The following is a 144,179-nucleotide window of genomic DNA, read 5'->3' on the forward strand; positions in this document are numbered from 1 at the left end:
CATAAGATCATTTTGATGATGTCTTTTTTACACTTGGGACATATGCATCAAAATGGGTCAAATTATCGGTTCATTACAATTGTGTATGCAAATTTTTGTGATTTCTTCATGTTCAAACGATTTAAGCATGAATTTTGATGACCAATCCGAAAGCTAATTTCACTCCAAAGCATAGTACGCATACATTCAATTAGAACATTCATTCCTCAATTGATTCATCATGCAAGCTCAAAAAATTGTTATTAAAGGCGGTTTACATTAAGCATTGCATACACACATGAATGTAGTGCATTACTTCTCAAATGCGAATTTGTATCCAAGTTCAATCATTGCAATTTTAAATTGATCATATCCAACTTCTCAATTAGTTAATTCCCATTTGATTTTGCAACTTATGAATGCACAATTTAATGAAATTCTTACCATTTCCAATCATATTGGCACGCATGATATAATCATTTTCAATTGGGACCAAATTGAATCATCTCAAGTCAATCAATCTCATATACACCGATCTTTTAGGTCTTTTAATCATCATAGTTGGCAACCAAGACCAATTATTCATCCCCAATTTAGGCATAATTGGCCATTAATTAGGCACACACACCTAAATTTAGGCCGTCCATTTGTGCAAAAATTTCATTAAACACTCATTGCATTTCATCAATTGCACACTTGACCACACCTACATGAGTATATACATGCTAAATTAACTCAATTTAATAAAAAATTGATCAAATTTTAACTCAATTTAGCATTGCACACACACAAAAATTAGGTGCACAAATCCATTTTTTTGCTCAATTAGCAACGAAATTAAGCCAATTCCTAATGTTTGCACACACATTTCTTGCAAAATCATCAATCTACAAGCATTTAGGTGTCCTATTTGATTAAAATTTCATTCCAATTTCATCAAATTAGGCATAAATTCCATCAATTAGGCACACACACCTAATTTTAGCAATAATTTAGCAACTATGGGATCAACTTAATCAATAAAAAATTGAACGGAGTAGGTCAATCCACTTACAATTGATTGCTTTCTTGCTTAGTCCTTGCTCCTCGCGTAGACACTCCATTGCACACACATGTGTGCAACTCCGATTCGGTCCAAAATTGATCAAAAAATTGACCAAAATCAACACTCAATCACATGATTAGGCATAGATTAGAGCAATTAAGAGTGATGATCCTTCTCAATTAAGGGAATTTAGCATACATTCCAAATCAAAATTAGTGGTTAGGTTAGCACAATTAGCATGAAATTAGCATGGAATTAGTACAATTAGCACGAAATTAGCATGAATGGGATGCAAAATTAGTGAATGTTAGTGAAAAATTAGCAAAATCAAAAGAGAATTTAGGGTTTTTTGGGGTGAAATGACTCTATACATATCCAATTAAACCTAATTACACTATACACAAATCAAATCCTACCTAATTATAAGAAATCGGTAATCAAATTACTCTTATCTTTTGCAACCTCAACTCCACTAGCGTAGGCAACCCGTCCCCGGCAGCGGCGCCAATGTTGGAGGCTCACCATAGCATAGGCAATCTCCCACAAAATCTATCAATCCAGAGAGAGAGAGAGAGAGAGAGAGAGAGAGAGAGAGCATGACCTGGCTAGGGCTTGGAGGCATCACACAAAGAATGTGTGAGAGCGTCATCGGATGCAAAGATTGAGAGGATTCAAGAGCGTGCATCCTCCAATGCAAATAGAAATCATCCCAAACAACTAATGCTAATCACACATCAAGCATCAATTCAAGCAATCATCTACATACATCAAGCAAAGAAGTGAAACACACTAATCTTGGAATCTCTCAAGCACAACTCGAATTACATGCATTGACGATTAAACACACAAGATCGCATTCAAGTCGGCCACCCCAACCATGCCCATCATGGTGTCCAAATCAAGTCACACATAATCAAATTAAGCTCAAGGCTTCTTAAATCTACACACACACAAGCACACCATTAGAGGACAACTCTAATCCCTCAATCACGAGTATACCCACTCCGCTTAATCGAGAGAGTTAGATAAGGACTCCACTAATCGGAGTAGCTTAGCATAAGTAAGAGTTAGATTAGAGAAGATCAACACTTCAAAACAATGAAGGAAAGTAGATAAACATGATTGACAACATAATGAAAACTAAGATTAATTAAGAGAGGATTACACTAATTACATGTGATTAGCACTAGCCTTCTAAGCATGGGCATTAAGCTCAAAGGCTAGGCCATCAAGAGCTCCTCTAGGGAGAGAGTTCTCAAAAGGACCACTCAAGAATGACCTCTTATTAAGCATAGGGCTCTTTTATAGCTTTGGGCCTCAAACCCTTCAACTATGGGATAAAGTGAGCTCTCTAGCCTAGACTCATACAACTTTGGAACTCCTAAATGAGCCCAAGCCCTATACAATGAAAAGTAAATATTGTGCACTATGGCACATCCACACGTTGGTGCATAATTGGTGTAGTTGTTAGCCGTTGCTAACAATATGTCAAGACATGGTTTGAAATTATTGCATTGTATAAAGATTGGAGCATGCAATGTGACGTCTTTGCTGACAATCTAGAAATATGTCCCTCCTGCACGACGGCATACCTCACATATATAACGATAAACGAGATCGGCAAACAAATGAAATAGACACTCCTGCTACTCTCACTTCTGTATTATCGTTGGGTGCTTTGCCATCGGAGCCGCAACAACAAGACTTAACAGAATTGCATCTACGATCCATTACCAGTTTAAGATACCAACCATGAATAAAAAATATACCCTCTCTATTCATGAGATCGATGAGTGATATTTGGACATAAAAGAGGCAGATATTATAACTATAAACGAGCTATCCATGTTAACCGGCCCACCGAATTTTGACCTTATCGTAAGACAAAATGTCAATGTAACAAGCAATACATTGGCAGATCCCTTCAACAACAAATGTGTTCTCTTGCTCGGTGATCTTGCCCAACTACCCCCAGTTTGTAGTTAGGCACAAGAGCTTTGTAAAGCATGGCATATCACAAGCTTGGTCCACTGGCTACTTGTGCAACTTTATACAAGATATCATGCTTTGTAAGACATGCAATGGACCCTTGTAAGACAAAGGAAGCTAGAGCCTGAGAGTCCACCACCCAACCACCCATTATATAGGCAAGCCCCTGGCCCTTTGCCCTAGTTGGACTCCCCGTTCCACACTGCTTAGCCCGGCCCTGCCCTTGTCTAGTCCGGCCTTGCCGGTGTCCTAACATTACTCCCCCCTTAAGAAGAGTTTTCATCCTCGAAAATAAAAGTGGGAAACTTCTTCTTAAGAACACTAATGTTTTCCCAAGTGGCTCCTTCTTCAGGTCGGTCTTTCCACTTGATTAAGGCTTGTTCACATACGTGATGACGTGTACGCAACTCATGATAATCAAGAACACGTTCAGGTTCATGCGGTAGGGTAGGAGGTTCAATAAAATCAACCAAAACCTGTTGGTCAATGACATTGTCATCCCCATGTAACCGCTTACGTAAACGTCTTACATGAAACACCGGATGAATGCGAGAATGTGAAGGTAGTAATAATTTGTAGGCACGATCACCTACTCGCTTGAGTATTTTGAAAGGCCCACAATATCGGGGAGATAATTTAGGTGTTGGCCCAGTTTTCAAACTTTCTGAATGTTCTGACACGTAAAAATACTTCCTCCCCTTCTTTGAAGGTAACTTGCCGACATTTCTCATCAGTGTACTTTTTATACTATACTAATCCTGTGCTTGTCGGACATTCTGACGAGCAAGTTTCAACATATCCATGTGGTCTTGGAGAAAATCCTTAACCTGTTGGAGTTTATCGGTTGCCAACCCCACCGTAACTGGTGACCTAGGTTAAAACCCATACATGAGCATGAAAGGACTAAAACCTGTTTTGACATGCTTAGCATTGTTGTAAGCAAACTCGAGAATAGGTAAGTATTCTTTCCAGTCTGACTGTTTTTTGCTGACGTATGCTCTTAGCATATCCTCTAGTACCTGGTTAACCCGTTCCGTTTGACCATCTGTTTCTGGATGATCAGCTGTACTGAGGTTCAGTTGTGTACCCAATCGTTTAAATACAGCTCTCCAAAAGCGGCTATTAAACTTGGGATCACGGTCACTAACAATGTTACTTGGCAAACCATACAATTTGTATAGATTGTCCACAAATAACTTGGCTAGTTCTGGTGTCTTAACCGTTGATTTGGTCGGACTAAACTTACATAATTTAGTCAACCTGTTTACGACCACCCATACTGAGTCATGACCTCGTATAGTGGTTGGTAAACCTACAATAAAATCCATAGAGATGCTTTTCCATTTTCCATTGGGAATCTCCAAAGGATGTAAGAGTCCTCCCGCTTTCAGACGCTCTGCCTTGTTAACTTGACATTTTTGGCAGTGCAAGACATAAGCTTGAACAAAGCCATGTAGACTTGGCCAGTAAAACTATCGTTGTACGAGAGCATAAGTTTTCTCATCCCCGGGTGCCCTACACTTGGACTATCATGACATTCATAAAGAATTTGGCACCGAATGTATGTGTCCGTTGGTACACAAACTCTCTCCCCTTGTGGAGTAGGTACCCATTGTCGATGGTAAAATGCTTCCATCGTTGTAGTTCATCACTTGATAAAGGAGAACTAGGTGTGGAGGTTAATTGTACACTACCATCATTGGAGTGAGAAGGATCCCTCTTTTGAACATGGCTACACACTTTGGAATGTGCTTCATCATGCTCATATTTACCCTTGAGAGAATCTAAAAATTCACTACGAAGTTCGGTGAACAAGAGCGAATTGGTCTCTGGCATTCGACTTAGAGAGTTTGCCACTACATTGTATCGGCCTTTTCGATACCTTAGCTTGGCGTCATATTCCTGAAGGATCTCGGCCTATCTGTCTTTTCGACCCTTTAAATCCATTTGTTGTGTAAACCATTTGATGCTTTCATGGTCAAACACAATCTCGAACTGAGCACCATACAGATAATGCCGCCATGTTTTTAAGGCAGACACTATTGCATAGAGTTCGCGTTCGTAAACAAATTAGTTCTATTGAGCTGCATCAAGCTTCTTGCTTTCAAATGCAATCGGCCGTCCGTCTTGTAATAGGACGGTCACTGACAGCACGGTCACTGGCATCCGTTTCCAAAAGGAATGGTTTCAAAGGATCTACAATAGCCAGTATAGGAGCTATAGCTAATGCATCCTTGAGCGTATCGAAACTGTGTTGTTGAGCGGATCCCCACTGAAAAGCTTTACCTTTGCCTTTTAGTTGATCAGTCATAGGAACAACAATTTGAGCATAGTTTTTAACGAACCTTCGGTAAAAACCTGCAAATCCTAAAAATATATGTAATTCTTCCAGATTTTTAGGAGGAGGCCATTTCCTTATGGTATCCATTTTGGATTGATCCATGTATAGGCCGTCATGCCCTAAATAATGAATTTCATCTTTTAGAAAATCACATTTAGATTCCTTGGCATATAACTTGTTTGTGTGTAACAACTCAGACACTTGCCTGAGATGTTGTAAGTGTTCTTCTTCAGAAGCACTATAGACTAGGATATCATCGAGGAAAACAATGACAAATTTGCCCAAATATGCCTTCAAGACACTATCCATAAGCGTCATAAATGTTGCGGGCGCATTGGTTAACCCAAAGGGCATTACCAAAAACTCGTAGTGTCCAAATCGTGTTCGGAATGCAGTTTTAGGTATATCGCAAGTCAAATATGGACTTGATGATATCCTGACCGCAAGTCGATTTTCGTAAAAATGCGAGCATGAGTGAGCTTATCAAACAACTCATCTACTCTGGGAAATGGGTATTTGTTCTTAACTGTAACCGCATTTAAGCCTCGGTAGTCTACGCACATGCGCATATTGCCGTTCTTTTTCTTCACTAAGAGGATAGGCGAAGCCCATGATGAAGAACTAGGTTGTATAAACCCTCTCCTACGGTAGTCAGCAAGCTGACGTTCCACCTCAGGAGCCTCTGAATAACTAATATGGTAAGGTGGTTTACTAATAGGTTTACAGCCTGCAGCCACATCGATGCTATGTTGTACTGATCGTGTCGGAGATAATCTTGATGGCAAATCATTGGGAAATACATCTTGAAATTCCTTTAAAAATTTATGTAATTGACTAGCAATGTTTGCTTGTTTAGAATTAGCAATTGGTGGAATAGAGGAGAGAGAAGCATGCGGCGTTGAGGAATTTTCAACAGAGTCAATGTTAGAAAGAAAATGAGACAGTGAGTAACACAAGAAAACCTAATCTATTTCATTATCAGAAACGAGCTGCATAAGCTCAGTGGTACAAATTAGTGGTGATGAAGGTATATCTTTTTCTCCTAATATCAATACATGTACGCAATGGGATTCAAACATCAAGCTGTTGTGCTCATAGCTACGCTTCAGTGATGGTCCTAGGCTATGCAACCACTCCCTACCAAGAACCACATCAGCCCTTTCCATGTTCATAACCTGAAAATCCAAACAAGTAGAGTACCGTTGTACTTCCAATGGAACAACTCGGCATTGCGTATCCCATATCTCAGTATCATGTCCATTTATCATTGCTACCTTATAGTGGTGGGTACTCGGAGTTTGAGGTAGTTTGAGCTTTTTCACCAATCTGTAATTGATGAAATTGTGCGTAGCACCGTCATCTACCAAGATGCGCACCTTGTGCCCGTGCATATATCCGTGCATACGTACTAACTCATGTGGTCCAAAGGTTGGTTGCCACATGGAAGCTGTGAGACAACATTCATGCACCACCTCAGTGTGTGTTAGTTCCACTGTAGAGAATCTTGAGGAAGAATCAAGAGGCAGCAGTTGCACCGTGTGCACTGCTTTCTCCTTTCTCTGAGCAGCAGATTTTTCCTTGGGACAATCCTTTTTTCCACGACGTCTTCCTAAACATTGAAAAACATAAATTTTCTTTCTTGTCTTTATCAAAATCCTCAGGAGAGAGAGGACCCTTGGACCCCTTGGGTTTTTTAGATGCATCTGAATTAGCAACTAGAAATTTTCTTTTATTGTGCCCATACTGAGTGCGTGTATTACCATGTATACTAGCAGGCACATGACTATTATGTGTTTTCTTCTCATCAGGATCATCATGAATATGTGCTTTCACTATGGCTTCCTCAAGTGTTTTAGGGTCTTGCGTCTTGACATACTTCTTAAGCTCGGGTGTCAGACCTCGTATGAACCCCCGTACTTGTTAAAAGGTATCCAAGCCTTCCAACTTGAGGATAACGTCTCGATAGTGAGAGATATATTCAAGGAGTGATGGGTATTGGCGCATGGAACATGTGTCCCAAGCCGTCCAATTCCGATCGGCCTCGTTTGTAGGCAAAAATTTCTTGCTAAACATTGCTTCAAAAGCTGCCCAACTCTGTGGTATGATGTTCTAGACATCCACCATTTGTAGGCCTTGCCTTCTAGAGTTAAGCTCGTTTGCAGAACTCTCACTGCATCCGGAGTACGCCGAAGGCGTGAATTCCATCTCACTTGCTAAGAAAGATATTCACTGCATCCTTATTGCGGTTTCGGTCTTCTCCCTCAAAAATTGGTGGTTTAGTGTTCTTCAATAATTCATCCACCTCTTTGGCAGTGAGAGTATGCAATGTATCAGCAGTTGGACCTTGGCCTAGATTAGAAATGCCCTGCCCTTGTGTGGCAACGTGCTCATGCATGTGGGTGTCAGCAGGACTTTTAGATTGCTGATGCATTAATTGAATTACTAATGTGGATAGTTTAGTAACATTTTCGTTTAAAGCTTTAAAATTTTCATCCATGACTGTCATGCGTGTCTGAAGTGCACGCAATTCTTGAATATCGAGCAATTTGTAAGTATCTTCTCATGCCGTAGCGTCGCGGGTACTCTCCTTGAGAGGATCCGACCACGGGCCATCATTGGTAGGATCAACAGTACTTTGCTCAAAATCGAATGTCATATTGATATCTGAATCCATGGCTACATAGTGCGGTGAAAGAAGTACTCAGAAAAAATACATGATAGTGAGAGCACTCGCAAAGTATAGAAGCCTTGCTAACTCTATCAAAATCGAGAGTAGTCCGGTGGAAATTGATTTGAATTGTCCGCCGTATATGGGATTCCACTAGCTCTTGATAGTCGAATCAATTAGGCTTGAAAGCGGTAATTGATGCCAACAAAAACTTGTACTGCAACTTCGCCAAATTGGTTGTCTTGAAATTTCTGAGTTTCTGCGTAATACGTAGGAAATTGTTGTCGGAATGCGTGCCGGATTTGTTGATTCCGCCTAGCTCGGCCTTGCCGTACTCGCACGTAGTGGAGTAGGGGGGGGGGGGGGGGGGGTACCCACTGTGGGTACCACCCCTTAAATTAAAATTGTTGTGTATGGCAACTACCCCTAAGGGGGTGGGCGCCCTTCAAGTGGGAAAAAGAGCTTCACTGTCGGCTATGGCACCAAACGGGCAGCGCGCAGAGGCTTTGAGAGCCTGGGGCAGTCGATGCGAAGCGCAAGGGGCTTCGGCCTTGTGTTGTAAAATTCCCAGCACGGCCTTGTGCCACTAACGAGCCCAAGCGCCTACGCTTTGGTGCTCTTGCACCCGACAGTCCTCCCTTGCCAAGGTTGTGTGCCCACGGGCTACGGCTTCGTCGACGACCTTGCTAAGGGGTGAACCCCACTGTGTATGACCCCGACATGCAAGCCTTGAGTGGCTAGAAAGCACCACGCCCTTTCTCCTTTCCCAAAATAGACACAATCTCTCATACCAGTGTAAGACAAGGGAAGCTAGAGCCTGAGAGTCCACCACCCAACCACCCATTATATAGGCAAGCCCCTGGCCCTTCGCCCTAGTTGGACTCCCCGTTTCACACCGCCTAGCCCGGCCCTGCCCTTGTTTAGTCCGGCCTTGCCGATGTCCTGACAACCCTGGATTTTTTCAGTTCTTGATCATTATTTGTAAAAGAAAACCAGCCGTAGATGAGATCAATTGTACCTTGGGTGCATGTATTATAGATGAATCAAACTGACATCACAAAAATCGAAATGAAGATGAATGTGAGTAACATAAATGTCCTTCAATAGTGGCTCCTAGACCATAAGTTCAATGAGCTGGATTCGATCGCAATTGGAATGCATTGCATGATCACTGAAAACAGCGACTTGACATCGGTGCGGCAAACGGTGCAACATGCATTGTCGATGCCATAACACAGAACACAAAACATGAAGTTACATGTATCATTGTTCTCATTCATTGTACCGAGAATAACTATAAAAAAAGAAAGGTAAAACACAAATAACTACAAAAGAAGAAAGACAAAATACACTTGATATCCACCTTCAAAAATACGAGCCGACGTTTTGTGCTACCAAACCATTCGATGAAAGATTCATCAATAGAAAAAACATTCATCAGTAGACATAGTAGTACAACCTCGCTTTGATATAATCTCAAATCCTCCCTATAAACTCTAATAATTGACGCACTTAACTTTGTCTCCTCCCATAAACATCATAGCATTTTTCAAATGTATATCCCTTTCATACAGTGCCGCCCTCTCGCCAAATTAGTCATGCTGTTGTTTAGTGTTATATTCTATAGATGTTATATAGCAAAGCCCACCAAGCAAGACTAGTTTTTTTTTTTTTTTGGCCAAACTCACAGCAATGGAGGAGATCTTCTAGCTTTCTTTTAGCATTTTCTTCTCTTTAAAGTTTCTTTGTGCTATTTAAAGATTGAATTTATTTGTTTTGGAGCCATAGGTCTGCACCCAATTCTTTTTAACAGGAATCTTAGTGAGATGTCGTTTGGTTTAGGAGAAAAAGAAAAGGGCGGGGTAGAGTCGTGTGGGTTTGTATTGGAAGAAAAGGAAAAAGGAAAAGGAGACTATTGAGTTTGGATCAAAGAAAGTTAACATTTGCTTAGAGATTAATGGTTAATGCTTAGAACGAAAAGAAAAGGAGGGAGGGCTCCTGATGTATGGAAAAGCATCTCTGCTTCAGAGAAACTGCTCCCGGGTGACATCAATTCAGGCTGATTCTCCCTGAGCTGTTTGCCCAAAAGCAAAAAAGGAAATGAGCACAGAGAATTTAAAGACACATGAAATCTGAGCCATTCTTCTTTAAGTATCAATAATGAGTCAATCTTCTTATGCAGTGCTCGCACAGCCCTAGTCTCTTCCCTCCCTCTCCAGAAGCATTCATGTTTTCACTGGCACACCTGAGGTCCTGATATAGCATTATAAAAAAATTTACTTCTCCAGGAGTCTCCAGACTCATTATGAGCTATAATTTGTATTGATTTCCTCAGGGTCAAGACCCGTGCCATCCTTCAATATCAGTGCTAATGAGTGTTACTTCACCAAACTCCACATCCGACCTTGCTTGCTTGGATCACGAAACGGATCCAGCTCCTGCCATGTCAAAAAAACAGCTTTAGAATCTTCAAGGTGCAAATTCATGAACCCCAGATGAAAAGCACCCTTGTCAGGATCAGGTCTTACATAATTATGGAGCTTTCAAGTGTGCTATTGTGCAGCCTACATGCTAAGCTTCCTATTCAAGATTTTCGCACCCATTCTCTGGTCTTCCGAGAGCTTCCAAAAGCGCAGTATAATTTACTCTCGACATTGACATGAGGTTGTGTGTACCCTTTTGTAGCCTGATCTTGATTTGCGCTATTGTGCCGCGTTTAGGGATGGCCCACCCTTACAGCACCAAGCAACAGTAAATGTATAATAAACCTTCATTTCCAACTCATCTGAATTTGTGTCCATTCACATTTTGAACATACCCAATCATAACCTGACTAATAATCTTCGTTGTGGTTGTAAACACTTACATTCTGAGAGCCAACATTCACTTCACCCTTCGCTGTACTCGTTGAAATCTCCACATCTCCCGCAAGTTTGCTACTAGATTGGCTTTGTTGTTGCGCACCATCACTAACAGGCAATAAGGGGAAGGGTTGCGAGATGTCAGTTGATAAGATTCCCTTGGGAATACTGGAAACAATGCAAAGTGACGTTGAGCCTATATGCTTTCTAATTCTGCTCCAAGCCCATCTCTTTTCTCCTCGACATTAAACCCTTCTGTCTTCTCACTGTCAATTAAGATTTTACTCTAAAGATTCTCATCCCCATTGGCACTCTCACTATCTACATTGAGCTCATTCAATATGGCTTGTGTATCTGTTAAATAACATTAACATGACCCTCGAAGAGGAACAAAGAAGGAGGATGCGGGCTCTACATGTGAGGGTAACAGGCCTCAAGGACGTAAACAATGTGGAAAAAGAGGTCACAAGCCTCACATCCATGATGGGGGTGGACAAACCCTTACACACAAAGGCATGGAGAGTGGGCAAGAAGAGTGATGGCTTTGGAGAATCTTCAAAAGGGAAAGCTCTCATAGTAGGCTTCCCCTCCTTGGAAGAAAAGAAGGAATTCTTGAGAAAGAGGCCTACTCTCAAGAAGACAGGTATTTTCCTCGATGATGATTTCACTCTCTCACAGCTTGCTAGCCGGAAGGTCAACTCTTGATCTAGTATCCGGTAGTTCTCCAACAAATTACCTGCTATTGCAGGAACCTTTCCGAGATTTCAAGCAGAGTAAAAGCTTTCGCTAAGCTCGAAGCCTAAACCAGTTAATGGAAGCTATGGTAGTGCTTTTCGCACAAGTGAATGAACAGTCTCTTCAGGAGGGAAGGAATAAGCAACAGCTACGACCTGTGCTCGAGGAATCCAAGGATTGAAATCCTAGTTTGTTTGATAATCGGGTTTTTCTCTAAGATCGAGCCAAGGGATTGTCAGGTTGAGCGTCTTCACTCTAAGGATCTTACGAAGGGAAGGTAATTTCCCAAGTTCGCCGAAACTCTAATACAACTTAAGGATTATGTACATCTTTGGATACATGGATAACACACGAAGATACAGACCTATGTCAAGGAACTGGACGGGAGTTTGTTATACTCTCTTGAGCGCCATTTTGCGTGTAAGGATATTCCGACACGAGAATCTCTATTTGAGATGTGTTTGGTAGAAGAAATTTGAGTTTCTCTAATGAGAAGAGGTTTTCTTATGGTCGTTGATCATTGAGTATGCTATGTGCTTTTACCATTTGTAATGGAATTGGCCTATTTAATTTGAGAGCAGCGGAAATTAATGAGAGTACTTTTGAGAAATGACTTTGTGAACATAGCGGGTGAACATAATTGAAGATAGCAACATAATCATAGCAATTAGTTAACTTGGCATGAACAATACTTTTGCAAGAGAGAGAATTTAGAGAACATGACAACAGTTGAGGACCGGATTTATGTGGAGCCGGTCCCCCCTCCAATAGGCATTTGTATTATGATTTCTCCCATTAAGAGAGACTTGTTACAATACAATCTTTGTGTTCCTTGTGACCTAGGTGATGCAATGAAGATGGAAAGCTTCATGCATCACAAACATAACATAAAATTGAAGAAAGCTTTAACTATCCCAAGCCTCAATCCCAAGACCTCAAACACCTTCGAAGGTGGAGAGAGCTAGCAGGGAATGAGGGTAGGGAAGAGCAGGAAGAAGAAACATTTCGTAGGAGAAAGAATTAGTTCCTCACTTATCATAACTCTTGTTGCTAGCATATATAATAGTATAGTAATGAAGAAGAAGGAGATGGCAAGCTTAAGCATTGAATCATGGCTCTTGGTTGGATTTGCACTCCATATCCAAGAGTGTTGATGTAGGCTCTCAACCTCTACTTGCTTGGAGAAGGAGAGGGAGCTCTTGCACTTTGCATAGCACACAATGAGAGTGTTTGTGAGTGTGTGTAGGTGAGTATACCCCCTAAGCAACCCCCTAGCTTGCTTGGGTTGACCCCCCCTTGTAGCTCATGCTTGAAGCTCATTGGACCCCTCTAGGCCTAGCCAATCACAAGCAGGAGGCATTACAAGCAGCAAGGGTAGCCTTGAGACAAGTGTCCCCCTTTCCCCTTTGAGAGAGAGGCCTAGATAAATGTTAAATCAATTAATTAAATCTCCTAAATTATTATTGGACCCCTTGGGTGGCCAACCAATAGGCTTCAGGCACACCATGAGGGCAACATGAGGAGGAACTTGACAAGTGTCCCTCTTGCTTTCTTTGTACCATGCATGCCTTGTGTGAGTGTGTGGGTGTTCTCTCTCATCCCCCCTCATGTAGGGCTCGCCCCCTCCTGGTAGGGATTGAATATTTGACTTTTTGACACCTCAAGCCCCTCATACATAGGCCCAGCTACCACCACAAGCTTGGCCGTTAAGTACTTTAAGCTTGGGCTAGGTTCTCACCTTAAGTGCAACCCTAGCATCTCAAGCATGTCAAGCACCTCAAGCATCTCAATAATTAAGCACCTCAAGCACCTCAATCATCAAGCACCTCAAGCACCTTAGTCATCAAGCATGACAAGCAGGACAAACACCTCGAGCTGGGTCGGGTTCCCGCGCCTCAAGCTTAGCCCTAGCTTACCTAAGGTCAAAGGCCTTTTACACACATTATTGGAGGTCTTCAATGAATCTAACCCTAAGGTCTTATGCTCCATTTGTTAGCCTTGCTCTTTGATAGACCATCTCTCATTTGGCCCCCTTTACCATTGGCCCCGTGTTGAGATAGATCTATAAGTACATGTCTATATCTTAACACTTGTTCCCGTTTATTCTCCCACATTAAGTGATCAATTTAATATGAGAAAATCATTTGGGTTGGTTAGATATTAGATATTAGATTTTATGACATTACCTCTCTCTTGAAATCATAGTCGTCCTCGACTATGAGGTAGAAGAGATAAAGCCTTAGTCATTAGTCAATTTTGCTTAGCGGGTAGATGATCCCTTTTTACCCTACGGCATCTTTCCAAGATGGATGACTAATCCATTTGGTGCTTGGGAGACATAGCTGCCGCAAGCATGTCTGCTCTTTAGTCCATTTCATTCGCCCAAAGTAGAGTGACAAATTCTACGTGGTGTTTGAGAGATGTCGTCATCACAAACATGATTCTAAGCATGCATAGTAGTTAAATTTGTGCACAATTAAAAAGAGGACTAGTCTTATAAGACAAAAACATGAGTCATTTAAAAGAAATTTGTACATTTGCTTACTCTAATGTAGCATTGTAAGCATTGACAAGGTTCATACTATCCTTAAGCTGTATTCCTTGCATCCATCTAGCATCTTCAAAAGGATAATTTTTGAACTTAATAAGATACCGTCGGATAATCTTACCATGTCGTAGAACCTCGTCTTCATGCCGAAGGACAGCTTCGGGTTGTAGCACTTCTTCTTGGTCTTAAACTTCGGGAGGGTCTTCAATAATTGGTTCAGTTGGTGGCTCTCCTTTGTAGGGCTTAAGTAGGCTTACATGAAATGCATTGTGTATGAGCCAATGGTTGGGCAACTTGAGTTGATAAGCCGTCTCATTGATGGACTTCAAGATTTGGAAAGGACCATAGTATCTTTTTGCTAGTTTAGCATAATACTTTTGATGGCCCGTAGGATTTTTTCCCGTCGTTTGCCTTAATCGAGCCTTAGGAAACTTGAGTAAGACCCAATCATTTTCTTTGAACATTAAGGCTCTTCTGTGCTTATCAGCAGCAGCTTTTTGCCTTTGTTGAGAGATAAATATAGCCTCCCTAATCTTTTGAAAAGCTTCTTGTAGGTCACGGCTATACTCATCGGCGGCGAAGATCTTCCTATGTACTTTGAGTAGCAAGGGACTTTTAGGTATTCCCTCAATGATCTCAAAAGGTGATTTCCCGTAGAAGTATGTACAGTATTATTGTAGGCATACTCTACAAGAGGTAAGTACTTTTCCCATTGTGAGCGTTGATCTACTTCGGTAACATAAGTATTGAGTAGATCGAGTATCGTAAGATTGGCTATCTCACTTTGGCAATCCGTTTGTGGATGATAGGCCGAAGAGAAATTCAATCTTGTTCCTAGATTTTCAAAGAGGCCTTTCCAAAAATTACTGGTCATTATAGGATCTCTATCTGACACAATGGATGTGGGTAATCCATGGTGCTTGAAAATCTGAGATATGAAGAGAGTTGCCATTTGATGTGCCTTAATAGTCTTTTTGACAGGAATAAAATGTGCTTGCTTGCTAAACCTGTCAACTATTGTCCATATTCCTGTATTCCCATGGATAGACTTGGGTCATCCAAAGATGAAATCCATGGATATACTCTCCCATGGTGAACTTGGGATAGGCAATGGCTGGAGTAATCCAGGTTGCTTCCCTCTATCATACTTGGTCTTTTGGCATACTACACATTTTGAAACATACTCTTGTATGTCCACTTTCATGGTAGGCCAATAGAAGTACGTCTCTACTCCTCGGAGAGTAGGTTGAATACCTCTATGCCCCGCATATGGAGGAGCATGGGATTCATACATAACTTTCTCACGAAGGGAATGGGTAACACATAGCCTATTGCCATGGAGAAGATAACCATCCTACAAGGTGAATGGTTCCTCTTTCTTTCCCAAAGCAAGGGCTGACATTATGTCTCTAAAGTCAGGGTCAGTAGCATACTCATCTATCATAGAGGATAGATCATTGTGAGTAGCTATAGACACCGCATTAACTTTGGGTCTTCGTGAAAGTGCATCGGCTACTTGATTGTGCTTACCAGCTATGTGAGCAGTATGGAAATTAAATTTTGAAAGAAAATTTTCCCACCTCATTTGTTTGTCGAAAAGCTTAGTTTGCGTCATGAAATACTTGAGACTTTGGTGGTCGGTTCGTAGGATAAATGGAGTCCCCAATAGGTAGTGCTTCCATGTGTCTAGGGCATGTAGAACAGCTAAAAGCTCTTTCTCATAAATGCCCAAGACTCGTTCATCAATATTGAGCCTTCGGCTCTCATATGCTATGGCATGCCCTTCTTGAAGCAAAACTGCTCCAAGGCAATCACCACAAGCATCACATTGGACCTCAAATGGCTTTGAGAGATCCGGAAGCACGAGGACTAGTTGGGAAGTAAGCTTCTCTTTGAGATTTTCAAAAGCATTTTTCTCCTTAGCAGTCCATACAAACTTAACGTTCTTCTTAGTTAATTCGTGTAGTGGTCCTCCTACTTGAGAGAATTTTTGCTATGAAGCGTCTATAGTATGCGCACATACCAACAAAGATTCTTAGCTCATGTAGATTTCTTGGGTTAGGCCATGCTTTTATTACCTCCAACTTTGATGGATCCATTTGGATACCATCTTTAGAGATAATATGACCTAGGTATTGAATCTCTTGAAGGAAGAATTCGCTTTTCTTTTGGTTGAGAAAAAGCTTATTCTCCCTCAATGCTTGAAAAATCACTTGGAGATGTTACTTATGTTCCTCCAAAGATTTGGAGTAGATGATGATATCATCAAAGAACACTCCAGTGAATTTGCGGTATGGTCTAACAATTTTCTCCATCAAACGATTGAACGTAGCTGGTGCATTAGTCAAGCCAAAAGGCATGACTAGATATTCAGAAAGACCAAAAGTTGTGCGAAACGCGGTCTTTAAGATATCTTCATCCACTATCCTTATTTGATGATAGCCACTCTTAAGGTCAATCCTATTGAAGTAGGAAGAGCCTTGTAGCTTATCAAACAGATCTTCTACCCGAGGTACAGGAAATCTGTTTTTGATAGTGATATGGTTTAGTGCTCGATATTCCACACACATACGGTATGTACCATCTTTCTTTTGTACTAGAAGGACTGGAGAACAAAAGGGAGAGGAACTAGGCCTCACCATCCCTTTGTCTACCAGCTCTTGTACTTGCCTCATGATCTCCTCTTGTTGAGCTTGTGAGACTCGATAAGGAGGCTTGTTAGGTGGTGAGCTTCCAGGAAGGAGCTCAATGCGATGGTCATCATTCCCTCGTTTTGGAGGTAAGTCATAGGGATATCATCGATGAACACATCTTGGAATCCTTTTAGAAAATTAGACAAGTCTAACTCTTCTTGATTCCTACCATTTACATTTGATGAAACATTAGTATCTTTTAGAGACTCTTTGACAAAAATCATGTACGCACAAACTGAGCTCTTCATTGACTTATCAAAACCAAGAGGATTTACAAGTGGAATAGTGCGACCAGGCTCACTAGCATCTATATACATGTTCTTTCCCCTCTAGGTGAAGTAGATTTTCCTTCAGGGAACTTCATGTTGGCAGCCATGCGATCAAACCATGGTGCCCCTAGGATAAGATCCTCATGTTGGAGAGGAGAGATGAAGAAGTCTTATTTGTCGACATAGCTTTGGACATGAAGCCTCAACTTCCCAATCAAGGGAGTAACGGAGGCTTGTTGTACCTTGAAAGCTGCATCAGCCACTACTATATCTCCCATCTCAAAATCTTGAATGCCCAACTTGGTGGCCAACTCCGTTGATATGAAGTTGAGAGTAGAGCCAGGGTCAAACAAGATGAAGGCATCATGCTCTCTTACTTTTCCCCAAGCATAGGAAAGTGATGATCCTTTGCAATGAGCATCCTCTTTTGGAGCTTCGATGGTGGAAGCCCTAGGAGTCTCATTGCGAGTATTCTTCTTGGGGCAAGAACGATAGCCATGTCTTTGCTCCCCACACTTGAAACACTTATGGTCCTTGCGAAAAGCTTCAAGCTCTTCAGGAGAGAGTTTGTTTTTACCTTTGTAAACTCCCTTCTCCTTGGACCGATTGTTGTTGTTGTTGGAATTGACTTGGGAAGTATTTTGAACATTGGTTTTCCCCTTTGTATCATTTTTGTCTTTGTTTTCCATGGGCTTGACATTAAGTCTAACCCCTTGATGGAAATTTATGCATGAAGCAACCATGGTGTGATGGATTACTTCGCTAATAGTACCAGGCCGTTGAGAGTTGATGTATTCGGCAATCTCTTCAGGTAATCCCGCACATAATTGCTGCCTTTGCTCGGCAAAGTCTATCTTGTGAAAGACAGTAGCCTTGAGATGTAAATCCCAAAACTTGTCTACGTATTTGTGGATAGACTCATGGGAGAGGAGCTTCAAGCTGTGCCATTTGGTAAGCACTTTGTCCTTTGCATCGCTTGCAAGGAATTGCTTCATGATGGAAACTCGTAGAGTTTTCCATGTCTTTGGGGCTTCACCATTTCCACGAAGGCTAGCCCACCATTGACGAGCTGATTTTTGAAAGTGCATAGCTAGATGGCGTAGCTTGGAGGACTCTGTGAAGCCCTCATCTCCAAAGGACGCATCAAATTGCTGGATGAAGGCCAACACTTTGTCGGTAGCACCGAAGGTGCCATCATAGGTGAGAAAATAGATACTCTTTCCTCCCTCCTTGAACTTCTTTAGCTTTTGTGACCTTCGCCATGCAGGAAATGATTTGCGATGTCCTCCCCTCTTGTATTCTCTAGGAGAATAGCCATAACTTTCGTCGAAAGAGGAGGAAGGTGAAGAAGAAGGAGAAGAGGGTGACCTCTTCCTAGCCCTTTTCTTCCTTTGTTTCCTCTCTTGCCTTTCAGAGTGATGAGGAGAAGGACTATGTGTTGATCTTTTCCTCTTGGGAGGAGTGGGCGATCGTCTAGACCGCCGTCTTCATGGAGCCACATCTTCAGAGGAACTTAAACTTTCATTGCTTTCTTGCTCTTTGGATTCCTCCTCTCGAATGGGAGAGAGTCTTCTTTTGGGGGTCTCTTCAAGAGGCCTCCTAAGCTCTCTCTCCTCTTGGAGAGGAAGGGAAATTCCATAAGCGTGAAGTTGTTGAGTAACTTCGGCTTGCAAAGCAGGGTTTTGCCCATAGCTTGCTGCAACCTAGTGACGAGATAATTCACAAACATGGGAGCATCATCATTAGCACCTTCATGTGCAAAATCAAAGCTATTAATGTTCATTCGACTCTCTTGATTATTGTCAGCCATGTTAACAAAATTTATGTATGTACTCAGTGTATGCTTTGGCAATTCAAAACCTTAGTTGCCACTCCTCTTAGCCTTTGAAAATCGGCTCTTAAGTATCTACACCCACGGCTCGAAGTGGTTAATTATAGAGAGTAGAGGAGTAGGTCTAACATAGCAGAGTTGCCAAGGGCTAGCTCCTTTTGGACTTCTTATGGATCAGTAATGGTAAAGCCGTAGGCAAGTCTAAAAAGACTCCATTATTAAGTCCAAATCTCTCGAGGTGTGCACCATCTCTCACATAGTGGGATCAACAAAACCGATAATAGATTCCAGTTCCACTTACCCTAATATAATTAACAACATCAAACATTTATAGGCTACTTAAGGACCTCTCTTCTTAAGCAAGAAAAGAGAAACCAAATGCTCTGATACCAATGTAATGGAATTGGCCTATTTAATTTGAGAGTAGCGGAAATTAATGAGAGTACTTTTGAGAAATGACTTTGTGAGCATAGCGGGTGAACATAATTGAAGATAGCAACATAATCATAGCAATTAGTTAACTTGGCATGAACAATACTTTTGCAAGAGAGAGAATTTAGAGAACATGACAACAGTTGAGGACCGGATTTATGTGAAGCCGGTCCCCCCTCCAATAGGCATTTGTATTATGATTTCTCCCATTAAGAGAGACTTGTTACAATACAATCTTTGTGTTCCTTGTGACCTAGGTGATGCAATGAAGATGGAAAGCTTCATGCATCACAAACATAACATAAAATTGAAGAAAGCTTTAACTATTCCAAGCCTCAATCCCAACACCTCAAACACCTTCGAAGGTGGAGAGAGCTAGCAGGGAATGAGGGTAGGGAAGAGCAGGAAGAAGAAACATTTCGTAGGAGAAAGAATTAGTTCCTCACTTATCATAACTCTTGTTGCTAGCATATATAATAGTATAGTAATGAAGAAGAAGGAGATGGCAAGCTTAAGCATTGAATCATGGCTCTTGGTTGGATTTGCACTCCATATCCAAGAGTGTTGATGTAGGCTCTCAACCTCTACTTGCTTGGAGAAGGAGAGGGAGCTCTTGCACTTTGCATAGCACACAATGAGAGTGTTTGTGAGTGTGTGTAGGTGAGTATACCCCCTAAGCAACCCCCTAGCTTGCTTGGGTTGACCCCCCCGTGTAGATCATGCTTGAAGCTCATTGGACCCCTCCAGGCCTAGCCAATCACAAGCAGGAGGCATTACAAGCAGCAAGGGTAGCCTTGAGACAAGTGTCCCCCTTTCCCCTTTGAGAGAGAGGCCTAGATAAATTCTAAATCAATTAATTAAATCTCCTAAATTATTATTGGACCCCTTGGGTGGCCAACCAATAGGCTTCAGGCACACCATGAGGGCAACATGAGGAGGAACTTGACAAGTGTCCCTCTTGCTTTCTTTGTACCATGCATGCCTTGTGTGAGTGTGTGGGTGTTCTCTCTCATCCCCCCTCATGTAGGGCTCGCCCCCTCCTGGTAGGGATTGAATATTTGACTTTTTGACACCTCAAGCCCCTCATACATAGGCCCAGTTCCCACCACAAGCTTGGTCGTTAAGCACTTTAAGCTTGGGCTAGGTTCTCACCTTAAGTGCAACCCTAGCATCTCAAGCATGTCAAGCACCTCAAGCATCTCAATAATTAAGCACCTCAAGCATCTCAAGCACCTCAATCATCAAGCACCTCAAGCACCTTAGTCATCAAGCATGACAAGCAGGACAAACATCTCGAGATGGGTCGGGTTCCCGCGCCTCAAGCTTAGCCCTAGCTTACCTAAGGTCAGAGGCCTTTTACACACAATATTGGAGGTCTTCAATGAATCTAACCCTAAGGTCTTATGCTCCATTTGTTAGCCTTGCTCTTTGATAGAGCATCTCTCATTTGGGCCCCTTTACCATTGGCCCCGTGTTTAGATAGATCTATAAGCACATGTCTATATCTTAACACTTGTTCCCATTTATTCTCCCACATTAAGTGATCATTTTAATATGAGAAAATCATTTGGGTTGGTTAGATATTAGATATTAGATTTTATGACACCATTACAATAGCAACTTTTGGTTGCGTCATATGTTTCTCCATGAGCAGGTTAAGTAGCATTTACACGCTGCTGGAATAAATTCGAACTATTATGTTCGTAAGAGTATAATTCGCCAACCATTTCAAAATAGTAAGAATTACATATGGGAGAACATCCCTGAGAATCAGAGAGGGTTCGCTTTATTGTGAACTGGGTTTGAAGGTACATTTAGAAAATATTAGGGCTATAATCTTATCTGCCTAAGATTTGGCAAGGCGTCATTGATGCTTGCAAGGTGAAACATTTTTGATGGCATCTGCAAGGAAGAGACATTGATGGGCGTCAGGAAAACACTGCTAGTGGTAATAACTCGGAAGAGGAAAAGATTGGAAAGAAGTGCCGCCGTGCACAAGGAATCTTCGGATTGGAACCGTAGACGCCTATGTTGAGGACAGTCCAGAACAAGAACCTTCTTTAAGGTGATCACAAAATCTATTTATGAAAGACAGACATCGAGATTAATGCTCTACGACTTTGGCATTCCCTATGTGGGAGGACACAAGAGGTTTAATACCCTCTAGACTAATAGTGCAGGATTATGCACAAGGACAGATACCTAGATTGATTTCTAGAAGGATTATTCTTCTCGAGGTTGAGAAGGCGAAAGTGAGTTAACAAATCTCTGATGAGGAAACTTTCAATCTATTGGAAAGACGCGAATGACGAGTTCTTACATGGCTCACAAGTTTGATGATTGGTGAAGGATATCCTCGAGGTACTAGAGGAAGGACATGAACTAGTAAGGTAAGTATTGAATTATTGAACTTTTGAGTTTTTGTTTAATTTAATTTTTAAGTTCTCTTTTGAGAAAGGACCAGTAAATTTGAGTCCTTCTTGTAGAGCTAGGTTCTTTTCTGCACAATGCCGAACAATGTCGAGCTCAGGCCTACCATGACCTCTTTGATGATGCTTTTCAAGAGGAAGCAACAGAGAGAAGAGCATGAAATCCAGAGAACCGCAAGATTTTGCTTCCTTGTGTGCAAATTCTGGCAATGCACTACGTTCATGTGGCATTGCAGCAGAAAGCCTTTTCCCTTGAGATACTTTGCCAATGCACCTTTGCCCCCGATTGCATGCTCTAATCCATGTTGCTTCCTCTTCAAAAGCATCATCAAAGAGGTAACGGCTACCTCAATTATGAGTAAATTTGAGTCCTTGTAGAGCTAGGTGCTTCCGTGCACAATGCAGAGCAATTGTCAAGCTCAGACCGCAAGCTTTTGCTTCCTTGTGTGCAAATTCTGGCAATGCACTACCTTCATGTGGCACTGCAGAAACCCTTTGCTTTGAGATACTTTGCCAATGCACCTTTGGCCCCGATTTCATGCTCTTCTCCCTGTGGCTTCCTCTTCAAAAGCATCATCAAAGAGGTCATGGCTACCTCAATTATGAGTAAATTTGAGTCCTTGTAGAGCTAGGTGCTTCTCTACACAATGCAGAGCAACGTCAAGCTCAGACCGCAAGCTTTTGCCTCCTTGTGTTATTAATTCTGGCAATGCATTACCTTCATGTGGCAATGCAAAAATCCTTTGCCCTTGAGGTACTTTGCCAATGCACCTTTGGCCCCAAAAGGGTAGGCAATTGTACATAGGGAGGTCCTCAAATTTTTGGGAGAAAATGTCGATGGATATTGAAAAGAAACAGGCCAAAAGAACCATAGCATAGCAATGGAGAAGGAGAGGGTGGGTGCGAGGGTTTCTTACACTTGCATGAAAAGTCTGACCATGTTTTTGTGCCTCAAAAGGCAGGAAATCTACTAGCAATGGAATTTGTACAAAGGTAGTTACCTTGGAGAGGATGCGAGGGCAAATATTGGAATGTCATTCACATATTGCAAGGCACTATTGCATTAAAATTTCAACCATGAAAGGGCCAAGGTAGTAAACAGATAGCAAGTATGGAAGTGCCCAAAGGGATGGATAGCACACAATGTAGCAATCGGGCAATCAAGGAGTAAAAACACAGAGTTTAGGATAGTGTAGGAAAGGATATGTCTATGGAAGCTTTATCTAGCAGAGTACAAGAGTATTGTAGAGAGAGAGACAGAGAGAAGAAGAAGAAGAAGAAGAAGAGAGATCAACATTAGAAGTCAGGAACATGCAAAAACTTGCTTGAGATGCACTTTCTTCAATGAACACAAGCCCCACCAATGAAAGTATCTTTCTAATTTTATCATAATTGTACTTCCTCCTCCCTTCCAATAGAATGTGAGAGAAAACTTTTTTGGCCTGTCCCAAAGGGGTGAGGCCTTAGTGACGCTTTCCCTTTTTGCTAATAAAAAAGAGAAGGTGATTTTTAAAAAATGGCCTATTTTTTTGATAAAACTACAAGCAGTCATCACAAAGAGAAGTATATCGATTCACATCCAAATGACGTGAGTGATTAACCCGAGTAAAAAATGCTTGCAATGGATTTGGAGCGAAAAAGAGAGAAGATGCACTATGAAAATTTCTAATTGTTTAGCGCGCTCTTTTACCGCGGTTTGTAGAGAGAAGGTCCAAACTCTCAGCTGGAGAGGGAAGAGAGAGGAGGGCGGGGTTTTTTTTTGTGTATTTAAACTATTACCCTGGCTATTTTCACGATTATTATTACCTCACTTACTACTGTTGATATTACCATGTTTATTTTCGAGGAAAAATTTAGCGCCTAAACTTTAAAATTTTGGCTTAAACATCCCCCCCCCCCCCCTCAAATTTTGGTGTTTCCCTCCTTTCAATAAAAATTAAAGAATATTATATGAAGTTTTCAAATTTAAAAAAGAAATGAGAAAGAAAGAGAAAGAGGGAGAGAGGGATAGAGAGAGAGAGGGGGGGGGGGGTGTTGGATAATAAAAGTTACACTTGGTTACAGCTAAAATAATCACTGTCACTTGATTAACATAATTGACCATGTTCACAAAATTCAAGAGAGGAAGAGGGGGAAGGGAGAGATGAATGGATTACACGACCAAAAAACTTTATAACTACAAAATTTTTATGAATCATCTTCCAAAAAATCTCTACATGAGGCATCATCCAATTCTAAGCCCATGGCTCCTAAATCAATAAAGAGAGAAACGGAATTGTCGTTTCTGGATGCATTGGCTTCATCGTCTTCGAATTTGTCATCCTCCATATCATCATCTTCATCATCATGACAATCATCCTCGCTAAGACTTGCTACCACCGGACTTGATTCATCGACCTCCCTCTCCTCTATCTCCACCTCATCCAATGTTGGAGGTGAAAGAGGGTCGAAGATGGTCTCCACTTCATTAGTGTAAAAAATGGTTCTCCCTTGAGGTGTTACGGGAATTACAAACCAAAGTTTTGGTTGGTGGATTACTAGGATATAGTTGACCTATAAAAGAGAAGCTCAAAGTGAGTAGCATTGGTATAATTAATGCTACAAGAAAATAAGAATAAAAAAGGTACATGTCACTCATCTGCTCACAATTTCACGGTAAAACTAAATTGTCATGCCTCCCTGTGTGATGCACACTAGAGTCCACCATGTAGAGGCCATTCTCATGTCGTCTAGACACATTTGCAAACCACTTGCACTCGAAGATGAAAGTATGAAAGCTTTTAAAATTAACCTTTACTATCCTTTCAATAGTTCCACAGCACTTGGCTTCATCACCGTCTGTGTCAAAGTTGCCCATGATGGCATAATCCATGGTGGTTCTACGCTCGTCAATGTGACGCGTATGAAAGTGACAACCCTTTGACCACATAGAGTTAAAGGAAAGGCACTACAAAATAGGAAAATATATTTTATTGTTTCTTTGCAGCACGTTCGTGAATTTGGCGAGTTCGATCCATCTATTATAGATCAAGTTTTTGCCAATTATAACTCGTTGGACTCTGACGCTGGCCAATAAGCAGCAATCTTGCAACCCAATAGACGTGTTCGCAGGCGCTTTGGTCAAGCAGCATATGTGAGGCCACAAGATGTAGCCTCTGACAGCTCGGGGGATGATCATGCAGAGCACATTCCCAACGAGGCAATGTTTGAGCCCGAGATTGATGAAATGATCGAGACGATCATGGATTCAGAAGGGCTTATCTATGATGATATGAAAAGTGCAGCCGATACGCCATTGTATAATGGAGCACGTATGTCTAGATTGAAAGCACTCCTGGTTCTTCTCAACATGCAGGCAAAGTTTGGATGGAGTGACACTAGCGTCACAACGCTTTTCAGGTGATCTATTACAATTAGTTTACTTTAATAAAACTCTAAATGTATAATGATCTGATAGATTTTTACATGACTGTATCGTATTTTTATGTTGTGTAGATTGCTTAAAGAGCACATACTACCAGCTGACAATGTGATGCCAGATTCCCGAGATGAAGCAAGAAAGATTTTGCGAAACTTGGGGATGGATTACAATTCTATCCACGCTTGTCCTAATGACTGCATTCTTTTCAGAGGGGAATACATAGACATGGAGAAGTGTCCGAAATGTGATTCCGAAAGATATCGAGTAGATCTCCACGGGAAAAAAATTCCACAAAAGGTTTTGCGACATTTTCCTCTGCTTCCTCGCATCAAGCATTTCTTCGAATGTAAGTTCATGGCCGCCCTAGCATCATGGCATGAGGAGAATAAATCTTCGGATGGTGTGCTATGAATTCTTGCAGATTGCGCAGCCTGGAAACATATAGATGGAACATGGTCGGATTTTGCCAGGGAAGCTCGAAATTTGCGCTTAGGCCTGGCTATGGATGGCATAAATCCATTTGGTCAAAGATCAACATCTTACAGTGTATGGCCCGTTGTCATCGTCAACTACAACATTCCCCCGTGGTTGACTACAAAGAAGGGGCACCTATGGCTAATCTTGATTGTGCCAGGGCGATATAAAGTGGAGAATATGGATGTGTATCTTCGTCCACTATTGGAAGAGCTACAACAATTGTGGATTGGCATAGAGGTGGTGGATATGAGCCGACACACAGGACGACGGAATGCTTTGATCAGAGGCATTCTAATGTGGACCATGCATGAATATCCCGGGCTAACAGAATGCTCAGGTGATCTATTGACACTCCTCACTCAGACACTGTAAATCTTGTTTTTTCCCATAGTTGATCTATTATCATGTGTATACATGCAGAGCTTCAAACAAGCGGATACAGAGCATGTGTCACATGTGGACCTAGACTGAATGCACGTAGGGCGCCCTCACTGAAGAAGCAAATCTACGAAGGTCATCAAGCGTATCTTCCAGAGAATCATGTGTTACGCGACGGCTTTTTGGGAAGAGAGCCACCAAGGATGTCTGCACAAGCATGGTTAGAGCAGAAGGAGATGTGCGATGACGGATTGCCTCCAGGGATGAAGAGACTATCTCTATGGTACGAGTTACCATACTGGCCCCGACTCATGATCAATCACTTGCTCAATCCAATGCACATATTCAAGAATGTGGGTAATCTACTATGGGACCATCTGACCGGCAAGAAAGATACTTTGGGAGCCAGAGTTGACCTTAGAAATGTGGATCGTATGGAGCAATATTGGCCGCAAACAACGTCTGATGGATCGATAAAACTCCCTAAAGCACCATGGATTTTCACAGGAGCCCAAGAACGCAAAGTAAAAGAGACCATTCGATCTTTGCGGACCCCCACTGGCGTAATGCACTCGCTCCGAATGTGTTTTACTAAAGAAAGAAAGCTTACCGGTTTGAAGTCACACGATTGGCATAAAATGTGTCAGGTACGTTCATAGTGGACTTTAATATCATTGCATAAAATGTGGACTTTAATATCATTGCTGCACATACTTTACAGTTTATTTTACCGGTTGCCATTGAGGGATGTTTGTCGCTCGACATCCGTAACACAATCTACAAACTTGCAAAGCTGGTGCAATGGATCTCACAAAAGGAGATCAACGTAGACTCCATACCATTCGCCAAACTAAATGCTGCGGAGCTTGTGTGCATGTTTGAGAAACATTTTCCTACTACCATGCTAACCATTCAGGTGCATCTTCTTGTTCACATAGTTGATGAGGTGGAAATAGCTGGCACAGTTCATTCCAGATGGATGTTCTTCTTAGAACGTTTCATGAAAACGCTTAAGGGATATGTGCGTCAAAAGGCACGTCCGGAGGGTAGCATGGCAGAAGGTTGATTGGTATCAGAGTCCCTAGTGTACATTGGAGAGTGGCTAGATGGATTTGATAAAGCCCGGGACACGCTATGGCGAACCATAGATGATGAGCGCATATCTGGGATTGTCATGTGCAATCTCGGTGTTGAGAAGAAGATGACGGAAGATCTAGAGGCTAAAATCAACCGATTTTGCATGCTTCACAATCCAGTGATGCAAAAGTGGATTTCACAATATGAGGATGCAAAGCAAGAGCGACAAAGGGCACGAATCGAGTGGAGACGGGGAAGATGACCACCGATGCACTATCCGACGGGTCTGGAGAGCCTACCAACATTCATGAGCTTAAGATGGTTGCACAACCAATTGAAAAGCGCACAACAATGCGGTGACGAAGTGACTGAGGAAGAGTGGGAGTACTCTCGGGGTTGCACGACCAAGGTAAGTTTGCAATGTACGACTAGCTAGTGACTTTATTTCTAAACGTTTGAACGGCCACTCATAATCTTTGTTCGTTGTAGTATAAGTCATACACAGCAGCATGGTGTAAAGGTCGACATTTTAGGGTGGAACGGATCGACAAAAAGCGTTTTACTCAAGATTGTGGAATCATGGCAAAATTTGAATAGTCTAGTCGACGACGTTCCTCTGATGCAGATCCTGCGGTGGCGGAACTCACTTACTTCGGCACGCTACAAGAGATTTTGAGGATCGATTACAGAGGATTTTTTGTCGACTTGTTCGACGTGCAATGGTTCAAGATAATCATGGAGGGTCGCAACGCTACTGTGCGTAGAGGAGAGTCTGGTTTTCTTGAGGTGGATTCTACTAAGAAATGGACTGACCTAAGAGACACTTTCGTACTACCCGAGCATTGTGAACAAGTAAGTATGTAAATAGTTAACATCCCCCTTTTACAAGTTATGTGCTTGAAAGCTCTCATGTAGGTTATGTGGCTCTGGCAGGTAATATTTCATCCTACAAAGTCTACATCAAACTGGTGGTACGTCATAGAGGTAGCCCCTCGTAGTGCAAGGACGTATGAAGGCTACCATGTGCCAATCACAACGGAATCAATGGAGGAGATCAGAGAAGATGCTCAATCAGAAGAAGCTGCGGTGGTGCCAGACGAGCATCAAGATGCTACTACTCTATATGGGGTGCATGCAGAGGAGCTACAAAATGAAAAAGAGGATGTGTGTTTAAACGGAGAGCTCTATATAGATATAGGAAGTTATGCTGAGTTATGCGAGGATGAGAGAGAGATCTCTTAAAGCCACAAATATTGTATTTGAACAATTTTGCTCCGTGTTGTAAAAGCTCTGGCTCTCTAAGTACCTTCCATGGTGTATAACGCTCTTTTCTACTCGTGCTCACATCTTTTGATTGAAAATTCTGAGTTTTCGACTTGCCTCTTCTATCACTCAATTCATTGCGTCATTGTATTTATATGCGTCATTACGTCATTGTATTTAATGGTCTTTGCGTCATTGTCTACTCTATTCATTCAATATTAAGTTTAAATATTCGTGTGTTTAATGCAGGTATGGATGATGAGGAGTTTGTTTATTCTTTGTCACCGCATTAGAGACAGTGGTACGTGGAGCGTCATCGCTCTGACGCATCATCGCGTGTTCCTACTCCATCCGCATCTCCCTCTCTTTCGGAGCATTCGGTGCGCTCCGAAGCTTCGGTGTCGACGAGACGATCTTCACACTCGTCTAGACACCGGCGCTCTAGTGGTGGCGGTGGCGGTTGTTGTGGGGATTCCGCCGCCCATGCCTCCACACCGCCTCGTGTTCGACGAGGCTCTTTACCCTCCCCTTCTTTGCCCGCCCCCACACCAGCCACATCATCGCCATCTACGCCAGGTTTTGCGCGGCTGACTGTTCCTAGCAGCTACACACCTCTACCTACTTCGCCAGGAGCCACCCCAGTCGACACTCCTCGCTTCGGGGCCCAGACGCCGGTGGAGACACCTGACGTCTGTACCCCCATCGACACGCCGCTAGAGACCCCTGCCGGGACACCCAGGTTCACGTGTCACCGGCCAGAGGGCTTGCCTTACTCCGTCGACTTCAGCGGCGGCATCATCATAGATGATGACGGCAAGAAGGTGATCTCGCGCATGCGTGGTCTTTGTTCTTAGCTGTTTAGACACTACATACTAAACAAATGGAGTGAAGTACCAAGTGATTTAAAAGACAGAGTCATCAGCATACTTCATGATGAGTTTCCCGTTCCAACACGGGATCAGCGCTTCAATGAAGACCTGATGAAGATTCGAATGCGCGAATACTGCAAACACAAGCGTTTCGAAGTGCAAAAAGCAATCAAGCATGGGTGGAACGGGCCAGATTGGCTGGCCAAAGAAGATTGGAAGAATGCAAAGAAAGCAGCGCGCGAGAATCCCGACAAGTGGAAGCAACAAAAGGATGCAGCCAGAGCGCGAGTAGAGGCAGGGAGCTCGCACCACTTGGGGAGCGGTGGATGGGCATCATTTGAGGCCGATTTTGTAAGTGTTTTCGCATTGCTCTTTATGTTCGATAGTTTAGGGTTTATGAGTTTTTTAATTCTAACATAATGAAATCTTTGTATGTTTTGACAGTGGTCGATGACAGGACATGATCCCACACCGTACGAGCGCGAGTACGCAGGCAGGAAGGGCTTAAACGCCCTGATGGAAATTCTCAGTTCTCGCGGCGGCATGGTTAGTATTAGGGTTTACTCTTTTCTATTTTTTGTATTGTTTTATAAATGTCGTTATATGTTTATACTTACTGAAAGCTGTCTTATTGTCTTTTTTTGCAGAATCTGACAGATACGCCGCTTGGACGCGATGAGACGTCTGACTAGACGACGTCAGTTTAGCCGTAGCTAGATAGCATTAGTTTAGGGTTTCTCATAGCTTATGTATCATGAGACGGATTTTATATGTCTTTTTGAACCATGTATATTATTACATTTGTCACCGCAGTTCATTTTGCCAATCAATTCTTTATGCCTATGATGTTGTACAATTGTCATTATTACATTTTCCAATCAATTCATTTTGCCTATGATGTGTACAATTGTCAATTTTACGCTTGTCAATTTTGCGAACAATGCGTCTTGTGGGTGACTATTTTGGGTTGGTTGATTTGAGGACTTGCGTAAAGGTTGTGGCAACCGCATGATTTGGTGTTGTATACTTTGGTGGTCTTTTGGCAAGGTAGTGGAAATGTTGATGGTACAACCTTGCGGGCTCTTCCACCTGTTTGTGAATGAGGTCGGCAATTGTCGCAACGACGGTTTTTTGGTGAGAGTACCTTCCGTCTTTCTATCTCTTGTTCTCATTGTCATTCCTTCTGTTGGCAGTCTGAGTGTCTTTGCCACTATATCCTTGGTAATCACTACTTCAACCTTATTCCCTTGTGGGTTAGAGATCTGAGTGGTTTCATCTTCCTTGATCGTGGACAAAAGCTCATAAGCCTTTTGGATGTCCACTCCACACGGCTCTTGGTCATAGAAATCTCTGAGTCCTAGCCTTCGGCTCGCTTCTTTGGTCTCGGACTTTGCGGCGACATCATATACTTCTTTTGGTAGAAGTTGCAGCTCTACCTGATGTCCTTTAGCTCTACCTGTGGCTTCTAGGCATTGTATAGACCTTGTATATGTGATATGGGGTGATTTGGATCAAAAAATGTGGCTCATAACTCAGAAATTGGCTTGCAAAGACTTCTTTGCGTTTTTTGGCAATTTTTCAAGTATATGTGATCATTTTGGCTCATACTTGAATTTTTCCATGTGTTAGGTGTATACAAGTGATAGGTGATGTGATGATGCAACTTTCAAGCAAAAATCGTGCAAAAGTAAATAATCGCAATTATTTACAGCAGTCACATTTTTCTTGCAAAACTTAAAATTTTTGACCTAAACACATTCTATACACCTAAAACAAGTCTTAAATTGAAATTGGTAAAGTTTGGTCTTGCCGGCATCACTTTGTGCTTTGTCAACTCTGAAATCACGGATTTTTGTGACTATATACACTGCCTGTTGAGTTGGTTAGTCACTTTTAAGGTTGTGGACTTGTCCGTACAATAGTCGTGAAGCAACTCATCCAATTTTGGTCCATTTGGAGTAAGTTTGACCTTGTATGTCGAATTTGACACTTCGTAGCCTTCGAGCCGTTTTTTGCTTTTCGAGGGCTTTTCTTGATTGATTTCACAAAACCAATCATATACATTGTGTATAGACCTCGTATGCAAGCTCTCTATGGAGTCAGAACCCAATTCTGGCATCTGCCAAAAGCCTAGCTTTTCTACTTGGGACCCCCTCGACCCTTGCCGAATGGTCAACTGGTGATAGAGAAGCATTCTATTATGTTGGGGCATGCTACAGTTCAAATCTCATCCGATTTGATTGAGGTGATAGGCTGCTATAGTCGATTTTTGGTCGTAGGTCTTCTTGCACTGCTTGGATTTTAGGGTTTTTTCTAGGGGTTTATACTAGCTACCAGCCATACAAAATGGATCATTGATGGGTAAAGAACTTACCCCTCATGTCTTGTGTGAGACGGCGCTGAAAACGGACAACTGTAGACTCCGGAAAGTACGTGCGAAAGAGGTCGAAAAGCTCTCTCTCCAAAGGCAACAAGTAAAAATGAGGTGATTTTAAGCTACCTTGGGTATCTATACTCGGACTTCCTGAACCATTTTCCCAGATTCCCCTGTTAGTCTTATTAGGCCGCGAAATCTATGTTAGACTCAAAAATTTCCCCAATCAGATTCCTGTAGCTCATTTTGCAAGAATTTTGCAAAAGTAGGTATGGCCGCCTAATTTAGGCTTCCCGCTTCCATCTTTCGATTTGATTAAAAAAATTTCTGATCAGCAGCGTGTCTTCAGTTTTTCCATATAAGCTCCTTTGCTATTTATTATTAATTTTTGACCTGTTTATTGAGAAAATCAAAGAAAATAACAAAATGCACTAAAACAGCAAAGTGAAAATCCAATAATTAAGAAAATCCATTGAAAAACACAGCTTTATTGTTTTTTGTTGGATTTCTCCATTTTTAAGTCTCAATATCAAGAAAAATGATGAAAAATAATCGAAAAGGGCTATTTTTTGATGATTTTCTGATAGTATGTACACTTTTACACTCATCGGAGAGATATTATCCGTTAAATTTCTCCTGTTGATGATATATAAGGGCATTATTAGTTAATTTTGCAAAAAATCACACATTAACATCAAACTCTTTTTCTCCCTCTTCAAACATTGCCCTTAATTACTTAGTATTCTTCCAGCCCTCCTAGATGGCATACTCCGGGACAACTGTGTGCATGGGTTGAACAATCGTGTCTATGCATAGCCATGGTTGGCTCTACCATGCTTTGAAGATCAATACAGTTCAAACCATTGTGTTGTGCAAGAGGTGGGTCTTGAGTGATTAACTCACACTACAAGAGGTTGTGTGCTCTTGTGAAGCTGTTAGCGACGGAAATACACTGGGTTTTTATAACCCCCGGCGTCGCTAAAACCGTCGCTAATAGTGTTGCTATATGCGACGCTATAGGCGTCGCTATATAGAGACGCTTATAGCGACGCTCATAGCGACGGTTATAGCGACGTTTACACAGAAGTCTATAGCGACGCTTATAGCGACGCTCCAGAGCCATAAATAGCGATGGTTATAGCGACGCCCGAGAGAATTTTTTTTTGGTGACAGGGCATTGAATGCTCTGCCACCCATCAACCATATTGTACTTGATTCACTTTTTAAAAAAAGTGCAAGGGTAGACCATGCACAGTATGTTTTGTCCACTTTGAAAGGGACAAAGAAAGAAGGGAAAATCACATACCTGGGAGCACCAGAGGTTTTGACCAGGATTTCTTACCATGCTATCGACATGGCTGACAACTTGCCGCCTGCCCCAGTAGATCAAAACACTTGGATAGTGTCAGTACAACCTTCCCCTCGAGCTACAAGATCTGCCAAGAGATCATACAAGTGTGATTAAGAGTCATTTGAGAGCTCGCCAGAACAGCACATTAGTGAAAGATCAGATAATGAGGAAAAAAGAGCACGATGGGAAGAAATGAAGAGAAAAGATGTGGGAGCACACCAGGAGGAATCCGTACAAAAGCAAGCCAGATTTGAAAGAGAGAAGCAATCTTACGAATGCAGTCGCCAAGCACAAAGCAAGGACCCAACAAAGTGGATACCCATTGAACTGAAAGGACCAAGAATCAAGCATCATATCAGTAAGCAGGCTGAAGATCCCACGGAATCCCTGGAAAAGATGTATCATGAAGCAAAATCTTTGAAGCTGAAGGAAGCCCAAGAAGCGGCAAAAAAAGCAAAAGAGGCGATAGAACAACAAAAGCAAGCGGATAAAACCACTGAACGAGAAGTAGAACAACATGATCAAGGTGAGGTGTCTCCCCACCCTTCTTGACCCATTTCTGAACAGCATGACTACCCCATGCGGAGTCCACCACCTTCACCAACAAGCAAAGCCAAAGTACATGAGCCTACGAAGGAGACAGAGCCTGAACAAACAGAAGCAACTGAACCGGCATAATAGACATCTGAATCTACACAAGAGCAACACAGAGAGTGAGAGCCAGAGCTCGAAAGGACATCAAGTCCTGAACAAGAGGACAACACAAAGTTTGAGGAACAAAGAGAATAGAAGATTAAAGAAACACCCTCTACCTCAACACAGTAAGAGAAGGCCGAGGCATCCACGAAGGCTCAGGATGACAAAACGGCAGAAGACCAGTCACAGCCACAAGGGCAACAGCAACCAGTAGCCATGATGTTGCCAAAGGACACACAAGAATATGTAGAAACATCAAGTCAGCTGACGAGGATTGGCAATCAAACAACGAAGTGATCCTGTAAGTTAATGAGTATGCTAAGCAAATGCAAGACATGACTGAATGACTTTGCTCAGTAGCACTTAGCCGTAGCAGAAGGGCCAAAGAATTAGAATTGGTGATTGACGCACTCCAAGGGGAGTTAGACAACCGACTAAACGTCATCACCGATTTGCAAAGGCAAGTGCAATAGTTGAAAGCGGAAGCTGAACAACATCAGCTTGCAAGGGATAAGCAGCAAAAAGAAATGAAAGAGCTCGGTGACCTGTTGACAAATTTGTCAGATGCTTGCAAAGCAAAGGATGAACAGCTAACAGAAGTCACAAATGAACTTCTAACTACAACCCTATTTGTTCAGAAGATTCAGGCTCAATTAGATGTAGCAAATGCTTCCCTACAGTACTCATAACAAAGAACAAATGATCAGGCAATTTTTCTGCGGCAAATCATAGAAAATCCCGTAGTGGCCTCGATCAAAGGCACATACGAGGTCTACAAGGCATTAGAGAAGAAGAATAAAGACCTCGAGATGAAGTTTAAATTGGAGCAGTCTTAGTGTAGAGACCCGTCTTTAATGTGGGTTCAAAGACACAATCAAATCAATGCGCAATGGCACCAACAATCCCTGCCCTACCCTTTGATTAAAGTGGATATGCTACAAGTTAAAGAAAGGCTTTACACCAACATGCAAGTCGAGGGCGTAGATCAAGACCACCCGAAGTGGAGGCTGAGCTGGTTGAACAAGAATCCAAGGTACTTGATTTTGTTCACAAGAGCACCTGCGACCCTATAGAAAGATCCTACTTTCTGTCTTGTACCAAGAGTAAGGACTTGGAAAGCACACGAGGCATTAGTAAAGAAGCGACCAAATTGGCTCAATTACCACAGATTGCCTGCTCCAACAAATGGACCACTAACGGAAGAGTACATGGTGAAAACCCTAACGGGCACCATGTCCTTCTTCAGAAGTCTACCAGATCTATCATGTGCAATGTTATACAAAATCTACCGAATGCTACTCACCTGCATCAAAGTATTCCATGAGCCAGAGCAAGCAGGCACCCCTTGGATGTCATTCCTCGAGGATAACAAAGAGTTGTGCTATGACCTTAGTGGTCAACCTTTCAAAGAAGTCCTCTATGGCTTCTACGCCAAATGCATGTTTTTACCTTCTCACAATATGCTGGCGTTCGAGGAAGCGTTATACATAGGGTTCTTCACTTGGCGAACAAAAATATTTGGGCCAGTGATCAGTAACCTGACATCACGCTTTGTAGGCTACTCAGCAGTGGAGCTAAAGAACAAAGTCACCATGTAGTTCTTGCAAGTGCCAAATAAAGAGAGAAAGATCATATACCAAAAGGCACTCAATGCGCTTAAAGAACACCTCGCCAGCCATCAACCCAAAGACTACTTCAGCCCATAAAGTTGTGTCAAGGGACGACACAGGCGAGGAAGGGGAGAATGTTAACAGCAAGATAATACAGATACTACGAATACCATTTTTTGGAGCTCTCATTGTAAAACACTTATTATTTTTGATAAATCAATAATATTGTAACTCCTATTTTTTGGATAAACCTTGTAATTGATGAGCAGGGGCTACAAGCTTCTAGATTGTATCAACATGTCATTACCTATCTTTAGTTAGAGCTCCCAGATTATTAGTTTTGACCACCAAAAACCTTGGCTAAGGTATAAAAGACAATTTTTGTAAGTTAGTTGTAAGTTTTGGATAATGAAATACACAGCGTGAATACGTCACTCACTTCTCTCCTTCTCGCGCTTCCTACTCCCTCCTCGGTTGTCACATTGCAATCGCGTTTGTTGCATTGCAACCACACAGGTAAGAGCTCTACGCATTGACGTAAACACATCATAGTATTTCGTAGCTTTTGGCGTCGCCGACCTGCAGCCTAATTTTATCATAAGTAGGAATTTACACTTGAAAATAAAAAACTAAGCATAGGTGGGATATTGGGGCATCATTGCTAAGCATTTAGGTGCGTTTGGGTCGAAAACGACTAGGTCAAAAATCCACTACTGTTAATAATCACGATTTTGGCACTTGATCTAAAGTGAGGTTTGAGACCATAAGCATATGTGTTCAGGTCTTAAAAACTTGTTCTAGAAGTTTCGTTACTTTTGGATGTCATTTGATGCTGTAACGGATGTGATTTGTTTGTCGAATCCCGATGAGCGATTGGCTTTTGGTGATTTCAACCACTTGAGTGTAGCTTGAGTTAGATGTGAGTTGTTAGTTGTTTTCCAAGAGATCGACAACCTCTTGTAGCCTCTATGCACTAGTCGATTCAGCTTCGTCCCATGGATTGACAATTTAATCGTGATTCTCGCTAAAACTGCAATAAGATAGGATAGTGAGGCTAGACACATGTCCCACAACTTCCTCTTGGGTATAGTCCCTTTTTAATTGTGGTGTTGCAGTCATTGGTCCAGTCATGCATGGATTACCACAACGTACCTTTGGTTTTACCACCGTTGAAACTATGATGATATCTAAAGAGGTGCCACTTGACCTTTGGCACTACTAACCTCTACTTAGGTCTACTAGTATGTATATGTATCTCCTTCTTGTGTGCTAATATACTTGTGTACGTATTTATAGATGAGTGAGTAGGGGGGAAAGCTAAATCTCATATTGCTCTTTGTAATGTAGTTGTCAGACGAGAGACCACCTAGTGGGGAGCAGCTATCTGACGCTTCTTTTTGTTGGTTCACATCCAGGTGGGCTCCCACCCGGGGTGGACATCGCCTCCAGTGGACCCGAGTCCTGAGACAGTGAGAATAAGCAAACAAGTAAAGATTGTTTCTTGCTAGTTAACCCTAAACCATGAGTGTTATAGGTTTATTTTTGTTATTTGTAGGCATGGCCATCCTACATCTACTCTATTCAGGTTCCTCCACAGCTGGTCGTAGATCCAGACCTACATCGGGCTCTCTTTATGAGAGCAGTACCTTCATTCGACGGAGGGATTTTTTAGCCGCTACACTCCACAGCAGCTTGCCACCTACGGTCTTTCTCCATAGACCACACCATGGGGGAGTCAGGGAGGTACTTCTTACCTCCAGAGCCTTGCACCGATGGCCCCTTAGTCTACGGTCCCTTCTTATCATCCTACTCCTCTTCCATGGCAAGGTCCCACTCCCTTGGCATCACTAGGTCCTACGCCACTCCATTCCACTCTTGCTTTGCCAGAACACCATCGACGAAATTCCTCTAGCGGCGTGCATTGACGCTCGTCTCAAGGCAGCGAGCACCGAGATAGACGAAGCGGCGATGGATCTTGTGGATTCGCCTGTTTTGGTAGTGGCGGGGGAACGGAGTCCCCGCTTTTACATCATGCCAACCCTGACAACGCAGAGGATGAGGATACTGAGACGGACCCATGCCAAACACGCATGGATGCTATTATAGGGTTAAATATGACGGGGAGGTGGACTTTGGCACAACACAGGGTAGGGCATTTCAATGCCATCTTCAGATTCTTATACATTCAATGTATAAGAACTGTTTTGTAAAGTTTAGAGACCAACTATTTGATCATGCATGCTACATTGAGGACGCACTGCATGCTAGATTTCTAAATGCTCCCGATCAACATTTTTCACAATAGTGGTTGGAGGGCTACATAAAAACATTTATGAAAAACAAGCAGTCCAGTATGCGGCGCGTAACAGCCAACGAGGTTAGAGATCTAGATAGGAGATATCGCCGTGGCAGCATGGCAGATACAGAGTGGGAGTGGGCAATGAAAGAAAAGAGTGACCAGTCTATGACGGGCTCATCCTACAAACAACAACACAAAGCTCACACCAAACCAACTCCCACGCACTGTGGCTCAAGAGGCAAGGCAGCCTGGAAGGACAAATATGTAGGATTGATTAAATTATAATCGAAATTGGTGATTATAAATATTGTAATTGATGATTTGTCATTGTTATTGCTAACTTAGGAAAATATTACTCTTACTCGACCAACCAAAGAGATGGTCAACTATCGGGAGCGACATACAGAATTTGATACTTGGTGATGGTTGTTCGAGAACAATCACATCTCTCGTGAGCAATTCGACGCCACGGTTGGATCACTACAAGCGGTAAGTTTAAACAAGTAGTTTTGTATCAATTGTTTTGAGCTATTGATAATTGTTTAATTTGGTTTGGGTTTACGTAGAGTCAAGGTGATCAAACATACGTGCCTCTGGACAACGACAAGATCATGAGGATTAGATAGCCTAAAAATATTTGTCCAAACTTTCATAAAGTCCTAATAATGTGGCACAATGTATATATATATAACTACTTATATTTTATTATAAATTTTTTAAATAGTTGATCTTATGCACATTAAATTGTCAAGGTAAAGAATATTCAATTTCAATTCTTTGGTTTTTTTGTATACTCTTTCAAAAACCAATTGATGTTTCATTGTTTTATGCAGGTAAAAAATAAAGGTGCTCATTTGGGCCACCCAATTTTGAGTGACCCAAATGAGCATCTTTATAATTAAATGAACGTTTAGCGGCAATCAACGCGGTAATAACATTGGCAACAAATACGATAATACCGGTGGGTATATAGCCGTAGATATTATTGTGTTTATTGCTTCCAAACCACTACCGCATTTAGAGCCACGATGATTACCACATACTTAATTTTTTTCTCTCTATTTTCCTTTGTTCGCGAAAATGCCAACGGTTATAGATGACTACTCTTATAGTGACAGCATGTGGAGAGAGAGAGAGAGAGAGAGAGAGAGAGAGAGAGAGAGAGAGAGAGAGAGAGAGAGAGAGAGAGAGAGAGAGAGAGACTTGTTGCAGATTTTTCAGGCTCTACAACAGTGTTGTGCATTGTGTCTTCAAACTAGTGGCTTAGAAAGGCTCAATAGTGTGGCAAGCCCCACCACTCACCACTCAGAAGTCCTCCCCCTTCCCAGTTATTGTCGCTACACACTCCTCCCTGCACCGTTCATGCTTCTCTTCCGTGCTGACTGAACATCTCATAGGGCAAGGAAGTGTGTTGGCACAGGGTAAGGGCCGCTTTTTGATAGCATGGCGACAACATGCCGGTGGGCGACTTCTTTTTTTTGACATGTAGATCCTCTAAGTAGGTTTCAGGAGACGTGGAGGATCAGAGAGAGCCAAGGGGAGAGAGCAAAAAAAATGTCGTGAGCAGAGTGTGTAGGCAGACCTCAGAGAGAGACTTTTGTGTGAGTTGCGGCCGCGTCACATCGAGCTGGGAGGGACAACAATTTAATTTGGGATGTATGGAGCCCCCGCCCCTGCGCCCCCCCCCCCCCCCCCCCTCCTCCCCCTGTGTGCAGAAGAGGCGTCGAGTGCAGGCGAGCATTATGTGTGTGTGTGTGTGTGTGTGTGTATGTGCGCGTGCGGTGCTTGAGATGGTGACGGGCGAGACAAGAGGGATGAGTGCAAGGGGAGCAATTTTCAAGTTATTTTATTATAATGGAAAATGCTATATTTACAGTATGTTCCAAGTCACGATCTCTCTCTCTCTCTTTCTCTCTCTCTCTCTCTCTATATATATATATATATATATATATATATATATATATTTATTTCTTGATCTTTCTCCAGTTTTGTACAGGGAGCTATGCACCCGCTATAGCTTGCTCCCTCATGTGCCATCGGCCAAGTCCAACTCTGTTACGAGTAAGTGTCTATGTAGGCATGCAGGGCAGTGTGTGGCCTAATTAGGTTTGCAGAGGCTGTCACGCAGGTGGACGAAGCATACTAGGATCACTGATGGCAACTAGCGCAGCACCACTCAAGAGAGAAGTGGAGGACTCTAGGGTAGCCAAACATTCAAGGGAAAGCCAGTCAGTGGCACCGAGAGAGTTGGGTGGTGCCTTGAGGGCAGACGTGGTACTGCAAGAACTCATGCTCAGTCCTAGCGCTCATGCTCATCCTTCTTTTAGGAACAATGAAGAGATGGGTATCATGATCAGGCCTACCACCTCTCTACAAGCTACACTTACAGGGCATATGGTAACTAGCTTTGATCACCTTGACATTCTCAATAATTAAACATTATACAGTATCTTTGTCTCTAATATTATATTGCCAAGCTTGAGTCTAGAAGTTCAATATAATGTACATGATCTACCTGCATTGCCAATATCGTCTCCTCTCTATTGTGACCAACAACTCTTCATCGACAGCCTTACCTTCAGCTACTTCTCATCATCTGGAAACGTGCATGCTACGTCCAGGGACATATTGCCTCAAGAGCCCTTCAAAGATCAATTTCATATAAGTCACCAAATTCGTTTTGCAGGCAAGAATGTTGTTGGTAATGTAGTTGAGCAGAATATTTATAATGTGATTGATCAGGTTAAGGATGTAAGAGAGTTAATATCGACAATCCCAGCTAAAGAGCAGATGTAGGGATCAACTGCAAGTATTGTCAATCCAGCTGGAGATGTCTATCCTAATTGGATGCCTCCGCATTATAAAGTCAACGTCATTCTTGGACCGGCAACATGCATTGAGCAGACTAATGAATTAGCAACACCTGCCAAGCAACACATGTTTGCAAAGCGCAATCGCAGATGCAAACAAGGAGACTGCATTTCCATTCTTTGCACTCTCGTCCCTAACATTACCAAGGTAACGTAATTGACTGGCTCATCAGTAAACAACCCCCCACCCCCCCCTCCCGAAAAAAAAAGAAAAAGAAAAAAAGCAAAGAGATGCAAAAGAGTTCGTAGCCCTTACTAAATTGAAGCTATGCATGAGATCAGAGACTTGAATTTTAAGATTATGCACATTTTCCTCTAGTTAGTTTCTCTTATACACGTGGAATCTCAAAGAGATGAGGTAGCAATTCTTGAGCATACAATCGAGTATCTCAAAGAAGTCCAAAGCCTTGTCCATGATCTTCAACAATAGAATGCCATTGCAAAAGAGCAATACTAGAGACCTTGGGACTATGATGGCGAACCATCACTTTCTCAAGACAAACAAGTCCATCCTCATTTTGAGGTAGGCTTGAGCATTGAGCTTAAAGATGTAGAAGCAAATGCAGCCATCATCAACATTGTAACAACCCTTGAACAAAAGAAACTTCAATGTATAGATCTTAAAATGGAACTCGATCAAAGCTCAAACTACTTGTATGCAAAGATCGTGACACAACATACGGTAAAGCTTATCCTTGCTCAATAAATTCTTGTTTGTTGAGGATCTAAAGAGTATATATTCACATGAATTTCTAAGATTTATAAGATGCAGGATGGAGAAGACCATGCCAACGTCCTAATAATATAATCACATGCAACACAAGGTGTACAAGGTATGAAGAATTTTCTTCTCCCCTACTAACAATTTGGCTAGAAGAGGCTACCATTCAATCAATATCGAGGCCGCAACCTCTTTTGGTGTTGTTGGGATAGTGCCAATTTTCCATAGAAAGTGGCCATGCTAGGGGGTTGCATTGGGAAATTCACCCAATTAGCAAAGCAAGCACGCAATGAATCTCGACCAAGATGAGGAGGAGAAGATGTTGAGCTTATATGTGAAGCTACTCAATATATGGCTTCTCTATATATGGCACCCAGGTCCCCTCTATATATACATCATCTCATGTGTGTATTCTACACACTTTGGGGTTCTGCTTCTGTGTTCTCTCCTTCTCTCTCAACATGGTATCAGAGCAGTACGTTTTTGTTTTCGATTTTTCTCCTGATTAAAACCGATTTCGCAGAAACTACCCTTCTAAGGGATCGGAATCGATGTGGTCTACAACTTTGCAGAAGGAAGTTTCTTCAAATTCTGCACCGATTTTGAGTTATCGTTCACGGACTGCGCACATACCTGAAAAACAGCTTCCGCGTTTTGTTTTTGATTTTTCTGCTAATTGGAAATGATTTTGCAGAAACTACCCGCTAGAGCGATCGAAATCGATGTGGTCTACAACTTTGCAGAAGAAAGTTTTTTCAAGTTCTGCACCGATTTTGAGTTATCGTTCGCGGACTGCGTACATACATGAAAAGCAACTTCCGTTTTTTGTTTTTGATTTTTCTGCTAATTAGAAACGATTTTGCAGAAACTACCTGCTTGAGAGACCGGAATCGATGTGGTCTACAACTTTGCAGAAGGAAGTGTTTTCAAATTCTGCACTGATTTTGAGTTATCGTTCGCGGACTGCGTACATACCTGAAAAGCAACTTCCGCTTTTTGTTTTTGATTTTTCTGCTAATTGAAAATGATTTTGCAGAAACTAATCTATAGAGAGACCGGAATCGATGTGGTCTACAACTTTGCAGAAGGAAGTGTTTTCAAATTCTGCACCGATTTTGAGTTATCGTTCGCGGACTGCGTACATACCTGAAAAGCAATTTTCGTTTTTTGTTTTTGATTTTTGTGCTTATTGAAAATGATTTTGCAGAAACTACTCGCGATGAAGGCCGGAATCGATGTGGTCTACAACTTTGCAGAAGAAAGTGTTTTCAAATTCTGCACCGATTTTGAGTTATCGTTCGCGGACTGCGTACATACCTGAAAAACAATTTTCGCTTTTTGTTTTTGATTTTTGTGCTTATTGAAAACGATTTTGCAGAAACTACTCGCGAGAAAGACCGGAATCGATGTGGTCTACAACTTTGCAGAAGAAAGTGTTTTCAAATTCTGCACCGATTTTGAGTTATCGTTCGCGGACTGCGTACATACCTAAAAAGCAATTTCCGTTTTTTGTTTTTTATTTTTCTGCTTATTGAAAACGATTTTGGAGAAACTACCCGCGTGAGAGAACGGAATCGATGTGTTCTACAACTTTGCAGAAGAAACTACCCGCGATGGGGATTGGAATTGATGTGGTCTATAACTTTGCAGAAGAAAGTTTCTCTAAATTTTGCACCAATTTTGGGTTATCGTCTCGGACTGCGAATATGTTTGAAAATCAAAATTTTACTTTTTGCTTTTGATTTTTCTCATAATTGGAAACTTCTCAATTATATTTTTCTTCATCAATCATATATTTGTTACTGACGTAACTTTGCTGCAGAAGCCAGTTACACATCGTTCCGATTCAGTCAAGCCGTTGATGATCGTCCAAATTCTATCGAGCTACTGTTGGTACATGATCTTTTGTTATATGATATACTCGTTCATTGATTCTCGTATAATTATTCTTTTAGAGATATAGTTTACGTCGTTTTATTGATAATTTCTCATTGATACCATAGTGATTTTGATGGTACCATGATGATGTTTTGTTAATACTTTGGTCATGGTGATATTTCGTTGATACCATGGTTATTCTCGGTGATTCCATGATGATATTTCGTTGATTCCATGGTGATTTTTATTGATACCATGATGATGTTTTGTTGATACCATGGTTATTCTCGGTGATACCATGATGTTGTTTCGTTGATACCATGGTTATTCTCGGTGATGCCATGATGATATTTCGTTGATACCATGGTTATTCTCGGTGATTCCATGATGTTGTTTCGTTGATACAATGATTATTCTCGGTGATATCATGATGCTTTTCATTGATACCATGATCATTTATTCATTTTTATTGACATAATGATGATATTTTGTTAATACTTTGATGGTATTCATTGATCACTACATTGATAAATGTTGTTTTATGTAGTATATACACATATCATTTGTATCACGTAATCACACATTTTGTACTTTTACGTTTATACTTTATGTACCATATGTTGTCGTGCGTATATATGTCGTCAAAAGAGTGGCGTCGCGAACCATCTCTTATGGCATTGTGAACGTAATTATTTCATTAACGATGCTAATAATTTTCATGACATGTTTTTTTTTGGAGTCTATGATCTATGTAGGATTGATCAAAGAATTGATTTTATGAAGACAAACTTGGTGACGATAAAAGATTTATGAAGATATGTTTGGTGATGCCATATTGATGACAACATGAAGACATGTTTGGTGATGCGATATTGATGACAAGCTACACAGCAGATTCACGGAGACACTTTTGATTACAAGCTAATCGATAGCTTTTACACCTCTTTATTGAACCTTTGTATTCATTATTGTATTTGATAGGAGTAATGTAACTCCTCATAAAACATTCATTGTAAAAGGAGTGATGTAGCTCCTCGTAAACATTTGTATATTCAATGATTTTTATAATATAACGGTGGGTGTATATAGAGCTGTGGGTTTTTCCCTTGATCCCCCAAGGGTTTTTTCATCCACAGTTAGGGACCCTTATTTGAGCGGGGGTGTTGAGCTTATATGTGAAGCTACTCAATATATGGCTTCTCTATATATGGCACCCAGGTCCCCTCTATATATACATCATCTCATGTGTGTATTCTACACACTTTGGGGTTCTACTTCTGTGTTCTCTCCTTCTCTCTCAACAGAAGAGATGTGTATGGTGACCACAAAAGCAAAGGCTCTCGAGCTAGGACCAGCTAGCTACGATGGTGAATTGAGTGTCGCCCTTAATGTGGTGGGGTTGCCGTAGGCGTACCAGCACAAGGCATACCATCGGGCCAATTTGGCAACAATCCAAGTCAGAGGCACATAGATTTCACTGACGTGATCAAGATCGTGTGATCTTGTTAATAACACAAGCAATTACACATAAAAAAGAGGTGATCATGTTAATTGTTAACGTGATCTTGATGGTGACCTGCAGAACCCAATAGAGCCGGTAGGTCTGCCAAGCTTTCTGATTTTCCCGGTGGGGCCCTCCGGGCTGCTATAGGGTTTTCCTGGCTGGCCAAAAGCGTGGCAATCTCGATTGTATATAGTAAACCTCTTTTTACTTTGGAATTTTAACTAGGCAAATCCCTGGGGAGTGTATTCGAGCACCGGGTATAGTAATCTCTTTGTGAATTGACCTAAGGTTACAGAGTCACAGATCCATTTTTTTGGACCGAACGTGATTCTTAATTCGATAACCACTTCTAAAAGGTACGAAACCGAAACAATTGAGAATTTGGAGAGTCATGCTCATTGTGACAAAGCCATTGATCCATAAAAGGGTAGCAATTGATTTTAGAAGATGAGCATATTTAAATAACGAGTTCATAGTCAAGGGTCAGATGCCATGTACTAGTGTACTGGGTATATAAAGATCTTTGAAGTCTTGCATTTTTCACCATCATAGATTTGAATTGATATAGATTGTCACTACACAATATGAGAGCTATAATCCTTAATTGGGTTAAATTAGCTTTTATATATTGAATTGGATGCATAATGGGGCTACAACCCTTGATTGGGTACAAGAAGTCCTCAATTGTGTAATTGTATTGAAGATTTCATTGCCTTGTTTTATGCATTGATTTATACAAGGAGTTATCATCATTTCAATGTAAATGTTGATGATTCTTTATAGCATGTGAAGATAGTTGTGTCTTATTGTTTTCAAATTGCAGAGGATGTATAACTAATCATTATATTTATAATTGAATTGACAATTTCATATTATTTTTTAATCCGTAATGCCATGTAGAGAGTGCATTGCAATGTGTATGTTCGCTCAAAACATATGTGGTCGATATGTGGAATTGACTAGAGTATATTGCAAATCTCATATTGTGTAGATTTGATTGCTTTCTTAGTGATTGTTTTTCTAATATATATTGAAAAGTTTTCTTTTATAAAAAGAACTGAACATCTAGTTGTTAATTCTGCAGTGTTAGATTGAAAGCAATGGAGAAAAATATCGGCACAAGTGATACGAAGAAGGCAAAGAATTAAAAAGCCCCTAGCAAACATGGGTTTTGAATCTCAAATCAAAAAAATTATCTCCCAGATTCGGCATGACAAACAGACTTAGTATTGGAGTATAACTTGGCTAAACAAGTTGAAGGTTTAGCCAGACAATTTCTTCAAAATCCTTACAAAGTTATCATTGGTTCGACATAAGCTGTAAAAGCCAATCTTTCAATTCTACAGACTGTAGAATTTGTTTTTGAGAATGAGAAATACTCAAAATTGCCAGATTTCCTGAAGTGAATGATGGGTGGAAGTAAAGTGATCATATTTATGGAAACAAAACGAGGTTGAGAATGAGAAGTACTTAAAATTGCCAGATTCATTGAAGCGAATGATGCATGGAAGTAAAGTGATCATATTTATGGACACAAAAAGAGGTTGAAAATGAGAAATATTGAAAATTACCAGATTTACTGAAGCGAATGATGGATGGAAGTAAAGTGATCATATTTATGGAAACAAAAAGAGGTTGTGATCAAGTTACTAAACTTCGAATGGATGAATTTGTAGCTTTATCTATCCATGATGATAAGAGTCAAGCTGAACAAGATTGGCTTCTTTCTGAATTTAGATCTGACAATAGCCCTATAATGACAACAACAGATGTTGCAACTCGGGGTTTGGATGTGAAGGACATAAAGCACAAGAGAGAAAAACAACAACAAAGACTGCACCGACATTGAAAATGAGGTTATCTCAGGGACGATATGAATTTGGAGAGGGGGAGTGTTGACCATGGATCAACAACACGACATAACTCAATTTCCATACGAAAGTCTTATTTTTTGATAGTTATGAAATGATGCGGATTATGGTTAAAAACAACATTTATAATGAGTAGTTATTCTAGTTGTAGAAGCCGGGGTGCAATGGCACTTCCAGATTGTAGATACAAAGCCATTTGACCCCTTGAAGTCTATTTTGATTTAACCTATGGTAGCTTTAGTATATAAGGTATCTAGGTCATTTTGTAAAGAGAACTTAATCATAATCAAAGTTTTAAATTGTCATTGACCGTGTGTGAGAGACAAAGAGAGAGGGTGTGAGCTGCATCTTGATGCTACTTCTTGCTTGCTCATCACATTGGAGATTCAACTACACCATCATGATTGGCTCGGAGAGAGCTACAAAACAATGCCAAGCATTCCTCGCGAACGGAAGCACGTGTGCTAACGCATCTACTAGCTATTTGTGGTTGTAAGTGTATCAATTGAAGGTAGTAGAGGGCATGTAGCACACAAGGGAGGATCAAAAATTTATCTAGGGCTAAGGGCAAAGATCAACAACTTGCCTCTTTAATGAACCTACAACTTCCGCCTCCCTGTATCCTTTATATAAGGAGCTATAGAATCAATATGCTATTGCTAGCTTGGAAAAACGCAATCAATATGTCAAATCTAATTGCGTTTTTCTATGGAAAAATGCAAACGGACTTCGGAAATGGCTTCTATGCCTACCGAAACCATCCGTAGTCCATTACGTAGTCTTAAGGCAATGTCAAGAGCGTGTATGGCAAGCCGTAGGTCAAACGGACAGAAGAAACGTCAAATACACAAGCCGTAGGTCAAATCCGGTTGCGTTTTTCTACGAAAAAACACAAATGGACTTCGAAAATGGCTTCTATGCCTACTGAAACCATCCGTAGACAATTAGGTAGTCTTCAGGCAATGTCAAGAGCGCGTATGGCAAGCGGTAGGTCAAACGGATAGAAGAAACGCCAAATACACAAGCCGTAGGTCAAATCCAATTGCGTTTTTCTACGGAAAAATGTAGACGGACTTTGGAAACTGATTCTACGCCTACCGAAACCATCCGTAGTCCATTAAGTAGTCTTAAAGGAATTTCAAGAGCGTGTATGGCAAGCCGTAGGTCAAACGGATAGAAGAAACGCCAAATACACAAGCCGTAGGTCAAATCCGGTTGCGTTTTTCTATGAAAAAATGCAAACGGACTTTCAAAATGGCTTCTATGCCTACTGAAACCATCCGTAGACGATTAGGTAGTCTTTAAGCAATGTCAAGAGCGCGTATGGCAAGCGGTAGGTCAAACGGATAGAAGAAACGCCAAATACACAAGCCGTAAGTCAAATCCGATTGCGTTCTTCTACAGAAAAACGCGGACTGTCAAGACCGTGTATGGCAAGCCGTAGGTTAAACGGACAGAAGAAACGTCAAATACACAAGACGTAGGTCAAATCTGGTTGCGTTTTTCTACGGAAAAACGTAAACGGACTTCGGAAATGGCTTCTATGCCTACCGAAACCATCCGTAGTTCATTAAGTAGTCTTAAAGAAATGTCAAGAGCGCGTATGGTAAGCCATAGGTCAAATGGATAGAAGAAACGTCAAATACACAAGCCGTAGGTCAAATCTGGTTGCGCTTTTCTACGAAAGAATACAAACGGACTTCGGAAATGGCTTCTATTCCTACTGAAACCATCCGTAGATGATTAAGTAGTCTTTAGACAATGTCAAGAGCGCGTATGGCAAGCCGTAGGTCAAACAGATAGAAGAAATGCCAAATACACAAGCCGTAGGTCAAATCCGATTGCGTTTTTCTACGAAAGAATACAAACGGACTTCGGAAATGGCTTCTATTCCTACTGAAACCATCCGTAGACGATTAGGTAGTCTTTAGGCAATGTCAAGAGCGCGTATGGCAAGCCGTAGGTCAAACAGATAGAAGAAACGCCAAATACACAAGCCGTAGGTCAAATCCGATTGCGTTTTTCTACGGAAAAACGCAGACGAACTTCGAAAACTGATTCTACGCTTACCGAAACCATCGGTAGTTCATTAGGTAGTCTTAAAGCAATGTCAAGAGCGCGTATGGCAAGCCGTAGGTCAAACAGATAGAAGAAACGCCAAATACACAAGTCGTAGATCAAATCTGGTTGCGCTTTTCTACGAAAGAATACAAACGGACTTCGGAAATGGCTTCTATTCCTACTGAAACGATCCGTAGACGATTAGGTAGTCTTTAGGCAATGTCAAGAGCGCGTATGGAAAGCCGTAGGTCAAACAGATAGAAGAAACGCAAAATACACAAGCCGTAGGTCAAATCCGATTGCGTTTTTCTACGGAAAAACGCAAACGGACTTCGAAAATTGATTCTACGCTTACCAAAACCATCGGTAGTCCATTAGGTAGTCTTAAAGCAATTTCAAGAGCGCGTATGGCAAGCCGTAGGTCAAACGGATAGAAGAAACTCCAAATACACAAGTCGTAGATCAAATCCGGTTGTGTTTTTCTACGAAAAAACGCAAACGGACTTCGGAAATGACTACTATGCCTACTGAAACCATCCGTAGACGATTAGGTAGTCTTTAGGCAATGTCAAGAGCGCGTATGGCAAGCCGTAGTTCAAACGAATAGAAGAAACGCCAAATACACAAGCCGTAGGTCAAATCCTGTTGCGTTTTTCTACGGAAAAATGCAAACGGACTTCGAAAATGGCTTCTATGCCTACCGAAACCATCTGTAGTTCATTAAGTCGTCTTAAAGAAATGTCAAGAGCGCGTATGGCAAGCCGTAAGTCAAACAGATAGCCGTTGGATGTTGAAGAAACTATGGAACTAAAAGAGGCAAAGGGGTTTTGCCCGCTACATGCATTGCCATGTACACCTGGGAGTGTACGTATATGTCTACCCATATAGGATTTGACCAATAAAGACGAGATTTTGACCCGGTGGTCCTGATCTTCGTACACCTCTGGACCGAGGTGTACGGAGATTGGGCAAGACTAGAGAATGTAAGGTAGTTTACATTGTGAGGAGTATATATATTAAAACAACATTCATAATCATTGTAGATGGAAACGTCATCAACTAACATGGAGGAAAAGATTGCATGCTTGTGCACGCTCTGCAAGTATCAAATCCTGCGCAAGCGTAGGATATGTAATGAGCATGTGCACAAGTACAGAGAGTTTGCTAAAGAAACCGTACAGAATCTACAATACGACTCCTACGGAACGGGCATTGATTTTCGCGACATAGCAGCTACATCTGAGAGAGAGATATGGCAGAAGGATGGCTGGTGCTAGAGACACGAATGAGAGCACTAGCAACCTAGATTACTATGGTCTGGTGTTAGATATCCTGAAAGTAAGCTTCGGGAGGTTTAAGATGTTTTTGTTGGATGTGAAGTGGTTCAAGGTGATTACTTCTGGTCGCAATGCAACGGTACGCAGAGATGGAAACAAATTTGTGCAAATAGATTCTACAAAGGTTTGGACAGATGCGAGCGACACATTTGCTCTCCCCGAACATTGCGAGCAAGTGGTCTTTGTACCGGACCCTCGAGAGCGACAGTGGTGGTTTGTGGTTCAGGTTGATCCAAGAAATAAACAAGTATTTGAAGGGCAAGATCTCTTGGAGGAAAATCAGTCAGACGACGTCCATACTACTGTGACATTAGATGAGATGGACGAAGGTATGGCAGAGGAAGAAGCTGACAGATATACGAGGGATGACGCAGACGAGCCAGAATTGACACTTGTAGATGAAGATGCAATGGATGAAGACAATCTGCCAGAACGAGTTGGGGCAGAGTTATGTTTGCAATTAGAGATAGACGATGAAACGGTGCAAGATCTTATCGATGATGCCTCACTCGTCGAGGCCTAGGCCTATAAGTGTTTGCGTGAAGACGTTGATTTAAAATTAAGATTAAAGTTAATTTAAACAACTGTGTTTTGACGCTTTCTTTTACTTTCTTTGTGCAGGAATTTAGTATGACAGACTAGTTTCCAGATCTCGCTTCTATGAGTGCAGATGCATTCATGGGCTTTGTTACACGGATGACGCCTGCTTAGATGGAAAAGGCTTCTCAGTACTGGGTAGCCAGAGGCACGGGTACTACGCCTCCGGGCTTCACTTTCGAGGGTCCGATGCCTAGGGGGGGGACACCTGTGGGAGGGGGGGGGGGGGGGGACGCCTATGGGTACGACGCTTGCTTCTCCCATCACGGCCGCTTCGACACCTAAGGGTGGGGCAGAGGTGGGTACGTCCTCATCTCCGCATCACAGGCGCACTCGTCGATCTTGGCGATCGTCAGGTGGAGGTGGTGGTTGCTCTGGAGGAGGGTCCACAGATGCTTTGATCCCTCCTCGCTCACAACCCCCGTCCTACCGAGGCACACCTCTCAACACACCTCTTGGCACACCTCAGACACCTTGGGGGGCACACGATCCTAGTGCCTCCAAGCTCTATACTGTACGGCCAGATGGTTCTGTTGACATGGATAGAGTCGGGACTAAGATGAGACAGCGGATTCGCCAGCTCGCAGAGCTACAATTTTTGACCAGCATTCTGACGTCTTGGGATCAGCAGGAAAAGGACAAAGTCACTTACATAGTGGAGACCATCCTGAGAGAGTAACAGCCTGCTCCGCGTTCTGACGTTGTTCCGAGGAGGTGGATCAAGGGTGTTGCACAGGACACCGTGAAACATCGACGAGATGCAGCTCAGAACGCTTTCAGGACCGGCTCGGCGAAGCCTTCAGGCATCCCACACGAGATGTGGCTGCAGATCAGGGAGGATGAGCGGACAGCGGCCACGCGGTTCAGACAGCAGCGTGAGGCCGCGCAGATACGACAGACGACCAGGGGGACATCTCATCTTGGCAGCGGAGGCTTCGACACCTTTCACTATGAGTTTGTGAGTTTCTAATCCAATCTTAACTATGGCGTTTTTAAAAACGTGATGAATCATGTATTCTTATTACTTTGATTTTTGTATAAACGCAGAATCTTGCGATGCATCGAGCCTCGACACGTCAGGAGGAGTCAGATGGATATCGTAGAGGTATCTATGAAGTATTGAATGATCTTGGTGCTTCAGGAGAGCCGGTAGATTAGGCGGCCTTACAGTCTCGCTGATCTCTTGAGGTGAGACGTTAATATGTGTGAGTTGATTTAATTAAGTAAGTATATGTGAAGTAATATCAATACTAATTTTGTGAGTTGTCCTATGTGCAGGTTGTGACGCCTAGCTAGTCATCAGTGGACCGGATTTCATATATATGCTTTGTGAGACACAGACACGCTTCTGTGTCTCCTTTTGTATAGACATATATATATGGTTATGATTATTGTTCAGACAGTTATTGTTTTCCTGACCCTCGTGGTTATTGTCATTGTCATTGTATAGACATGGTTATTTCTCCTATTATTATATAGACATATATAGTTATGGTCCAGGTTTTGTTTATGGTTATGTTTAACTTTCTGGTTATGATCAAAGTGGTTATATTGGTCGGTTATGGTTATGCTTTTAAGTTATGGTTATGGTTTGTTATGGTTATGCTTTTAAGTTATGGTTATGGTTCGTTCTGGTTATGCTTTTAAGTTATGGTTATGGTTCATTATGGTCATTAGCCTTAAATCTCATGTGAGATCCTACATGGATAGCATGTAGGAGGCATATACATGATTTTTTTTTTTGAAAAGTTTATGTAAAAACGAAGGGAACTCGATTTGCCGAAATTTTCGCGGAAGCACGGTTGATTTTGGTGCTGCTCGCTTTCTTGGGCAGAGGGCAGGAAGTCTGGCTGTGGTGGCTGTGTCCATCTTTTCACTGGGCACAGGCCATGCTACCTGCCCTCTGTCCAAGATTTTTTTTTTTGTGGTCCTCGATATCTGCGTTGCTATTTACGTCGATATCTGCGTCGCAAATAAAGCCTTTCCACGCAAATATCGATGCAAATAGAGACAAGTTCACAGGGACGCCTATATCGACGCAGATATCGACGCGATGCGTCAATATATGCGTTGATAAAAGCTTTTTTTGTTGTAGTGTTAGGGATGAGTGGCCTAAGCCAGTGTAATCACAACATTTTAGACGGGGTTTGTTTACTATTTTTATCTCTAATTAGTTCAATACTTGGTATATGTGAATGTTACAAGGACAAGACATCAAATGTCCTTCACTTGGGACAAGTGTAACACTAGTGGAAAAGTGGATTTGACTACAAATAGTGTGGAATTTTCCTTGGGGGATCCATTTGACGGTCGGACCCATTCAACAACTCGACTAATCCATTGACAGAGTGAGTGTCAGAAAGCTCACATTTGGTGAAGCAGTAGGGCCTGATTTGAGAACCTATTAAAATTGTTGAAATACACCACAAAAGGGGTGACATATTTCTTGACTCCAAAAGCAACAAGTGCTAGTATGGCCTTAGTGAGTATTGATACAAGCCTATGTCAAGCATGCTAGATAAAAAAAGAACAATACATCTAATTGAATATGTACTACGGTTGTATGGTCACAATGAAGATAACATGTACTACTTAGATGGCAAGGGTAGTAGATACCTAAGAAACAAAAATTAAGCTCAACTTTCTGCGACAAGATTCTTCTTGTGAGAGTGTGAGAAAATGTAGTATCAACTTTCAATGACAAGATTCTCCTCGTGAAAGTGTGACCAATGCATTATCACTTCAATTTCTTTACCGATTTCCCTAGAGCAATGTATTGCAAGCTACGAGGTCATGTGCAGGTAGCCATTAAGCAGGCTGATTCAAATATTCATCAAGACAATCCATTTGAGGCAATCATTATAAACAAACAAGACTAAAGAAGATATGAAGGAACATATGGTATTATATATAGTCTAATTTTATCCTTGTCCCAGGGGAATAAGGACCATTGAATAGAAACAAAAGCTTTAAAAGTTGACAAGCAACATATTTCCAGAGAGTCAAGTGAAACCACCCTTTGACATGTGGACACATATGACCATAGAACATCCTTAGATAGTGCAATTGCACTAGCTTTGCAAGAGTAGAGTTAGGATATGGAGCGAGCTTGGTGAAGCGAACTTTGGAGTAAGCTTTTTTTTTGGGCCACCCATGCTAGTGTCACAGATTTTGTCCACGAGAGTTACCATCAATGCCACCCATGATTATTCTCCACCCTCTCCTCCTCTATTGGCCTCTTCTTCTCCACCACCCCCACCTACCCCTTATCCTCCTCCCTATCCTTTGACTACTTACTGTCTCTCTTGCCTCTTCCTCCCCATGCCTAGCCACCTCTTCTTCTATCCCTCTCCCCCCCCTTCACCTTGCTTCCACATCTCTCTCTCTCTCTCTCTCTCTCTCTCTCTCTCTCTCTCTCTCTCTCTATACCCCACCTTCATCTTATTCACTCCCTTGTCGCACACCCCTCCATCTCACTTTCTTAGCGATTGCCTACTACATGCCTGTGTGTGTGTGTGTGTGTGTGTGTGTGTGTACCCCCCTCTCTCTCAACGCACTCTTTTCCACAACATCCTCTCTCTCTCTCTCTCTCTCTCTCTCTCTCTCTCTCTAAGCACCCCTTTCTATAACCCCAACCCGTTCTCTTACAAAATTTTTCTGAGTTAAGAGACAAACAACATATATGCTCCTACTTCTTGAATAGGGATCTCTTTCAATTGAGGTTATGGGCATGTAAAGGATTGTGGAGTACTTAAAGATGCATCAAAACCCCACATTGATTTTATACAAGTACACTGTGATAGCCGATTTTTGAAAATCAAAGAAAAAAAAAGAAAAAGGTTTATTTTTTCCTGGGCCGGAGCCTTGGCGACACTGTTGGAAGGCTAGGCAATGTCTGGTCAACCGCACAACGCTGTTTTTTACTAGCATGGCCTCTTCACATGGCTCCCCCCTTGATTGGCCGGCCTTATCACCCCCATGCCCCCGCTCGTCCATGCCCCAGCCTAGCAGGACACCTTCGGTTTCACTCTCCCTTCTCTCTCTCTCCCTGTAGTGTTATTCCCCCGGTGGGCATCGAATGAAATATCCCTCTCTCTCTCTCTCTCTCTCTCTCTCTCTCTCTCTCTCTCTCTCTCTCATATGCCCTACGCACCTCCCTCTTCCCCTCTCTCCCTTCCCGGAAAAAAGCTCTCTCCCTCATCCATTTCAACCCCTCTCTCTCTCTCTCGCTCATAGCCAACAAGGAGGCCACATGCCCGTAGGTGGTCCGGCTAATCCTCTCTCTCTATCTCCCTAAATGCCTACCAATGGCCGATCACACACTCTCTCTCTCTCTAATATCCTCTCTCTCTTACCGACACCTCGTTGACCCCAATGACCCCCCCTTACTGGCCACCCTCGGCCAGGAGCGACCTCGAGCACCCACCCCCTTCTATCGCTTTCTCTCTCGCGCTCCCGTTGTGTCGAGCCCGTAGCCGCATGCGAACTCTCTCTCTCCCGTATTCTTATCCACACGCTTACCGCCCCCGTCTCACACTCCCTCCCTCGCTCTCTATGCAAGCCGATAGCCCGAAAATTTCTCTCTCTCTCTCTCTCTCCTACACCCACACACACCCCTCCCTCGGCTTCACTTTCTCCCTCTCTTGGCCCGCTAATATTCTCCCTCTCTCCCCACCCCATTGACTCTCTCCCCTACTATCATCCTTGATCCACCATGCAAAACAAGGAATAATATTCCCCCCCCCTCTCTCTCTCTCTCTCTCTCTCTCTCTCTCTCTCTCTCTCTCTCTCTCCACACACCCCCCCTTACCCCACTCCATTGCCAAAATCCCCCCCCCCGTTCCCTCGCTCTCTTGTCGGTGGCCCACAAGGCGTGGACCCCCGCCATCTCACCACCTCTCTCTCACACACTCTCTCTCTCTAACGGCTGCAGCCACAGGCGCAGTATTATCCCTTCATCTTCCTTATCCACACACACACACACACACACACCTGCCTCATCCTCTCCCTCCCTCACACTCTCTCTCTATCCCCACAAACCTCCTTCTCTCTCTTGCGCTCTGCACACAGTGCCGGCAAGTAGGCCGCTATCATCACTCTCTCTCTCTCTCTCCCCCTCGCGGGCCTGTACAGGCAGAGTAAACTCTCTCTCTCTCTCTCTCTCTCTCTCTCTCTCTCTCTCTCTCTCTCTACACACACACACACACACACACACACACACACACGCTTACACCCACTCTCTCCCCCATCCGCACCGCGTCCCAGCAAGTCGCCACCAGACCTGAAAAAGAGCTAAAATAAATAAATAAATAAATATATATATTATATATATACATAATAGTTTTACCCCCCCATACCCATGCACGCACGCTCGTGTGCACACGTATATATACAAATACATATACACACACTAACGCTTATGCACTCATACATGTACACACACGTATCCACAAGCACACACATATACAAATACACACTTATATATACCTACACTTATACATGCACACCCATACATACACACACACACACACACACGCATATACGCACCATACATAAAACAAAACAAAAACGAAAGGATTCCACAACTATGACAACAACGAAAAAGAAGGAGAAAACCCAAAGCACGCGCTGCGAAAACAAAAAGAAGAAATGCGTAGAAGGCATGTCCCAGTCGACCCCGAAAAGACGTACGCACTACAGCAACACACCGACAACACACCATTCGCCGGCATCACGCAACCACGATGCCATTTTCAGTAATTTGTAGGTCATGATCATCATTTCTTCAGTTTTTCACCCAAGCCTTGTAAAATTCCCAATCTGTAAACTCCCTCTCTCTAGGTGATGGTCACAAAGACCCACCTAGAGGTTTTCAGTTTTAAATAACTCCCAAGACAAAGCAAGGGTCAACCACACCAGGACCACTGCCTTGCTTTGTCTCCCCGATTAGCTTACCCTAATCAAACTGGGATTACCCTAATCCAAGTAGCCAACACCTATAAAAGGGCACTGAGAGGTCACTATCAGGGGGGAGGGGGGGGGGGGGGTTCATGAGAGGTCAGCATTTGGTAGAGTTTAGTGGGAAGAATTGACACTATTGGCATCACGAGGAGGGGGCTTGTATGATGGTTTGCCTTGGGAATTGCACCATGTGAAGGGAGCCACGTCCGCCTCTCGACTCCAATGGTCAATGCACACACACACACACACACACACACACACACACACACACGTTCTTGGTAGCAAGCTTCACAATCATCGAGTCATCTTTAGAGAACGCACCAAGTACTTTCACCATCTTTTCTCCCTACCTCTCTATCACCGCGGTGTGCTGCCTCACTGGAAGGAAGGTCATTGTAAATACTGCGGAAATAATTCTCCCTCACACCCCTGAGGGCTTTCATCATTTGTAAATCTTTGTGTGTGTGTAAGTTTGTGGTGTTCACATCATCGTGGTATGCGTCCTAGCCGCTCAAAGCTAGGTGGTGCCCCCCGTTCGCTTTACAGTGACAGGCTTGAGACGTGCCATTCGGCCCTCGGCGTTTTAGAGGCCGTCGGGGTTCGGGGTTCGCTTTGCTCCCGTCAGTTGGTGCCCCCACTAAGGAGGGATTCTAAGAAACCTTCAGTTTACAATGCTGGAAGTGACGCACACCATCAATCATGGAAGAATGGCTGAAGGAATTTTCTAACTGGAGGACGGAAGAAGAGGAGACTAAGGAGGCACTAGCCGCCTTTATTGAAGTACTATTGCCAGGCTGCAGTGTCATCAGTATTCAAGAGGTAAATTCTCAATCTCGTGTTGCTTGTTCTAACCACAAATTGAGAGCATCAGGTGGGAGGTCTATGAAGTGCCATCACTGCTGTCAACCACATCATTCTGTCAATGAGCGCCGACAGAGGAAGTGAAGAAAGAATGGTGACTTTTACTTTTGAAAACTGCGGCACACTCACGACAGACAGAATTTCTGTAGCACCAAGTGTTTTCTCTCTAATGCTTCGAGAGGAATCGTCAACTACATCAACCACGAAGTCTACGTCTGGAGGCCTAAAGAATTTGGTGGACACAAGTGGGCCTACACTCTCTCTAGGCCTGGAGAGTTCAAATGAAGTTCGACCACCCAAGCGCCGTCGCCGCATGCAGAATGGAAAGCCGATTGAGGTAGACTCTTCTCGCCCAGTCTGTTTTGAACCTAAGGTGGAGGATTCTACGGACTACTACAAGAGGTAGGAGCATGTGGTGAAGGTGTCACCTTGTCAACACCTGAGGTAAACAACCCTAGTGGCCAAGATCCTTGCCCTACACCCGGCATGGATAATAACAATAGACTTTTCTCGCCCAGTCTGTTTTGAACCTAAGGTGGAGGATTGTGCGGACTACTACAAGAGTTAGGAGCGTGTAGTGAAGGTGTCACCTCGTCAAAACCTGAGGTACGCAACCCTAGTGGCCAAGATCCTTGCCCTACACTCGGCATGGATAATAACAATAGGCCATAAGTATTTCCTTTCCGTTTCTTGCAATACATTCATCTAAACGTGTATATTGATAGGAAGATATTCTACCAACAAAAGATTGTTTTCTTGTTCGGAGCTGAGATGCTTGATGAAATCCTCATATCTCCACATCCCATCATCTTTCCCCTCCTGGATTACTACCACTCTTTTGATGTAAGCATTTTTATTCTGTTCTAGCTTTGTATCCATTCTTTATCCTGTTTTAATCTATCCACCCAACCCTGTAAAAAGCCACTATGAGCCGCTACTGTCATTAAGATAAAAAAGAAAAAAAAAGGTTTGTAATTTTCAGAGTCACTACCATGGCAAGTGTTTCTTTCCCCACATTCAGTGGAAAGAAGGGAGAAGATCTCACCACCGACTTTTTGGATGATTTCGACATTGCTTGCGTCGTCTCCAACAAAGATGACGACGCATCACGACTTCGAATTTTTCCTCTACTGATGAAAGTAGAGGCCAAGTACTGGTATAATGCATTGCCCCAGACTACCAAGAATGCATGGGATGTGTTAAGGAATGCTTTTGTAAAGAGGTTTGATGGAGGCACAACCTCAGAGAAACTATAGCAGCTATTGACGGAATTGAAGCAGGGAGGTCTGCTAGAGTATGCCACCTACGAGTCCAAATTTGTGGACTTATGGGAGATATGGGTTGCGTCACTGGAGGAAGGAAAAGGAGCGCCGAATTTCCTAAAGAAGGACCATTTCATTGCTGGTCTATGGTCGTCGTTTAGAAAGAAGGTGAAGGGAAGGTTTCCTGCAACATATGAGTTGGTTGTAGAAGTAGCCCGCCTTAAAGACAAGAAGCTGCGCATGCAAGCAAGAGTAAAAAAGTCAGAGGAAACAATCTCCGCCCGACCAACCCGAGTAACTTCAACAGCCAGTCAAAGAGCCCAACAGCAAGAGGCATCAGACGAGCAGCAAGATTTGCTGAGTCGCATCACCACCCAACTAGAGAGTTTATCCGTGCATCTGGTGCAGCAAGGGCATGCACCTGTCAGGAATCCAGAACAAGGGAGAGGACAACGAAGGCAGAACCAAGAGTACCACTACTACAATTGCGGGGAAGATGGCCATGGTATGTACTACTGCCCACATCCAAGGAGGCAGAATTTCAATAGAGGAGGGAGACAGATTCAGATCTCTCCACCAAGGGCAAGACCATCGCCGCCCAGGCAACCAATCTCACCTGTCCACCAGCGGTGCAACCACAGCTAGCCCCACTAGTTCAATACCAGTCACCAATGCAACCACCACCACATTACCACTTACACTCATCTTACGCCCACCACCAATTGATACCTGCACACCAAGTATCATTGATCTTGCAGAAGAGGTCAAGATGAAGATAACAGAAGAGGGATCGAGCGAGAAGTTTTTTCAAAGGACTGAAGCAGTGGAACAAGAGGTTAAAGAATCAAAAGATGCTACCTCACCAGGGGACGTAAGTCAAGAAAATTGTGTTACAAATGTGAGTACATCTTTAACCCTGGATGAAATAGGCACCAAAGCGATCAATCGACAACATTGGGCAGTAAGGGTAAGAAAGTGTAAAGTGTTGATTAGGCCTCGTCAAAGTAAGAGGAATGCAAAGAGCATGGAAGATACAAGAGAAGAGGAAGACCGACCTACTAGCAAGGCTTTGCAGAAGATGGACAACATATCGAGCAAAGGGGAGGGCTTTGAAAACAGAAAGCCTGTGTACCAACATGGACCAAGGACAGTGTAGCAAGCTAAAGGAATCTTGCATCAAGGCAGTTTCACTAGAGGACCATAACAAAGAGGTAAGCAAGACTGAAGGTTGGAGTTGGATATTGCTCCAGAGGCTTGGCAGCCGAGCAAGACTTTATTGTGTAGTGTCATAGACTTAGAGATGGGTAATGCCTCTAATCTATTGAAGGGTGTTATAAACTTGGAGATGGGTAATGCCTCCAGTTTATGTGAGGGTGTTCAAAGTAAGTTTGATGATCAATATGTTGCCAACCTTTTAAGGATGTTCCAAACTCCTCCACAACAAAACATTGTGTTTGCATGGGATGCATCAGACCTATGGCTATGGCTAGCCGCTATAATATATAGAGATAAGATCAGCATGGAGATAAGAGTTAAGGAGCCATGGATAGACAAAAGGCTGATAGAATTCAAGAATGAAGGCCTCACTCCCAATTTGGTACAATTTTCTACAAATCGTGCATCCTCTCTTTGGAGAGAGGTAAGTGGATTATGCTTGTATTTAATCCGCAAAGGAGGTGGCTTGCTATTAGCATCAGAAAAGGAAGATGACATGTTTGAGCACACCCAAAAGAAGCATGATATGCTTACAGACTTTTCCAATTGCGATAGTAAGAAAGATTCTGAAGACAATTGGAGCTCACCACACCAACAAGGCAGCCATACATGGTGGATTCTCGGCACACGTTTGGGAATCATAATTTTCAGTTCTGTCTTTACAGGAGCCAAGATGCTCATTTCCCCTCTTGCTACTGGTGGTTACAAATTTGGTCCTATTTGGCATGCAAATTTTATTGCTCGGACAGTGCAGACAATGATCCTATTTTTCACTTGGGATCCACGAGGACACTAGCATAGAGTTGTAGAAGCCATGGGCTTCCCGTTTAATCAACCGACACTATTCCAAGGAACAGGCTATCAACCGGATCTGTTGCAAATTCATGAATATCCCAAAAAACTCACCAATGGCCAAATGGAATGGCTAGTTCAGAAGGCAACTCGATATCGGCTCCTACAGCTCAGCTGAAGAAGAATCAGAGTCAGGGCTAGAGACATGAATGCCTCTAGCCAAAAGGTGGAGGCCTAATGATAGCCGAATTTTGAAAAAAAAAAGGTTTATTTTTTCCTAGGCAAGAGCCTTGGCGACACCGTTGGAAGGCTCGGCAATGCCTGGTCAACCGCACAATGCTGGTTTTTACTGGCATGGCCTCGTCACATGGTTCCCCCCTCCATTGGCCAGCCTTATCATCCCCATGCCCCCGCTCGTCCATGCCCCAGCCTAGCAGGACGCCCTCGGTTTCACTCTCCCTTCTCTATCTCTCTCTCCCTGTAATGTTATTCCCATGGCGGGCATCGAATGAAATATCCATCTCTCTCTCTCTCTCTCTCTCTCTCTCTCTCTCTCTCTCTCTCTTTCTCATATGCCCTACGCACCTCCCTCTTCCCCTCTCTCCCTTGTCGGCAAAAATCTCTCTCCCTCATCCATTTCAACCCCCTCTCTCTCTCTCTCTCTCTCTCTCTCTCTCTCTCTCTCTCTCTCTCTCTCTCTCTCTCTCTCTCTCTCTCTCTCTCTCTCTCTCTCTCTCTCTCTCTCTCTCTCTCTCTCTCGCTCGCTCGCTCATAGCCAACAAGGCGACCACATGCCCCCAGGTGGTCCGGCTAATCCTCTCTCTCTATCTCCCTCGTTGCCTACCAATGGCCGATCACTCTCTCTCTCTCTCTCTCTCTCTCTCTCTCTCTCTCTCTCTTACCGACACCTCGTTGACCCCAATTGCCCCCCCCTTACTGGCCACCCTCTATCTCCCTCGTTGCCTACCAATGGCCGATCACTCTCTCTCTCTCTCTCTCTCTCTCTCTCTCTCTCTCTCTCTCTCTCTCTCTCTCTCTCTCTCTCTCTCTCTCTCTTACCGACACCTCGTTGACCCCAATTGCCCCCCCCTTACTGGCCACCCTCGACGAGGAGCGGCCTCGAGCACCCACCCCCTTCTCGCGCTCCCGCTGCGTCGAGCCCGTAGCCGCATGCAAACTCCCTCTCTTCCGTATTCTTATCCACACGCTTACCGACCCCCTCTCATACTCCCTCCCTCGCTCTCTATGCAAGCCCCGATAGCCCAAAAAATTCTCTCTCTCTCCTACACCCATACACACCCCTCCCTCGGCTTCACTTTCTCCCTCTCTTGGCCCGCTAATATTCTCCCTCTCTCTCCACCCCATTGACTCTCTCCCCTCCTCTCGTCCTTGAGCCACCATGCAAAACAAGGAATAATATTCCCCCTCTCTCTCTCTATCTCTCTCCACACACCCCCCCTTACCCAACTCCATTGCCAAAATCCCCCCCCTTCCCTCGCTCTCTTGTCGGCGGCCCACAAGGCACGGACCCCCGCCATCTCACCACCTCTCTCTCTATCTCTCTCTCTCTCTCTCTCTCTCTCTCTCTCTCTCTCTCTCTCTCTCTCTCTCTCTTGGCCCGCTAATATTCTCCAATGACTTTACATGTAGAAAGCACAATGGTGCTAGCGTGATTGACTATATGTTGTTCTCAGAAGCCACTTCAGAATGCATACAAAGCTTTACACTTGGTGAATGGAATCCGGAATCGGATCATAGGATGTTATGTATTGACCTCAAGTGTGGTAAACGGCCCGAGCATGTAGCCTCCAATCATGATGTGAATCATTTGTACCTACGTCTAGATTTCAAACGAGCACTTATATATGCTGATATGGTGGACCAAATGTTAAGCATGATAGAGCATCAAGGGAGCCCAACATTAGAATGCAAGTGGAAAGTTTTCAAAGAAGTAATTTTCTCTTGTGCGAAGGAATGCTTTTCGGCGAAACACATGTCTTGCAAAAGGTCTAAGAAGGGTAGCACCAAGAAGAAATGGTTTGACATGGAATGTAGTCAAGCCCAAAAACACTTGCTAAGATTGGATGCAATCAAAGACAAGGAAGTTTACTTGGAATGTTCACACACATACAAAGCACTTGTTCAAAAGAAGAGGAGAAGGTGGGAAGTCGAAAAACAACTTCTTTTAGCACAAGAGAAAGCACATGCATGTGGCAAGTTTTGGCAAAATCTAAAAGGCAAGCGCGTTGAGAGCTTTCGTGACTTGACTCTTGAGGATATGTATATGCATTGTAAGAACCTCTATGAGCAACCCAATGTTGATAAGATGGAGGGTTGTAGCTCCCTTCCATTTATGTCTCCCTTCTTTACCATTGAAGATGTATGCTGCGCGCTTGAGAAACTTGCTACTCGCAAGGCAGGTGACCTTCAAGGTGTCAAGGCTGAAATGATGAAATGGACAAGCAAGAAAACACGATATTGGATATGCGATATGTTTAACCTTGCACTTCAGTATGGCATGCCTCATGATTGGAGTGCAAATTGGATCAAACCTTTGCACAAAGGAGGAGATGTAAACAATGTGAATAACTATCGCACTATAATGGTTGGTTCTTTGATGGCAAAGTTATTTGGATGTATCATGGAGATGAAGATAAGTGAATGGGTTGAAAAGAATGGCAAACGTGCGCTTGGCCAAGCAGGTTTTCGAATGCATCATAGCACTATTGATCACCTTGTCACTCTTCGAGTTCTTATGGAAGCGTCTCGATTGAAAGGAAAAAAGTTGTATTGTTGCTTTGTGGATTTCAAGAAAGCTTTTGACATGGTACCGCGAGGAAATCTTTGGAGACGTTTGCAAAGCCTTCAAGTGCCGAGAGAATTTATGCATGCAGTCTTTCGCATCTACCAAAAAGTGATATGTCGATTACGTATGGGAGATGGAATTTCAGAATTTTTTGCAAGCACTATTGGTGTCAAACAAGGATGCCCACTTTCCCCAACCCTCTTTGGGCTACTCATTGATGAATTGGAATACATGGTTCTTGATTTTATGCAGCAAGAAGGCATAGAAGAGGTTAAGATTGGAAATGCGGTGATCATGCTTTTGCTTTATGCCGATGATGTAGTGCTCTTGGCACATACCTTAGAAGATGCACAAAAGCTTATGAGTGTCTTGGAACGCTTTTGCCTACATAGCGGGCTGATCGTGAATGGATCCAAAACCAAGGTTATGCTTGTAAAGACCCTCAATGACGAAAATCCATGCATTGTATACAACAATGAGAAACTTGAAGTGGTAGATCACTTCAAGTACCTTGGCCTTGAGGTTCCATCCAATCATAAATGGAAGGATTGTGCAATGCGTCGCTTGGAAGCCGGAAAGAGGGCTTATTATGCATTTGAGAACATGTGCAATGCAGGAGAGATCAAGTGTTGGGCTCTCAAAAAGTACCTCTTTGACACATTGGTGACACCGGTGCTTCTTTATGGAGTGGAGGTGTGGGGTGGAAGCATCGGGAAGTCTACTTGGAAAGAGTTTGAGAATGTCCAAAAGCGTTTTCTCACCAACTTTCTCCAAGTCAAGACACAAACACCCTACATGCTCTTACTTCTTGAGTCCGGATCGCTTCCCATTGAGGTCTTGGGCATGGAAAGGGTTGTGGAGTACATGCGTAAGACACAACGTAGCCCTTTGCATCGACTTCCTAGAATCGCATATGAAGCAAGTCAAAAGGTTCAAAAGACATGCAAGAGCCAAATACTAAGTTCGGGGTGGATGCTTGATATCAAGAAATGGTTTGGAAGATGGGATGCATGTCACTTGGTCAAGGATGCGTCGATCGACTCCCAAGTTAATGAGGCCTTCTTACACGCCAATGTATCATGGCTTGGGAGAAATCCGGAGGTTCTCGCTTCAGCCATTACACCACACACGTTGCCCCAAACTACAAATCTCTCTTCTTCTCGGAACGAGGTAACCGAACCCATTCCTACATCCTTGAGCCCATCTCGTTGAGTGCGATCCGCACCATTGCCTCCATTTGTCTTAGCTCCCATTCTCTACGCTGCGAGACAGGACGTTGGGGCACTGGCGAGGAGTATCATCGACTTTGCACCTTATGCCCTCGTCAAGTGCGAGAGAGTGAGTACCACACACTACTTGAGTGCTCAGCTTTTGACCACATTAGGTCCTCTTTTCCCCATATATTCAGCCATGAGCTCTCCCTACATACCTTCCTCTCCCAACCACGATGTGGACTCTCTATTGCGACGCTCATTTCAGCCATTTTTGAGCATCGAGAATCACTTATGAACTCCACTCACACCACGTGACATGTTCATTTGGTCCCATAGGTCATATTTGACCTCTCAGGACGATAATAGAACTATCTATCTATCTATGATCTATCTATCTATCTCTCTCTCTCTCTCTCTCTCTCTCTCTCTCTCTCTCTCTCTCTCTCTCTCTCTCTCTCTCTCTCTCTCTCTCTCTCTCTCTCTCTCTCTCTCTCTCTCTCTCAGCCGTTTACCGCTCCAGCCAGGTGCAGTATTATCCCTCCATCTTCCTTATCCACACACACACACACCCGCCTCATCCTCTCCCTCCCTCACACTCTATCTCTCTCCCCACAAACCTCCTTCTCTCTCTTGCGCTCTGCACACAGTGCCCGCAAGCAGGCCGCTATCATCAGTCTCTCTCTCTCTCTCCCTCGCAGGCCTGTATAGGCGGAGTAAATTCTCTCTCTCTCTCTCTCTCTCTCTCTCTCTCTCTCTCTCTCTCTATACACACACACACACACTTACACCCACTCTCTCACCCCATCCTCACAGCAACAGGTTGCCAGGAGGCCCGAAAAAGAGCTAAAAAATTTTAATAATACATATATTATATATATACATGATAGTTTTACCCCTTCGTTCCCACGCACGCACGCTCATGCACACACATACATATACAAATACATATACACACACTCACGCTTACGCACTCATACATGTATACACACGTACCCACCAGCACACACATATACAAATACACACTTATATATACCTACACTTATATATACACACCCATACACACACACACACACACGCATATACGCACCACACATAAAACAAAAAAAAAAACCAAAGGATTCCACGACTACGACGATAACGGAAAAGAAGGAGAAAACCCAAAGCACGCGCCGCTGACAACAAAAACTAGAAATGCGCCGAAGGCATGTCCCGGCCGACCTCGAAAAGATGTACGTGCTACACCGACACATCGGCAACACACCATTTGCCGGCATCACGCAACCACGACGCCATTTTCAGTAATTTGTAGGTTATGATCATCATTTCTTCAATTTTTCACCCAAGCCTTGTAAAATTCCCAATCTGTAAATTCCCTCTTTCTAAGTGATGGTCACAAAGGCCCACCTAGAGGTTTTCATTTTTAAATAACTCCCAAGACAAAGCAAGGGTCAACCACACCGGGTCCACTGCCTTGCTTTGTCTCCCCGATTAGCTTACCCTAATCAAATCGGGATTACCCTAATCCAAGCAGCCAACACCTATAAAAGGGCACTGAGAGGTCACTATTGGGGGGGTGGGGCAGTTCATGAGAGGTCAGCACTTAGTAGAGTTTAGTGGGAAGAATTGACACTATTGGCATCACGAGGAGGGGGCTTGTGTGATGGTTTGCGTTGGGAATTGCACCATGTGAAGGGAGCCACGTCCGCCTCTTGACTCCAATGGTCGATGCACACACACACACACTTTCTTGGTAGCAAGCTTCACAATCATCGAGTCATCTTTAGAGAACGCACCAAGTAGTTTCACCATCTTTTCTCCCTACCTCTCTATCACCGCGGTGTGCCGCCTCGCTGGAAGTAAGGTCATTATAAAAACTGCATAAATAATTCTCCCTCACACCCCCGAGGGCTTTTGTCATTTGTAAATGTGTGTGTGTGTGTGTGTGTGTGTGTAAGGTTGCGGTGTTCACATCATCGTGGTCTGCGTCCTAGCCGCTCAAAGCTAGGTGGTGCCCCCTGTTCGCTTTACCGTGAGACAGGCTCCAGGCTCCAGGCGTGCCATTCGGCCCCCGACGTTTTAGAGGCTGTCGGGGTTTGATTTGCTCCCGTCAATGGGAAGCAAGCAAAAAGGTTCAAAAGATTCATAAAATCAAGATCTAAAGCACGGGATGGATGCAAGACATAAAGTTTTGGGAGATGCATTACACTGGGTACATGATGCCTCGATAGACTCCCGAGTGAATGAAGCTTTTCTATAATGCAAATGTACTATGGCTTGGGAGAAATTTGGTGAGTCATGGTTTGATTTCCAGTGGCAAAAATTTCTCCCATACAAGCTAACATATACTAATGTCATAGGCAATAAATGGCATGTTATACATGGTATAACCATAGGAGAACTAAGAAAAGGACCGACAATCTTGCTTCTATAATTAATTTATTTATTTTTGATGGGCACCAATGACCTCGCTAGTGGAAAGGACCCTTTAACGATCTACCTTTTATCCCTCTATCTATCATTGTCTCTTCTTTTTCTTATCAACCCCAATCGTACTCTCTCGACCACTTTCAACCCTACCCTCTACTAAACCAAAGTTGAGAAAGCAATTTTAGGACTGAGGGAAGCAAGTTCGAATGTGACCAAAAGTTGAGCACTCTAGTAGTGTGTGGTACTCAGACTCTCAAACTTACAGTGAGCAATTATGTTGACAATCACTTTGACTCCTGTCTACTGCCCCAAATGCTCTATCTCGCATCGAAGGGAGTGGGAGCCAAGTTGAATGGATACAATAGTGTATATCACTAACAAGGGAATATGCTCAAGCATATAAGGGTGAGTACGGTTTTCTCTTTCAGCGAAGAACATGGTTTTGTAGTTGAGGGAAATATGGATGGTGTAATGTATGAAGCATGGCCCATCAGATGAGAAAGGGGAGGGTGGGAGTGTGTTGAGAGAGAGAGAGAGAGAGAGAGAGAGAGAGAGAGAGAGAGAGAGAGAGAGAGAGAGAGAGAGAGAGAGAGAGAGAGGCCCTGAGTGAGGAGGAAGAAAGAAAGGAGAAAGAGAAATCAAGAGAGATAATGTGTGAGATGGAGAGGGACATGTAGAGAGAGAGGATGGTTGAAGGTTGAAAGATATGAAAAGAAAGAAGAGAGAGAGAGAGAGAGAGAGAGAGAGAGAGAGAGAGAGAGAGAGAGAGAGAGAGAGATTAAACCCTATGAAAATTAGGGAGAGAGATGGAGGTGGATAGATATAGACAATGCTACCTATGTTAGGTACATGCAAATATGGAGAGAGAGTGAGAGAGAGAGGAGGAAAAAAGAAAGGAGAGTGCGGGAAAAGAGATCAAGAAAGATTGTGTGAAAGGTGGAGAAGGAGAGGGGGAGAGAGGGAGGATGGTTGGAGGATGAGAGAGGAGGGGTATTAGAAGTTGGTGGTGCAACATGGAGGAGAAAGAGGGGTTGTGGTGGCTTAAAGGAAGGGCTACTTGTTGCAGGTGGTAGAGGTGGCAATGGGCGGCATCTAATGGTAGTGAATAGTAGGGTGAGAAAAAAAGCTCCTCCAAAGCTTGCTTCACCAAGCTCACTCCAAATTCATCCTTGCAGGATTAGGTGGAATGTTTGATTGAGTAACCCATTGAGAATCAAGTTTGGGTGCATAATAAATTGGGTAGTCAAACTAGACTCTAAATTTCACGGCAAGAAGCATTCATTCTACATAAAATTCAAGGTAGGTCATTGCAACCTATGCAAGATGAAAGTTTAATAATTAAATCTCAAGTTGTTGAGTAGCAAGAAACTATTTTAATGAGTGGACCATCGCAAGAGCTTGAATTTTTCAATTTGGTGATAGTACATATGCCCAAAATCCACAAGTAGAGTACAAGGTGTCATAATAACTAATATCTAATTCTCCTAAAAGATTTTCTCGTGTTAAATTGATCATTTAGTATGGGGATGTGCCAGGGGAGAAAAAGCTAGAATATTGGTTAAGCTGACAGACCGGCCACAATAGAGATCCAAAGGAGGGAAAATAGGGATCCAAAAGAGGGGCCATCTGCAAAAGAGCTATGTGCAACAATGGGCTCCAAAGACCTTAGGGTTCAGCCCATTAAGACTTCCAAAATGCTAAGGTTCCAAAATTCAAAGGTTGTGTCCAATGGTCAAAAGCTTAGGAAATTGGATGCTTTGTGTGTGTCCCAAAAAGTCTTCCCAAAGTCCTACAGAGGAGGGGGCGAGCCCAAGAAGTAGGGGATGAGAGAGAAACTCACACACACACACACACACACACACACACACACACACACACACAAGCTCCCTTTACACATAGGGAATGAGGGACACATGTCAGCTCCCTAGGCCAGATGCCCACAACGTGTACTCAAATCCTATTAGATGGCCATGGAGGTGGACCAATGAGAATTAGGCTAGAGTAAATCTAGTTTAATTAATTTAAAAACACTTGATAAAAGAACCAATAAGAATTAAGCTCTCTAGAAGACTATTGGATAGTCTCCCAAGGGGTCCAATGAGCATTCAACAGCCCAATGGCTTGCTTGATTCCTATTGGCCAGGAGGCAAAGGGGTCCAATGAGAGTTTAGTTAAATTAATTAATTACCTGAAGCTCTCACAAAAGGGGAAAGGGGGACACATGTCAGAAGACTATCACTTATGCTACTTAACTTTCATTGGCTAAGCTAGGAGAGGTCCAATGAGGTGCTAGCAAGAGAAAATAGCAATAGGGGTCGACCAAGAGAGAGAGAGAGAGAGGGGGCTGATTTTTAAAAGGCAATTATCCACACACACTCACACAAGCTCATGTGTAGAGTAAGAAGACTCTCTCTCTCTCTTATCAAGCTTTAATGGAAAGCTTATCACCTACTCCAAGCTTGTGAGAAGGGAGGCCTACACCAAAAACTCTTGGCTTTGTGATGCAAATCCAACCAAGAGCCAATCTTCAATGCATGCTCATCTCCTCTACCATGATAACTACTAAGCTAAGCTATGCTAATATGAGTGATTATGTGAGGAGATGTACATCTTTCTCGTAAGACTACTCCTTCTTCCTCTCAATCTACTCTCATACCCTGCTAGCTCTCACCATATTTGAAGGTGTGTGAGGTCTTGCGTCTGAGACCTTGAGGGAATTTATGTTGTGTTTGATAAGTGTTTTGCTTAGTGCTTGAAGTTTCCATCTTCATTGCACTAGCTAGTATTGAAGGAACGCAAAGAATTGTATTGTAAAATGTCTCTCTTGATGGGAGAAACCATAATACAAAGCCTTTTGGAGGGGGGACTGGCTCCATGCAAATCCAGTCCTCAACTGTTGTCAATTGCTTAATTTCTCTATCTTTTGAAGTATTATTCATGCTATCTAACTAGGTGTTATACTTTTTGCTCCCATGGATAGACTTAGGCAATCCAAAGATAAAATCCATGGACTATCTCCATAAAATCCATGGACTGTTTTGCTCCATATGCCGCAGACCAAGCTCTCTGACAAACAAATGAGGTGGGCTAATTTCCTTTCGCAAATTCATTTTCATATTGCTCATATTGCTAGCAAGCATAATCAAGTAGCTGATGCACTCTCAAGACGGCCTAGAGTGAATGCGGTTTCCATAGCAACTCACAATGATCTATCTTCTATGATAGATGAGTATGCTATTGATCCCAATTTTAGAGATGTGATTTTAGTCCTTGCACTAGGGAAGAAAGAGGACCCATTTACTTTACAAGATGTTTATCTTCTCTATGGAAATAGACTATGAGTTACTAACCCACTCCATGAGAAAGTAATGTATGAATGTCATGCTCCTCCTTATGCGGGGCATAGAGGGATTCAGTCTATCCTAAAGGGGATTGAAACATATTTCTATTGGCCTACCATGAAATCAAACATACAAGAGTATGTTTCTAAATGTGTGGTATGCCAAAAGATGAAGTTTGATAGAGGGAAGCAACTTGGATTGCTTCAACCTTTGCCAATCCCTAATTCACCATGGGAGAGCATATCCATGGATTTTATCTTTGGATTGCCTAAGTCTATCCATGGGAGTATGAGAATATGGACGATAGTAGACAGGTTCAGTAAACAAGCTCATTTTATACCTGTCAAAAAGACTATCAAAGCCCATCAAATGGCAACCCTCTTCATTTCAGAAATCTTCAAGTACCATGGCTTGCCAATGTCCATAGTGTCGGATAGAGATCCAAAGATGACCAGTAATTTTAGGAAGGGTTCTTTGACAATTTAGGAACAAGGCTAAACTTCTCTTTGGCCTATCTCCTGCAAACGGATGGCCAAAGTGAAATAGCTAACCTAAAATTTCTCGATCTACTAAAAGCCAATGTAACGGAAGTAGATCAAAGATCCCAATGGGAGAAGTACTTACCCTTAGTGGAGTATGCCTACAATAACAATGTACATCTATGGAAAAAGTACCTTTCGAGGTAATTGAGGGAAGATCAACAAGTCCCCCGCTACTTAAGGTACACGGGAAGATCTTCGCTGCATATGAGTATAGCCGAGACCTACAAGAATATTTCCAAAATATTAAGCATGCTATCTCTATCTCATAGAAAAGGCAAAAGGCTGCTGCTGACAAGCACATAAGAGCCCAAGCCTTTAAAGAAAATGATTGGGTCTTACTCAAATTTCCCAAGGCTCGATTAAGGCACACGACAGGCAAGAATCCTATGGGACACCAAAAGTACTATGCTAAGTTAGCATAAAGGTACTATGGTCCCTTCCAGATTCTTAGGCCAATCAATGAGATGGCCTATCAACTCAAGTTGCCCAGCCATTGGCTCATACACAATGCTTTTCATGTGAGCCTATTAAAGCCTTACAAAGGAGAGCCACCTCAAGAACCAACTATTGAAGACCCACCGGAGATTGAGGACCAAGAAGAGGTGTTGCAGGCCAAGTCCATCCTCCGACATAAGACAAGGTACTAAGAGGCGGTAAGACTATCCGATGATATCTTAATAAGTTTAAGAATTATCTTTTTGAAGATGATAATGGATGCAAGGCATAAAATTAAAGGATAACCTAAACCTTGTCAATGCTTACAATGCTTCCCAAGAGTAAGCAAATGTAAAAATGTTAAAAATGAACAAAGTTTTTGTCTTATAAGAATCTCTTTTTCTTCATTGTGCACAAATGTGAAGTAGTATACATGCTTAGATCAAGTTTGCTGAGACGATGTCTCCCAAACACCAAATAGAGCTTGTCACTCTACTATGGAAGATTGATAGGACTAATGTGTAGACATGCTTGCGGCGGCAGCTTAGGCTCTGAAGTGCCAAATGGACTAGTCATCCATTCTGGAATGATGTCATAGAGTAACATAGGGATCCTCTACCTACTAGAAAAAGGACTAATGAATATGCTTTATCTGGCCTCACCATGTCCATTTGCCTATGGATGATATGGAGCAGATTTTCTATGTATGACCATGAATTCCTCTAGCAGATATTCAATGACTTCATTAAGAAAACGTGTTCCTTGATCACTGACAATTTCTATTGGTAACTCGTATCGTACAAAGACATTTTCATACAAAAATTGTGCAGGGTTCTTGCGTCTTCTTTTTGTGTCGCTTTGGCTTCAGCCCATTTTGTGAGATAGTCCGTAGCCACAATGATATATTGGGTATGGGTGCGATATGAAGGGGGTGAAATAGGTCCCACAAAATCAATTCTCCCACGGGCATTTGCAGGGGGACTTCATAGCACGGGGGTGCGATGGATATTTCAATAGGTTAAGAAATCAATGATATATTGACTCCATGCAGATACAATGGTTATCTGAAACAATGTCGCGTGATCCACCGGTCGTTTGGCACTACATATAGTACGATTGGTAACATAAGCATGTGTGTCAGCATACATAGTTGGCCAATAAACTCCTAAGTGTTTCACTCTTTGGTGTGTTTTCATTGTTGAACAATGAAATGCACAATCTTGAATGTGTGATTCTTCAAGATAACACTCGAATTCCTCTGGATTTATACATAATCGTAGAATTTGGTCCGAGCCTAGATGGTACAGTCGTCCTACAATCAATTGAAATTTTTTTGTTTGTCGAAATATTTGTTGTTTGGATCTGTCTTCCTTGTTATCAGATTGAAATATTTGTTGTTTGGATCTGTCTTTCCTTTGGATCTGTCTTCACACTCCTCAGTCCAGTCGAAACTGACTAATAAGCGATATAGTGGTCGTACAATGACCGTATACATATATATGAATCTTCGATAATATCCGTAGTGTCCCATGAAGGATTGTACTTGTTTGGCATTAGTAGGACTGTGCAAGTCTACTATGACTCTAATTTTGTCTAGGTCAGTGGTTATGCCATTTCTTGAGACAATATGTCCTAAGATGCAGCCTTGTCTAACCATAAAAATACACTTTTTCGGGTTGAGACAGATTCGATATGTTCTGCACTTCTCAAATACCTTTTGTAAATGGTCAATATGTTCTTCTCGTATAAGAGATTGGACACAGAGATTATCCATATATATTTCTAAGAATATTCTTAGGTATTCTTTGAACGCATGAGTCATTAACCTTTGGAAGGTAGCTGGGGCATTGGTTAGGCCAAAAGGCATAACTCTATACATATATATTCCCCACTCTATGGAAAATGCTATTTTGTGTTGATCCTCTATTGCAATTGCCAATTGGTTATACCCTGAAAAACCATCTAGAAAGGAATAAGCCCGTTTTCTAGCCACCCTCTCAAGCACATGTTCTGTGATCGGCAAGGGATAATTATCTCTTATTGTGGTTGCGTTCACTTTTTTGAGGTTCACACACACACACGCAGCTTTCCGTTCTTTTTGGGGACAACCACAATGGGTGACACCCAATCTGTATACTCAATTTCATAGATGAATTCAGCATCCATCAGCTTGTCAATCTCCTCTTTGATTCGTTTAGTGAATGTGTCATTATATGTGTAAGGACGTTGTTTGCTAGGTTTGGCATCTGATTTCAAAGGAATTGTATGTCGGCATATCGATGGATCAACTCCTTTGAGGTCTTTGTAGGACCATGCAAACACATGCTTATACTTCTTGAGAAGTTGTGTTAGCCTTTATTCTTCTTCAGGCTCTAAATCATTTGCTATATCAGACAGGCTGAGGCTCTTCGCGTGGGACAACGAGGTCTATCCGTTTTGCATTTTCCGGTCCATCGTAAGATTCCTGGTTTATTCTTTCCCTTACTAGTGGTGTCATTATGATTTTTCTGTCTTGGATGGTGAATTTTTTATGGTGGGATGGTACATTCATGTTTCCTTTTTCTGAATCCTCCTTACCATCACTTTCTCCCTTAGTAGTCCATACCTCTCTAAACAACCGTTTTAGCTCTTGGTATTTCTTTTTACGCTCCATTTTGGTCCACTCTGGATCTTTTGTCTTCTCCTGTTTTGATTGTTGAGATTTTCTTGATTTTGTTTCTGTTTTAGTCTTTCGTGCTTGTTTTATTTTTTCATGTGTCCTTTCCCTTCGAACTCTTGATAATCTTCCTGATATTTGGTCTTTTACACAATCCTCTGCCTTGACAAGCATTAGATAGTGAGTTTTATATTTTATCCTGGGCATCAGGTTCTCTCTAATTTTGTTTTCTGCTCTTTTTTTTCTGCATTCCTGGCATCTAGGGTGTTGATTTTCAAAATCATAAAACTTGAAATTTGCGGTTGTCTCCCCATGCTCGCTTGAGCTGTCTGAACACTCATTATCTGCATCCTGACTTAACTCCAGATGCTCAGAGGAGTCATAAAACTCTTCTCGTTTTGGTGAGTCTACATTCTCATCTCCTGCTGGTATAAGGCTACCATGTAATAGGGTAGCACATCATAGCCATCCTTATCGTAAAATTTTGTCGTTGGGCTATCTGTAATGGTACATACATCCAATGTTGCTAGTATGTGTTTCCATTCTAGAGGTTCTAAGGCATCTTCAGGAAAAGGTTCCGAAATGTAATCTTTGTCCTCAATAGCTCTTTCTAAGACGCAATCCTCTCTTTTTAAGCTCCCACAATGTGAAGCTCCGCACATCCATAGCTCTTTTTTCTGCCCTAACCATGTTGGGAGTTCAGACCTTGCCAATGTAGCTGAATCAAACTCTTCCACTGGTGTCTGGTTCATATCCTTATAACTATGGTCTTTTAGGTATATTTTGGTTGTAGTCTCCCCATGTCTGAGGTATATGTGGTCGTAACCCCAATCGTGGACCATCTTTAATTGTCTCATGAATGGTCTTCCCAAGATGATCTCGTAATTGTTCTTTTTGTCGAAATCAACTATTTCAAATGTATGTTCATACTTGATTCCACAAGAGGTGACAATTACTTTTTCTAAAAGTCCTAGAGGCTTTTCCATGAACCCATCTGCCAGTTGCAATTTCATTCTGGTAGCTCTCAAAGCCGATTTTTCCCATTTTTTCTAGATTTCTTTGGTGGCGATAGCGACTCCCACTCCACTATCAAGAATAGCTTTGGAAACTACTCCTTGAAATTCTACTGGTAGTGTGGTATTTCCATCTTCTCCCTCGCAATATTCTCCAACCTTGTTTAAAGGTACTGGCCTAGTGTTTAGTTGAGGCTTGTCCAATTCTCTGATCCCTTCTTGAAGCTTTGAGGAAGGGTCTTTTACTCCAAATTTTTCTAAGCATTTGCCTACGGTGGTCCACATGTTTGGTCGTAACCTCAGGAGTTCAGCTAACGTGATTGTGCATGCCACAGGTGTGGACAATAACTCAATCGACCCTTGTAAATCCATCACTCTATTGGAAGAAAGTCTTTGAGATGGGATTGCTCTCACCTCAAACTTAGCTTCATACTCCCCTAGGTAGGAGGGTAGAGTTTTTAGCGAGTCTGGTTGGTTATGCCCCAAACTAATTGAACCCTGGTCTCCCCCTTGTGAATGCATATCAAAGTTCATTTGTGATCTTGCCTCAAACTCTTCAATGGGAGGTAAGATCTCATTTTCCTCCTTTCTCGTGCTATTTATTTGGTGGTTCCCTGTTAGCTTCATTTGCTTCCAAAATTTGCTTCCACAAGCCATCTAAACTGTTATAATCCTTACCCATTTCTACCAATGTTTTAGACCGGAAACCATCAATTGTCTCATCTGTTGTATTTGGCACTATGATAGGTTCTCTCCTAGAGTCAGAGGCAGTCGTGAGTCTCTCCTTCGTGTCTACTTGTTTCTCTAGTGTTGGTTTGATAGGGGTTGGAGCTGGTACCTCGTGCCAACTTGCAGGTTTACCAAGCGAATTTTCTATGAAGGATTGGGCTGTTTCAATCATCTTTAGACACATTTCCAACCTCTATCTTTATATGGATAAGTCATCCATCTTTGCTCTTGGGTTTGGTTGTTTTTTAGTCTGGCTTCGTATGCTTTTAAAAGTGCGTCTAACTGCTCATTTACTTTTTCTAACAGCACTGATCCTTCTGATCCTGCACTTTTGGTTCTACTATTTCCTTGGGCCCTATTGTTGCCACAGTGTGTGAGCTTAAACTAGTTAGATCCTCTAACCGCTCTAATCTATCCTTTGTGTGTTTTAACTCCTCGGATAGAGCCGTTTGCTCTGGTTTTCTTCTGGCTTTCATATGCACCTTTCTAGCTTTCCAAGTGCTTCTCTGATTTTTCATTTCTGCGTTTGGGGCATCGGTCTTTGGCTCTTCAATTATGGGTTCGTTTGTCATTCTTTGAGCTTGTGCTCGTGTCACTGCCTGAATAGGTATCACTGTCTCGTTTTCTGACCCTCCACTAGAAGGCACTGCTTCCAACATGTTCAAAGTAGTTTTTGCTCCTTTGATCGGGTTCTTAGGGCAATCAGGAATCAAGTGAGTAATTCCACACTCGGTGCAATATGCGTTGACTCTAATGATTTCATCATGAGGATAGTCTCTTAGCCAATGGTCTCCGCCACACTTGTAGCAGGGTCCCTTAGGCTGTTGAGGTGCTCCTTGAGCTCCTCTTTGTTGGTATGCATGCCTCTGCCCGCCCATGCCTCCATTGGCTATGAACAACATTGTTCGTTTATCCAAGCTGTATCTTCCTTCTCCTGCTGCTTGTGCAGCTGTTGGTGGTCCTGTACTTCCAATCATGCTCCAAGGTTCTAGCATTGAGGGTTCTTCAGGTGGATAATAGACAGGATTTGCAGCATATCCATTGGAATTTTCATAATATGCATGCATAGGTTCCAAAGTCCTCTCTTCTGGTTTGTTTATCGTTGGTGTGTATCTTATGCCAGGCAGAGGAGGGCGAATCCAGGCAGAGGAGGCTGAATTCTTGCAGCCGGTAGCTATGAAAAGGGACGAATTGGAAGGGAAGGGGATATTGGGAGGCAGAGGGCTAATTAGGAGGGCGGATAGGACTAGAGGGCGAATTTGGGAGGCATAGGGGGCGAAATGGGCAGGGCCGAATTGGGATGGGAGAGAGGGACGAATTGGGAAATATGGGAGGGGTTCTAATTGGTAGGAGAAGGCAGGGGCGAATTTCTGGAAGGGGCTAATTCAGCCTAGGCGAATTTGGGAGGGAAGGGAGCCGAATTTGGAGAGAGCAGAGGAGGGCGAATTTAAGAGATAGGGGAGGGAGACTAATTGGACATTATATAGTAGCAATCTTTATCTTCATGACCCAATTTTTCGCAGAAGTGGCAATAAGAGCGAAGGGGACAGTCCCTTGGAGGGTGTCCTGGAGAGCAGCATGAACTACACCATACCATAGCCTTAGTCTCCTGCTGAGACCTGAGCTCTTCTAACTCTCTTTTAAGTTGATCATAAGCTTCTTGATGTGGAGGCTTCTCCTGTCTGAGAGAGAAGAATCTCTCTTCGTGAAGGGCCCGTTGTAACTCTAGGGCTTCCAGTTCCCTTCTTAAAGAAGTCAAGGGGTTTGATGGACTATCCACGAGTACAGGGGCAATATCTAACTGAGGAGAGTCAGTGACCTGCCTTCTTGCTCCCTCTATTCTAGTAGCAGTAGCAACAAAGTCCTCTAGACTAGCTTCAGGATGGAGACTTTCTCTGAGCTTTTATTGAGAAGTCTTAGGCAGAGCCTTCTCTATCCACTTCTTCACCATGAATTCCCCTGGTTGCTGAGACAGCTTGGAGACCAGGGACTTTGTTCTGGTCATGAGCTCTGCATATGTCTCCTTGGGCTGGAGCAACAGGTTGGCCAACTCATCTAGAATCTTCTCTTGATAATCCCCTGGTCGGAAAGCTTCACAGAACTGCTGTCTTAACATGGTCCAAGTAGTAAAGTGGTTTTCAGCAAACTGACTGTACCATTTATCTGCAAGACCATCCAAGGTGGACGGGAAGAGCACCAGGTATGCGTCTTCTCTGTTGAGGCCACGACCTTTGCAAAGAGAGAGAAACCTCCGAGCATGGTCGTCTGCATCTTCTGCGGAGAGACCTTTAAAGGTAGGGAACTTGATGTTCACCTTTGCCAGAACACTTGTGAGCTCCTCCATGGCTTCTTGCTCCTGAGTCTGTTGCTCACTAGCTTGCTGTAACAAAATGGGGAAGAGCCTTACTGGAGAAGGTGACCTGGAGGATGTAGAACCGGTCGAAGGAATGGAGGTAGCCGTATGAGTAGGTATGGGTGATGGGGATAATATGCTTCTACTGGGCACCAAGGGTTGACGCCGTCTGTGGTAGTATTTCAGAGGACTCAATAGTGCACTTTGACGCTCCAAAGACCTCCTTGTATGTGTCATGCAGTAACCGCCAACCCCACCAAGCTTTGGGCATGAAGACCTTCACTTGGGCAAGACAACCTTCACTTGGCTGAACATTGGTCTATACTCTACTAGACCAGGGCGAGTGACTAGACCACCTGACGTGGACCAGGACGAGGAAGGACTAGAGCAGGGACGAGAAGGACTAGACCAGGACGAGGACTAGGTGGACCGGGGCGAGAGAGGACCATACCAACAAGGCGAAAGACTAGACCAGCTAGATTAAGTTGTCAAGGGTGAAACTGGACCAGACCAACAGGCTGCACAGGCGAAGAGAAGAAACCAGCCACTCAACAGAGTGAGACTTCAGTTGAGGTCCCACCGTGATCGCCAAAATGAGAGCACCTGTAGCGCGGATAATGTGTCGTGCTCTCTACAGTGTGGGTGCCTCTCAGTGCAGTGTGCGTGACAATCTCACTCAAACAAATGGAAACTCTCTCAAACAAAATGAAACACAAAAACAATGGTGTGGTTGTTGCCCCAATACTAGTTGTGGTCTTTCTACACCTACAGGTCCTGGTAGGTTGCCTGCTTGATACCTAAGCATCGGTGGAAGTTGAGGAGATGCTACCTGAACTTGGGGAGCATATGGTCGCTCTCTCACATATCCCTCGTTATAATAACATTCCTCCGTCACATGGTTTGTCCATTTTTGTTCAATAGCACACCACTTCGGTTGTTTAGCCTAAGGCTTGGCATATATATTAATTTTTTTAGCACTTCCTCTACAAGCTGCTCCTGGCTTACATCTACTTCTCCTTTCGGTGCTGTCTTAGCGGACTTGCTTCCACTTTGTTGTGAGGATGAATCGTCATCAAGATCCTTGAATTCACCCTCCTTGTAGACCACACAATTGTCTACAAGATAAAGAGCCTCCTTAGTTAACTCATTTAACGTCGTGCTCCTCTTCATATGTAAGTCCTTCTGGAGATCTGTGTTCCTTAGTCCTTGAATAAATATAAGCATAAGTCTGGATTGAGTTGGCAGTTCTTCCACAGGGCAGAACTTCACATATCTTTTTAGTCGTAGGGCTGCCTTTCGCACAGATTCCCCTTCTTTTTGTTTGAATTTATGGACTTGTGAGACTGTATTATGAGCTATCCCCCTTTGTGAGAATTCCTCAATAAACGCGTCAAACACCTCCTCCATAGACTCAAAGTCTCTACGCTCCACAGAGTCAAACCAAGTAGCGGCATCCTCTTCTAGGGTAAGTCCAAACCTTGCAAACTAAGTAGGGAAGTCCAACACTTCTTCAGCTCTAATTACACGCACAAAGGCTGCTACATGATCGGGCTAGGATCTCTGTTTCCCATGTATTTCTTGTTTACTCATTTCTGCACCTGAGAAGGTCTAACTCTACGATGGTCTACAAATCTCATCATTGGTTCTCCTCGTCCTACTCGATATACCTCCTCTGGCCTTCGGTAGTGGGAGGGTTCCTCTCACAGAGGTGTCCCTAAGCCATAATTTCTGATGGTTCTTGTAAGAGGTGGTTCATCTCTTCGAACTCGGTCTATGGGTTGTCTTCCAGGCTGTGCCAAATCTTGAGTTTTTGACTTACTCTTGCCTTGATACCATGAATAGAGTGGTGGTTCTTGTAAATCTCTTAGCCCTTGTGCGGCTGGATAACCATCTCTGTTTTTGTCTTCTTCTAATGTTGCACTTTGTCGAAGCCATGCCTGCAATGATGGTTGGGTTGCTTGTTGATTCTGGTAGTTGAGCGTTTGTTGTCGGTTAGAATGTGATGTTGCCTCGTACTCTTCTGAAAATGGATTTGTTGACTTGCTAAGGGTATAGGTGGACCTTGGTACTTCTTCGGGGGCATATGTTGATGTTTTTGGAATTGTTGCCTTTTCTACCTCCTCTGGGAGAATACGTTGATGGGGGCTTTTCACAAGCCAAGCTCCCATACCCCTCTTCTCTCGTCCCCACCCCATGAAAACCCCCTCTTAGGGAGGGAGTGATAAAAGGCATTGGAAAAAGTAAGAAAAAAAATAAAGTATGATTATGTAAATATATAAGAAAGGTAAAATAAGCCACCTCATGCCTGCGGGGCAGCCCATCCCCACCTTGCCTCCTTTTTCTTCATTGTTGCCCCGCCGTGTGTCCCTTTTCCTCTCCTCCACTCAAAAGGTCAACCCCCTCTCTCTTCCCCTTGTCCTTTCTCCTTTCTCTCTCTCCTCAAGCTACCCCACCTCTCACCAATAATTCATTCTAACTCACCAATAATGCACCCTAACTCACATGCAACTTATCCTACCTTCCAAAATAGTATACCCCACACCCCCTTTCTCTCTCCTATCATATCCCATGACTCAAATACCCCCCCCTCTCTCTAAAGGGCGCCATGTCTCTTGTCTTGTAGCTAAATAACCTCCCCCACACTCACACACACTCAGTTTCACTGAAAAAGGTGCCCACAGACCCATCCCCCCTCTGCACACAGATTCACCTCTGAACACACTCTCCTCTCTCCCCTCTTGTAATTACTTTATTCTCCATGTCACCTCTCACTTTTTTTTCATAAACCCATCTCTCTCTCTCTTAGTCTCTCTCTCATGAGACTGCTGTTCTGGCATATATACACACAGCCAGACAAGTGGGGCCCACTGTCACATGGCCTATGTAGATAATGATTTCTTCATTTCTAAATTCTATAATTTCTCCCCCCTCCTCCCCTATATAAAGAGGGGTCACCATCACACTAAACACACACACCATCACCAAAGAGTACACTATGCACTGTGTGCGCGTAGTGCACACACACACACACACACCCACACCATCACCATCACCGCAATCACCATGCTCGTCTTGAGCATGACCTCTACACCCTTGGGCTATGAGAGATGAAGGGAAACTAAATGAAGGATGATGGCCATAACCCTCGTGCGAGTCTTCGCCATCAACTCCCACCTATCCTCCATGTGCTCTACCACGCTCTCCCTTCTCATTCCCCTACCCTATGCTCCCCGTTTCATCGCCTTATTCTCTAAATAAATCTTGAGGTTTTGTGAGTATGTTTTCTTGCAATGTTTTGCCCATGTGAGGTGTGCGAAATTGCCACCTAGTCTTGTGTTTGGAGTGAGCTTGTCTATGTGTGAAGGGTGTGCGGATTCGCCATCCTTTTGTGGTGCCTAAGTACTAAGCCGCTATACCCCCTCCCTCACTCTCTCTCTCTCTCTCTCACTCTCTCACTTGATCTCATTCCCTTTCCTCTTCATCATTAGTCCCAAGCATCCATCTCTCTTGGATGAAAACTTTGTTATGGTGGTGTGTTTTTTGCGTCCTAGCCGCTGAAGCTAGGTGGTGCCCCCTAGTTGCTTTACCATGACAGGCTGGAGGCGTGCCATTCGGTCCCCGGTGTTTTAGAGGCCGTCGGGGGTTCGGGGTTCGCTTTGCTCCCGTCATTTGGTGCCCCCACTGAGGATCTTTTCATGAAACCCTTCAGTTTACAAGACTGAAACCCCTAAACTATTGTGAATGGATGAATGGCTAGCAGGATTTGCTAATTGGAGGAGAGAAGAAGAAGAGCTCCAAGCACAACTAGACGAACTCTGCATCTCCATCGAAGCTCGAGTGCCAGGCGTAACGGTAATCGATTTGCAGTGGGAGAGTCAACCAACACGCCAAACCCAGTGGATATACATAGGCCAAGTGCCAATAAGAAGAAGGAGAAGGTCGAAACCATGTCCGCAACCTACAACCAACCCACAACAACAAAATGGAAGGAGCTCTACACAATAGAGAATCAACACACTATTCTACTTTGAAAATCGGGTAACTCAAGTCACCGAGATAATTATCACAGTTAGTTTTCAAGTCGCACCTGATGTTGCAGCACAAGTAACGGAATCATTGGCTCACACTCTCACTAGAGAAACTAGGGATCTACTGAGTTTGTTTCAGGAAAGAACACCACCCTCTCCCACAAGCTTGGAGAGTGACTAAGCACCTCTAAGCTTCACATGAATCAGTACAACCTACCTCAAAAGAGATCACACATACCAACACGTGTACGCTCAATCAAGGTAATACTGGATTTGAATGCTCACTACCAGCACGTCATTGACACCATGCTGGGTGGGGAGCGATTTTTTGAGGTTCTGGCATCAGATCAACCATTTGTCCTACCTTTGGTACAAGGCAATGTAGCGTTTGAAGTTTTAATCTATGTCCTAGTATAAGAGGGTATACACGCCTCCTTGTAAAGAAGAAATTTTTTTTTGCAAGTTAAGCAGTGTGTCTTTCTAGCTCTCTCTCACTAATCATGACAAGTGTAGCATTTCCAACATTTAAAGGAAAGAAGGGGGAGGATTTGGTAACAGACTTCCTAGATGACTTTGAAGTAGCATGTGTAGTGAGCAACAAAGATACGGATGAATCCCGGGTTAGAATCTTTAAGCATCTCATGAAGCTAGAAGCTAGATCATGGTACAATGCACTTCCACAAGCAACCAAGGATGACTGGGAACCCTTAAAAACCGCTTTTAAGAGGCGCTTTGGGGGAGGTACCACTTCAGAAAAGTTGTGGGACAAGTTGAGAGACTTGAAGCAGGAGGGTCTTTTAGAATATGCCACCTATGAGTCCAAATTTGTGGATTTGTGGGAACGGTGGATTGAGTCACTGGCAAGGGGGGAAGCTGCACCCGATTTCCTAAAAAAAGATCGGTTCACGCATGGCTTATGGCCGCTTCTCAAGAAGAAGGTGAAAGGTAGATTCCCGGCTACGTACGAGTTAGCCGTTGAGATTGCTCGCCTTAAGGACAAGAAGCTGCGAATGAAAGCCAAAGAAACCGAGTCAACAGAAGCAGGAACATCACGTTGACCAGCAACTACGACAACCACCATTCCACCACCACCACCGGCTCTTGGGGTAAGAGATGACCAACAAGATATGTTGGCCCATATTACTGACCAACTGCAGAATTTGTCTGTCCACTTAATACAGCAAGGGAGGAGTCAAGAAAGAGATCAAGACCCTGGAAGAGCACAACGACAAAATAGGGAGTATCATTGCTACAACTGCGGAGAAGACGGTCACGGTATGTACTATTGTCCCAAACCACGACAAAACTATAATAGAGGAGGTAGGAGGAACCAATTGTCACCCCTTAGAGAAAGAACACCCACACCCCGAGCACCAGCCCCACCAACACAAATTCTACGTCCACCACAATCACCACTTACAATCATCCTACGCCCACCATCAATTGGTACCCGCACACTAAGTATCATTGGTCTTGCAGAAGAGGTCAAGATGAAGGTAACCGAAGAAGAATCAAGCGAGAAGTTTATTCAAAGAACTGAAGCAGGGGAACAAGAGGTTAAAGAATCAAAAGATGCTACCCAGGTGGGGGAGGTAAGTCAAGAAAATTGTGTTACAAATGTGAGTACATCTTTAACCTTGAATGAAATAGGCACCAAAGCGATCAATCGACAGCATTGGGCAGTAAGGGTAAGAAGGTGTAAAGTCTTGATTAGGCCTCGTCAGAGTAAGAGGAATGCAAAGGGCATGAAAGATACAAGAGAAGAGGAAGACCAGCCTGCTAGCAAGGCTTTGCAGAAGGTGGACAACATATCAAGAAAAGGGGAGGGCTTTGAAAACGGAAGCCTGTGCACCACCATGGACCCAGGACAGTGTAGCAAGCTAAAGGAATCTTGCATCAAGGTAGTTTCACTTGAGGACCATAACGAAGAGGTAAGTATGACTGAAGGTTTGGAGTTGGCTATTGCTCCAGAGGCTTGGCAACCAAGCAAGACTTTATTGTGTAGTGTTATAGACTTAGAGATGGGTAATGCCTCTAGTCTACTAAAGGGTGTTATAAACTTGGAGATGGGTAATGCCTCCAGTTTATGTAAGGGTGTTCAAAGTAAGTTTGATGATCAATATGTTGCCAACCTTTTAAGGATGTTCCAAACTCCTCCACAACACAACATTGTGTTTGCATGGGATGCATCAGACCTATGGCTATGGTTAGCCGCTATAACATATACAGAGAAGATCAGCATGGAGATAAGAGCAAGGGAGCCATGTATAGACAAAAGGCTGATAGAATGCAAGAATGAAGACCTCATTCCCAATTTGGTACAATTTTTTACAAAGAGTGCATCCTCTCTTTGGAGAAAGGTAAGTGGTTTACCATTGTATTTAAGCCGCAAGGTAGGTGGCTTGCTATTAGCATCAGTAAAGGAAGCTGACATGTTTAAGCAAACCCAAAAGAAGCATGATATGCTTGCAGTTTTTTCTAGTCATGGCAATAAGCAGGATTCTAAAGACAAATTGAGCTCACCACACCAACAAGGCGGCCATACATGGTGGATTCTTGGCACACTCTTTGGAATCTTAATTTTCAGTTCTGTCTTTGTAGGAGCCAAGATGCTCATTTCCCCTCTCGCTACTGATGGTTACAAATTTGGTCCTATTTGGCATGCAAATTTTATTATCAGGACACTGCAGACAATGATATTATTTTTCACTTGGGATCCAGGAGGACACTGGCACAAAGTTCTAGAAGCCATGGGCTTCCCATTTAATCAACCGACACTATTCCAAGGAACAGGCTATCACCCGGACCTGTTGCAATTTCATGAATATCCCAGAAATCTCACCAATGGCAAAATGGAATGGCTAGTTCAGAAGGCAACTCGATATCGGATCCTATAGCTAAGCAGAAGAAGAAACAGAGCTAGAGACATGAATGCCTCTAGCCAAAAGGGGAAGGCTAATGATCGGGGCTTTTCACAAGCCAAGCTCCCATACCCCTCTTCTCTCGTCCCCACCCCATGAAAACCCCCTCTTAGGGAGGGAGTGATAAAAGGCATTGGAAAAAGTAAGAAAAAAATAAAGTATGATTATGTAAATATATAAGAAAGGTAAAATAGGCCACCTCATGCCTGCGGGGCAGCCCATCCCCACCTTGCCTCCTTTTTCTTCATTGTTGCCCCGCAGTGTGTCCCTTTTCCTCTCCTCCACTCAAAAGTTCCTCTCACAGAGGTGTCCCTAAGCCATAATTTCTGATGGTTCTTGTAAGAGGTGGTTCATCTCTTCGAACTCGGTCTATGGGTTGTCTTCCAGGCTGTGCCAAATCTTGAGTTTTTGGCTTACTCTTGCCTTGATACCATGAATAGAGTGGTGGTTCTTGTAAATCTCTTAGCCCTTGTGCGGCTGGATAACCATCTCTGTTTTTGTCTTCTTCTAATGTTGCACTTTGTCGAAGCCATGCCTGCAATGATGGTTGGGTTGCTTGTTGATTCTGGTAGTTGAGCGTTTGTTGTCGGTTAGAATGTGATGTTGCCTCGTACTCTTCTGAAAATGGATTTGTTGACTTGCTAAGGGTATAGGTGGACCTTGGTACTTCTTCGGGGGCATATGTTGATGTTTTTGGAATTGTTGCCTTTTCTACCTCCTCTGGGAGAATACGTTGATGGGGGCTTTTCACAAGCCAAGCTCCCATACCCCTCTTCTCTCGTCCCCACCCCATGAAAACCCCCTCTTAGGGAGGGAGTGATAAAAGGCATTGGAAAAAGTAAGAAAAAAAATAAAGTATGATTATGTAAATATATAAGAAAGGTAAAATAGGCCACCTCATGCCTGCGGGGCAGTCCATCCCCACCTTGCCTCCTTTTTCTTCATTGTTGCCCCGCCGTGTGTCCCTTTTCCTCTCCTCCACTCAAAAGGTCAACCCCCTCTCTCTTCCCCTTGTCCTTTCTCCTTCCTCTCTCTCCTCAAGCTACCCCACCTCTCACCAATAATTCATTCTAACTCACCAATAATGCACCCTAACTCACATGCAACTTATCCTACCTTCCAAAATAGTATACCCCACACCCCCTTTCTCTCTCCTATCATATCCCATGACCCAAATACCCCCCCCTCTCTCTAAAGGGCGCCATGTCTCTTGTCTTGTAGCTAAATAACCTCCCCCACACTCACACACACTCAGTTTCACTGAAAAAGGTGCCCACAGACCCATCCCCACCCGGTGGTTACCTGATTTTTCTTGTGTTCACACACATCTGCACACAGATTCACCTCTGAACACACTCTCCTCTCTCCCCTCTTGTAATTACTTTATTCTCCATGTCACCTCTCACTTTTTTTTCATAAACCCATCTCTCTCTCTCTTAGTCTCTCTCTCATGAGACTACTGTTCTGGCATATATACACACAGCCAGACAAGTGGGGCCCACTGTCACATGGCCTATGTAGATAATGATTTCTTCATTTCTAAATTCTATAATTTCTCCCCCCTCCTCCCCTATATAAAGAGGGGTCACCATCACACTAAACACACACACCATCACCAAAGAGTACACTATGCACTGTGTGTGCGTAGTGCACACACACACACACACACCCACACCATCACCATCACCGCAATCACCATGCTCGTCTTGAGCATGACCTCTACACCCTTGGGCTATGAGAGATGAAGGGAAACTAAATGAAGGATGATGGCCATAACCCTCGTGCGAGTCTTCGCCATCAACTCCCACCTATCCTCCATGTGCTCTACCACGCTCTCCCTTCTCATTCCCCTACCCTATGCTCCCCGTTTCATCGCCTTATTCTCTAAATAAATCTTGAGGTTTTGTGAGTATGTTTTCTTGCAATGTTTTGCCCATGTGAGGTGTGCGGAATTGCCACCTAGTCTTGTGTTTGGAGTGAGCTTGTCTATGTGTGAAGGGTGTGCGGATTCGCCATCCTTTTGTGGTGCCTAAGTACTAAGCCGCTATACCCCCTCCCTCACTCTCTCTCTCTCTCTCTCTCTCTCTCACTTGATCTCATTCCCTTTCCGCTTCATCATTACTCCCAAGCATCCATCTCTCTTGGATGAAAAATTTGTTATGGTGGTGTGTTGTTTGCATCCTAGCCGCTGAAGCTAGGTGGTGCCCCCTGTTTGCTTTACCATGACAGGCTCGAGGCGCGCCATTCGGTCCCCGGTGTTTTAGAGGCCGTCGGGGGTTCGGGGTTCGCTTTGCTCCCGTCAACGTTTGTATTCTCGCCCGTACCTACCAACAAAAATGATATCCTTCCCCATAGCAATTTCATAAGAGAATAAGTAAAGAACCTTGTTTTTGCTTAATTCATTTGGGTAGGGTTCTTTGCATCGAAAATAAGAGACTACTCCCTCGCTCTCATGCTTGTAAATTTCCACATTCTCATTATAGGTAGAGACCCTGGTTGTTTTTTTATCATACATAAAAAGAGCTCCAGGTCGATCAATTTTTGGAGGCGGCTCTTGAGCCTCCGAGACCATTTTTCATTTTGCCACATTATCTCCATATCTGTTGTAATCCTCAGGGTTACTAACTATCAGATATTGGTTCCCCTTTTTGTCTCGGAATCTATCTCCATCATCATAGACTCAAAATATCTCCAGTCTCTAAGAACGTCTTTCTTCTATACAAATACTCTTGCATCCCCGATAGTTAGAATAAACTAGGGCTCCCCTGGAGTTTGTTCCTTCTAAGAAGATTATAGTAAACTTGGTATCGTTCAAAGGGTTTTGGGAGGTACTTCCTCCTAGTATTGGTCCTTCACCGGAGAAACCTCATGGCTGTTGACTACCCATCATGAAGAAGGAATTATCTGATGAAGTGTCAGTATCACTACCCTCCTCAATGATTGGTGCTAATGGATCTAGCCTTGCCTGAGTTACACTCTCCTCAGTGGACACTAAGCTACCCTAATCACCTGCCACTTTTTGGTCTCTAGGAATGTGTCTTCTTGATCTTAAATTCATCAAACTTAGCAATGCAATTTATTACAAATCCAACCACTCACCTGGCAAGGAATCAGTTTCCGAACAACTTCTTGCCTTGCCGCTGAATATACCTGTACACAAGTGTTTAATTTTGGCAATCGAATCAAAGCATTTAACCGCTAGAGATGGTCTTAGTAATGATTGGTATAACTGGAGGGTTAACCTCAACCACTACTGTACTTTATACACTTCGGATGTTCTTGATTAGGTCTGCTAATCTGGAACTGTACTTTACTCCAATGTTTGTCAGTTTAGAGGGAAAGTCTTAATTCCATCTTTGCTCTGTCAAAAGGTCAAACAAGGTCCAATTTCACTTCTGAAAGAAGTTCTGGAACTCTGAAGTCAATTGGAACATCACTCTATGTCCACAGTTAGATTTTGACTTCAATAAGCCCCTGTACATCCTACGCGTAGGATGTCTACCTACTCTGTTTTGGCTGAAATTTGAACTATAGATTTTCCTTGATGTGCTGAGTCCACAATTGTTCTCACTTTTTGATTTGGACACCTATAAGCTGGTCAACTGATCAAAAATCTGTTCCAATAGCCTGATGTTGATCTGACCAGTCAAATCAACTCCAATTTGGACCAAAATTGACTAGGAGGCTTGCCTAAGGCTATACAACAGCCTGCTATACCTACAGTCAGATTTTGACTTCAATATCATGCAGTAGACATCCTACACATAGCATGTCTAACTGCTCAAAATTTCTCCAAATTCAAACCATAGACTCCCCTTAAGGTGCTGATCACTCTGGTATGCTCAGAATTGGATTTGGAATGCTAAATCACTGTGAACACATCCTACACGTAGGATGTCATAGTGCTCTGTTTCACTCCAAACACTAGCCATAGCTTCCCCTTGATGTTAGCAACCCAATTCTATGCTTAGATTTTAGTTTGGATTTCAAAAGACCCCAAATTTAGCTATTCTAGCCTTTTTCAGTCAAAAATGCTAAAGTCTGCTGAAAACCCAATTTTCTCACCCAATTGAGATGAAACCTTTCTCATGCACTCAATAAATCATGTAGATCATGCTCATGAAGACATCCTATGGTTTTGGTCTTAAAATAATGCCTTGGTACAATTTGGGTAAGATGTATGGCAATTTCCTTTCTTTAGGCCTTATCCTGTCAAGATATGGTCAAGTTCCTCCTTCCAGGTGAAAATAGGGTAATTGCTACCTTCTCAACACATTGGTCAACTCAGATTTTCAAAATTCTCACTAGAACACCCTGGAGACATGCTACGCGTAGCATGTCTACTGTCTTAAAATTTAAATTTTTTGTGAAAGAAGTACTCCCTATGCTCTGTAGCTCTCTCAGAATTACTCATAGAAACTTTTGAACTTCAATTCAGCTTCTAAACACTCTTTTCTATCTTTTACAGCTCTTTGATGAGCCTAACAGCAAATATAACATGCATGAAGTGCTCCAGATCATAAATCATGATGTCCTACTTACCCTACTCCTACTCATCATGTGAGATGGTGATTTTGGTGTCTCGATTGCTTCCTGGCCTCCCCGAGCTGCCTCTACCACTCCAACTCCTACTCTCTACACCACAACTTAACTTATACCTAAAACTACCTTAGTCTACCTAAGTCTACCTAAGTCGAAGGATCTAGGCCAGACACTCGCTCCCTAGACTCCTCCTAAGACCTATAGAGTCCCCCACCCTCTGATCCTATCTAAATGTTAAATAAAACTCTGGCAAGCCAAAGAATCCCTATCCTCAAGGACTAGTCTCGGTCACCTACCTAGGGTTTTCGTCCCCGGCAGCGGCGCCAATGTTGGCAGATACGCCGCTACGGACGTCAGCACAACGAGAACTCACCTTACAAGATTTGTTAGCTAAGGAAAAAGCTCGACTCGCAGGCGCGTGGAAGCAAGCATAGGGTGTCAACCTACCCTCGACCGACTATTGACTACTTTCTACAGAGGTCTCTACCCAATGTCTAAGCTACATCCTTCAAGAGTACACAAGAGGAGATTTCCTACAACGCTTTCAAGAGCCAAATACCCATCAAACGTTCTTGAAATGCTACGGAACTTGAGGAAAATCCTATTAACACCAATAGGTCGCTCTCCCTAAGGTCCAAGAACCAAAACTCTAACCCTAAACACCCGGTGCAAAATCACGTAGGATGTCCGGTCAAAATTTACAGGTCGATGTTTCTAAAAACTAAAGTGCCTAATGTGTAGCTCTACTCATTGCGAACGCATGGATATGCTGAAATGCAAAAACAGACAACGTATGCTCACCGAATCACCAGATATAGCTCGTGGGTTGATCTCTCGAAGCCGGGACGTACACCTAAAATGTAGGTGTTGGCGCGTACCTCTCTTCGGGGGCAACATGCTACCCTTCTCCGCACTGGATTCCGACCACTAGTGCGCGCGTAGCGTCAAGATAAAACTCTCATTCTCTCTCGTACACAGAGTACGCTCAACTCACACAGACAAAAACTTATAAAAATGAAAAATATGTTTGCATTAAGGTCAAAAGTGGTATAAATACCTTACAATCTCAAACTCTAATGTTCCAATTTGACCATTTACTAAGTCTAAATGTCAAAAATGGGATACAATTTGGAAGCTTCTGCAAGCCCCACTATTAACAAAGGTGAAATGATGGTTTCTTCTCAATTAAGGAATAATTACAAAAGAAATTAGTATCCCGCCAGGCAATCATCCTCCGTTGGGTGTGTCCAGCCGCTAACAGAAGAACTTGGGACAGAGAGAGAGAGAGAGAGGGAGAAAGAGAGAGAGAGAGAGAGAGAGAGAGAGAGAGAGAGAGAGAGAGAGAGAGAGAGAGAGAGAGAGAGGTGCTGAGGCGGTCCGGGGCGGGCAACAAGAAGAGCAACCTCTAGACACCCTTCAAGGCTCCCGTGCTGCTCAATGGGGCTGGGGCACAACACAACACAAACCAAAACAACAAACCCACAGCCAAATCCCAACTACACAAGGGGCACCACCTAGTTTAAGAGCGAACTAGGACGCAAAAGAGGAGAATCGTTAGAGCAACCCACAAACAAGCAAGGAATTTACACTAACCCTAACACCAATGGAGCACTCTCACACACTAAAACACGAAAGAGAGAGAGAGAGAGAGAGAGAGAGAGAGAGAGAGAGAGAGAGAGAGAGATAGTGCTCGGGCTTCTTTGAAACGTATCGGCAATGATCAAGCAAACACAACTATATATTTAAGAAAGAGAGAGAAAGGGGGAGGGGGTGTTTGTTGCATTAATACCTTCTTACAAATCTGTCATGACAAATCAAAGTGAGATTAGTATTTGCTCAACATAGCTTGCGTAAATTTCACCACAACACATCACAAGAAAAGCCACCCCAATCACTGTCTTAAGGCCAAGGGAGTCCTCTCCACCCTGTCGCCCTCTTACAGTATGTGGGATTTATGGCTAGATTGATGAAAACACCAGAGACAAGCTATCAAGAACTTAACAAAAAACACCAAGACACTTACGCACCATTGTTGTCCATTACTTCACGTTGGAAGGGAGACAAAGTATCCAAGCTTAGTCCAAATCCACCCTCCTTGATTCAGCAAGTGTTGGGCTTACACTAGTAGGAGAAATGATAGATTTCCTACTCTCAATTGAATGATCACTCTCTCTCTTACAATGGCATAGAGTTCCCTTGCTAATCCCCTATTACAACACATGCACATGCATAAGACAATGAGCTTCCACTCAAGAGCTCCTTCTAGAGAGGTTGAGCTTGGCTTCTCAAGCTATAGCATAGTGCTCTTGCTTATGGATCCCCTTTGTGCTAGCTACACCCTCCTTTTATAGAAATTTTGAAGGCTAGGGTTACTCCTCTAACCATGGTTGGGTTAGATTTTCAGCAATTTATCTAATTTCTTTTGCTTGGAATTATCAAGAAGTTGGTGGGGAAAGAGAGAGGAGAGAAATGGAGGTGATAGGACTTTTCATAGTGGGTTAGTGTTAGTAGAGTTAGTATTAATTTACAAATGGAATTGGATATTTACAATGGGAGTATCCATGTAGGATACAAATAATGAAGAAAAAATCTTAAGAGGTAAGAAAAGGTGGATTCCTTACAAGGTTGATGCTCCAAGTGTCTTGAGTAGGGCCAATTTTGACGCTTGTTGACGGTCCACTAGCTTTGACGGTACATTTTTTCTTCACTCTTGACCTTTCTTGAGAGACAAGGTAATTGAAGCTGAGTAATCAACCACCATGATGCTGTCTTTTAAGAGAAGAGGCTGAATTTTGCGGTTTTTTTGATAGATATGGATAATTTGGAGGAGGAAAAATGAGACTAGGTGGTCAATTTTGGAATGGAATTGTGTGTGGGAGGTATGAGTTCACCATGGTTTCTCTTATTCTTCAAGGTTGAGGAGAAGGTGAGTAGGGTGCAGAGAGGAGGGGTGAGAGAGGTGGGGATGATGAGTGGAGAAGTGTGTGTGAAAGAGGAAAATGATAAAGTGGAAGAGAGAGTGTGGCTGCATAACATGGGAAAACTGGGGTCCACTAATAAAATCATAGCTCACAGCTCGTAGCTCAAAAAAATATGAAAAAATTTGAGGCAAAAGTTCAGCCCACGAGCTACATCTTTTGTTTGTATCACCTTTTCAAATTTGGAGAGCAAGTGAACTTTAAAAATTCAGCAAAACCGACCGTTTTTTTTCACTGCACAAGGTCCTTGTGGGGTCCTTCTTTGGATGATTCTTTTGAATACCTCCAAGAGTGAGCCCTCCATAGTGCATGTATGCATGCCACCTACCCTTTGACCTTATTTGGTAGGTCTATAATTGAAGATATTGTTGAGATCATGATATAAGTGAATAGTACAACTAAGAAAATCAAATATTGAGGGGTCTAAAAAATATGTACATGTCAAATATAAATAATATAAGTGGAAAAAATATAAAGGGGTCAAAAGAAATCTCTCTCATTATGAGGCTACCATAAAAAGATAAATATTTTTGGTGTTTTAATTTTTTTAGAAAAAAAAACAAAATAGATGTAGGAAGGGAAAAATCACAATAGTGAAAAAATATACACATAAATAAAACTAGTTTTTTTGGATTTTTGTTGGGGTGGAGTTACACCAAATATAAGAGAAGCTTACATGAAAATTTTTCTATATGGAATAAAGAGTATGAAAAATGGTAAGAAAAATTGTGGTAATGGTGAGGCAATGTACAGAGCATAAATAACACACACCTAGGTAAAAATATTTAAATAAATACCAAAATAATTATGAAAAAATCTTTTATTTAGGCCCTATATACAAAGAAATATTTATATACTCATGGGCCATAATATACTTATATTTTTTTAATTTTTTTGGCTCAACTAGCCCAATGACTAGCTAATTGAGGGTTTTATAAGAAGATATGGGAAAAGTCCCGTGACTCACGCACGCCTATGTACAGTGAAATGGTAGGGATAGCCATAGTGTTTGGGTGATTTTGGTAGGGTGAGGTAACTCACTGTGGCAATTACAAAGAGCCGAAAAATGGCTATCAGTGCTAGTGCTTGCTCTTCCTTATTTCATATTTTTTGCACACATCATCTTGCTGTCTCTTTGTGCATTGGTGGTTGCCCATACTAATTAGCCTTTGTCTCCAGTGGTCTCTTCGATTTCCACTGGATGTAGTACACCAACTTATCCTCAATGTAGATGTTTCCCCTCTATGTTTTCCATAGTTTAGCAAGATTCTGAGAAGAAATCGGGGTAGAGAGAGAGAGAGAGAGAGAGAGAGAGAGAGAGAGAGAGAGAGAGAGAGAGAGAGAGAGAGAGAGAGAGAGAGAGGGCGGTAGCCTAGCTTTAGATCTTTGAAGCCTCTATAGTCAAATCAGCAAGCCTAGGCTGAAAGCTATCCAAGTTGGACCGTTGGCGACTGGGATAGAAGGTGGCAAAGGGTGGCTAAATTCAACACGCTTATGGATTTCTAGGTTGTGGATGTAGGGTCTCTCTCTCTCTCTCTCTCTCTCTCTCTCTCTCTCTCTCTCTCTAGTCCAAGTTCTCACCTAGACTCTCATCCAATACATCCAAGTTCTTACCTTGACTCTCATCCAATACATCCAAATTCTGGGGTGTTCTTTCTTTCCCCTAGAACAAGTTGAACATATACCTCTCCTAGGTATTCTTATGAAGCTAGAGACACTTTTCGGAGGGCAAGCTCATCTTAACCTTGTGCTGAGTCCCCCCCCCCCCCCCCCCCCCCTCTCTCTCTCTCTCTCTTTCTCTCTCTCTCATTAAGTGAGGCAACAATGAATAAATTTCATATATAAACTATACAAACCATTAAACCACTGCTTCTGTAGATGATAGTGGATTATAACAACCAAAAGAATGGTGCCACTCCAAAGTTACATTGAGGTTTGAATTTAGCACGGCTTAACGTTTACACCTATCAAAAGCACTACTTTGAGGGCATCATCCTCAAAGATTTGTCATAATTCAGCTGTCCATCACCATCAACATCTGCCTCTTGAATCATTCTATCAACCTCTTCATGTATCAACTTCTCTCCTACATTTTTCTCATGACTCATCACATGGAAAAGCTCTGCAGAATAAATAAACCCATTATGGTCCTTATCAAAAACCTTAAATGCTTCTTTCCGATCCTTAGAGTGAGTATCGTTCATGTTGCGAGCCATCGGATTCAAGAACTCTAAAAAATCAATCATGCCATGATCATCCACTGGAAAATCAATCGTGCCATGATCATCCACATCTACTTCATTGATCATCTCCTATAGCTCTGTTTTTGTCGGGTTCTGTCCAAGTGCACGCATCATAGTACCAAGCTCTTTGGTGATGATATTGCCATTGCCATCTTTGTTGGTGTAAGAAATTAAAAGATTCTTTGAACTCTAAGATCTACTATTTGCTCAATTGCTCACCCATCAGGCCAAAGAAGGCACGCACAGAGGAGGGTACATAAGAAGACAAAAGAAAGAATGGGGCTCGTAAGAAGAAGGATGAGGAAGAATGGAAAGTTGTAGGAGGAGGAATTGCGAGTGGTGAGGAGGAGAACTACATCTCCCTCCGACCTTATGAAGGTGGGGGTCCTTGAATTGACTCTCCCTCTGTGTGTGTGTGTGTGTGTGTGTGTGTGGCTTTCGACGGCCTGTGAGACTCCACCTGTGAAAAAATTGCAAGTTTTCTTCCAAGGCTTTCCAAGCTATTGATGGTGACATACTCGAGACTGATAGGGCCAACATCTCACTCTATCGCTCTCTCTCTCTCTCTCTCTCTCTCTCTCTCTCTCTCTCACACACACACACACACACACACACACACACACACACACACACACACACACACACACACACACACACACACACACTCTCACACTCACTCACAATGAAGGGTGCACATTAGCAAAATAGAATTTTCATAAATGGGAGCAAGGATGTCGTTTGAGAAGGTGGGAAGAGAGTTGCATCAATGTTGAAGTCTCACCCTTGGATGAAAAGACGAGGAATATTCTCAATGAGGATGATGGAGACGCCAACCATGGTGCAGGTGACAATGAGCTTGAGAAACCACCGCAGGATGAGAGACTAGAGCAGGCTATAATAATTAGGAGGGATCTAGGTAGCATCCTAGACTGAGAGCAGGCGTGCTGCTAAGGTTGAATGGTGACAGGCATACAAGAATTATGTGTTGATGCTTATGATCTAGCCCTATACTCCCCTCACTCTTATATACCCCCCCCCCCCCCCCCCCCCCCCAACACTCACACATAGAGGCTTAAAATACTCCCTTTACTGCCCCTCTCCTCCTTTTCTTTTCTCGTCGTTTTCCCACATCTTTTTCTTCCCTCTTTGGCTCTCCTCCTGCCAACCTTTCTAATGAAGACTTCTATTGGGGAACATTGCGAAGTCAACCGAGAAAATGAGCAAGCAGGCTTGTGTGTAGAACACATAAGATACCATTATTGATGGATAGAGTAGGGGACATGAAAGAGCATGCAAAGGTGGATGTAGAACACATAAGATACCATTATTGATGGATAGAGTAGGGGACATGAAAGAGCATGCAAAGGTGGGTGGAAGGGTGGGTAGCATGGGAATGTTTGAGGCTTATTGGGTTTTCCCTTTTGTGTTTGAAAACTCCTTAAAACAGTCTGCAATGCCACGGACTGTTTTCAGGTGATTTTGGACCTCATTCAGAGGCATCCTCAAGCCTGGTATCTGTCCAATGTTCCCATTAATGGGAATTTCTATCAATTGAACCGCACACAGATGTATACTCGCTCTAGAGTCTAAATGAGGTCCAAAATCTCCTCAAAACAGTTCGCAGCGACGTGGACTGTTTTAGAGTTTTAAAGTGCATTAGAATCTTCATAGATGCAGGTGAAGGTTCCGTTGAAGCCTAGTAAAATCCTCACAATGCACATCGTTTGGATGTAACATCTAGTCGTTGATCTCTCCCCAAGCTTAAGCCGGTTCACTGCATGCTACTGACCACCTTCTCTCCAAGTCCTTGCATATTTCAAAAAAGCCTACTGCTCTGTGTGCCATGTCGCTGGTCTCCATTTTTCCCACCTTTGGGCTTTCTCCTTCAATGCCATGCAGCTCCACCCCTTGCCTAGTGGGTTGCTTGACTCCACACTTTCTTGCTTCTCTCCTTGATCGCTATTTTGTAGCTGCCCAGGTCGGCTCTCACCTCATACACCCTACACACCTTCTATTTTAATTTTCTTTTTTATTAACCCTTTCACTTTGAATCCTCATAGATACTGCTCATGAGAGCGCATTCACATGCTGATGCAGGTAATTTTGTTGTGTTTCCATTGATTTCAATGCGAGTATTGTCTTTGTGTTGTCTTGTTCTTCTTCACTGCATCACAAAAGATGAGAGAAGGTGGCATAGTTTTGCCAACTCTGCCAAGATTGGTAGAGTTGAACTCTCCCTTGCAACATTTTCAAAGCATGCTTACACCATCAAAACGTTGCCATGGCCAACATGTAAAACTGCTCTAAAGCACCCCATACATAAAAATCAACTTGTATTTCCTAGAATGTCCACAGATTCCTCTAGTGGAGATTCCTCTACTTGCGTGCTTGAGTAACACTTCAAATGTCTTGCAAGTTTTGAACTCCACAGTCCACATGAGAGTTTTAAAGACTCCACTCAAGACAAATTGCACACAAGAAATTCATGCTTGGAGAGCAAACTTCATCCCTCTAAAAAAAACCTTGTCTTTTCTCAACTCGAAGTGGCACTATCGCTACCTCTTAGGCATCAAGTTTTGCACTAGCCCATTCGCTCTCATGCGTCGCCTCGGCCAATTGCCCCACCACCTGCCACCTTCCTCTCCTTGCTCATTGTCTCATCACCCACCACCTGTGATATTCTCTTAAGTTATCACGAGAGAATTTCTCCAAATTCTTTTCAATGATTTATATTCAAGAAATGTAGGCACATACTCCTATTTATCTCTACTAAAAATATCTATTAATGATGAGATCCTTCCTATGAAAAATGCTAAGTTAACAACCAAATTTTGAAATCTCACAAGATTCCTTAAAAGAAATATCATTGGATTTCATAGGCTTGTGTCACATTGGGATTCAGTCAGCGTCTTTCATTGCATAGACCTATGCCCAAAAGCTCGTGAAGGCTCACAAAGAGAGAGAGAGAGAGAGAGAGAGAGAGAGAGAGAGAGAGAGAGAGAGAGAGAGAGAGAGAGAGAGATGGCACCTTTTGGTTGCTTCCTTGCAGTCTGGAATGAAGGATGTCTAGCAGGCCTAGGGTAGAAGATGGTAAACATATCCTAAGTGTTAGCCTCCAACATAGTAAAAGATAAAGACTTTTAAGAGATTTTGTGAGCGGTGGAATACATGTATATTCCTCCTAATGGGGAATAAAACAAAATTGGAGACACCTACTAGGGCAATTTGTGCTAGCAAAAAATATACAAATTTTGGTAGGCATCCTAAACAAGATTTTATCTGTCTATGTATCAAAATTTTGAAGGATGGATCAATATTTATATTTTAATACATAAAATTCTATCAAGTTCTTTTGTCAAGACAAGCTTGAAATCTGACATAGATTTCTTAAAAATACCCAAAGGCAAGCATTTTTGTGATGCCTTGAATAGAGAGTGATAAAGAGAGAGAGGGAAGCTTCATTGGGTTGGTACATAACCATGTAGTGTAACTACTTTTTAGTTAACGAGAAAAAGATTGTAATTTTAATTTCATCCATTTTTTAAGCGAATTTTCTTCTTGAAATTGAGTTTGTCTTTTGAGTTTTAAGCTAGTGATAATATCTTTAAGATTCCTTTTCAAAAACACGAGTGAGTCTGTCCTCTATTACAAAGTAGTGGTAGAAACACCTAAACAAGTTGCAACAAATAGTCTGAGTCATGTGGTGTAGAGTGCCTTTTGAGTCTTTGTATAGATATGGGATGGTACGGTTAGGTAGTTGATCCTTGGAGGAGAGTCATAGGGAATGTGTGTGATGTTTGCTACTATTCTGATCATCACGGGTCCATTAAAAAATCATCATTGGTGTGCCTACACTTGGTCTAGCAGGATTTCATACTCCATTTAGAGTCTCTTTAGAGTGAGAGTGACCTATTGTCAACTCATATGGAAAAGCTTGAAAAAACGTCATCTAATTGAAACAAAGCACTTATCAAGAATTTGTAAGGCATGTAATGTTACTTCATGGGTCCACACACTCAACATGGACAGATGGGAGAATATCTCGTCTAAAACTAGTGTTCAATTGCTTTGAGTGTCTAGTCTTTGTGGTGGGTATTGCTCGGTTTTACTATTCGCTTGATAAAGTTTGCTCGGTGTATGGTAAGTGTAATGCACCCAACATTTTTCTATAAAATTATTTTATTCTCTTTGCAAATATTTAAGGTTCTCATTTTGTTAAGTCATAATGCGTTCAAAAGGAACGATCGGATTGAAAAGTCGGACTCTAGAACTATTAATTATGACCCTTATTCACTTGAAAACAATAGAATTGATGGGAAAATTAAGCCTCAAGATTGTATTTAATGATAAGAGTTGACCGTTTAGGAAAGAGAGAAATTTTAGGAAAGGAGTAGTATTTTTAGGAAAGAAAGAGTAGAGAGTTAAGTTTATAGTTCTTGTCTTGGAAGACAAGCTTCTTCTAAATTTGGAGAACCAAAATCGTGCATCGGATTCCGTGTCCACAAAAAAAAAAAGGTTTTTCCATTAAAAAAAAACCGCGAACGTACGCGAACTTATCTCTCCTTGCTTCCCTCTATTCTTAGCTTGCCTTGGGAGCCTATATGAAGACCCCTCTCCCTTCACTTTCAAGAGACACAAACACACACTCTCAGAAGCGGAAGCTCTCTTGCCTTGACGTCAGAGTTACCTTCTCTCCATCAGCCTCTCTCCCTCAATCTCTTACTTTCAAGCCATGTCCATCTCCAAGTCTTCTTTACGATCGTCATGTTGCCCTTCAGTATCTTGAAGTCTCTTTCTCTCTTTTACTTTTCTCTACCTTGTTATGATGGCCCCAAAGAAAGTACCTGAAGCTCGAAGGATGCTCATGTCGTTCCATCTTCATGGAAGGTACAAAGGAAGGTATCATCTACTTCAATCATAACTCAAGCCGAGGCATCGACTCCAAAAAAAGGTGAAATTGTCCAATCTCAATACGGGAGGTAATCAAACATGTCGCTAATCTGGTAAGACAAATTTATAATTCTGCAATGTTATTCATGTTGACCTGGAAGTCAAGCATAGGGAACCCCTTAAACCATCCAAGAAACATTATTTTATCACAAGAAACAAGCATATGTTTTTATAGATTAGTGAAAGAACTGTTTGATAAATTGCCATTGTTTGTGAATGTGTTACTGTTTGATACATTGTTATTGTTTGATAAGTTGATACTAGTTGATATGAAGAGTTGGTTGATCATGTTGGAATAATATCTTTTGTTCCTCGTGAGTAGCAAGATGATTCCACAATTAGTGGAGATTAAGCTGAGGTTATTGGCTCTCTTTTGTTCCTTGTGGTTAGCTGGATGCCTCGTGGGTAGCGGGATGCCTTGCGGTTAGCAAGATGCCTCGCGGTTAGCGAGATGCCTAGCGGTTAGCAAGATGCCTCTCAGTTAGTGGGATGCCTGGCGGTTAGCAAGATTCCTCGCGATTAGCAGGATGCCTCGCAGTTAGTGAGATGGGAAGGTTGTGCAATTCAAGATTAACAAATAAGTCCTTTGCAAAGGCTCTATTGGTTAGACAAAAAAAGTCCACGGGTAGCGGCAACTCATGAGAAATTGGAAAAGTTATTTTTGTTGAATTGTAGGGCTGTCTTCATTAGGCCTTGTTTGAATTGTTTTGGTATTGTTTGAAGGGCTGTATAAAAGAACTTGTGTTTGAAATTAATTAAGGAACACTATTTTTATATGTAAAACACTGTGGTAGTAATTAGAAAACAAGTTAAAAAGTGTGAGTGTGGGGTGGAAAGTGGGGGTTGGCTCAAGTTGCCACCCAAGGATGGGTGGTATTGATCAATCAAAAAACTCTCCACTCCCTCTTATTAAGAGAAGCAAAATTAGAGACTCATTGTACCAAGAGTCGAGAAGTCCTAAATATACGTGCCCTTGAAAGCTATGGACCCGATTAGTTAGGTACTTTTCACAAGATTGCTACTTAGTTTAAACTAGGTCTCATATCATATTTATGGTTTATGGATGGCAGCCGTGCCTCTTAAACATGGGAAAAAAGGTGTTGTGGATTCTAAATATGTCAATGGGATTTCATCTTCATGTTAGGAAACAAATTTCATTAGAATCCTAAATTTATCGACCTGGCTTGTGGCGTATGAACCTTATAACCACGTAAATGATGGATAGAGGACTTCCTCTCTTTTGTTGCTCATATCTCTACTTTGTGGAAATAGAGTAGGGTGTCGTCAATAAAAAAGTAGAATAAGGGAAGGCCATCTATCAAGTTTCCCCAATCTTCTCAGGGTTGGGGACCTCACAGTAAGAGTCCTTGGAAGAAGTTCAATTGCATGGTCATCATCCCCCCATTTGGGAGGTAGCTCACAAGGGATGTCGTCAATAAAAACATCTTGGAATCCATTTAGGAAATTAGATAACTCTAATTCCTTTTGACTCCCTATATCCTCTTTTGCTAAAACATTAGTTTCATTTTGAGAGTCTTTAATAAAAATCATGTACATGGAAATAGAGCGCTGTATTGACTTATTAAAAGCTTTCTTATGTACAATGGATATGGTGCTACTTGACTCCTCAGCATCTATGTACATATGTTTTTCCCTGTACCTAAAGTAGATTTGTCTTTTAGGGAATTTAACATTGGCAGCCATGCAATCAAACCATGGTGTCCCTAGAATTACATCTTGATGCTTGAGAGGAGAGATGAAGAAATCCTCCTTGTCCACATAGCTTTGGACATGGAGCCTCAATTTCCCAATTAAGGGAGTGACTAAGACTTCTTGTCCCTTGAAAGCACCATCGGCGGGTAGGAAATCTCCCATGTCATAGGTTTGGATGCCTAGCTTGGTGGCTAACTCCGTGGATATCAAGTTGTGAGTAGAATCAGGGTCAAAAAGAATGAAAGCATCATGTTCTCTTACCTTTTCCCAAGCATGACATAGAAAAGATCCTTTATATGAGCATCCTCTTCTTGAACTTTGACTATGGAAGCTCTAGGAGGCGCATTACGTGTATTCTTGTGGGGGCAAGCACAATAGGCATGCTCTTTCTCCCCGCACTTGTAACAACGGTTATCTTTTTGATAATACTCTAACTCTTTAGGAGAGAGTTTGGTTTTGCCTTTATAAACTCCCTTCTCCTTGGCTTTGTTGTTGTTGTTGAAGTTGCCTTTGGGAGACTTTTGGACGTTGTGCTTCCCCCTAGGCTCACTATAATCCTGGCTTTCCATGGGCATAAGATTTCTCCTAGCCCCTTGTTGGAAGCTAAAAATCATTAGGCAAAATTTGGACTCACGAAGGGGCCCTTTAAGGAGTTTGACTTTACCTCTCTCTACCAAAACGGACGCATGGATAAATTTTTGCAAACAAACTCCAAAGTTGGCGGAGGTTTGACAGTTAGAATGTCCTCTTCAAGCTCTATCTACTGATATATAGCACGCCATGAGATTCCTCATATTTTAGAAGATTCTTTTTTTGATTCACTTAGATTCCGACAGAGTTATCACATCATAGGTGAATAAAAAAAATAATCTTCTAAAATATGAGGAATCTCATGGCGTGCTATATATCAATAGATAGAGCTTGAAGATGACATTCTAATTGTCAAACCTTCGACAACTCTGGAGTTTGTTTGCAAAAATTTATCCATGCACCCGTTTTGGTAGAGAGAGGTAAAGTCAAACTCCTTAAAGGGCCCCTTTGTGAGCTCAAATTTTGCCTAATGTGAAGCCACCATGGTGTGGTGTATGACTACACATATGGTGTGAGGACTTTGGGAGTTAACATACTTTGCCATATCCTCAGATAAACCCACAGAGAATTGTTTTTTTTGTTCTCAAAAATCCATCTTTTTGTAGACAGTGGCCTTGAGATGTAAATCCCAAAACTTGTCTACATATTTTTGAATAGATTCATAGGGAGAGAGCTTCAAGCTTCGCCATTTGGTGAGTACTTTGTCTTTGGCATCGCTAGTAGCCAAAAACTACTTCATGATGGAAGCTCTTAAAGCTTTCCATGTTCATAGAGCTTCACCATTTGCTCGTAGGCTAAACCACCATTGCCTGGCAGACTCTTGAAAGTGTATAGCTACATGGCATAGCTTAGAGGACTCCATGAAGCCCTCATCTCCAAACACCGCATTGAATTGTTGGATAAAGGCCAAGACTTTGTCTGTAGCACCAAAGGTGCCATTGTAGGTAAGGAAAGAGATGCTCTTTCCTCCCTCTTTGAACTTTTTGAGCTTGGACGACCTTTTCCAGGTGGCATAGGATTTCCTATGGCCTCTTCCCTTGGGCAGTTTGAGAGCTGCACCATCACTTTCTTCAGAAGGGGAAGAGGATGAGGAGGATGGAGAAGAGGATGACCTCTTTCTCGCCTTTTTCTTCCCTTGTTCCTCCTCTTCTTCTGCACCATTACTTTCTTCAGAAGAGGAAGAGAATGAGAAATATGGAGAAGAGGGTGACCTCTTTCTTGTCTTTCTCTTCCCTTGTTTCCTCTCTTCCCTCTTTGAATTATGGTGAGGAAGAGTATGCAATGGTCTTATCCGTTTAGGGGGTGTTGGAGACTATTTTGCCTGCCATCTTTGTGGAGCCATCTCCATTGAGGTGGCAGGAGACTCACTTCTTTCTTGTTCTTTCATGGGGGCTTTACCGTTGAAACTTGGGCTCTCCTTTGAGAGGGAGATGCCCCATCAAGTAGTAAGTTTTTGAGCCCTTCGTACGGATCCTCTTCTGCTTCCCTTATCGGAGAGAGTCCTCTTTTAGAAGTCTCACCAGGAGATTTTCTAGCTCGGGGAGTGCACTATGTAATCATGTTAATGTATAACGTGAGTGAGGGGTTTTAAAATACAAAATTTTTAGAGAATTAAACAAAGATACATTAAAATAAAGGGTTTTTATATTCAATTTTGGAAAAAATTCCTAAAATAAGGGATCATTTTATTCATGCAAACATGTTAAAAGAGAGACTTTTTTAATACCCCGTGAACTCACGTTATATAGGGGAAAACTGAACGGTGAACCCCCCGAGTTTCCTTAGGTGCTCTCTTTTCTTGATGGGGAGTTTGGAGAATACCATGGGTGCGCAATTGTTGTAGCACTTCACCTTGGAGGGATATATTTCTCAGAGCTTGTTGAAGCCTAGAAACAAGATAGTTTACAAGCTTAGGGGCATCATTAGTTTCTCTATCATTAGCAAAATCAAAGCTATCAACATTCATTTCAATCTCTTTACCCTTGTCTGCCATACTAGAAAATTTTAGGTGTAAATTTTTACTTCTACTTTGGCACTTCAAGCCCTAGTTGTTACTCCTCTTTACCTTCAAATATAAGCACTCAAGCATCTATACCCGTGGCTTGAATTATTATTAATTGCAACGAATAGAAGAGAGGGTTTCACAGAGCTGAGACAACATCGGTTCCTGTCAAGCTTCTAATAGCCCAATAATGGCCGTAGACAAAGCCGTAGGAAAAATCCATAGGCAAGCCGTGTAGGACTCCATTATTAAGACCATAGCTCTCGACGGTATCCCCGTTAACTGCATAAAGCAAGCGTGATTCAAGGGTGAAAAATCCCTATTCTACTTACTCTTTTGCAATTAATAACACCAGCCATTTGTAGCAAGTTTGATGACCTCTCTTCGTGAGAAAGAAAAGAGAAACCAATAGCTCTGATACCAATGTAACATTTAATGCACTAGTAACTTGTGTCTAGTGGAAAATGAGAACATTTAATGCACTAGTAACTTGTGTCTAGTGGAAAATGATAACATAGTGAGAATTTCATTAAGAACAAGTTCCTAATGAGCATATAGAGAGTACTTGGATGGAGAAAGCAACTTAGAAATTACTCCTAGCTAGTTTGGCATAGACAGAGAAATAGAACAATTGACAATAGTTGAGTACCGGATTTACATGGAGCCGGTCCCCCCTGGTCCCCCCTCCAAAAAGGCTTTGTATTATAGCTTCTTCCATCAAGGGAGACTTTTGTACAATACAATCTCTATGTTCCTTGACAAAACTAGTTGGTGCAATGAAGATGGAAGCTTCATGCACCAAATTATGCTTGAAAAACAGACATAGTGGACCTAGCCTCGGTCCCAAGACCTCACACACCTTCAAATATGGTGAGAGCTAGCAGGGAATGAGGAAAGATGAAGAGGAAGAAGATGTATCTTACAAGAAAGAAGTATTCTTCTCACATAATCACTCTTATAGCATAGCCTAGCTTAGTAATTAGCATGGTAGGAGAGATGCACATGCAATTGAAGCTTGACTCTTGGTTGGATTTGCATTCCATAGCCAAGAGTTGCTGGTGTAGGCCTCTACTTCTCAATGCTTGGAGAAGGAGATGGAGTTCTTGCTCAACACATGAGTTGTGTCTGTGTGTAGGCAAATGAGTTAGACTAAAAATGCCGACTCTCTCTCTTCTTGGTCGACCCCTCTTCCCATTGGCTCCTGCAGATCTTAGCCAATAGCAATTAAGAAGCATAGTTGATATCTTCTGACAAGTGTCCCCCTTTCCCCTTTTGTGAGAGATAAGATAATTAAAATAGTTTATGTAAACTCTCCGATTGGATCTTTTAGTCTTCTGGTCAACAGGAATCAGGCAAGCCAATAGGCTACTTGATGCTCATTGGACCCCTTGGTAGACTGTCCAATAGTCTTCTAGGGAGCTTAATTTCTATTGGTTCTTTTATCAAGCATTTTTAAATTGATTAGACTAATTTTACTCTAGCCTAATTCTCATTGGTCCACCTCTATGGCCATCCAATATGATTGACAAGAGATTGGGGGCAACAGGGCTAGGAGCCTGCCATGTGTCGATTATTCTCTTTGTGTAAAGGGAGAACTTGGGAGTGTGTGTGTGTGTGTGTTTCTCTCTCTTCCCCTACCTTTAGGCCTTCCTAGGGATCTGGGAAGACTTTTTAAACCATCCAATTTTCCCCACATTTGGCCATTGGACTTTTTAATTAAGTTTTGGAACCTTAGCCTATGGAGGTCTTAATGGAGCTGAACCTTAGGTCTTTTAAGCTTCATTGATGCACATTTCTCTTTTGCAGACTATCCCCCTTTGGATCCCAATTTTCCCTCCTTTGGATCCTTGCTCAGACCAGTCTGATAGTCTTACCATTATTCTAGCTTTTACTCCCTCGGTACCTCCCCATATTAAATGATCACTTTAACATGAGAAAATCATTTGGTAAAATTAGATATTAGTTTTTTTTATATTTACGAATCCCTCTCATCACCTTGCCCTCACCATTCCCTCTCTGCTACTACCTGGCCAACACAACTAGCCCTTTATGTCTCTTTCCTCTCGCCCCTCTAACCCCTATCCCGAACTCCTTCTTGCTCGGACTTTACTCACCCAAGAATTCCCCTTGCTTCACCCTCTTCATCACCTTGAATCCCCTCGCCCTCTACTATTACCCTACCCATTGAACTACTCTTTTTCTCTTGCACATTGCCTTACTCTCTATAATCATCGCACCTTCTTGCCTACCCTGCCTCCCTCTCACATCCCCTCCCCTCTACTTGTACACTCGCACTCTCTCGGCTCGCCCCACACCTACTTACCTCTTCTCTGCATGTAGACATTTCTCTCTCTGACCACATTCAAGAGAGCACATGTTCCATTCTCTCTCACTCCTCTTTCTCATAGGCACTTCTTTCGTTCTCGCTATCATTCCTAGATGGTGTCACATTTAAATTTACATAGAGAGGCAATCAACTATGTCTATTCTCTATTTTTACTAAAAATTAGCCTCAGACCTATCCTTTTTGAGGTCTTTGCCTTTGGATACAAATTAGACTCGAACCTATCTTTTTAGAGTTCTGTTGTCCTAGATTATATAAGGGCCATAAAAATATTCAAAGCAGACTTTCTATAAAGTAGAGGTTCTCTAAGACTTCCTACTGTTCCAAGTTCTACAACATAAAATTGACAACTCATACATGGGTGAAAGCATGTTAACATGTCGTGCTTTTTGTGCTAGTTAACACAACAAGCACATCTTGTAAGCATAGAACATGATACACTTTGTATAGTTCATGATGGCAGCCCACACTTGAAAAAACATGACTGTTGGACTTCAAAAAAATGAATCGTAATATTTTTAAAATCTCAAATAGTTAAGCTCAATCGTTACGTTCAAGTAGTGATGTAGTCATGATGCATGGAGGAAAGCACGGTGCATGGGCCACAGGTCAGAGAGAGGGAGGAAAGTGATTATGAGCTGCAAGCAGGTCTGCAGTCACAGGTCAGCCAAGTGGAGGATAGCTCACCACTGGATCCAACCACCTCTGACAACTCTCTTGATAGTACTCCACCAAGAAGGAAATTGAGGGGCAAAGGTTGTGTTGCTTCTCATCCGCCCTGCAAAAGATCGAAGGCTTCTAATTCCCAAGGATCCCCAATGTCAAAGTACATGCATGCAGGGAAGGGGAAGCAGGACTGAGGTACTCTCTCTCTCTCTTCAATGAGGGGGGCACATTTGGAAGTTATAAATCAAGCAAAGCATGACACATTTCTGCAGCAGTCCCCGACTACTAATCTGTTAGTGAATCCTCTCACTCATGAGAAAATTGTGTTGTTAAGCATATGCAGCAATCACCAGAGAGGACTATGCATTCAGCTTATATGCATTCAGCTTATATCCCCTAGCTGCAATCTTGTTGTGGATTCTTTCACATTGATTAGGTTCTTGTGCATTGCCTTAGGCATTCAAGGTGCATTCTTAGATGATTGCAACTAAGGAGAGCCCACACAATTGCCTTTGTAGAAATTACTTGACAGCCCTATTCTGGTGGGGTTCTATAAGGTTTTAATCTTATAGTCCCGTTTGGTGTGAAGGCCAATGGAAAGCTCCCAAGTTGAACATTCCACTGTAGGAAAAGTTTTGTGTAACAGCAGAAGAGTTTAATGTTGTCCATGGGCTCTCCATGGACGGTGTTGGCCCCAAATTGGGGTGGATGGTGTCGACCCCAAATTGGTGAAGTGGGAGCAGATTACAAATGTGGAGTGGTTAAGTGTATTCAGAGAGGCAAAGGATCACAAAAAATATCACTTCAAATGCAGTAGCATTCGTAGCGACATGTACTAGCAAGTACTTCAGTTGCACTACAAGGTGTACCAAAAGGCCCCCACCAACATGGAAATTAATTTGGCTTTTGCAAAGGGTTTATAAAACAATTTAGTCTAGTGGCATTTGCAAGTGGCTCAATCATGCAATTCATTTGGGCTGACTTTGTTGTCCATCATTTGCAAAACCTTCGAGTAAAAGGATACTACAATGCCCATGTTGAAAAGTGGAGGGTGTGTAATACCCACCCCTCAAGTAAAAAAACAGAGGAGGGATCTACGGAAACAAAGGATGATTGCACTGGCCAAGTAGCTCCGAGTGTTGTTTTTGCTACCAGGGAAACACCCCTCTCTATTAACAGCTCTCACAAAGTGACAGCAAGCCTGTCATATTTTAGGCTCTCTGATTTGCAGCACATCATGAGTGCAAGTGACCATCTCAGAAATCGACTATAGGATGCTAAACAACAGCTCAATAACGTGGGTCAAGAGCTTGAAGCTGCAAGGGTTTTGAAAGCAAGCCATGATATGGTCAGCCCTGTAGTACTTGCTATGAGATAGAAGCTTCATGATGCTGAGAATGAATTGCGGTGTTTAGGCCTCACTGGCAGTGTGGATGCAAGGAGAGAAATAGAGCTCAAGGTAAAGATCGAGAGAGTGAAAGAGACACTGGATGGTTTGGGGTTTCCTTACATTGAGGAAACCCCCACTACTGTTGATATTGACATAACCTGTCTTCGTGTAAGTGCCGATGGTTTTTGTGATTGAACCTTATGTTTTGAAAATGTGCACAACTATCCTATGTACTTACCATGCTTCTGTTTTGATTGGTTTGTAGATTAATGTGGAGGTGCAAGAAAAATCTTCGCAATGTCCAATTTCAAAACTGTTTGTTTTGATTAGGTCCCCAAGTCCTTCAATGAACATTAATACACTTACTAATGGTCCTAAATTTAGAAAACATAATAACATTAGCAGCAACATGGTACCATCCCAAGGGGATAAATGACTTGGTTTGTCAGGGGTTGATTTAATGGCTTAACAAATGGGACATTGTTGTATGAAATGTGAAATGGTTTGCCACATTTTGGGCCAATAATAGTGATGTCTAAGCTTGGATAGAACCGTATGAAACTCCAAATGTCCCGACATTGGATGATTGTGATAATAGACCAAAGACTGAGGACGTAAGGAAATATGTACATACACACGGGGCTCCTACCAAGGAAAAGAGTAATAAAAGACATCATCCATGATTACAAATTGTCAATGAGATGATGTAAGAATCCTAGATTGTAAACAATGAGTGATTTTGTTGATATCTGGGTCCTGTTGTTGAAGAGCTTCCATCTGAGGTAAGCTGACCGGTACTCTACAGGGTCTGGTGAAAACTGAGTGGCATGTAGATGGGCACGAGATAACCCATCTGCGACGACATAGTTATTAGATCCTTTGCGGTACTCAAGTCGAAAGGTATATTCTTGGAGAGCCAAAACCCATCTTAAAAGGCGATCGGGCAGGTGATTTTTTTGTATGAGTGGTACAAGAGGTTCGTGATCTTTTTTTACCACAACTTTAGATCCATGGAGATATGGATGAAATTTAGCAAAAGCCCAGACCATCACTAGCAACTTTTTTGTTGTGGAGTAGTTGGTTTTGGCTGGAATGAGTGAATGGCTTATGAATGAGATTTTACGCCACCGGGGATGCTCATCTTGCTGCAATAGCACAACCCCTAAACCATGGTTGTAAGAATCCGTCTGTAGGAGGAAGGGTTTTTGGAGATTAGGATGTGCGAGGATGGCTGCTTGGAAAATAATATGCTTCAACTGATGAACACTTTGTTGGAAGGCATCTCTCTAGTTGTACTTGCTTCCTTTCTTGAGGTGACAACAAAGGGGGTATGTGACTGATGCTAGATTTGGCACAAACCGAAGAGAGAAGTTAGACATACCAAGGAAACTTTGAAGAGTCTTGACATTGGAATGTGGTGGGTAATATGATATAGCTAATACCTTCGCGTGATCCATTTGAATACCATTAGCAGAGATGATGAAGCCAAGAAATTTCAGCTTAGTGGCACCCCATTTTCACTTCTTCGGCTGTAGCTCTAGATTATAGTGCTCGATCCATTTGAGGACTTTATGAAGGACAAGTAAGTGGTGTTCCCAAGTAGGTGCGTATATGAGAATATCATCCAGGTAGACTACAACAACACCTTGTAAGATAAAGTCATGAAACACATGATTAGCATTACGTTGAAAAGTACTTTCATCATCTGAAAGGCCAAATGGAATGCGTGTAAATTGATACAAGCCTAGTGGAGTCAGAACGTTGTTTTGTGAGCGTCAGCTAGGTTTAGTGGTATTTGCAGATATCCGAAGGCGAGATCAAGAGAAGTAAAATACCAAGAACGTCCTAATTGATCTAGGAGGTCATTGATCCTTGGAAGAGGATAGAGGTCATGAGCAGTCACTTTATTCAAAAGGAAAAAATCAATATAAAAATGATAAATACCATCATCCTTCCGAACTAGGTGAGGTTCAAAGACCCAATTGCTTTTTGAAGAGACTATGACACCTTTTTGCAACATCTCTTGGACAATGTGATTGATCTGCTCATAAGCGGCTAGTGAGTGATGTCGTGATGCCATCTTAATTGGGGTAGAATCTCCCATGAAAATTGAATGACACATAGGTAAATTAATAGTTGAGTTGTTGGTCTTTTGGTGAAATAAAGAAGGGAATTTCCTGAGTGAGTGATGGATATCTTGTGTGCGACTTTTGGCTGAGAGAACCGTGTATTGAGTATGAAAAACTTTCAAACCGGATTGGGAATACAACACTGGAATAGGAAGTGTATTTGGGAGAATGAGATGGTGAGTGTCAAAGTGGAATTTATCTCGTGTTTGAATGAACCAATCACAACCAATATTTATTGGGAAAAGTTGTCGAGGGAGGACATAAAATGCATGTGTAAAAGTTATGTGTGCTAAATGGAAAGTGCACTATCCCACTACATTAGAATGATAAAGATGGTTGTTATAGAGTACTGAAATTGGATGAGTGACTTGAGTAGAAAGACCTAATTGTGTGACTAGGGGTTCACTTATGGAGGAAATTGTGCTAGCTGAGTCAAGCAATGCCTCACAAGATGTGCCGTCTATCTGAAGGAGATTTGAGCACACCATGTGTCCACGGAAGAAGTAGTTGCTTGAATATGCAGGTGCGTGCCTCAGAGATGGAAGAGTGGCCGTGTTACCAACTTGAATTTGGATATTCTGAAACTATTGTGGAGCTTGGCGAGCAGCAATGTTGTCAACCCGAACTTGTGCATGCTGAGGTTGTCGTTGATGAGATTGTCTCAACAACACCTCTGAAAATGACCATATGTGTTACAGTAAAAACATTTAGGGCAGCCCTGTGCATCTCTATCTAGGAGAGACCTGCAATTGGAAAATGGGACATTTTGTACATCTATGTCCATGGCTGTGGGTAAATTGGGTACAATTGAGATATTGCTGGAGGACGGGGTTGGCAGAGGTTGTACTTGTTCATTCAGCATTGAAAATTCAATAAATTGGGCAATTTGAACTGCTGCATGAAAGCTAGTAGGGCCTTGGTCCCGTACACGACGTGAGATGTCATGTCGGAGACGTGGCAAGAGGAAAAACGGCTTCATTTCTTCTAACATGGTAGGGTCTCCTTGTAAGAGAAGTTGGTTAATCTTAACAATGAATTGGGCAATTGGCTCATGGTGTTGTTGGCACAAAGCATTCAATTGTTGAAGACCAGTTTGAGTGACATCTTGATGAGCAAAGTTTTGGATTAATAGTGACTTCAACAAGTTCCAATCGGCTTTACGCGCTTTGAATGTTGTATAAACTAGGTGGCAATAACACCTTTGAACAGCGTGTGGGCCTCCAAGGCACGAGGATTATCCTGCCATTGATGATAAACTGGAAACATTAGCCAGGTGAGCACGTTCTCAGTGAGCAAACCTAAGAATGGCTTGGGACATATCTTGGGATCTGGTTGATGAATCTTGGATTGGTTTGTGTGATTGACCTTGGCTAAGAGTGTGGAAAGATGGTGGAATATCTGTTCTGAAGCAAAGGGTTGTGAAGCAAATTTGGGATGCATGGAAGCATCTCGAATTGCGAAGAGCTTGGTTGGTGTCTGGGGGATAGAGTGTGACTAATTGTGAAGGCTACGCTAGGCTCAAAGATCACTAAGGGAGTTTCGTCTTGTGTCTGAAATGGGGAAGGTGACAATCAAGAACCGGTTGCCTTGATAAAAAGAAGTGGTGCTTCTTGACTTTCCCGTCAAGTCCACCAGTGTGGAATACTCCATTCTCTGTTCTACCTACCAATTTGTCGACAATGTACATGCCTTTGTATTATAATCTAAGTGTACAACAAGCCAAGACCAGATCTATTACAACTGCCAGCCTCGCTGGACTTGATAGGACACGTCAGTAGGGGAACTACAATATCAAAATTTTTAGGGGTAAATTGAGTATATTTAAAGTTATTATAATAAATTACACTAAGTTTCTCTAAATTTTGTAGATTTTCTCACCTTCAAATTTGAAACATAGAGGTAAATCTTAAAATTTGTAGGTGGAATACACTAAAGCTAGATTTTTTTCAAGCACTGTGAGTGGGAGTCGCAACCTATGCAGTCTAAAGGCAGCCCTAAGAGGCGTTTGAATGTTGACTAAAATTTATGGATTAGATGGATGGAAACTTGAAAGGGTCTATCTAGGTAATGTTTTTAGTCAAAGAGGTTCTTTTTTTCATTGTACTCTCGAGAGGGGTTTACAACTTTATCCAAGTTAGGTTGTGTAATTAGGTGAAGTTTGAACGTCTTCGCCAATAATTGCAATCTATAGAGGGAGTCAAGAGATTTAAGGGAGTGTTGGGAAGCACGCTAAGTAAATGCCCTGATCATCGCAAGTTATTAGGAACTTACAAGTTACACCTACAAAAGGAATAAGGGTGTCTTTTGTTGTGCCAAGTGCTCTTTTTGGGCGCTTCACGTCTTCCTTCTCAAGTTCTCAAATCTCATGTACATGCATAGATGTGTGTGTGTGTGTGTGTGTGTGTGTGTGTGTGTGTGTGTGTGTGTGTGTGAGAGAGAGAGAGAGAGAGAGAGAGAGAGAGAGAGAGAGAGAGAGACAGAGAGAGAGAGAGCACATGCCTCACCCTTCACGTCATAGTATGTACTTGCACAACAATGTCCCAACTCACAGAGAGCAGGTTCAAACATACCTACTACACTCATTCATGAAGCGGGTCTCTCTCTCTCTCTCTCTCTCTCTCTCTCTCTCTCTCTCTCTCTGAGCCCTTTTTTGACCAGTAGACATCAATTTAGTCTTTTGATAATAACTTCTTCATTTGAACTCTGATTTAGGTGATCTATGGCCTTAATTGAAGAGAACGAAGCCCTCTACGCATTGATGTAAAGACATAATTTTTCTGAGTAATGGACGGTTTTGTTGTAACATCATCTCATAATTGAAAAAACTGTCAAAACTTTGCATTTTTGTTGCCAACTTGAAGGCAATGTCAGACAAAACTCACAAGGGTGGAAAATCCACACTCGCCATGGAGAATGATGTAAAATCTACAAGGAATTTGGATGCTAATCCAACCACATCGTCTACAACAACGGAAGCAATGATCATAGCTTACTTGATCTCATTACAAGAAACCATCAACAAGAAGGTGAAGAGTTGCGCGCACTTGCAATGGAGAATGGCACTTTAAGAGTTCTTGTTGTGGAGAATGATCACCTCAAGAAGGTTCTTGAAATGCAAACAACATGCTTGATGCATTTTGAGAATGAAGTTTAAGAATGTAAGTGCTCTCTTGTGGACATGAATGTATTGAAAGAGCACTTGAGCAAAGCTGAGAGTGATCATGTATTGAAAGAGGAAACTATAGATAGCAATACGACATGATGTATGTGAGATAAGAAATGCATCCAAATCATGGGATAACATATGTAAGGATAATGTGGTTTCTACATCTCCTATCACGCAAGCTGTTGTCCAAGCAAAGAATGTAGGGAATGTGGACACTCAAGAATTGCAAGAACAAAAAAAACGCTCAAAGAACATCGCCATTCTTGAATCAAGGAGAAAAGCATGGAAACACCCCAATGTCTTGCGGTTGCTATTGAAGAGTTTTTTGCTACATACTTTGGCACGTTTGGAGTCATGGATTATGGTGCACGTCGATTTGGAAAACAAGGAGTCCCTTACTCAAGAGAAAGACCTATTGTACGTACCATGGCTGATGAGGTAAAGAGAAATATCATCCTTGACAATAGTTGGATCTACCTCAAAGGAACAAGTTGTAATGTATATGAGGATCACACTCTTATGCAACAAAATGTATGTCACAAAGAATATGAGGAAAGAACCAAGAAGGTCAAGGTGTCATCTTAAGAAGAAAAGTCACATGAGGAGGATGCAAGTCCACCCAACAAATAGGGACACATGATCTATGAGACCAACTCATGCTTGGGAATAAGCTTTTGGAATTGTAACAACTATCCATGGAATGCGGGAATTGGCATTGATGAGCTTACCAATGACTCTGATGTGATACTTCTTATCGAAACATGGGAGCATGATGTGCAATGAATTCTTGGATTTGACAAATATGATGTGCATTCTTTGATGTGGGCCAAAAATGCAAAGAAATGTAGAAGCCAAGGAGGTGTAGCACGTATGATAAAAAAGGGTTTGAAAGATGTTTTGATTGTCAAAGAAGATAAGTATAAACGTTACCTATGTCTGAAAATCAGCCCACCAAAATGGTCAAGTCATGTTTGTGAGTGGTTGCTACATTCCTCACTATGACTCCAGCTTTTATGCTCGCTTGGATATGGATAGAGATCAGCCCTTTGTTGAACTAGAGGAAGACATTTCTCATTACAAGGACCATGGTGAAGTCATTGTCTTTGGAGACATGAATGCTCTCACAAATACGTTACAACATGACACACAACAAGTCAACATGCCCCATGTCTCAAGAAGAATGGATGACTCATACATGTATAATCGAAGTTCTAATGATGCAAAAGAATTGGATCACTATGGAAAGTCACTTCTACATATGTGCAATAGTACCAGAATGCTCATTGCAAATGGTGTATCTTTATGGCAAGGCACCAATGACTTTACATGTAGAAAGCACAATGGTGATAGCGTGATTGACTATAGTTGTTTCTAGAAGCCACTCTAGAATGCATACAAAGCTTTACACTTCGTGAATGGAATCCGGAATCAGATCATAGGGTGCTATGTATTGATCACAAGTGTGGTAAAAGACCCAAGCATGTAGGCTCCAATCATGATGTGAATCATTTGTACCTACATCTAGACTTCAAACGAGCACTTATATATGCTGATATGGTGGACCAAATGTTAAACATGACAGAGCATCAAGAGAGGCCAACATTAGAATGCAAGTGGAAAGTTTTCAAAGAAGTAATTTTCTCTTGTGCAAAGGAATGCTTTTCGGTGAAACACATTTCTTGCAAAAGGTCTAAGAAGGGTAACACCAAAAGGAAATGGTTTGACATGGAATGTAGTCAAGCCCAAAAACACTTGCTAAGGTTGGATGCAATAAAAAACAAGAAAGTTTACTTGGAACATTCACATACATACAAAGCAGTGGTGGGAAGTCAAAAAACAACTTCTTTTAGCGCAAGAGAAAGCACATGCATGTGGCAAGTTTTGGCAAAATCTAAAAGGCAAGCGTGTTGAGAGCTTTGGTGACTTGACTCTTGAGGATATATATACGCATTGCAAGAACCTCTATGAGAAACCCAATGTTGATAAGATGGAGTGTTGTAGCTTCCTTCCATTTATGCCTCCCTTCTTTACCATTGAAGATGTATGTTGCGCGCTTGAGAAACTTGCTACTCGCAAGGCAGGGGACCTTCAAGGTGTCAAGGCTGCAATGATTAAATGGACAAGCAAGAAAACACAATATTGGATATTACATGATATGTTTAACCTTGCACTTCAGCATGGAATGCCTCATGATTGGAGTGAAAATTGGATCAAACCTTTGCACAAAGGAGGAGATGTAAACAATGTGAACAACTATTGCACTATAATGGTTGATTCTTTGATGGCAAAGTTATTTGGATGTATCATGGAAATGAAGATAAGTGAATGGGCTGAAAAGAACGGCAAATGTGCACTAGGCCAAGCAAGTTTTTGAAAGCATCATAGCACTATTGATCACCTTGTCACTCTTCGAGTTCTTATGGAAGCGTCTTGATTGAAAGGAAAAAAGTTGTATTGTTGCTTTGTGGATTTCAAGAAAGCTTTTGACATGGTACCACGAGGAAATCTTTGGAGACGCATGCAAAGTCTTCAAGTGCCGAGAGAATTTATGCATGTAGTCTTTCGCATTTACCAAAAGGTGATATGTCGACTATGTATGGGAGATGGAATTTCAGAATTTTTTGCAAGCACCATTGGTGTCAAACAAGGATGCCCACTTTCCCCAACCCTCTTTGGGCTACTCATTGATGAATTGGAATGCATGGTTCTTGATTTTATGCATCAAGAAGGCATAGAAGAGGTTAAGCTCTAAAATGCAGTGATCATGCTTTTGCTTTATGCCGATGATGTAGTGCTCTTGGCACATACCTTAGAAGATGCACAAAAGCTTATGAGTGTCTTGGAACGCTTTTGTCTACATAGCGGGCTGATTATGAATGGATTCAAAACCAAGGTTATGCTTGTAAAGACCCTCAATGATAAAAATCCATGCATTGTATACAACAATGAGCAACTTGAAGTGGTAGATAGCTTCAAGTACCTTGGCCTTGAGGTTCCATCCAATCATAAATGGAAGGATTGAGCAATGTGTCGCTTGGAAGCTGGAAAGAGGTCTTATTATGCATTTGAGAATGTGTGCAATGCTGGAGAGATCAAGTGTTGGGCTCTAAAAAAGTACCTCTTTGACACATTGTCAGGAAAATTGGCCAAACACTCCTTGAACTGTTGAGCTTGCCACATGTACAAGTAGTTGTGTTTGATGAACTTCCCTAGTTTTCCTTGGAGCACAGAAGTAAAACTCATCGGACCAATCCACTGAACCACAAGGTCTTTTTGACATTTAGCTAGAACTTCTTCATCCTTTTCTTGTGTAGGAACCTTGTCAAAAAGCTTGGTAGTCATTCTAGAGATGCCATCACTATCTTCGGTGGGACACAACAAGAGCCTTTGAATCCAGCAATTAGTGCATGTTCCCAAAAGACATTTGCTATGATGAAAAGAACTATCAGTTGGATTTCGACGCAATATAGACCCCCATAGTTCTGTCAAGGATGAAAAAGTGGCTTTTGATGTTGTGCACTGTGCTATTCCACCACTCGAACTGCACACAAGACACCTGCAAAAGCATTGCATTCCATGTAGCTCATATCTTCCATGGCGCATCTGATTTAAGCCTTCCTTCAAGTAAACAAGATGAACATGGTATTCACAATAGCAGGTGTTGCGGTCCTTCAACTTGCGTACGAAGTATGACTTCAGACCCTCAAAGCATGTAAGGGACATCCTAATGTTAGGATTAGCCTCCTAGAACCGCATGTACAAATCCCTATGCCACACAGAAGACATTTAAAAATACTATAAAGTACTAAAGTCTAATTCCCACACTTACCTACTACCACCTCGGGGTGTATTTTCACAAAAGTAGGTATGACTTCACCATAAAAAAGCAATTATGCCATTTCTCCACCTTTTCAATTCACACTTTCTACTTTAAATTTTTGTGTTGTTGAACTATTGTCCACTTGTGAAGCACTTCAGTGGATTTGGAGAACACTCTGAAGCACTTTGGGGCACTTTGGTGCCCTCTTAAGCACTCTGTAGCACTTGAAAGCACTCTGAAGCATTTTGTGGCACTTTCAAGCACTACGAGGAACTTTCAAACATCCTCTCATGCACTTTGTTGCGCTTTGAAGCACTCTGTAGCACTAAAAAGCACTTTGGGGCACTTGAAAGCACTCTAAAGCACTTCAATGCACTTTTAGAGCATTCTGAGGCACTTTGTGGCACTTGATAGCACTCTGAAGCACTTTATCCGTACTTTGGTGCACTTTGAACTACTTGGTTGCACTTTTGAAGCACTCTAAATTACTTTGTGGCTTTCTTGAAGCACTTTCAAGCACTTCAAAACACTCTGAGGCACTTTGTGGCACTTTCAAGCATTATGAAGCACTTTATGGCTGTTTTCAAGCACTATGAAGCACTTTGGTGCACTAAATAGAAATGTGTGGCACTTTGAAGCAAGTTGAAGCACTATAAAGCACTTTTTGATGCTTTCAAGCACTTTCAAGCCCTCTGAAGAACTCTAAAGTACTTTTAAGCACTCGAAAGTACTCTAAAGTACTTTGAGGCACTCTGAAGAACTTTGAAGCATTCTAAAGTACTTTGAAGCCCTTTGAAGCACTCTGCAACACTTTACAGAACTTTTGGGCACTCAAAAGCACTCTGAAGTGCACTTTAAGGGCTCTTTAAAAGCATTTCAGTGCTATTTAAGAGCACTTAGAAGCATTGTGTGGTACTCTAGACCTCTCCAAAGTACCTTAGAGTTTAGAAAGCATTGTGAAGCACTCTAAAGTACTTTGTGGAACTTTCAAGCACCATGAAGCACTTTAGTGCACTTTGGAAGCTCTCTGAAAACTTTGAAGCTCTGTTTAGCGCTTTCAAGCATGCACAAATGCACTTATTTGGCGCTTACAAGCATTTGCAGGCTCTAAGTGATGCACTTTGAGACACTTATAAAGCATTTGAGAGCTTTTGCAAACACCCAAAATTACTAAGTAAAGCATTGTGGCACACTTTGAGAATGTTCTAGCTGATATACCTGAGGTAAAGCGAGGAGATGCATCGGCGGATGCACCACATGTGTCCTCTTGTCGATTCTCTTTTGAACAACATCTTTCTTGTTTGGGGAGATGCAGGTTTCCATTGACCAGAATTGAAACACGATTTCGATTGTTAAGGTATTGGTCCTATGCTGTTGACACTGACATGTGACTAAGGGAAGTGAGCCCTCCTCCATATCAGTTTGCAGCCGGAAACTAGCTCCCGTGACATTTCTTCGATGAAGTCCTAATGCCTTCGCAACATCATTATTGATCATTACATTGTCATCCCCATTGACTCCATTGAGGAATGCCATGACAGTAGCCCATTTCACAAATAGCTCATTGTTTGAACAAGGAGTATTCACCTTAGACAATGTATGACAAATATTAGAGAAAATCCACCTCCCAATTGTCTCTGATGTGGGTTGCAACACTAAAGTTGTTGTAGAATGCTCCATTCAAGACCCTCAGAAAGCCTGTTTGTTTGATTACGCAACACTTAGCAACTACCCTGCATATTTTCTTTGCCTCTTGCTCATCAATTTCACCATCCTCTTGAGCCATCCTTTTTGGCATGTTTCTTTGTTCCCTCTTCTTTGCACCCCAATAGTTTTGTAGACTCGGCCGAAGATCCCTTGGGATATACTGTGTAGCAGATAACGGAGGAAGGGTGGGGGTTTGTATTGCCATTATGAGTATATTTTGTGATTCCATGTTGAATGTGCAAGGATGCTAATGACACGACAAAACCTCTCTCTCTCTCTCTCTCTCTCTATATATATATATATATATATATATATATATATATATATATATATATATATATATATATATATATATATATATAGAGAGAGAGAGAGAGAGAGAGAGAGGTTTTGTTGAAGCTGAATATGGCTAGCAATGAGGAGCTGGTTGATATGGCTTTGTGTTGCGTACACAAGCACCTACAACCGCTATGGAGGACTGAGAGAGAGAATGGAGAGAGAGAGAGAGAGAGAGAGAGAGAGAGAGAGAGAGAGAGAGAGAGAGAGAGAGAGAGAGAGAGAGAGAGAGAGGTGGGCACAAGAGGTGGAGGGAACCATTGAGATAGCATTGTAGAGAGCCTAGAGGAGTGGCAGCAAGAGGGAATTTAAATGCGTAGGCATTTTAAGGTTTAGTATTAAAGTGAAATGGAATTTTGAGCCCACCTAATTCCAATCTCTCAGCCAAAAAAGTTTTTATCTTTCCTTTATATGAAATGAAAATGAATAACCCACCACCCATTTCATTTCCGAGTGTCCAAGATACTACATTTTGGTACCACTTAAACATGCTATTAGCCTTCCCACAATTTGGTTATATCTTTATTTCAATTGTAAGATGACGTTTGTCTCACTACCTCTGTCCCTTTGTTAGCTTGAAGTGTGATTACTATATTTTGAACAACATATGAAAATTTTGATGTTTAATCTCTCTCTCTCTCTCTCTCTCTCTCTCTCTCTCTCTCTCTCTCTCTCTCTCTCTCACACACACACACACACACACACATTTCCATGGCACCGCATTGAGAAGTACAAATAATCATATTAATCTAGATAGCTAGCACCACATTTCTATGGCACCTCTTGCTCCTCTCCTTTCTTAATTGCCCTTATGGAATCTATTTGCTATAGTCCATCAGCAACCATCGTTAACTCTACAATGTGGTCATCTAATAGGGTTTGTTCTGTATCCATGCTCACAGGATGTGAAATTGCAAGCAGATGCTAGATTAGGGTGGCATGGTATCAGTGCAAATACTCTGCAGTGTACTTCTCCAATGCACTCTGCAAAAGACAAAACAAAAACAAAAACAAAAAGGAACTGAGACATATTTTTGTCCAAACTATCACAATGTTATAGTAATGCTGTGCAAAATGCATACCTTTGACATGAATGGCTTTAGTGCAAAAAATCTATGCAGTATATACTCAGTATGGAGGAGGAATCTCCATCCACATGAGTTTCCATCTGTCTGTAAAGGAACCGTGACTTCCTTAATTATTGACATGTACAGCTCTAGATTTTTGCATAGCCTTCCATATACATGCAACAATCTTTTTATGTATCCGCAAGCAGGAGGAGTTGGCATGAACCCAGCACAATAACTGTCTCTATAATTTATCCAAAATAAAACCAATTTATGATTCCAATACTCACAATCTCTATTATGGATGAGTTCCTTGAAAAGAGTTTAGTGTCCAGACAGCTGGCTTGTCAAGCTCAATGCAAATGAGGTTCTAGTGGCGGTTGCTCTCATTTGGAAAAATTATGTTTGTTACTTGCAAAATTGGACAATGCGTAAGCCACTTCTTGAATGTGCCAATAGGGGTGTTTTTCATTCTAAGAAAGGAAGAAATTTGGGAATATAAGATATATATTTATGCATGGCTTTGTGAGGTAGATGGCTCTTTATCAAAGTACAAGACAATTACTAGTTATTAGTCTCTAGCCTCAAGGCTGAATAAAAAAATGTTGAAGCTGGTGCAAGCATCTTACTTTAGGAAGATATATACAATTGAATTTGTGATTCAAGTATCTAGATCCTGCAATATATTGATATCCGTAGAATCTAATGCAAGTCTTTTTATACCATCTTCTAGATGTATATCTACTATTAATCCTTCATCCATAGATGACAAAATTTTATTGTTGTTGACATTGATTTTTTGTGTAACAATGTGGTAGCTGTTAATCTCTTCTTCTATAGTGTTTGTTGCCTTTTCCTTCTCTTTTAGTTTGTTCATCTCCTCTGCACATCGATTTTCTTGCTCAGCCCTAGCCCTAGTATTCACATCGTGGGTGACTTCTACAATCTTCACCGCCCCTGGCTTTGATGGAGGAATAACTAAAATTTCCTTCATTTTATTGTCTATAAATTTATTGGGCTGGAGTAGCTTATCATATCTCCACCTTACTCTGTTTCAAAGTTTCATTGTCCTTGTCCATAATCGTTACCCTGTGTGCATGTGTTGCAACAATTGTTATGTCATTGAAATATTCCAGCAAAAAATCTTCTACTGCCTCTTGTAGTGCCAACAATGCAATAGGTTTCCATCTCATGGTCCCAAAACATGCTTCCTCACTTATTGAACTGACTAGTCTATGGAATGGAAGCTTTGGTACAAGAAGCTCAATACATTTCTGAACCTTCTTGATTTCTTGGAACAACTTGATGTGTTTTTCTAGTCTATTCATCCTTGGAATTTTCAAGATTTTCATGGGCTTTCCTGGTCTTCTTTTTACTAGCAGATCTTCCTCCTGCTTTAGCAACCAAACCTGGTCCTTTGCTTACCTTTCTCGCAGTCGCCTTTTTTCTTGCCATTTACCTAAAAGGCAATCTCTCTCTCTCTCTCTCTCTCTCTCTCTCTCTCTCTCTAACAAGTTCTATCTCTCTCACTACCTCTGAAAGTGGCAATATGGCATGTGTTTGCAATTTAGCAAAAGATAGAATTATATCCGCGCGCCATTGTGCACACAAGGTTCCAAGTTATTGTGACACTTCATTAAAATTGTTTTCTATTATACATAGAGACACCCACACACATACACACCCGCTCTCTCTCTCTCTCTATCTATCTCTTCCTTTTTGTACTCTGGTTGTACTTTTCCTCCCTGGTTTCATTCCCACATCCAACTCTCTATCTGCACAACAAAGTGTCATTATGGAGCGTGTATGACGTTTAGCTAATACTAGAATCCCTCGGGGGATTCACCACACAAAACTTACTGCACCACGTAAGTGCAGGGGAGGATTTTTTAAAAACAAGTTACATAAGCGTATAAGTTAGGGGAAGTCTCCCAATAATTTATCTCCCAAGCTTAGAAATAAGGGAGGGGGTATAATATATATGAGGGGGTAGGGGGGACCTGACTTGGGTTGATTATTTGTAACGATTGGTCACCTATGTGCACTAGAACTCGATGAATTTAGGGAAAGATTTTTATCAAGTCACACATAAAAATTTGCATCAAGCTGGTCATAGATAAGGGTTGATTTGGAGCAGGTTGCAGTGCAATAGAGCTATCAAAGGATAGAAAGGCATCTGGAAGTACACATGATCATCTTAATAAAATATGTATGGGTGGTAGTAAAGCTAGGCATATGATTTCAGACTATTCTAGCTCCCAAAGTCCCAATGAGTTTCAACTGTGGAAAAAGGTGTGTGACATTATCACCTACAGAGGTAACGAAGCAGCCCTAGGAATTAAGCGTGCTCATGTGTGGCATTCTGTAGATGATAATTTTTGTTTGCTTGAAAAGGCAAATCTAACTTCTACTGAGATATCCACTTTAAAGTTTGTAAAATCAAAAGTTTCACAGCGCAAATGGTGGATGCCTGGGGGGAGACACACATAACACATTACATGGTGGGTTGAACACTTTGTCTTTGCAGAAAAAAAACATGAGTTTTTGAACTAAAGGCTTATATTTATGCAGCATATTCTTTTTGCTCATAGCTCATTTTTTCTCGACACATTCGGCTCATTGGGCATTTGGAGTAGCCAAGGAATGGAGCGCTCACACTATCAAGCAAAAGTAGTGTATTTGAAAATTACAAGGCATGGAGGTGGGAGGAAAAAGAGCAATGCCCTACAGGAAATGTTCAATTAGTTCTACAGAGCTTTAGCGGGAAGAAAAAGGAAGAAGACTAGAGTGCAAACAAGCTTGAAATGTAGAATAGAGAAAGTGGTTAGTGTGAGGCAATAGCAATCATATCATGCTTCTAGTGGCCACAACCCGATGCGTGGTCACTTTTCTCCTCATTAAAATTTGGGAAGGCTTCCAAATCAGTAGGGTTAGTTGGTGCTACCCCGTGCATGTTTTTGTACACCTGTTCAAGACATTGCCATTCTGTGTCACACCTACTATTTTTTGTAGCAAGAATGTCATTTATGAAGCACTAAAGCTGGTGTTTAAAGATAATTGGGGAATGTTTGAGGGAGTGCTCCAAGGAGATAAATACAAGTTTAAGGTGGGTGCTTTAGGTATAGGGATATGATATTTGAAAGTGCGCACTACTTTGTACTTATGTTTTCACTATGAGTGTTGGATGTGTAAGAGTAGAAAGTGGATACCCTTGCAATCTAGGTGTTGCTAATTTTGTGACATTTGACATGCCCGTTACTTTGTCAAATGGTGTTTCTGAGATTGTGCAAGTCAGTGAACACTCGACACTCACCAACATACGAGAGCACTTGATTATGTTGGGCTACGAAGAAATCAAAGATGCTTACTTTCGTCTCCATCGGCAAAAGGTCAGTTTAGTTTATATGTTGTCTACATGTGCCAATTGTTAGTCTTATTAAAAGTATTTTTGTTGTTTCAGATTGGTAGCCGGATGGAGGCAGCCATGAAAGTGCAAGAGGAGTGGAGGGTTGGCGGCACACTATCTTTAAGTTGATCTCATAGATCAATGCCAAACCAGCTCGAATGCCACGTTGTAAAGCCTTCTATTTAATGGAAATTCAAAACTTCTTTATCATTATAGTATCACCTTCATTGTTTAAGTTTTTTAGATTTTGTTTGGTTGTTTGTGTGTGCACCCATGTGTCTTTGTATGTATATCAAAGAGCTTTGGGATGGTGTCTTTTTCTGCAACGGGGGGGGGGGTGTATGTAAAGGGGAGGGGGACTTCTTATTTTTTTGTCAACACTTGAGAGAGAGAGAGAAACACACACACACACACACATAGAGAGAGAGAGAGAGCCATGGCAGCACGTGCTAGCGCATCCTCCTCCCACGCAGCAGCAGCAGCGTCGGAAGAGACACACATCCCCCTTTCGCGGTTTCTTCTTTTCTTAGAGGACACCGAATATGTTGGACGCAGTGATCTTCACGGCTTCTTTACGTGCAGAGTGGGCCTACAAAAAACTATGAAACTCCATAATGATACTTTTCACAATATCATAGAGTATATGTATGCGCATATATTTTAGTATGATGTGAGCTTTGAAAACAACACCATGCTATGGTTGCCATGTGATCTGCTTCGCTACATCCACAAGGGCGACACAGCATTTTCAAAGAGACTAGCTCACTTTGAAGCAATTGCTAAAGAGGCGAACCACTTCCGTCAAGTGACAAAGGAAATTGTCCAATATTGCCACTCTCTTCTTCCTCGTCAATGAGGAGCCCTCCTTGGAGGAGATGGAGATCCCTCATTTGGCAGTGGGTGGGGTGCTAGCGGATTGTAAAGATCCCAAGGCCGCGCCTATAGATGTTCAAAGTGAGCGAAGACTGCAGGCTGCCAAATATCCCCATGGCTTGGAAGAAACAGTTGCAACGAGAGAGCAGATTGCTGGCACCTTTGAGGTACTTGATCCCGAATTCCGTGACACTACTGCAATTCCCAAAGTGGAGATTAGCCGTCTCAGTAGCATAATTATAGAAGATGAGGAGTATTTATTCTTACATGATCTTGAAAAGGCTTTTGGTGTCTGACTAGATGAGTGTCTTAGCCTCATATGCACCAAGATGGAGTTCCCCCTTGATCCTACACCAAAAGCTCTTGATGACAATCTGCTTCCATTGGATAACTCTGTTGCTAACACAATTGTGCTAATGACAGTGAATATTCTTGCTGCGGAGCAGAGCAAAGTCACGGACAAGGAGTTCATTGCCGCACAAGACAAAGTTGTTGCCAAACAATCTCCTATCCGCCCCAATTTGCCTGGTTTGCAGAGCCCCCACAAGGTTGATGAGAGCAAATCCTCTATCAACCTTGAAGCCACACCAACAATGCATGATTAGGATAAGCAACAAGAGGTAATACTAAGCATCGTTTACATTGATAATTCAACCTTTCTTCTTTGATTTTGGTTAATTACAATTTTGCAAGATGTTTTGGACATGGACCTTTGGGCTAGCCGGAAGGGGGGAGAGCGCACGATGTTTGGGCCTCAAGCTGTCCTAGCACACTACATCGACAAACTACCAATGCAAGATGTGTGCATCATTCACAAGTATTTCTCCCCGAATGGCCATTTTGTTTTGTGGGTGCTTAAGGCCGCAAGTAAACTCCTATGTTTGGCCACCATCCCTCAAACAGCCCATGTAATTATTCTTGTGAAAAAATCACTGGCAATTGCCACTTTTGGCACTAGCTTCCATGGCAAGGTCATGACACGCATAGCTCTTTGTCAATCCCTGGGGGCTGATAATGCCCAAGCTATAGCTGCTTCTGTACTAACATCCATTCTACCCAATGCTATAGAACGTCGTAGAGAGGTCGCAATGCGCCTCCTGTCAATTGATCGTTAAGCCAGATGTACAAGCTTTTAAATGAAAATTATCTCTCTTCTCCATGATCTTTGCAAAGTTCTATTTACTGTTTTGTTCACTTTCGACAAGGCAAACTATTTGAAAGTTGATTTTGTACATTGAAAAAAAATTGTCCAAAAAATTGCATATAATAGCTTTTTTGGTACTAGTTGTGCCCTGAAACTGACAAATCATGCAATTTTCAATGTGTCCACAAGGCAGCGAGATTTGGCCCTGCAAGATTGCTGTCTGGCCAATTCTCGTTTTCTTGTGGACGACACAAATTTTTCAAGCTGTGCAAGTTTTTGGCAAATACAAAGAAAAATATTTACCTAATGTGGACAATTTCAAGCCAAACAAAAAAATTATTTAGCTTTGGTTGCCAGTTGGATAGCCTTTTGTACAGATGATTAGCATCTCACATTCAACCATTTAAGAATAAATGTAGACGAATAGTCAATAAAATTGGACAAAAAGAGATGAATTGTATTTGTTGCAAAGTGAAAATACATTGAGTTCTCAAGAAAATTTGAATCCAGTACAAGGGTTCCAAAGTAGATTGATTCCAATACAAAAGTTAGTTACAAAAAAAGGTTTTGACATCAAAGGTATCATCCTGCCTTAGGCGACGTGCAAGTTGCATGTCCTTGGCCATGATTGTTACACACTTGGCATGGACAACACATAAGAATGTGTCTTCAAAGAGACTGACCAAATAAGCCTCTGCAGCCTCCTGAATTGATTCAAGGGCAATTGCAGACATCTGAAGCTCTGTGATGTAGCTTTGTAGCACTTCTTTACTTGTGCGTGAAAAAGGTGCTTTCCTAATAAGCAGGTATGTTGTATTTTGGTAATGCCGAATCTCAGCAAATGCTCAACAAAATTGTCTTGTTTTTTGAGGTCAGGGTTGTGGGGGCCTTTGAGCTTCTTGTGGCTTTTCTCTTTGCGGCTTCCTGTAGAATTTTGACTTTCGATGGTGCTTGGGAGGTGGCTGGGGGGAATCTTCATCTGGATCATAATCCTCATCTTCACTACTACGCTCATAATTGTTGTGTTGATCAGAAGGCATGGCACCCATTCGTCTGGGTAGTGACTTGCCGGCCACAGAGGGGCGACCTGTGCCAGATGGCCTCGGGTCCATTTCGCTTGGCAATGTCTTCCCACCCACCCTATGGTTCACTGGAATTTCCTCCCCTTCCCATGGTGCACGTTCATTGGATGTGTCTGTCTCTGTTTGATATGGGTCACGTAGCTCTTCAAGTTGTCGATTTGCACACATCTTCTACTTTCTGCGTGCCTCAATGGTCTTGGGAATCTTCTTTGCAGTTTTTTTTGTCCTTGCCATCGTCAAAGTGCGTTTGGGGGCCTTCGTAGAGCTTGTGTTGTTTAGTGAGGGAAGGAGTGTTATGTGTTTGAGAAATGGGGGGTTTTTACCTCTTTATATAAGGTGGTCATATAAGGGCGGGTTCACATGGTGGAAAAGAGCCGCTAAAAGCACGAGAAAATAACATTTTGAATTTTAAAACCACATGAAATTGGAGAACAATTCAAACAAATAGAGCAAAATGTACACTTCTAAAATTGCATAAACAATCAAACAATGCAAACTCTTGATCCAAAAATAGAGAGAATCCAAATGTAGTAGATTTTTCATTTTCTTGAGATTCTAAATTCAACTACTACCACCTGACCCAAACTTTTCCAACCCTAGTCCTTGATGCTCGCCACATTGCATGTCGTGCTGGACCTTGTGAGGGTCTCCAACATTCTGAGGAACAAACATGGGCCAGCCGATGGGTTTCTTTTTCCAAGCACGATGACCTTGCACGTTCATTCGACACTTTGCGTCCAAAGATGGTGCAATAAAACCAGTTGAACATTTCCTGAAGATAGCATGAGCACACTAAACCTCCTCCATGTCTTGTATTCTTAAAGTAGAAACCCTTGGCATGATAGTGTAACTTCTCCATACCTTGCGTGCTCCAAAGATCCAATGAACCATACATGTTCATAAAGTATGCACCATGGGCATAGAGGATGTGCTGCCCAAAAAGCCACAACACATCGATGATCAAAACTAAAGCATAGTATAGACAAAGTCGGAATAGCAAGCACTCACTATATAGTGTGTAATGGTTGACTCACCCCATGCAATGATGACTACCTTTGTGAACTCCACCACCAAATTTTGAAATTCTTGTTGTTGCTCACTGGTTGTGCTTGCAATTTGTAGTATCTTCATCATCTTGTCGAATACCACCCAAACATGTTGTTGGATAGGCACAACACTTGCATTTCTATCATTTTCCATTGTATATTTGCAGAGATCCTTCCACAACTCCCATCCACCTTCATATGTTGATGTTCCGGTAGCAGCACCGCTTTCCTTGGACCGAACCCTCTTCAAAAAATTCCTTGCCTTCAGTCCACTCATGGACACTCGTTGGGCCACTTCCTGAGCACTTGCATTGTTCTGTTGTGCAACAATGGAGGTGTTGGTCCCATGACAACCTATTGAATTTAAGAGCCCTTCCAGTTTTGAGGAATATTCCTTTTCGTTGGTATTATGACCGAACGGCGGTTAAAAAGTGGTCGAAAAATGACCGGTCAATTGGCCGGTTGGCCGATGGTCGGTAGTCAATGGCCGGTGGGGCTGGTGGTCAGAATTCAACGGCCGATGGTCGAATTCAATGGCCAATGGCCGAATTCAAAAGCAAATTTTTCTTCTCAAGGGCGGCCACACATGGGTGGATTGGAGGGTCTGATTTGGACTTATCTACACAAGGGCGGCTACACATGGCTGCCTCTCATGAGAGAGGGCAACCCTTTTGGCCTATAAAAGGAGGCCATTTCTACACACATTTCATAGTGTGAAGTTGACGCAAAAAGATGGGTGTGAGGTGGTGAGAGTGAAGCAAGGTGGGAGCTCCAAAAGGGTATAATCCCTTTGTAACCTACTTCTTGTTTTGAAGTACTAAAGCCATTGAGTGGCTGCTTTCTCATGGACGTAGCCCACATTGGGTGCACCACATATATCGTGTGTACTCTCTCTCTCTCTCTCTCTCCCTCTCTCTCTCTCTCTCTCTCTCTCTCTCTCTACTCTACTCTACTCTACTCTATAATCTCTAGTGTGTGTAAATTATCTCTCTCCATTAAGTAATCTACTCAATTATCTACTTAGCTACGTCATATTTTCTAACAACTGGTATCAAAGCAAGGTTTTCTCGTAGAGCTAAATTATCTCAAGGAAAGGATTCCTTCAATTGAGTGGGAGTAATGGCGGAGGAAGGGAAGATCAAGATCGAGAAGTTCAATGGAAAAAACTACCAACATTGGAAGATGCAGATTGAAGACTATCTCTACCAGAAGGACCTCTATTTGCCACTAGGCGGTCTTGCAAAGAAGCCCGCAACGATGGCAAATGAAGCATGGATTGTCCTTGATTGAAAGGCACTGGTAACAATCCATATAAGCTTGGCGTCAACAATGGCCTTCAATGTTTTGGAGATGAATACCATAGAGGACTTGATGAAGTCACTTGATGACTTCTACGAGAAACCATCGGCATCCAATAAGGTATTTCTTATGACGCACTTGTTCAATCTAAAGATGACAGAGAATGGTTCAGTTGAAGAACACCTAAATGACTTTAGCACCAGCATAAGTCAACTTCGATCGGTGAAAATAAATTTTGATGACGAAGTGCGAGCTCTCCTTATATTATCGTCACTATCGAATAGTTGGGACAGACTTGTGATGGATGTAAGTAATTCTATTTTTGGCACAAATTCTCTTAAGTTTGATTATGTTGTGGGTGTTCTCCTAAGCAAGGAAATGCAAAGGAGAATCATCAAGTGTTACACTGTCAATGGAAACAAGAGGAAGGCCTAAGGAAAGGTTCAAATACCAAAAGGGTCATGATCTCTCAAAGATGGAGCAAGTCATGCACAAAGTCAGTCCTTGAATGTTGGAATTACGGCAAGAAGATCCACGTCAAGAAGGATTGTTAATCCAAGAAGAAGAAGGAGTCGGAGTCTCAAGACAACAAGACAACATCGGAGGCCAATGTGGCAGGTAAAGTAGAGAAAGATGCTCTAATTCTCTCATTAGACAATGTGTCTAATTCCTGGATAGTAGATTCTAGGGCTTCATTCCATGCGACACCACACAAGATTCCATGCGACACCACACAATATTTTGGGTATGTATACTTGGGAGATGATGAAGCTTGTGAAATTGTCAGTAAAGGTACAGTTTGTGTTAAACCTGCTAACGGAAATGAATAGCATCTTTAAGATGTTAGGCATGTTCCTTCTCTTTGTAAAAAATTGATCTCTACAAGACAATTGGACGATGAAGGTCACAACATTGCATTCAGAAGCAAACGGTGGAAGATCTCAAAGGGATCTTTGGTGGTTGCCAAGGGAGAAAAGGTTGGTACACTTTACTTGTGTACTAGCTCTATGAAGATTGTGTTTATGGTAAACAAAAGAGGGTAAAATTTCAAAATTTTGGAAATGAAAGAGAAAATAAAAAACTTGAGTTGGTTCATTCTGACGTTTGGGGTCCTGCAAGTACACCTTCACGTGGTGGCTCATTGTACTATATAACATTCATAGACGATGCGACTACAAAAACATGGGTTTATGTAATGAAGAATAAATCCGATGTGTTTTCCATATTTCAAAGGTGGAAAGCCTTTGTGGAGAATGAAACAGGTACTAAGGTTAAATGCCTCAGGTCCGACAATGGAGTCAAATATTGCAGCCAAGCTTTTGAAAGCTTTTGTACTAGCAATGAAATTTAGAAAAAATGGCATTTCTGAAAGGATGAACAGAACAATCATGGAGAAACCACGAAGCACGCGGCTACATGCAGGTCTACTGCTTGAGATTTGGGTGGAAGCTATAAGTACGTTTGTGTACTTAATCAACCGATCACCCTCAACGGCATTGGATGGGGGAGTTTCAAAAGAGGCATGGACAGGTAAACCGATGAATTATGTATTTCTCAAAGTGTTTGGATGTGAGGCTTTCATGCACAGAGATAGAAGCCTAAGATCAAAGCTAGATGCAAAGTTCAAAAAGTGTTTGTTCATTGGCTATGGAGAAGGTGACTTTGGGTAACGCCTATGAAATCTTGAAGATGGTAAAATCTGTAGGAGTAGGGATGTAATTTTTAACAAACAAAATATGTACAAAGATTACTTGGAAAGAAAACAAACGAAAGAAACAGGTGATGAGTACATGGAGCTTGAGGACGGTGAAGACTCAAGGACTGCAAACAGTGACAATGTGCAACAACGTCAACCAATTGAGGAGCCTCAACCATTCCCTGAAGATCTACAAGAGCAAGTAGACCTCCAGAAAGGTTAGTTCCTTCCTTCAACCATCTCTTGCTCTCAAATTCTGGAGAGCCGGAATCATACGAAGAAGCTATGCAACACAAATCCAAAGAAGAATGGATGAAGAGCATGCAAGTGGAGATGGACTCATTACATCGCAGCCAAACATGGGAGTTGGTTGAGTTGCCTAAAGTTAAGCGGGCACTTTAGAACAAAAGGGTGTATAAGCTGAAAGAAAAAGAATGTGGAAAGAAAAGGTACAAGTCTAGGCTTGTGGTAAAAGGGTTTTCTCAAAAGAACGGCATTGACTTCAATGAAATATTTTCTCTTGTTGTAAAAATGAACTTAATTAGGCTTGTCTTAAGCCTTGTGGCTGCTCATGATCTAAATCTTGAGCAAATGGATGTAAATACGACATTCGTTCATGGTGACTTAGAGAAAGAAATTTACATGCTTCAACCAAAGGGGTATTAAGTAAAAGGTAAGGAGAAAATGGTTTGCAAATTAAAGAAGATCTTGTATAGTTTAAAGCACGCATCAAGACAATGGTACTTGAAGTTCGATCGATGGATATTGGATCATGCAGTCACAAGATGCAACTCGGGGGGAGATGGAAAATTAATCATCCTAATGTTTTATGTTGATGACATGCTGATTGCAAGTGCTAACATGCATGACATCAAAGATCTAAAAGAGGAACTGTCTAAATCTTTTTCAATGAAAGATTTAGGTGCTGCAAAGAGGATACTTGGTATGAAGATATCAAGGGATAGGACAAAGAAGACAATAAAGCTATATCAAGAGGATTACATCAAGAAGGTACTAGAAAGGTCTGCAATGCAAAATGCAAAAACGGTTCTACACCTTTGGATGGCCACTTTAAACTAATCAAGGATATGTGTCCAAAGACACAAGAGGAGATAGCCTATATGTTGAAAGTTCCATATGCTACAGTGGTAGGTTCTCTTATGTATGCTATGGTCTAGACAAGGCCAGACATTGCACATGCAGTGGGAGTTGTAAGTAGGTTCATGGATAACCCAGGTAGAGAGCACTGGCAAGCTGTAAAGTGGATACTTAGGTATCTAAAAGGGACAACAACAAATGCTTTGAATTCTGGAGGAACTAATATTTGTCTAGAAGGGTCTGTTGATGCAGATATGGTAGGTGACAAAGATACTTGAAGGAGGACTATTGGCTATGTCTTCACGATTGGAGGCACAAGAGTAAGCTGGGCTTCAAAACTATAGAAATTGGTCTCACTTTCTACCAAGGAAGCAGAATATGTAGAAATGATGGAGGCAAGAAAAGAAATTATGTGGCTTCACAGATTCTTAGAAGAGCTTGAATTCAAACAAGACAATTGTGTCTTGTATACTGATAGCCAATGTGCTATCCAACTTTTGAAGATCTGACTTTTCATTCAAGGACAAAACACATTGAGGTGAGATATCACTTCATATGACTCTTTTGGAAGAGGGACAACTAAAGCTAGGAAAGGTGCATACAAGTGAAAATCATGTAGACATGTTTACAAAGGTGGTCAACAAGGAGAAGTTGAGCTTTTGTTCATCTTCAATCGGCATTGAAGGATAAGAAGCCAGGATGGAAAGTGGTCATAGGTTTGGTTTGGAGATCAGTCTCCAAGTGGGAGATTGTTAAGTATGGAGCCTTTTTACCTCTTATAATTTTTTGTGGTAAAACTGCACATTTGTAAGGCCCCCATTATGAGGAGAAGCCATCGTGCGTGAAGAAAAATCACATCGTCGGAAACCTAAATCACTCGCCAAAAACCAAAATTTTCACACCGTTGGAAAATTCCTTTTTGTCGGAATACTATGGCCGGACGGGGTCGAAAAACGGCCGGTCGGTTGGTCGGTTTGGCTGGTGGCCGGTAGTCAGTGGCGCCGGTGGTCGGAAGTCAACGGACGGTGGCCGAATTCAAAAGCGGACTTGTCTTTTCAAGGGAAGCCACACATAGGCAGATTGGAGGGTCCGATTTGGACTTATCTACACAAGGGCAGCTACACATTGCTACCTCTCATGAGAGAGGGCAACCCTTTGGCCTATAAAAGGAGGCCATATCTACACACATTTCATAGTGTGAAGTTGATGCAACAAGGTGGTTGTGAGGTGGTGAGAGTAAAGCAAGGCAATAGCTCTAAAAGGGTATAATCTCTTTGTAACCTACTTCTTGTTTTGAGTACTAAAGCCGTTGAGTGGTTGCTTTCCCGTGGACGTAGCCCACATTGGGTGAACAATGTATATCGTGTGTACTCTCTCTCTCTCTCTCTCTCTCTCTCTCTCTCTCTCTCTCTCTACTCCATAATCTCTTGTGTGTGTAAATTATATGTATCCATTAAAGTAATCTACTCAATTAGCTACTTAGCTACGTCATATTTCCTAACACCGAATGCTCCCACACACATGTAATTTGTGAATTTTCATCTTCCTATGTTTCGTCGACCATTGTGATCTTGCGTGCATTCCCCTTATAGACCTTAATGCAAAATGGACAAGGATACAAAGCTCCTACCCCTTGTTTCCACCCTAGAATGCACTTGATTGTTTTCAAATTGCCACCTAAGTTCCAGTCAACTTCAAACTCCCCTATGCCATCTACTTGGAGTTTTTCCCAGCTTGCCGTGCCTTAATGACATCTGTTATCCATGGAATGCGTTCAAACATCCAAGAAAGCACTCCATGGGTCTCCTTGAGAACCTCAATAGCACCAAGCCACCAAATTTCTTTCTTTGACTACACACTGAAAGATGGTGCACAATCCTCGTTCATAGCTGTATGTTTTGCATGAAATAATGCCTCATTCATGAGAGTAATTCTTATCCTTTCTAATCTTCGTTTCTTCACAATCTGACACTCGTCTAGCTTGAGCACAAACACCAACTTTGAGGCTAGCACTAAAAAATGTCCAAAATAACATAAGGAAAACCATTATTGAAAAAAAAAAGACTGCATTACTGTAGGCTCACCATTAGGTGGTACACCATAAAAATGTATCATTGCCATTTGAAGTCTTCTCAAATCAACAAAAATATTATTTGACACTGAGTAAGGAAATCCCTTGTCCACCCTGTCTGCACCTACACTTGCATTGGAACGTTTCTTAACTCCTTTGGACTGCTTGGTAAAGATGGATGAAGGCATCATTTCCTCTATGTGCAAATAGCCTCCTATTCGAAAGTACACGTCTTTGTTCGAGGCCTTCTTAGCAAGATTGACCTTAAGTGGTATAGGAAAAACATTCTCAGTGATTCCTCTTTCCCTTAAAGCATCCTTAAGGAGACCATACAAGGCAATGTATCCCTTAATACTAATTCCAACTTCATCACAAGCCTTTTGTACATCAATGTCGCTCACAAGATTTGAAAACTTTCGCATCACCTCCTTTGTAATAGCATTGTTTAAATGTTTTGCATTTGGTGCTCCTAAAAGGGCTACGACATCCGATTTCTTGAGACACAAACTTAACAAATGGATGCGATCCTCCTGGCTATAGCCACCACATAGCTCTTGGATAAAATTCCTACAAGAATGAATAAAATTTTTATTACAAAACTCCTACAAGAATGGACAAAAACATTACCACAGAAACACAGATTGGAGAGTTGCAAAATGTACCTTGTAGCTATAACCGTTCTTTTCTAGCACCACCTTCGGGGGCTAAAGTCTTTATGGCATTGAAGCTCCTCTTATGTTCCCTTGCACCTAAGGGAATATTTTTAAGATGCAAGATCTTATCTTCAAGCTTCACAATCTTAGCATCCTTCTCATCCACTTGTAGCTTAAGAGTTTTCACTTCCTCCTCCACATGAAAGATCCTTTTGTGCAATCCACTAGTGGTATAGGAAAGAAGTTGACATTGATGCAAAGACCATTGTGCACTATCAGCTCCAATAGTCGACAATCGCTTGCAGTATCCAAGAAGACCTTGCTCCCTCTACCTACATATTGTAAGAATGAAGCAAGGCTATTGAATGTTGGTCCAAGAACGTTGTTATTCATGAAATTCCCAAAGAGAAGTTAGAGACACCTCCTTCTCTTGCCATTGTTATCAAAGATTTCTTCAAAACCCACTTTGGCATGTCCGGAGTTATGGTCTATGGAGCACATAGAGTGGGGAAGCAAGGAGCTCCTCGCTCGGGAGAACGGCCAATTGTATGTACCATGTTGGATGAGAGCAAGCAAAAGCCTTTATCCTTGATAATAGTTGGATCTATTTGAGGGATACAAAATTTTTTGTATGTGAAGATTGCACTATTAAGCAACAAAATATGCATCGCAAGGCTTTATGAGAAAAAGAATAATAAAAACAAGGAGATCTCTCATGAAGAAAATGTGTCCAAGGAGGAGGCAAGTCCCTCGAGCAAATAGGGATGCATGACCTATGAGACCGAGTTACAATTGAAAATATGATTTTGGAATTTTAATGGATACCATGGAATGTGGGGGTTTGCATTGATGAGCTAACAAGCGAAGCCGATGTTGTACTTCTTGTTGAAACTTGGGAGCATGATACACAAGGATTAACGGCTTGGAGGATTACAATGTACATTCATTGATGTGGTCAAATAATTTCAAGCAACGAAGAGAACAAGGAGGGGTAGCATGTATGGTTAAGAAAGGATTGGAAGATTTTGTATCAATTGTGAAAGATGACAAGAATAAACGTTATGTATGGCTGAAAATTATGACACTAAAAAGAGCACCCATTTTTGTAGCCGGTTGCTACATTCCTCATCATGATTCTCCCTTTTATGCTTGCATGGATAGAGATCATCCATTTTTTGATTTAGAAGAGGACATTGCTTATTTCAAAGGCGAAGGTGATGTTATTGTATTTGGGGATATGAATGCTCGCACAAAAACATTGCAACATGATACTCAACAATTTGCTAAGCCATACATTTCAAGGGAGTTGGAGGAAGTTCACTTGTATGATCGTACTTCAATGGATGAGAAAGAGCCGGATCACTATGGAAAGTTACTTTTACACATGTGTAATAGTACGGGTATGCTCATTGCCAATGGTGTATCTTTGTGGAGGCTGAAAGCATACAATGGTGGTACAAAAAGGACTGTCCTTTACATAACATGGGCTTGGTAGTTGATTTGTGTATAAATTGGACCTTTTCATTGAAAATGGAGAGGGGCCATATATTTCTTTGTTTTTAGATGTTTCACTATTTGGAGGGGCCACTCCACGAGAGGAGGTGGGGGGAGAGGACTGGACCCACCTTATGGTTATTGGCTTTCACGACACCACCTCTCTCTCTCTCTCTATCTCTCCCCACATGATTGTGTTTCTCCTGTGCACCTTTCGTGCTCCAAAGCCAGTGAACTTGGGCTGCTCTCTTGTTATCTCTCTCTCTCTCTCTCTCTCTCTCTCTCTCTCTCTCTCTCTCTCTCTCCACTAGCAAGTTGAGCTCTGGTTGACCAGCCAGTGCATCTCTTTCTCTCTCTCACTCTCTACACCAGAAAGATGTACACAAAACCCTAGCTTTAATTGATGTTTATTGACCATTTTTGCATCTCTCTCTCTCTCTCTCTCTCTCTCTCTCTCTCTCTCTCTCTCTCTCTCTCTCTCTCTGTTTGTGTGTGTGTGTGTGTGTGTGTGCACGTGTGTCTCTCTTGCTCCTTGCCAATGGACATATACAAAACCATCCCATTGTCAATTCCATTGAGACAGTGTCACTAATCAATCTTTTCTTCATGATTATTGGGCTACAAAGAAACGCAAACACAGAAGGAAAGAACACCATCCTTCTTTTGCACTTGGATTACCAAAAGCCAAGTCAAGGAAGAACATTTGTGCAGTGATGGCACGATGTTGGCGCAAGCAAACACTCGGGCTGTCAAGGAATGAGCAAAAGGAAAAATCTCAGTAACTAATGGACCACTTGACATTTTTGGAGCTGCAAAAATCAAATTTCAACAATGTTGAAGACACCGTTCTATCGGGTGTGCGCAACACTTTGGCTCAAATTAAGGTCCGACACTCAGCAAGTGAGCTTTCTTTTAAGAGAACCTCTCTGACGATGATCTTGAACAATAGTACAGGTGTAGCCTCAATAAACCAATCCAAAATTTCTAGTGTCCTGGGTGTCCATCGAAGGAATATAGCTGCTGCAACTTCAAGGCTAGAGAATAAAGATGTGGATGAAGTGTTGCCATTGAGTGCTTGTGACACACAATTGCCACAAGGAACCATTTTCACTAATGAAACAAGAGATTTGGTGTATGCCTTTTGGACATCAGAAACTAGAGTTTCACCTAACAAGAAGGACATATGTAAGAAGAGAATTGGAAGGAAAAGTGTTGTCAAACATCCTATGCATCTACTCGATGACTCTCAGGTACTAGAAAATCTTAGCAATTGTAATTTATTTGGTGATTCTTAAGGCTGATTTGGTCAAGACAGTACCAAATTTGGTGGTCTGTTATATGGGTGTGGTGGTATGCAGTACCTTACAAAGGTTGTATACAGAACCAGTGCATTCTTGGGTGGTTCTAGAGCTATCCGGTATAGAACCAAAGCCCTTGTGCAGTATCAAATTTGGTAGTCTGCTATATGGTAGTGGTGGTATATAGTACCTTACAAAGGTTATATATAATACCAATGCACTCCTATGTAGTTTCAAAGCTATCCTATAAAGAACCAAAGCCCCTGTGCAGTACCAAATTTTGTAGTATGCTGCATACTAGTGATTCCAAAGCCTACCTGTACAGTACCAAAGCCTCTGTATAGTACCTTTTTTGTCCCTACAGGCACCAAAGCCTCAATCTTTATTACCAAAGCCTCACTGTATTTTACCAAAGCCTACTTGTGTAGTACCAAAGTCTTTGTGCAGTACCAAAAATGTTCCTTGTATAGTACCAAAACATTCTTGTTTATCACCAAAGCATTGCAAACTTTCCATATGGGTACTCTTATGCAAACAATTCTAAAATGAGTCAAAAGCAGATAGATAGTACAACTTTTGGTACTGCTTACAACCAATTTGGGTTCTACAGTACTATGTTTGGTACTGTTTACAACCAATTTGGTTCTACAGTACAATATTTGGTACTGTTTACATCCAATTTTGGTTCTACATTACTAAAATTGGTACTGTTTACATCCAATTCTGGTTCTACAATACTATCTATTTTGGTTCTACATTACTAAAATTGGTACTGTTTACATCCAATTTTGGTTCTACAATACTATCTATTTTGGTTCTACAATACAATCTTTGGTAGTGTGTACATCCAATTTTGGCACATTACTATCTTTGGTATTGTTTACAATCAATTTTGGTTCTACAGTAAAATCTTTGGTACTCTTTACATCCAATTCTACAATACTATCTTTGGTACTGTTTACAACCTATTTTGGTACTATAGTACAAGCTTTGGTAGTGTGGACATCCAATTTCGGTACATTACTATCTTTGCTAATGTTTAAAACCAATTTTGGTTCTATAGTACAATCTTTGTTACTGCTTACATCCAATTTTGGTTCTACAATACATTCTTTGGTATTGTATACAACCAATTTTTGTACTACTGAACATTAGTGGCATTTTACCATTTGCATGAAGTTGGAATTTTCTAACTCTTATTGTATTGGTTTCACAGGTAGAGCTATACCAAAGATTCAAGAGGACTCACCCTACAGTGGTCGTGTCTCTTAGATTCTTTGAGGCATTAAAGCCGTACTTTGTTCGGAAGTTGAAAGAGTGGTATACCTGTTGTTGTGTATCCCATGTGCAGATACTCTATTTCAAAGAGTCTTTTAATTAGATGCGGCAAAACAAGTTTGAGCATCATGGTAAAGGTCACCTTTGCACTTGCTCCGTGTGCTATAGAAGTGATGATATAGGAGAGTGTTTTGCAAACTAGGTAGTATGTCACCACATCACTAGTATATGGGAATCCATCATGTGCCCAAAGCCAAGAGATAGTGAATACCATGCCAAGAAATGCTTGATGGGGGACTGCTCCCAATGTGGTGTACGGAAGTTGACATTTTGTCTAGATGAGATAGCAGAGGATAGCAGGGAGGTGTCTGTGAAGGTCTTCATGGATATTGGAACATGACAACTTGATGCAGATGGGAGTGAGAAGAAGAGAAATGACTTGATTGTGCGACGGATGAAAAGTGTTGCTTTTCTTAGCCTGTTTTCAACCCACCTCACAGATTTCATCAAGCACATTTGTCTTTCATTGGCAAGCCCAACAATTCAAGGATTGTTTGCTCAAGTTTCCTAGCAATGTCGTTGTATCAGTTATTGACTTTGTAGAGAATTATTCTTTTAAAATTCAGAATGAGATTCAATCAATGCATTGGTGGTCTACCCAAGTCACAATACTTGTGCACATCACTTATGTAAGAAATGCAGCAGGTGGTGTTCAAAAGACACTGCACTTTACATATCCAATGACAAGCAGCATGATACATTGTTTGTACAACATTGTCTCTTGCTTCATGACAGGTGGCTGAAATAGCAAGGACATTGTTTGCAGCACCATTGGGTGTGGTCAGATGGTGCGGCTTCACAATTCAAAGCACGCAGACCTTACTATTTTGTGGCCAGGTACTATCAGATGACAGGCTTGCACATGATGCATAACTTCTCGGCATCTGGGCATGGAAAAGGAGAGCATGATGGGGCAAGGACAGTCATCAAGAGAACCTTGACACATGAGGAATTGAAACCAGATGGCTAGCCTATGAAGTGTGCGGCTGATGTGGTGAAATTTTTGAATGCAACATTTCAGCCAAGAGATCAATCTCACAGGTGTACCACATAGAGAGTCTTCTGGCTTATTGGTGTGGATGATGTGCAATGCAATCTCCAATGGGATTGTGAGCGCATTGTGGGCTCCCGCTCATTTCATTGTGCTGATGGGTATTCAAAGGACAACCGGTGCGTTGTGCACTTTCGAACCCTTTCATGCTTATGTGATCCATGTATGAGTCAGCTATGGAGAAGATATAAAAATAGACTACACATAGAAGAATGGAAATATGTTTCTATCAAACCACTTCCGGAGTCTGTAAATACAGGAAGGTATGATGAAGAGGATGATGAGGAGGATGGCAGATATTCAGATTTTGTGCCAATGAGCCAAGTTTCTAACCTGCCGTTCTATGAAGGAAGCCCTAAAATGTTATGTGAAATGTTGTCCATTGGGGATAACTTTGCAGTCAAAGCAGCTGAGACTAAAGAGGACTTGTACCTTATCAAATGCACTTGAAGGAGTTGTACCAGACGGTGAGATCACAAAAGGATATGTGGCATAACACGATTGTTAGAGGCGAGAAATTTATTGAAGGTTTCTTCTATGGCCAAGTCGAAGGAAAAGTTGATACATATAGCTTACTGGATCAGACACCTGTAGTCATGATCTACTCACATCTTGTAAGGGCCATACGTTTCCCGATGGAGCCTATTGTTGGAGTCCCTAATTAATCAGTGCAAGTTATCTGTTGAAGTATATGAGAACATATACAATAGCATGCCATATGATGATGATGATAGTGATGATGGTGCATCCATGATACTTGAAGTTACACAATGCCAAAACCCCTAAGTGGGTAAGTCCATGCTTTTCCTCTTAGTCAAAATATATCTTTTTGTCCTCATGGTTTACTGTTGTTCTTTCTATCCTTCACTTCCAAAATACAAGTATGCACAGTAGGGTCTCCAATTACTGATTGTCTCTTAAGACTTGCCCTTAACCAGAACTAGAATAATACTAGCCAATACGAAAAGGGTGCTAACCAGTACCAAAATAATGACAAGAAGTACCAAAATTTGGTACTTTAGCCAACTTTGCATAATCACAAGACCATGGATCCAAGTTGCAACCCTAGGCTACCAAATACAAGTATGCACAACAGGGTCTCCAATTACTCACTGTCTCTTAAAACTTTCCCTTCACTCTGATACCATGTGAAAAATAGGGGAGTGAAGGGATCTTTGTGCCATATGTGAGAATTACAACTATATAACTAAAATGTATGAGAGAGAAAATGATATATTGAAAGGAATATCTTTATTAATGATGAAGAAACCTTGGCATACAATGTTGGTACTATAGACTACCAAACTGGGTACTGTAACACAATCTTAACAGTACCAATAATAGAGAGCAAATAGTACCAAACAAAAAATTTGGTACTTTGGAAGTACCAAAATTTGGTACTCTAAGTACTAGTACCAAACCAGGTAAATTGGAAAACTGCATTGTACCAAACTACAGTGTAACATTGGAAAACTATATTGTACTATACAGTACCAAATCGGGTATTGTATTGCACTGTAGAAGGGTAACATTGGAAAACTGCATTGTACCATTGTTAGCAGTAACATTGGAAAACTGTATTGTACCATAGTGAACAGTTACATTGGAACACAACTGATGAAAGACAAAGGCCAAAAGTTGATTGTATTGTTAGAATGAAAAGCACATTGTGAAAAATACATAAGCATATGAGAAGGGCTACAGCTTGCATTCACGAGAAAACTAGTCACGGGCACGGTTGTGCTTCTTTCTTTGCAAACTAAAAAGCTCCGATAGGGTCATCGAATCAGTGGAATCACGTGACATCTTTTGCACAACATCTTCAGCTTCAGGATCCACACTCCCATTAGTACTGTCCACTTTTGCATCCTCCACTATCACTTCCTTCTTGGCATCCTCGGGCCCGTCCCCCTTCATCGCATTGCTAGCCTTTTCCTTTTCTGCCTCTTCCCCCTTCCTGACCTCCCCGTCATCCCCTTTCTTGGCATCCTCTGCACATTTGTCATCCCTGGCTTCCACCCCATCTTGGCCTCCCCCTCAACCCCCTTCTTGTCCTCCTCCCCCATAGTGGCCTCTTCCCCTACACCTTCCCTTTGCATGTTCTTGTCCTCGCTAGTGACTCGATCCTCAAGCCCCTTGGCAGCAGCATCTGATCCATCCAGCTCCACTATGTGAGGCACTTTACCTCCAACATTGTCTTTAATCCTTTTAGCATCTTTGTCCTCACAGTCACTGTTTTCTTCATTGTCCCGTATGGTGTCACAATGCTGTCCTTTCTCAGTCCCTTCCCTTCCACACCACCATGCTTTAAATCCAGGAGAACATCCCTTATATGTGCAGTATCCTCATCCTCCTCCCATGCATGACTTGCAACAGATTTTGTGGCATCTAGACCATCCTTGACTGCCTATCCGTTTTTCCCACCGGGCCCAACCGCTGCAACATCCTCTTCCTCTGCACAAACAGAGAAAGACAACACATACTTACAAACAACCTCACATCAGTGCAGGTTAGCATATGATTTGTAGAACACACACATACTTACTCTTTACCCCACGATGCCCACCGACCCAAGACTTTGCCACCTCGGGGATCACCATGTTACAACCAAGTTTGGCACAATGATCCCTGCTTAGTAGCAAAGCACTAAAGCAAAGGGGGTGATACTGATGTCGGCTCAAGCATAAAGGTTCCTACAACTCCTGTAGACTCCAAGAGCTCACCACATGAAACACACATTCCAAACACATGGATCATCTCCCATGAATGAACAACCTGGGGCATAGGATATAACATAAATCTCTTCCCGTGCTGGACATCAACAATCATTTGCTTCACAAATAGGACATGTCCTTGTGCTTCCTTCCATGTTGCCTCCAGCACATCATACTCCGCCTGTTGTCAACCAGCATCAATACAAGCAGTCCCAAATTAGAACCCAAAAGCTAGCAGACGGTACCAAAGGCATCATGCTCCCAATTAGTACCAAAATGTAGCAGACGGTACCAAGGCTATCATACTAACAATTAGTACCAAACAGTAGTAGAAAGTACCAAGGCCATTATACTACCAGTTACTACCAAAAACTAGTAGACAATACCAAGGCCATCATGCTACCAATTAGTACCAAAATGTAGCAAACAGTACCAAGGCCATCACCAATTAGTACCAAAAACTAGTAGACAATATTAAAAGCCATCATACTACCAATTAGTACCAAGAACTTGCACACAATACCAAATCCATTATACTACTAAGCAGTACCAGAACCTAGTAGACAATACCAAATCCATCATACTACCAATTAGTACCAAAAACTAGCAGGTCATCAATGCAAGAAGACAATCGTAAACTACCAAAATTAGTACCAAATCATAACCATGAGCTACCAATTAGTACCAAATCATAACCATGATCTACCAATTAGTACCAAATCATAACCATGAGCTACCAATTAGTACCAAATCATAACCATGAGCTATCAATTAGTACCAAATCATAACCATGAGCTACCAACTAGTACCAAAAATCATAACCAAGAGCTACCAATTAGTACCAAATCATAACCATGAGCTACCAGTTAGTACCAAAAATCCTAACAGCCACACCAAAAAAGCATTGTAAGAAGCTACCCTAAAACCCTAAAAGTACCAATACATTCAAAGTAGTGTTGTTACAAAAAAACCATAAACTACCAAAGGGAGTGCCAGAATAGTACCAAATGCTACCAGTTAGTACCAAAAGCATTACGAATACACCCAAGTCCACCAATAAACTACCCAAAAGCAACCAAAACTACCAAAAGAACATTGTTAGATCCACTCCAGAAACTACCAAAGGGAGTGCCAGAATAGTACCAAATGCTACCAGTTAGTACCAAAAGCATTACGAATACACCCAAGTCCACCAATAAACTACCCAAAAGCAACCAAAACTACCAAAAGAACATTGCTAGA

At 42.1% G+C, this 144,179-nt stretch overlaps 2 pseudogenes; both read right to left on the bottom strand.

Annotated features, from left to right (window-relative positions):
• Positions 1 to 40,540: 40,540 nt before the first annotated feature.
• On the bottom strand, positions 40,541 to 78,072 carry LOC147433682 (uncharacterized; annotated as a pseudogene).
• A 16,454-nt stretch (positions 78,073 to 94,526) lies between these two features.
• Positions 94,527 to 95,016, bottom strand: LOC147433683 (uncharacterized; annotated as a pseudogene).
• Positions 95,017 to 144,179: the final 49,163 nt, after the last annotated feature.

This window comes from Adiantum capillus-veneris, chromosome 19, assembly GCF_014529385.1.
Source record: "Adiantum capillus-veneris isolate H3 chromosome 19, ASM1452938v2, whole genome shotgun sequence".
In the NCBI taxonomy this organism is placed as follows: Eukaryota; Viridiplantae; Streptophyta; class Polypodiopsida; order Polypodiales; family Pteridaceae; genus Adiantum; species Adiantum capillus-veneris.